The 108049-nt window shown below is 53.1% G+C and overlaps 5 protein-coding genes across 10 annotated transcripts; 1 reads left to right on the forward strand and 4 right to left on the reverse strand.

Annotated features, from left to right (window-relative positions):
• Positions 1–212: 212 nt before the first annotated feature.
• LOC122391947 (dnaJ homolog subfamily C member 21-like) lies at positions 213–11117 on the reverse strand. 5 transcript variants are annotated; one of them, XM_043386306.1, is made up of 10 exons: positions 10899–11117; positions 3794–3897; positions 3451–3579; positions 2959–3067; positions 2678–2783; positions 2175–2342; positions 1657–1851; positions 1353–1486; positions 1034–1170; positions 213–762 (listed from the first exon to the last, which is right to left on the reverse strand). In XM_043386306.1, exons 2-10 carry the CDS (start codon positions 3891–3893, stop codon positions 419–421), a joined length of 1422 nt encoding a protein of 473 aa, XP_043242241.1. In that variant the 5' UTR covers positions 3894–3897; positions 10899–11117; the 3' UTR covers positions 213–418. The 5 variants fall into 5 exon arrangements, with proteins under 5 accessions (XP_043242241.1, XP_043242239.1, XP_043242237.1 ...); XM_043386304.1 differs by having other exon boundaries at positions 11025–11045; XM_043386302.1 differs by lacking the exon at positions 10899–11117 and adding an exon at positions 10667–10788.
• Positions 11118–11757: 640 nt separating this feature from the next.
• On the reverse strand, positions 11758–17729 carry LOC122391922 (dynein regulatory complex protein 10-like). Its single transcript, XM_043386263.1, has 7 exons — positions 17303–17729; positions 16605–17172; positions 16196–16434; positions 14462–14611; positions 13951–14080; positions 13632–13757; positions 11758–11944 (listed from the first exon to the last, which is right to left on the reverse strand). Exons 1-7 carry the CDS (start codon positions 17335–17337, stop codon positions 11813–11815), a joined length of 1380 nt encoding a protein of 459 aa, XP_043242198.1. The 5' UTR covers positions 17338–17729; the 3' UTR covers positions 11758–11812.
• Positions 17730–17827: 98 nt separating this feature from the next.
• LOC122391943 (plectin-like) lies at positions 17828–25258 on the reverse strand. The gene is made up of 15 exons (XM_043386300.1): positions 25254–25258; positions 24901–25032; positions 24646–24758; positions 24154–24465; positions 23383–23825; positions 22870–23132; positions 22382–22552; positions 22022–22123; positions 21543–21737; positions 21203–21439; positions 20856–21006; positions 20500–20631; positions 19801–20134; positions 19210–19341; positions 17828–18637 (listed from the first exon to the last, which is right to left on the reverse strand). Exons 2-15 carry the CDS (start codon positions 24976–24978, stop codon positions 18340–18342), a joined length of 2961 nt encoding a protein of 986 aa, XP_043242235.1. The 5' UTR covers positions 24979–25032; positions 25254–25258; the 3' UTR covers positions 17828–18339.
• A 7108-nt stretch (positions 25259–32366) lies between these two features.
• On the forward strand, positions 32367–48746 carry LOC122391923 (mothers against decapentaplegic homolog 3-like). 2 transcript variants are annotated; one of them, XM_043386264.1, is made up of 7 exons: positions 32367–32750; positions 44133–44376; positions 44902–45095; positions 45672–45887; positions 46243–46521; positions 46733–46843; positions 47189–48746. In XM_043386264.1, the coding sequence occupies exons 2-7, from the start codon at positions 44180–44182 to the stop codon at positions 47455–47457; spliced, it is 1266 nt and encodes a 421-aa protein (XP_043242199.1). In that variant the 5' UTR covers positions 32367–32750; positions 44133–44179; the 3' UTR covers positions 47458–48746. The 2 variants fall into 2 exon arrangements, with proteins under 2 accessions (XP_043242199.1, XP_043242200.1); XM_043386265.1 differs by having other exon boundaries at positions 32551–32575.
• Positions 48747–49002: 256 nt separating this feature from the next.
• LOC122391931 (serine/arginine repetitive matrix protein 2-like) lies at positions 49003–76343 on the reverse strand. The gene is made up of 6 exons (XM_043386273.1): positions 74049–76343; positions 68079–68243; positions 57364–57618; positions 53662–53816; positions 51255–53250; positions 49003–49906 (listed from the first exon to the last, which is right to left on the reverse strand). The coding sequence occupies exons 1-6, from the start codon at positions 76089–76091 to the stop codon at positions 49895–49897; spliced, it is 4626 nt and encodes a 1541-aa protein (XP_043242208.1). The 5' UTR covers positions 76092–76343; the 3' UTR covers positions 49003–49894.
• Between the last annotated feature and the right edge of the window lie 31706 nt (positions 76344–108049).

Below are 108049 nucleotides of genomic sequence, written 5' to 3' on the forward strand. Positions count from 1 at the left end.
CGCCTCTCTATCGTCTCTCTCTCTCGCTCTCTCTCGTCTCTCGCTCTCTCTCTCTCTCGCTCTCTCTCTCGCTCTCTCTTCTCTCGCTCTCTCTCGTCTCTCTCGCTCTGTCTCTTCTCTCGCTCTCCTCGCTCTCTCGCTCTCTCGCTCTCTCTCTCGCTCTCTCTCGCTCTCTCTCTCTCGCTCTCTCTCTCTCGCTCTCTCTCTCTCTCGCTCTCTCTCTCGCTCTCTCTCGCTCTCTCGCTCTCTCTCTCGCTCTCTCTCTCGCTCTCTCTTCGCTCTCTCTCTCGCTCTCTCCTCTCTCGCTCTCTCTCGCTCTCTCTCTCGCTCTCTCTCTCTCTCTCTCTCTCTCTCTCTCTCTCTCTCTCTCTCTCTCTCTCTCTCTCTCTCTCTGGATCAGCCACTGACCCTACCACACCTAGGAAGGAACTGACTGCTGCTGCTCCGCCCTGGCCTTTTTCCGCGCGTCCTTGGCTTTCTTTCCCTTGAGCCGGGGCGCGGCGGGCGGCGCCTGCGGCTGCTCCGACTGCTCCTGAAGCCGCAGTGCCGCCGCGGCCGCCGCCAGCTCCGCGTCATCGGCCGAGTCCGGTGCCTCGCCGTCCGAGCCCGAGTCCCCGGCCAGGTCGGCCGTCTCGGCGAACAGACCCCCGCCCGCGCCCCGGGACATGTTCAGGCCGGGGTCGGCGACAGCCGCCGCCGCCCGCCGCTTCTGACGCTTCTTTTTCTTGGACTTGGCACAGCTGGGTTGCGCCGGACCCTCGTCTGAAACAGCACGGAAGATGCAAGTTGCTGTTAGGAGAGAGCAAACTGTCAGCGGCTTCAACTATACTCACTTGAGTGCAATGACGCATAGTGCAAATGCATACAGTACATAGTCATAAAGCACGCAATACGTTGTTTAAATGCACGTTCACGGAAACAAGTCGCAGAGTATCACCGGTAACACGTAACACCTGTGCCTCGTAACACCGCTACATCACAGAGCTGACAGTTATATCTCCGTCGCCCGCTCTAGTCGCCGGTCCCCACTCACCGGGAGATCGGTCGCCCTCCCCGCTGCTGACCGCCGCCCCGGTGTCGCCGTTCCGGTTCTCCTCCTCCTCCAGCAGTGTCTCCCGCAGGCGCGCCACGTTGTCGCGGTGCTTCTTCGAGCCCTCGTGGTTCTTGAACCTGGCGACAGTAGGACAGACAGTCAGAAGACAATTGGACAATTGGACAGACAGTCAGAAGACAATTGGAAGAAAAACTATATTGAATCATTGTAGTTACACACAATAGAACTCATCCTACCAGACCAACGACAAATCGGAAAGCTCCAACACTTTCCCATACGTTCCTCAGCGCACACTCACGATTTGTCTGTTTTGAAGACTTTGTCGCAGGCGGGGCAGTAAAGGTGGTCGTCCTCGGCCTCCTGCTCGCTGTTCGAGTCCTCACTGTCAGACACCGCCTCACCAAACTCCCGCGCGATCGCCGCCTCCATTTGCTGAAACCAGACCGAGGCGGTACTCAGGCAGCGCCGCGGGCTGCGGCCGTTCGCAAAATCTAATCGCAAAATACCCAAAACACGAGAAACGAGTGGAAGATAACATCAAATCGATCAACGACGATCCACATTAGACGAACCTGCAGCTGGCTCTGGTCAGCTCTGCTCACCTGCAGCTGGCTCTGGTCGGCGCGGCTCCACTCGGCCTCCGTGTAGTCTGCCATCTCCCGCAGCCGCTGCTGCCGCTGCTGGTCCCGCTGCTCCTCAGCGCGCCGCGCGTTCTCGGCAGCACGCTCCTGCAGACGGCGCTGCTGGGCCGCCACGCGCCGGTCTCGCTTCCGCACGAACGCCACCAGCGCGCGCACCTGGATACCGGAAAAGGGGAGGCAGAGTCACTGGTAGTGTTACATTGGTAACCAAGTCACTAGTAACGCCGCAAGCGGCAACGGCATAGTCGTCATCAGCTCAGTAAATGTTCGCGTCAGTAAATTCCGCACAGGATCAGTCCACTGCTAGACCGTTCTTCATGAGCATCCATGCATTCCATGATCCTTCATTGATGTGCAGGCGGAGATAATAATACACAGCCTTAGCCATAAGAAGCTAGAAAAAGTGCGTACAAAGTGAGACAGCACTCAGTGCAAAGTTCCGACCACACCTACGAATTGTCTCATTACAATACTCTCACCTCCTCATTGCGCTCCTTGCGCGCCTTGTCGCGAATCTTCTTGTTCTCCTTCTCCATCTGCCGCACAGTCCATCGGTTGGGGCCCTGTCGTATGTCGTACTTGTCCAGCCATGTGTACGTTTTACGGGTACAATACGACTGCCAGTGCGCGTAGAACGGCTGCACCACCTGTATGAACAGGATACAGGGTCAGTTTCAGGAACACAGGGCTAAAGGAACAGGGTAGTTCGCCGAGCGCCGGCACCGTCACCAGTCAGGACCAGCAGTGAGACAGCAAAACTGGTGTGGCTGGATTCCAATATGCAAAGAATGTCAATTTAACTTGAGAGAAATGGCATTCCTTTCATGAAGAGGACAAATAAATACCATTTAGGCCAAGAGACGATGTTGTCCTCTGTATGGCAACATCCAACTTCCAAATCCAAACACTCAAAAGCAGACTTACATGATCAGGAAATACAAGTAGGTATAGGTACAAACCGGAGTCTCCGAGGCCAACTTACCTCTTCAAAAACACTCTGGCTGTTACCGAATTCGGGAATCTCGAAATCACTGTCTCCATCTTTGGCGAAATCCGAATCCTCAGCAGCCAACGTCTTGAAAATCTCTCTGAAAATAATAAGTGTTAGATTTGCGCACAATCGATAATTGATATTCTTTCAAACAAGAAAAAGTACCCTAAATTATTTGGTATCCTAGACCTAAGCCCATAGACTTTATAGACGATAACTAATGCTTAGATTCCCTTTTATCTGCTTAGATTCCCTTTTATCTGTCTCTGTACCTGTAAACGGCATAGAAACCCTTGTCGTCGTCTCCGTAACCGCTGTAGCAAGACGCCGTGAAGTACTGGTACACGTTCAGACTGTTGTCCTTGTAGTCATTGTCAAACCCTGCAATAACACATCGGGACAACTCAACGGCAGAATGCAGTGAGAATTGCGCCAAACCGCCAACATAGATAAAGTCATTCCTAGTCCATACCCGACCCATGCTCACACAATACCCACTGCAGTGCTTAACCCCACCACTCTGCAGTATTACGTCAGTAATGCCACGTTACATCACATCACTGTCTTGCCACGTGCCATCAGACTTTAATGCAGTGAAGCACAAGACACTACCATTACCTAACTACTATCAGGTCGTACCACCATACAGCATCGATGGTGGTACACCATCGATGCTGGTGTATCGATCGATCTTACCACCGTAAAGCGTCAAACCCAACCACCGCAGAATACGGAGCCTCGCCGCCGCACGTCATCAGACTTACCGCCGCGCAGAATCTGCTCCCGGTGTCGGTCGTAAAAGGCCCGCTCCTGGGCGTCACTCAGCACCTCGTAGGCCTGCTGCACCAGCCGAAACTGGGCGGTCGCCTCCTCGATTTGGTCAGGGTTCTTGTCTGCAAATAGCAGCAGCAAGAGAACATTAGTGTGAATGCCCAGCAAAAGGTCATACCAAAGCACGTCGGTCCCCATTTGAAGTTAGCATGCTATTTCCTCTGTAGAAGGGATTCCTGTTTCTTGTTGCATTTAAAAAAGGATCAATTGTGTCTCAGCCAAATCAATTAGAATTGTCATTATTCATTATGTTAATATAGTGGAGGGCCAGCCTACCAGGATGCCATTTGAGGGCCAGCTTCCTGTATGCCTTCTTGAGTTCCTCATCAGTGGCAGTCCGTTCCACATCCAGCACTTCGTAGTGGCACTTCATCATGAATCTAAAAAAGTGGTAGGTGGGCATTGTTTAAACAGAATACATGCAAAAACAGCCAAATTGTGCCAATGTAAGGCAAATGCCAAGAATGATTGTCACATTTCCTAATTCCACTCCACAAAACCAGAAAATGTGCACTAAAATGGTATAGTTTTATCATTACTATTGCAATAATTCATAATGACATCATTGGGCGGGAGCATGCTATGCCAGGTCCAGGAGGGTTGAAATACTTTTGTGCATATCTCTTGTAATATAAGTAACACCTTGCCATCAGTTTACATGTCCTTTTATGATCCTGAGCACAAATTGATAAGTGGTAAATTGATGAGATATAGTAAACCAATGATAAAGTGATCTACTGTGAACTATCAAAAAAGCCAAGGTGATCAAACATATAGCGAATGCTTGGGGCAAAAAAGGCCAAAGGGATTATTATCGGCATGAGGTAGGTAAGCTATATCAAAACAAAAGTTTCATATTACAGTTATTTTTAGGCCTCATAGTCACCCACAAGCTTCACCTGACATGAAAAAATGATTTGATGCTAAAAATAAAAGTAAAACTACTTAGCTTATGCCTTACATTCTCACATATCACTATCAGTGGCTATATTTTAGTGACTCATACTTGTGGGCTATGGGCTAAACCTTAAAACATCAGCTGGCAACAAGTTTCATACCAGTAAAACTGGCCTTAAATTTACCACCAGAGGCTAGTTTTACTGACAAAATATTGACTGTGTTTATTTTCAGTCTAGTCACCCATTAATTTTGAAAGCCAGAAAAAATAGCTGATAGAAAACATATGAATTCTGAGAACTTACTGATGTCAATATTCATTCAGTAGTTGCCTACTTTTTATGGTAAAAGTATACATTGAGTCCGAGTGACTGTTTAAGATAAAGTTTTCATATTCTTACATTATTTGACATCCTGAATCCAAAAATGATACTTTATGTCTTGGAAATAAAAGGAAAACATAATCAAACCTGACCTAACCTTACCTATTTACCTACAAACCTACAACCTACAACCTAAAACCTACCAACCTAAAACCTACCAACCTAAAACCTAGAACCTACAAACCTACAACCTAACCTAACCTAAAACCTACAAACCTACAACCTAACCTAACCTAAATCCTAAATTTTTTGCTGTTACATATTTGTATCAACAGCGTCACAATTGTCCACTCGGACCTAATATATACGGTATCGGTAACCCTGAGCTCTGTTCGCCCGCTGCTGTCAAAACAGCTTCCCCAACAGCCCACTAGGTGGCTACTGTGTTGAAGAGATAGGACTGTGCTGTTGACCAATGAGAGGCCGAGAAACGCACGCAGGCTGCTGACGTAGGCTGCCGTGCGCTTACTATGGGCAACCACAAAAGTGAGATATTTCTTCTTTTCTCTGGGGCTACAAAGTGATCTAAAACGCAGACAAAAAAGTTACCGACACTACAAAACGACTGCCACCATCCATACGCTGGCTGATGGACGAGATTGTTGCCTAGCAACGGAGACCACGTGAATTTGTCCAATAGGAGCTCGAGTCGCGCCAACAGTGTGTGACGTAGGCTGCTGTTATAACCGCAGAGTTCGTGCGGTCGCTGTGGGCCAACCGCAGCGAAGGCGCGGCCGATTTGGGCGCGCCCCGCGCCGCTGTCACACGTGCGCCAAACAAGCTGAGCAATGTCCCTTTTGATTGTCGCTTAGCAGCGGAGACCACGGTCACGACGTACTTTTGGCGTACTTTTGTCTGCAGCCCCATCCGTTAGCTGCGTAGGTTTCATGAAAGTAAGCTTGGGTTTCATGGCTCGACGCTAGTGACCTCTATATTGAACTTCATCAACGCGCTAGCGACATCTCGCAGGAGCCAAAAGGACTTGGCATTATGCAGTGAATCATTCAAACTTTGCAAATCATTGGCAACTTTGCCGAGAACATAGGCGGCGGAATGGGGAGGGCACCGGGGCACCGTGCCCCCTTTGATTTTGACATTTTTACATTAGCCCTATGGGCGTTGCATGGAAAGAATTTAGAATGGGACCAAAAGTCGGCAGTGCCCCGCCCCCCCCCCCCTTAATTGAAGGTGTTCCGCCGCTACTGGCCGAGAACGCCGATGTTCCTTTCGCACCGGGCGTCGGTTCATCACAGGTGTTGGTAGGGCTCGAATGGCACAGTCAAATAGCACAGCCATCACAGCACAGCACTACCCCCTAGCCCTCGCCACCGAGAAGAGGGGGTTCGGGTGTCGCCCTCGACGTTTTTTTTTAAAGGTAATTGCTCGGAAGGCGCTGGTATAGAGATGAAAGCTGGCGCACTTGAACATTAAAGACGGATCTTCACAACGACCACATTATTAGGTCAGGTCAGGTTACTGACTTGGGACGTCGTAAGTGAACCTCTGCACGGCCCTGAAATGTCGCAATTTAGTCCGAAATGGCGAGGGGCGGTGACGGCAGAGTCCATCTACCCTCCCCCTAAACGGCATCTGATGAAGAAAACCGATAGGTTCGGCGAGAATTAAAAATGCCCTAATTATTGCTGAGTCTAGGCAGTACCATGCCCACGATCACGACACCCATCTGTTCATATGCCCATCGGTGAATAGCGCGTGTCAGCCTGTGTCCGGCTGTTATTGCCTGCGGTTACAGGTGCGTCATCAACGTAACAAAGAAGTACGACGCTTGTGATATCTATCCTGAAGCACCATGAAATGTGACATCCGTAAAATGTACAGTAGAATAGTTAGTCATTGCCCATGTAGAACACATTTATGGTGAGTGGTAACATTTATTTCCAGATAACAAATTTAACGAGAAGGATAAGGCTATGGCCACTGGCCAGTAGCCTTATCCACATGGCCACATGCGAACAAAACAACGTCACACAACGAATCAATGCCAAAGATTAAAGGCTGTTTACAAATATCTACAAATAAATCACGCCTGACATGTGTTCAATTGTTATATAACGAGCTGTGCGATGTGCAGTATCAGTGCCAGCAGTGTGGCCAGTGAAGCATCAGGTTCACTGGCCACACTGCAGAGCTCGTCTGCGACGAGCGCCAGGCCTCCTGCTGGCAGGCCAGCGAGACGGGTTCCGAACCTCAGGGACCACAGCCCAGGTCGTCGAAACCATCAGGCAGGGCGAGGATGGAAGATGAGCGAGCATATCGGCGCGATAGGCTTCAGTCAATTGCTGAGCGGGACCGAGGGCGTCCGTCCGTTGAAGACAGGAGGTCGACGGACTGCAAACAGCGTGCGGCGGTCTTCTCAAGGCTGTCCGATGGGCCGCTGGCCCTAAGCAGCGATAAATCACCTGCCAAGAAAACAAGGGATCAGAAAATTCACTCTCTACTTTAAAGTCCAAAATGCTTATTGCTCAAGCACCTCAGGGTCAGAGCCTCAGAGGAAGCAGTAATAGAGGCCTTCAGCAACCTCACCAAGCTATTCAGAGTGATAACAGGATGATGCCTCAGGTCTGAAGACATTACCGGACAGCTGGCGGAAGGCATTTTCCAGCAAATGGTCAAAGACCTGCAGTAAATGTTCTCATGGGCATGTGCCATATTTTTGTTTTGATTGATGAAAACTGTTTATTTATCATTCCATATGTAAACCAGTCCGTGCAAGGTTCTGAACAACTTTTTTTTAATTTCATCATTAAAAATCAACTTGAATATTAAAAATTGTGGCATATAAATAGGCTTTCAAGTTTCACGGTCCGGGATACACATCACCAACAATCACCACATGTACGAGTGCTATGAATTCAGTGCCTTCTTGGGAATAACTTCCTATATTTAAGATAAAAAATTACATGGATAGGTGTACCAAGATAAAACACAAGGCAATAACAATAATTTGAAGGAAGAAACAGCAAAAGTATCACTACACAGTACCTACTTATTATAAATATTTGTGAACATAAATTGGGAAATAAAATGACAATATTGAGCGGCCAAGTATTCAAGAAGGTACCTAAATCGTTACAAACTTCAGGGGACAGCAAATCTAATGAAGCAAAATATTGCATTTTAGCACACATATTCTGACACAATCAAACACTAAATCTAAATGCTCTTCTATGAAGTAGGTACTCCAAAACGCAGGTAAAATCGTTTACAAATAGAAAATGAACGTTCTATGCCTGTCACCTATGGCTGAACAAATAAACAGCATATAAAATTAAATAACACAAAAAATCAATATTCAAAACTGAATATAATCACAACATACCTATGTGAGACAATAAACACACAAAACAGCGCAGGGGAGCTTTGTTGATGTGCGCCACCAATGTCAGTACAGCATCATATATGTCTCTTTCACGTAGCACGTAGCTTGCAGTGATGACGTCATGTCCCGTGACGTAAATCGACCGCCGACGTCATAAGTCTGCTGATAAATAAACGGGGTGCGAACAGAGCTCTGGCGTCACCGGTAGCGTTTTCGTTCAAGGTTAAGGTTTCCTGCATTAGGCAGTATTAGGCCACCGTGCCAAGCCGTAGCATGCTGTGACGTCATTGGGTAAGAGAACGTACCACGCTATCAGTAGGTATCGACTGGACTCAGATAGGGTCTGTTCCCGTCGCTCCTCCCAAAAAATCTCGGATGAGGTTGGATGAGCTTGGAGGAGAGCCGTTTCAGAGGAGCCACGGGAACATTTTTGCGAGGAAATCAGCTGTTTGCGGGCTGTAACGGTCGGCGATTTATGGCGCGCAAACATAAATCAAGAGATTATAATCGCTTCCTAATAAAATAACCTTAGATTAATATCAAACATTACTATTTAAAGATATCCTATCGTCATCAATCACTAAAATCATTTCCACTTCCCTCAAATCTCATTTATAAACAATTCACATTTGTATTACGTGCGCCAAATATGTCTACGCAAGAGCCTCCTCCAAAAAAACAACTTTCGTTTGGGATGAGGGAGGAGGCAAATAGTGGTGGTGAGATGTGAAATGAAGATGAGCTTGGAGGAGCTTGGAGGAGCGACGGGAACGATTTTTTGAAACGAGAGGAGGTTAGAGGAGCTTAGAGGAGGTTAGAGGAGCGACGGGAACAAACCCATAGACTCAGAACGACTCAGGCAGACTCAAACTGACTCAGACCGACTCAACCCACTCAAATCGATTCCGATCGACTCAGATCGACTCAGAACGACCCAAACTGACTCAGACCGACTCAACCGACTCAAATCGATTCCGATCGACTCAGACCGACTCAGAACGACTCAACCGACTCAAATAGATTCCGATCGACTCAGACAGACTCAGAACGACTCAGGCAGACTCAAACCGACTCAGGCAGACTCAAACTGACTCGACCGACTCAGAACGACTCAAACTGACTCGACCGACTCAGAACGACTCAAACTGACTCAGACCGACTCAAACTGACTCAGACCGACTCAACCGACTCAAATCGATTCCGATCGACTCAGACCAACTCAGAACGACTCAGGCGGACTCAAACCGACTCAAATTGATTCCGAGCGACTCAGGCAGACTCAGACAGACTCAGAGCGACCCAGGCAGACTCAAACCGACCAAAATCGATTCCGAGCGACTCAGACAGACTCAGAACGACTCAGGCAGACTCAAACTGACTAAAATCGATTCCGAGCGACTCAGACAGACTCAGAACGACTCAGGCAGACTCAAACCGACTCAGGCAGACTCGGGCCGATTCAGATAGACTCAGGCAGACTCAAACCGACTCAGGCAGACTCAGACTGATTCAGATCGATTCCGAGCGACTCAGAAAGACTCAGAACGACTCAGGCAGACTCAGGCGGATTCAAACCGACTCAACCGACTCAGAGTCAGTTTGAGTCTGCCTGAGTCGGTTTGAGTTTGCCTGAGTCGTTCTGAGTCTGTCTGCGTCGATCGGAATCGATTTGAAACGGTTGAGTCGGTCTGAGTCAGTTGGAGTCGTTCTGAGTCGATCGGAATCGATTTGAGTCGGTTGAGTCGGTCTGAGTCAGTTTGAGTCGGTCTGAGTCAGTTTGAGTCTGCCTGAGTCGGTTTGAGTCTGCCTGAGTCGTTCTGAGTCTGTCTGAGTCGATCGGAATCGATTTGAGTCGGTTGAGTCGGTCTGAGTCAGTTTGAGTCGTTCTGAGTCGGTCTGAGTCGATCGGAATCTATTTGAGTCAGTTGAGTCGTTCTGAGTCGGTCCGAGTCGATCGGAATCGATTTGAGTCGGTTGAGTCGGTCTGAGTCAGTTTGGGTCGTTCTGAGTCGGTCTGAGTCGATCGGAATCTATTTGAGTCGGTTGAGTCGGTCTGAGTCAGTTTGAGTCTGCCTGAGTCGTTCTGAGTGTATCTGAGTCTCAGTCGATACTGATAGCGTGGTACGTTCTCTTACCCAGTGACGTCACAGCATGCTTCGGCTTGGCACGGTGGCCTAATGCTACCTAATACAGGAAACCTTAACCTTGAACGAAAACGCTACCGGTGACGCCAGGGTTACCGATACCATATATACTAATACCCTTTTTATGTGGTTATGCTTGATTGAAGCTATTCAAATATATAAATACAATGGCAGCAAGCAATTTTTGTTAGAAAACATGGCCGTGTTTCATGGCCCAACACTGCATTGCACTGCACTGCTATATTGGTGCAGCGTTTGGTTTGAGACAAATTTGGCTTGACACTTCAATGTTGTGAGCACCAAAGTTTGTTGATGTTTCAATGAAATATGAATGAATACCCAAAACTGATACATTGCTGAGCGCAGCATGCTGCAGCATACCTACCTTTTAATACTTATTCCTGGTAAGTATTCCTGGTAGCACTAAACCTGTTAAGTACACTGGTACAGACACTGACAGACACATGTGTTGTCATCAGGAATTTACTTTCTCAAGACATTTCAAATGATAGGTATTGTTGTTCTTATATCGACTCTCGTCCTGCTATTGCACCACGTGAGACCCATCGTAACAGCCGAGCATAATGGTTTGCCTACGCCACCAGGCACCAACTCACCGGGCAAAAAGTGAAATGCCTCTTGAGTTAGATTTCAAAAAAGCTTAAGGGTAAATTAATTATTTGATTCGCGAATAATTTGTATTATTGTGCAAATGAAAATAAAACAAGCCCATCGAGATTCACATGGCGCAGTTCGCCTCTTCACGCCATAAGCGCCGTCCTTTCAGGCAGCATATGGCAGCAATCTTCCGTTCTCTCGATGAAGGAAACTGCACACCCTGCACACTAAAGTTTCACTTCGCCGTTTCATTGCACAGCACAATCCCATTACGCTCATAAGTCATATAGGGCCTTGAAAACGCTCAACGCCGTATAATAAAGCTCAAATGGATAATGACCGGACAATGAGGGCAATCAATATTGTAGCAGTCTTAAACCTCGGCTCACATGACGTCACATGAGACAGGTAGGGAAGAACTGTTTTCAGGGCCTTGACCTTTGGGAAGAACCAAGGGAACCATAGGTGACGCAAGTCTACTATAGGGGAGACAAGTGATCCAAGAATGTCGACAAAAAATGCGGGGTCAGTCTCCAGCGTGCCGCATGCAAGCGAGAGCCCTCTGTTCTTCCGTTTCAGTTGCATGCACGTACACACCTGACACCTCACTAGCGTAGTTTAGTAGCTACTAGCTAGCATTACCATCAACCATGTAATGTTTACCGGATGAATGGTGCCTTGTGGCGATTCAAATGATCTCAGCTTCAAGCCGCCACCCTGCCGCGCCATCTAATGATCAAGTTGAAGCAGGCGTGGGCGCCCATCAGCCGGATTTCTGCGACATGCGAAACTGTGTGGTGCCGTAAGTCGGCCGCTGTCCCACCAGTGCCACTCCGCCCGACATCAAACACACAGCTCATCTCTCATCCGTATATTGCAAACCACAGTCCGAGCTTGAGCTACTTTGACAGCATCACTTCTTCTTCCCTGTCTTTCCTTTAGGACTTTTTCCACCTTTCTTGCCACCACCCTTCTTGCCTTTCTTGCCCTTGCCTTTCTTTCCCTTCTTGAGTCGTTTTCTGACGCGGTAGCCACGCCAAAATGCCTACAATGCGAGAGGGAGTTCAGCTCAGAATCCGAGGAATACGAGAATGGGCGATCAGCTGCATGCTAAGCAAATTGAATCGCTGCAGGTAGAACTGAGAACAATACAAGATGTCATACGAGGGCGAGGCATTAAAATGCATTCGGCGTTGGGCAATTATAAACCCTTTCTGTGATACAGAATACAGGACCTTAATATCTAACAGCTATAAAATTCTATCTAACAGCTATAAATTTGTATGCTGAATCTTGACTGACTTCTAAATTGCGATAGCAAAAAATCGTTTAACTGTGTCCGATAACAAGTAAGTAGTAACTACATTAAATATCACCATAGAGGTAAACACAACAACGCAAAATCATCACAACACGTAAAAAAGACGTCGTTATCATGAGAAATTCGCAACGTATTTTGCACAATATTTTCCATGATTTTAACCCGCGCCGGGCCGGTGCTCTGAGATTCCGCGCCGGGCCGGGGGGGGGGGGGTGTCTGAACACCCCCCCCTTCTAACTCGGCTCCTGGGCCACGTAGCGACATGCAGTAAGCGGCAATCGAAAGAACGTCCAAAATAAGGACGAAAAACTTCGGTCATTTTTTGGGTCAGGTCAAAGGTCAGGTCACCAGACGTTACCAAAGGTCAAATGTCCACTATTTCAACATTTTGGAAACTGCCAACGGCTATCTCGGGAACCGATAGAGCCACAGCGCTGCGGAAAAGCGCATTCGATAGCCCTTTTACAGACCTTTCTGAATAATGTTCTCAGATTTGACCTCAGGTCAATGGTTTAGCCTCCAGAGGGCAAAAACTCCAAAAATAGCCGTTTTTACGAAAAACGTTTTTTCGGCAATAACTTTTGACTCAAATAAACCACGACATTACTTTTGCCACCATCGTGTTCCTCTCGTCGAGACGCGTCGAATGAACTATAATTTGACCTTGAAAGGTCAACTTGAAAATTTGACCTCAGGTCAAGGTCATGACCTGACCGGAAAAGGTCATGTTGCATATCAGTCGATCCGCAACGTCGAGCCGAACACATCTAAGGCGTTTTCAGCGCTCTAGCACGTCTCTATCAGAAGTTATTAGCGAAAAACTGTTAGATTCTGTTCGTGACCTGAGATGACCTCGGGGACATAACGAGGGGTCACAGTTGCCATTTTCCGGTTCAGTGTGTCCATTTTACCTACATCTCGATGTTTGAGAGTGTCTAGAATAGCGTTCGTGCAAAACAGACGCTTTTCAATTTTCTCCCATTGACTTATAATGGAGGGGTCGCAAAATTGACCTGACCTTAGGTCACCGATATCAAAATTCCAAGATAAACATTTTATAGATAATGTTGCTCTAATCAGTCGCTGAAAGTTTCAAGGCAATCGATCACTCGGTGTAGCTATGACGAGCATTCTTATTTTTTCTGAGGTGAGGTCACTTGGCGTGACCTGGTGACCTGACCTAAGGTGACCTTGGTCTGAAATTTTCACAACATGTGCGGAAAAGATGCACGAACAGGTGTGCCAAAAACGGCGGCGCGGAGCGCCGCCCGTTTTTGAGATATCTGCGAAAAACCGCAGGGGGGGGGGTGTTCAAACACCCCCCCCCCCGGCCCGGCGCGGGTTAAATACCACACTTCGCCAACTCAATAAGGCACACTACGGAGCGTAACGTTCTGCCGACCACACTCACCTGAATGTACAGGGCTGCAGCGGCTTTCTTGATGGCCAACTGCTCTTCAAAGATGCGCTGCTCCTCTCGCCGTTCTCGCTTCAAAATGATCGAATCATATCGATCTCTTATCGCTTCCACTTTTGCCTGCCAAATATCAGGACAGTGAGCACGTTAGCTGTGCTAATATAATGCAGTGAGCCGCATATAGTTACACTCAGATGTTTAGCTTTTTTTATTGCAGTGACTGAACATCCTTTGCTTACTTCATACAATTCGGTGTTTACAAAAGAGTCCACATATAAGGTCTCATTTCCTATAAAACGATCCTCAGTCTTACGTCATATTCTTCGCGCTCAGCGGTCTCCTTTTCAAACTCGGCCTGCAAGCCTTCGATTTCTTCAGTTTTCTCCATCATTTCGGCATCGTATTTTTGCAACCAGTTTTCCAGCTCAGACTCAATTTTGTACCTGAAATATGCATGAGAAACCAGTCAGCTGTCACTGATTGTAAGGAACGACGATGCCACTTCTTCAGTGGAAAAATAAGTACGATATCTTTAGTAGTTTTGAGAGCAATGTGCGCATAAAAACATCGAAAACATTTCAATTAAAGCCGGATAGTGGTAGATAGTAGTGGCAATAAGTATTAATCTATGACTGGAAACCTATCGGTAAAAAGGGGCGCAATGATGCACTTCAACCCTGGAACGACATTGAGCGTGTCGAGATCTAATGCAAATGAAACCAGACTTTTAATACGTGATCTCACAAGTCACAACACGCTACCCACGATACTGACGACCCGATGTTCCTATAGTACCGCTCCGCTCTCAGTCTCCCGCTACTCACTTCCGTTTTTTGAGCGCGGCCTCGGCCTTTCTGTTACTGACGCGCAGCTCCTGCAGTCCGGCCATGTTCTTTTCGTAGATGACCTTGAGTCGCTCACGTTCCATCTGGTAGGCCGCACGCGCTGCTGTGATGTCTCCCTCGGCCTCAGCGCTGCAGTATATGAACATGGTTACGAATAAACAAGATACATCTATATAGATCCACAGGGGGACATACAAGCTCACCAATAAGCCCGCGTACAGACGTGTCAACGAACTAGTCAGGCAGATTATAAATGTGACAGATAGTCAGTTATTGATTCCAGAAAAAGGATGTAAAATCCAGAAACCTAATAACGGGTGTGCACTTAGTTTCCGGAAAAAGTTTGTGCTGCCATACCTAACTTTAGTGTTTGAACTTAGATTAAGATGATATTTGGCACATATATAAATTGTAACAATAGTTAAGAGTTGTCAAAAGAATTAGGCGCTCTCTCCTCCCAGGCGGTCTACAGCCCACGTGCTATACAGACGCCCCCTGTTGAAATTGCGCGGCACCTCCGGGTCCAGGTGTGGCGATGGCTAGCGGGTTATGGACTTCAAATAGGCGCTAATATGCACTTAACATCTTCCTTAGTACTACATTGTCCTCATAAGTCCCCATTCGGTCGCCGTTGAGATATGCCAAGAAGATTATCTTCGCGGCTCACAAACGGTACATGTGCGCCGTCCCGTAGATCCAGCGCTCCGCGCGCACAGTGACTGCATTGTGGTGTGATCATGACACCTATACTTTCCTCGGGTAGTGATGTTCCCAATGTGACAAAATTTATTTATTTAAGCACTGCTGTCAAAAGATATCAACGTATGCATTGGCTACATAGGGCTAACATAATGATTGGATACCGCACGTGGGGATATGGCGGTCCACTGACCAGGAGATTGCGTCGAAAGTGGTCAGCAGGCTAAGGTTCCACATTTTGTGAGCGCCTGCTTCTGGAGGTGGTGTTTTACCCCATCTTCATTACACAAAATTTCCCTTTTAGGCGATCTAATTCCAGCATCCACAGGTGATTGCTTGATTCGTCTGTGCACTCAGCATTTATCGTGATAACTTACAGATCCATGTCTCATTGCTCCTCTGCTGCTTTTATCGGCTGCCGAGTGCTGGATCATGGTATCTCTACCCTTTTTGGTATACAATATCACAATTTAAAATTTTTCTTACAAGCATGGAAAACGGGAGGACGGGAAGCGTATCGGGAACACTCACAAGATGGTGAATACCTTTTACCAGAACGAGCCTCTTCTGCTGGGGCACTTTCGCCACGAATAAACACACCTGCACACTGTGCATGTGCCACGCACTTCCCCGTGCTTGTGCCGTTCCTCTAATGGCACAAGCTCTCTTTCTAGCAATACCCAGAAAGCGCCAGTGGGAAGAGAAGTTGTTTCTCTGGAATTTTTGTTAATTTTGTGAAAATTCCGCCACTCTTTTCCGCGTTCATGACTTAGTTGTAAGCACCTTTCTGTATGAAAAAATTGTCGGTTTGGTCTGCATTTTGGCATGCTCATTCCCAAATGAGTAATTATTAACTATACGAAAGTTTGTATTGATAGCTTTAATAGTTTTAAAGATACGGATGATCAATCTTTTTCCAGAAACTAAGTGCACACCCGTTATTCTCTCCATCCGCCTTTATCCCCCACCGCTTTTTACATCCTCTCTCCAATCTCCCCTCACGCTCCAACTCACATGACGTTGGCGACGTCCTCAGTGGACTTGCGCTCGACGCCGGCGATGTTGCCCTCCAGTTTGTCGATGACGGCGTTCTTGATTCGCCGGTCGTCATCGCGCTGCTGCAGCAGGCCGTCCAGCCGGGTCTGCAGCATGTCCAGCAACTGCCGGTTGTGGTTGTCGCGCCGCCAGATCTCTCTCAGACGCTCGGTGCGACTGGCCTCCTGGTCGGGCGTGGTCACCAGGCGCAGGTACATCTGGACGGACGGGTCAAGGGGCGGGACTGGTACTTTCGAGCGAACGAAGGAGACCGCGAAAACAGCCTGCAAGTAAGCCCAACGTAACCCTCGTATTTCCAATCGCCAGAAATGACTGGCCAGTCACCGAGCACGCACCCCGAAGCGTGCCATTGAATCCATCCACCCACCTGGCGGCGGAGAAAGGCCATCTGCCGGAGGAACTGCTGGGCCGGCGGTGAGGCGGGGCCGGCCAGCGGCCCGTCCAGGCCGGCGGAGGCGGCGTGGTGTCGCCACTGGCGCACCAGCCGCCGGCTGGCCGCCGCCAGCTGTTCGATGGTGTCGGCCAGGGCGGCCACACAGCGCGGGTCGGCGCCCGGCGTGCCCAGCAGGCCGTTACTGGGCGCCAGCGGCACGGCCGTCTCGGTCGGCTCGGCGGCCGCCGTATCCGTCACGTCGAACGTCTCCAGGCTGTGGCTGGAGCTGGGCGGCGGCACGCTGGCGCGCAGCCGCTCGGCGTCCTCGTGGAACTGCTGGCGTAGCTGCAGGTAGACGGCGGCCGCGTGCGCCAGCGGCTCGGCCACGTGGTGGCCGCACTCATCCACCAGCTGCGCCCAGACCAGCGGCAGCCGCAGCACCGTGCGCAGCTTCACCAGCAGCTCGTCCAGCGCGTTCAGGATCCGCTCCGACTCGATGCACGGCAGCGAGACCTCGTTGGTGGTCTCGTTGTCACCAGAGCCGCGCTGCTCGCATGGGCCCCTGGTGACACGGAGGACAGATCAATCAGCAGCGGCAATGAAACGCATCGTCTCAAACGTTCACTAAGTAATAGAAACTGACGAACCAAACATGCTATCTTCAAATTTGCTAATAACGGCATGAAACTTACATTTCTGTCCTATGTTCATTGGATGGTGTGGCCATCGTTGATCATTTATTTGCCGGGTGAAATGGCTATCTTCAAACTGTCTTTGCTCTGCCAGTCACGATAGCACGCAACGCATATTGTTATTGAGCGATGCCAAATTAAAAGAGATACAACTTCGATAAATCACACGAAAGGATTCAGGACGTTAGGCATTCCTATGAAAACACCCGTGGAAGGGGGCACAACCACGGTGAGACTGAAGTCGTTTACATAGAAGTGCTACTGCTTTGAGCCACGATGATCCGTGCACCGCCAAGGCCCACACGCCGCACGCGCTCACTCCGTAATACAAAATCCAACGGTCCTAGCGACCCACGCTGGCCGCGCTGGCCTCCAGTCTCACAGAATTACAAGCGTTGTTTCGTATCGATCGTTGTCATGGCAACCGATTGGGGTCTTCCCAAGGTCTTCCTAATTCCCGCGACGAACGAAAAAGCTATGCACAACACTCACAAAACAATAATAAACAACAACCATAACCCACGGCTGTTTTTACTTTTCATTTATTTATTGTTAGAGGCACAGCAACGACCAAAGTAAGGCACCATAATGTTCGTGTGCGAGGCACTAAGCGCTGTTTTAGCTCACAAGATCAGCATATTCGAATTACATTTGAGTCCTGAGTTCATAATAACAACGATTCATTGCCTAGTTGCTAACAGAGAACAGCACAAACCAGCATTTAAAAGGCAACAAATGTTATAATATATAGTTTACTGCAACTCATTTTCTACCTTCCAATGACTAGCAACAAGGTTTTGGCTTTGTTTCTACTCTTCGATACCAGTTCCCTCGAGCTTCAAGATACCAGTTTCACTATATAAAAGTGAAAAGCTACCACCTCTTTGCGACGGGAAAGACTTGCAACAATTTAGTGAGCTACAACAAGTAACAGGGCGGCAGTTCACAGCTGAAGACTAGACTCTGTTATACCCGCGGACCATGTACCACAGACGACAGATGGCAGTACGGAGCCCGGCGGCGGCACGGGCCGGGTGTCAGCGCCTGCCCGCCCGGCCGGCCGGCCGGCGCTGCTGGCGGGCCGGCGGCGCCGGCGGCGGGGCCCGGCCGCCGCCGCCGCCGCTGGCCGCCGTGGGATCGATGACGCCGACGCGCGGCGCGCCAGTGGGGAACAGCCGGCTGTAGCTGGCGTCCCGGTTGGCCAGCTCGAGGCCGATCTGCTGCTTCTCGCGGCGGAGCGCGTCCATCTGCAGTTCGGTGTGGTGGAGCGCCTCCTGCAGCCGGAGGATGGTGGCGGCGTCCTCAGGACGTTGCCGGTCGGCCGCCTCCGCTGCACTGCCGGCACACGCGCACACCGGAGTCAGAACACGAGAAACACGGGCAGAGGGATCAGGCAACGGCGCGGAATGTAGACCATAAAACGGCAACGACGACAGCTGAATACGACGTCTGCAACACAAATCGTTCAGGCATAAAGACCATAAGAAGTGAGCTCATACGACAGGACAGACAGCGGCGGGTTCAGACAGGGACACGCGTGACATTGACCCCAAGACTATCAGACCTACGCCTGATAACTTTTTTTAAAGCGTACTACGGATAGTGGCTTCAGATCGCTCAGTTTACCAATCGGTTCAATAAGGCCAGGTCAGGCCATTTACTTCAATGATGAACGTTAAACATGTGCATTGTGCCATCACCCTATCATTGTACTTTATACCAAAGTGTTTCTCCATAGCTGCACCAGGATCGTAAACTAAACATCGAACTCGTACGGTAATAAAAGAGACCATTCATATTGCAAAAAGAGCGTTATCAACCAAGTTCTCAGGAAGCAGAGAGAAGCTTCGCACGTTAAACTCTTCAGTGTGATAGAGGAGGAAGAAGGAACATAAAGCTGTCCTTACAGTCTCTCCAGGTTGGCGATCCGGTCCGCGGCGGCGCGGCCGGCGGCCTGCAGCCGCGCCAGCCGGCCGGACAGACGCTGCTGCATACTGTCCACCTGGAGCCGACACTGGGCTCGTACCGACTCCAGCTCACTGCCGCCCCAGCCAGGATAGGGAGGTTAGATACATGACTGGGAGCGGTCGGAGGTCGGGCACGAGGGGTTGTCATGCAGCGAGGGAGGAGATAAATCACCGATGGAAAGCTTCGGGGTGGCCGGTGGTGGGGACAGAAACGCGAGCATCGGGAACAGGAACGCAGTGTCGGGAACGGTGGAGGAGGGAGACCGTTTGGAAGAGAAACGGAACGATACAGGTCAACTACGGGTTAACTAGGCTAGCTGCCAACATCATTTCCACATATTTCATAGCAAGCTAGATTAATATCAGGTAACCATATGAATTAACTAAGCAGGATCAATCAGCAAAAGGTTAGAATATGGTCACACACAATCATTACAGCGCGATCTATGGAACGGCAACTAAATAGCTACTTACTCGTATCTACCACAGAAGGTGACGAGTAAACCGTATGTCAGTGAAGGCCGGACCCACCTGAGGTGCTGGCGGTCGCTCTCGGCCGCCCGCTCAGCCAGCTGCTCGTGCTCCCGTCTCAGCTCGGCCACCTCGCCGGTTAGCTGGTCGGCGCGCCCGTGCGCCGCCGCCAGCTGCCGCTGCAGCTGCTCGGCGCGGTCGGCGGCGTCCGACAGCTGCTGGCGGAGCAGCTCGGCGCGCCGGTCGGCCGCCGCCGCCCGCTCGGCCAGCTCCGAGCGGTGCTGCTCGCCGGCGGCGCTGAGCTGGTGCTGCAGCAGCGCCAGCTGCCGGTCCCGCTCCGCCAGCAGCGCTGACAGCGCGGCCCGCAGCGGCGGACGGTGCCGCAGCGCGTGCTCTGACCGCGGGGAACGGACCAGTCAGTCACACACCGTTTTGTGAAGCTATCCAGCCCCACACTGCCCGGTCCCCCTTCTCTCAGTGTCCCGCTAAAACATTCCGAACATCTACTCTCTTCATCCGGTATTTAGTCTGTAAATCTGGACCCACAGTTACTCGACTGCTTTGTGACCGATTCACGCCTTTCTTGCACTACACCCTACGTTGCCATGGCCATATTATGACACGCATAATTATTCGTGACGTTTTATCATATTTCCCACATTGACATTTTCGCTGCTACGTTGTGCCGCTCTTTGCGTTAATTTTCCGCGTCTCACTCTGAATTCAACCTGCCGATGCCGAGCCCCATTCAACACTTACCGATCCGGGATCGGGCGTCGCCGCCACCATCCTCGTCATCACTGCCGTCCGGCGATCGGCCGAGTGACGGCGTCTGTGCGGCGCTGCCGTTCCCGTTCGCATCCCCTACACCGCCGTTCACCGCCACCAGCCCTGTAGACAGGGGCAGAGGAGTGAATTATCAAACTGTGTACAGCTAGCCTCACAACTGGGTGAATAATGCGGGATACATCTGGCAAAATGAGAAAGAGCGGGCCCTTTCAGAGTCGGACGCCTGGAAGAAGAAAAAATATTCTTAGATTTACGAAGTACATAAAGTCAACTGACGGGAAGCGTCCCAAAACAATCGCGGCGGAAAGCGAGGCCCGACGTCTGACCTGTTGTTTTCTCCGTTCCGGAGGTGGCGGTGGCCGCCTGCAGCTGACGGTGCAGGTTGGCGATCACCGTCTCCGCCTCTCGCTCCCGCTCCTCCAGCTCCATCTCGTGGCGGTTCTGCTGCTCTCTCAGCTCATCAGCGGCACACTCCAGCTGAGGGCCAGGGAGAGACAGATGGTCACCAGCCGGCTAAAAGGCAAAAACAACGCTACACACGTCCATTTTCATACCTACAATGTCTTAACATCCCGATAAACATAAACTATCTATGCTGGATACGCCTAAAATAAAGACATCAATATGTTACCTGTAACAGGATCTACCTTCTACCGACGGGCACTCGACTGACCTGCCTCTGCAGCTGCCGGGCGCACTGCTCGGCCTCCTGTAGCCGCTGCTCCCGACCCAGCCGCATCGACTCGACGGCCAGGTGCTTCTCCTCCGAGTGCAGACAGTCGAGCTCGGCCTTGAGCGTGCGCCGCTCCTCTCGCAGCCGGTCCTCCCACTGGGCGTCCAGGGCGGCGCGCTCCTGTTCAGCCTGCAGCCGCAGCTGCTGCTCCAGCTGCAGTCGCAGCTGTTGCTGCTCCTGCAGAGACACAGGGCGGGTAAGTTTCGACGAGTTTTATGCCTTTTGCTTTCATAACCAAACATCTCATGTCGAAAAAAGAGCAGTGCGGAAGTCAGCATACCTTTTGTACACTGGCCACCGTGCTATTGTGTTTGTTGACCAGTTCAGTGAGCCGCCGGTTCTCCTCTGCCGTGCGCGCCTCCTGTGTTCGACACAGCTCCACCTGGCGCGTGCCCACGCGCAGCTCACGCATCAGCTCGTGAGTGAGGCCTCGCAGCTGCACCACCTCCGCCTCAAACGAACGGAGAGACTCCATCTGCGGGGAAAATGGCCATAATTACACAGACAGCTCCACTAAAAAAAAACATTGGAATAAAAATCAACAAAAATTATACGTATTCTCTTCACCTAAAGAACGTTTCCTCTAAATGTGGCATGTGACAGTGGCATTCAACTGCACAAGTGAACAGAAAAACGATGCCAAGTGAGGAAGAACTTTAGCATACTACCGTACATCGGTGGTGACGGAGTCGCCATGCCATGAACCGTCTGCCCCACATCTCGCTACCCCACTGCCGATGTCGGCAGCGTTCACCTCACCTCAGCCAGCTTCCTGTCGACGCTGGCGCTGCGCTGGTCGAGCTCCTCTCTCTGGGCCGCCAGCTCAGCCTCCACCGTGTGACGCATGTTGGCCAGGCGCTCCTGAACGAACCAGAAAACGGACGGTCAGTCGTGAAACGACACGACGTCTACATCTTCTGTCCATTATTCAACTTGGCAACAATGCATAACCACGACTGCTAACTGCTGCAAACGCTGATACTTAATACAGTAGCCAACAGCGAACTTGGCCCCGAACAGGCTTACTTGTCATTCGAAGTCAGCTAGTTAGCAACAGCGCACTGAACTCCCCATCTACCCATCCCCTGCCCGTCCCAGCCGCGGCGCTCAGACTCTCACCTCTGCCGCGCGCTGCTGCTCGTCCAGTTTGCGTTTGCAGTCTCGGCGCACCTCCCTGAGCCGGGTCTCAGCGTCGTCCATCAGCTGCTGCTCGCGCTCGGCAGTCACCGTCTGCAGGGCCTCCACCCGGCGGCGGCAGTCGGACTCGAGAGAGGCGCTCTCCTCCAGCGCCTGTGAACAAAACACGGTTATATCACTGTCGTCAAGGGCGACCCCATGACAGGGTAAGTGATCAAGCATCAAAGTCAGGCCATGTTTGAAAAAATCAGCGAAGCTTGATAGCAGTGTCAATGTAAAACGTAAACTTCAGGTGAAAATTAATGCATGGAACAATTGGTAAAACAAGAAACGACACTGTACTGAACTATAATTCTTTTCTGGTATTCTCGCATCTTCAATCAAACATTGTGACCCACTTCAGCCGAGCGGTGGTCCCAGTTTCCTGTCTTGAATACTCCACCACCCCTCAGATATCTGTCAGTTCTCACGGCCTGCATCAGTTGCGACTGCTCCTCCCGCTGCGTCTCCAACTCCTCCAGCTGCTGCCGCGCCTCCTCCAGCTCGCTCCGACACTCCTCCAGCAGGCGCTGGGTCTGCTCCAGTTCCGTCTGTAGGTCTGCTGTGGCCGACTCGGTCTCAGTCCCCGCAGGATTGGCCTCGGACGCGGCAGCGGCAGACTCGGCGGCGGCCCTGGCCTCAGCGGCGGCAGACTCGGCAGCGGCCAGATCAGACTCCAGCTGGCTGATGGTGGCTGCCAGGGAGGAGGTGCATGGTCAGGGGTGAGAGGGACAGGCCGAGCGTTAACGGAAAATAGTCAAGGACATAAAATACCGTCCGATCCCATGCTCTTCAAGTTTCAAAACTGTAGTGTGAAATAACCACTTAATAAAAGAGAATACATCACCCACACCCAGCAGATGAAATGGTGACTAATAGTAAATCATGTTACCTATTAGCATAGAAAACAAAAACAAAATAACCCTGTAACAAGCTGAACCCACCGTCCCTGGCGATGAGCAGCTGGGAGAGCTGGTCGGCGCGGCTGCGCGCGGCGGCGCCCTCGGTCTGCAGGGTCTGCAGTCGCTCAGTCAGACGCTCCGTCTCGGCGGTCTGCTGGCGCGCCTGCTGTCGGGCCGCCTCCAGCTGCGCCTGCGCGCTGTGCAGCTGCTCGCAGCGGCTCTGCAGGTGCTCCGTCAGCGTGACCAGCCGGGCGTCCTGGTCGCGCAGCCGGCCCTCCTGCAGCTCCAGCCGTCCGTCCCGGTCCCGCAGCTCGGCCACCGAGGCGGACAGTTCAGAGGTCAGCCGGTCCAGTTCCTGCTGCCGCTCCGTCAGCCGGGCGCCGAGCGCCTGCTCCCGGGAGAGCGTCTCCTCCAGCTGCCGTTGGCGTTCATCCAGCTCGGACCGCACCTGCTCCGACCGCTGCTGCTCAGACGCCAGCTCCCGCCTGGTGACCCGGAGAGAGACATGTCAGAAGTCGCATCAACCAGAGAGACCGGCCAGTGGAGACGGGTAGCAGCAGCATTATAGCGCACGTCCGAATGCCGACCTTGAATCAGCAATACACGTGGAATGAGGGAAACGCTCATAAAACAAAAGCAAACAAAGCGCATGCAAAAGACGGCCAAATAAACCGATAAAATGCTAACCATAAATTGGAATGGTTGCTGATTTATCACCATTAGACCTGAACTACCTACCATTTCCGTCAAACTGACAATGTGGTATAGCACAATCCCACAATCCACCAGTTAACTGCCCGGGCCCACACCCACCTGAGCATTGCCGCCTCCTCCGTCGTCCTCTCGCTTTCGGCAGCGGCGCGCTCGCTCTCCGCGCGCCAAGTCTGCGCCCGGTCGGCCTCCTCCCGCAGCTGACGCTCCAGTCGCAGCACGTTCTGCTGGAGGGCGTCCCTCTGCTGGCCGCTCCGGAGCAGCGCCGCCCGCTCGGCCGCCAGCTCCGTCTCCACCTCCGTCAGCCTGTCCGACTGCGAGCGCTGCACCTCCTCGGCCTCGGCCAGCGCCGCCCGCTGCGCCGCCAGCCGCCGCTCCGACTCCTCGGCGGCGGCAGACAGCTCCGCTTCGTGTCTGGGAAATACACACAAAGGCAGAGATGGGCAGTCAAACACAGACTTACGACTTTATCGTGGTAATGACAAAGAAGCCTGCAAAGTTTATAAGTGCGACAAAACACTAAATCATCGAACTATGTCCGTTCTTATCTGATATAGTACTAACACACTGAGTCTATTCAAGCACTGGACTTACTGTTGCTTGGTCCGTTTGAGCTCCTCAGCAAGGCTATTAGACAGCGCCATCTGTTCGTCCAGATGGGCCCGCAGCTGAGACATTTCAGCCGAGCGAGTCGACTCGGTGCGCATCTGTCGAGGCAAATGGGAACTTTTCAATGTGGGCCATATTATAGAGTTCAGTGATGCGAGCACACGATATAACGATATCAGCACAAGACACATCATAATCGTGGGTGGGTAACGCACAGGCTTTGAGCCTTGATCCACTTACCAGGGAGGCAGCGTTGCTGACGTGCTGCTGCACATCAGCAGTGAGCTTCCACATCTTCTTTTCGTAGTCATGCTGCATGCGAGTTTGGTAAATTTCCAGTTCGTCGTTCTTAACATTCAGATTATATATTACCTGAAAGCATAGAAATGTGAAATCACCGACGAAAGTGTGTCCCATAAATAAGTGCATGCTTATCTCAATGAGCATAAAACAGGTTCACTTTTATCAAATTTAAGTTTTTGACATTTATATCAGGAACCATACCCCAAAAGTTTGTGTCGAAATGCACTGCTGGCTGGATATGCCAGAGAGAAATAAAGACTACACATTGCACAATAACACTTGTCACTTACCTTTGTCAGTTGTGCAATCTTTTTACACATTCTGTAAACATCAGCGCTGCAAATTGTTGGGTCCAGGGGCGTGACGTCATTTTCTTTGGCCATTCCAGTGTTGGCACGGAGAACATGTAAATCTTGCCCCGAACTTGCTTCAGCCATTTCTCTTGAAAATTATTACCCGATGGTAAAATATCTTGAATTAAACCAACTCATATTAAAGGTAAATATAATGGGTAATCATTGGAATTAGATGGAGCCATGGTCTGGAAACAAGACAAAACATATCGTTAATTACAAATGCATCTGAAACACAGTAAGATGTCAAACTGAACCCATAAGATGGGTGTAAAACGTTAAAGATTGTAACAGCCGAATGGGGCCATTAATGTCACGAACGCTGACTTGGTAAGAGGGACACTCCGATCGAAAAAGACATATCTCGCCGAGCCTCTATCGAAGTACTGGTCGGTGTACGACCACTGATCAGCCTTCAATCAATCTGTGCGTCATGCGAGTCCGTCGTGATGCCGAGATCGTCCTACGCCGATCGACCTTGTGGTCTTTTCATGTTCACATGGGCCCCCTCAACAACGAAAACACGAGCGCGTCCGCCTTACTAGAGACGAATGTTTTATCGATAACAAAATTAGAGGATGCAAACTGTGTCTTTCAAACATCCTCGCACTGGAGGGGCAAGTTGACCTTCCGGCATCTGGTTAGATGCTGGATGGATGAGGAATCAAGCACTGCACGCAATCCACACACGTCATTCCACGATCTAGTGGAATCGCGGAATTTGCTTTGAATCCCGCCAAATATGTATATCACGAGTAATCTTGGAACGGAAGACAATGAATATAATATTCATTGAATACACGATTTATTCATCACGAACAGCTAAAACCCCGACAACACGTAAGTTTACAAAGACCGACTAAACGACTGAGCTAGAGGACTTATTCGCCACACGAATACACAGAGAATGATGGAAATCATTAGCTAAACTCGTCAGAGACCAGCTGTCCAGCAATGGATACGCATTTGCCGCATTTTAAGTCGACCGCCACTCCCGGTCTGCGCAGGAAGTGGGACAACAGGACCAAATTCCTCATCACATTGCGGGTGCAAAAACAACAGGGACGAGGAGCATCACCTGGCTTGGTGGGTAAGATATATCTGCCCATTGCAGGGGCATTCCACGTCAAATCGAACAAAAATCGGCTGTTTTGCACCTTACCATCAGCGATTTCATTATAAATTTGTGAGCGAGTTCCTGTGTGGCCCCGGACATTACACTGATGTTTTTTGCACATTCTGACCACAGGTCTTCTAAATATAGGGCATCAAATTTTTACAAAATGTTGCATCTTTATATTTTTGAACGACCATAACTTTGGTTGTACTTGTTTGATTTGAATGAAATAAACCTTACTGTTAAGGTTATTTCTTAAGCATTTGTTTAGAATTGCACCTATTTAAATATATGACCTTGAAATTTGCTTAACTCTGTTCTTAAGCACAAATATTGAAATAGCAAAAAACACGTCACCTTCGATTTGGCTCATTTTCATATATTTTATTGCCTACCATATTCTCAACAACCTGTGAAAAAATTAGAGTGGGCCATTCATAAGTTTTGAAGAAAATTGCACATATGCAAACGTATGTTAGCACGCGCAGTGGAGGGGGAAGAGCGAATTTCGCCCACCCCTCCTGTTTTTCGCCAATATCTCATGAGATTAATGCGAAATTAATTATGGCTACCTATCAAGAATTGAATTGGACATCTCATCGTGCAAGCAATAAGAAAATCGGTTCACAACTGTTCTAGTAATAGCGGTGTAAAGTGAACATCCTGTCGCCGCAGCGACGCGGCGACTCGGCAGCCGGCGCCGACCGCTACGCGCCGCCTGAATTGTAGACTGTGCCGGGACGGAACGGAACGGTTCCGTCTTTACATCGCGCTCCCTACCGCTGATTGCGTTCGATTCCCGTCAAATTTTGTGAGAAGACTAAGAAATGTACAGGCAATCTTATGGTGAAAGAATTTTGAAAATCTGTTGGTAAACAATTGAAATATGAACGTGTAAACACAAAATTGTGATTGCTGCGTTTCCCGCATCGGCCGAGCCCGCCTCAGCCGGCGACATGTTACTCAAGTAGCAGGCCTCTAACTGCCATATTTATTATTGGATTAACTAGAAATTCCCCATACATACGAAAAAATGTATGTTCTTTCGTATAGTGAAGATCAAAAGACGTGAAGATATCGTTGCGTGATAATGTTTTCGTTGAATTTACTTCATGATGCATTTCCACACGGCTCAAAATTCACCGCAAAATACCGTTTGCCTGAGACACTTTTACCATGGAACGTGAATGCTTGACTACGATGACTATGCATTTCCATTCTCGCAGAGTTTGGGATATCACTAATCAGCAATCATTCATTTCAGAAAGTGTACACAAGCAAGCATGTCTTGACTCTGTCTTTCAAGGTCACGCGCGGTTGCGTGATGTTGATGCATGAAAACGGCGTTTGCCGCGAAAGTTATGAATGGCCCACTCCAATTTTTTCACAGATGGTTAGGAACATTGTGACGGACATAATATGTAAAAATTACCCAAATCGAAGGTGACGTGTTTTTTGCTATTTAAATTTTTCTGTTTTAATTCAAGGTCAAATGCATTTCAAGGTCACTTCAATTTAATTTTATAATTAAAAATCAAAGCCTTATCAATTGCCTATAAGACCCTGTTAATATCATTTTGATACCAGAAAAGGCACCAGAGTTATAGCCATTTAAAAAATTGATGTGTGACATTTTTCGCTATATTCGATGACCTATATCTCAGCGATACGTTATCAAATTTCGAAAATATTATACGTAACTCAGTTTTGAACCATGCCCAGTCTGCCTACAAATTTTCAGAAAAATCGAAGGGTATGACGGATTTCGGTGTTTGATTTGACGTGGAATGCCCCTGCAGGCAACTGGTTCACGACCAAAAACAGCATTTTGACCTTGTTTAACCCTCTCAGGTGGGCTAGCTGACAACTGGTTAATGAGAGGCATGCCGCATGCCCAACCTCTGCCCAAGAGGATCATCATACCACCATGTAAATACAGCATTGGTGTAGTGGTCATATTGCTGCAAATCGAGGTGGTGCCAGTGGGATGGGATGGGTGTATTGATGCCATCTCTAACTCAACTTTAACACCTGTGGCAGAGTGTGCTGACTTGCTGAGGGTGTGAAGCGTGTACTGGTACAGCCCCAGCAGTGCATGCTTACTCATGGCAGCTCTAGGACTTCTGCAGTCACTGCTACTAAGGGTGTACAGTGCATAACACTCCTGCTTTGAGATGTGTAATTTGAAAGATGTGGTGCAAGAAAATGGCACAGAGACTTAATTTTGTTGTAATTGATGCAGAACATAGGTTGTTGAAATGTTTTCTTTTCTAATCTCAGGGCATCAAAAAGGAAATTTTTGAGCTAACATGACATCTGATGACTTGATATATGACATGACCTAAAACTGACTGAATCAGGTACTCTCTTCAAAGTCTTCATTAACCCGCGCCCCGTAGGGCTATCGGCTTTAAGTAGGTACACCTTTTCTTTTTTGTCTAGCTATGACGCTTTAGAGCGTTATTAATGAAATGAAATTAGGCATGTTTTAACCTTATGCTCCTAACAGGTACCTACTAAATGTATCATTAACCCTCGCCGGCCGAGGGGGGAGGGCGGGTGCCATCCCCTAGATTTTTTTTCGCGATAGCTCCAAACACGCTGGCGATAGAGAGCTGAAACTTCGCAAGCCTGACCCTTGATTCAAGCCAGATCTTTTGACACCAACCGCATTTTCGCGTCAGGTCAGGTCACTGACCTATGACGTCATACGTGAACCTCTGCACGGTCTTCAGATGTCGCAACTTCACAACGCTCTCAGTGCCAAAGGAGCTTTAACAGGGAGATGAAACTTACAGGACGTAGTATCCTCCAGAGGTCTCACAACTTTTATATCTCGGATTTTTTTTTCTAAAGAACACATGAGATCAGTTCGGTCACGTGACCTCACCATTATAGGTAAATGGGGGAAAAAATGAAAACTGCTATTTTGGCGCCGGGAACGATCTCACACTATATCAACCACACGGAATCGTGATTTCATGCACTCCTTGCAATATTCAATTCTTCACTTTTGTATTGCTGACCTTGCGTGACGTCATTTATGACGTCACTAGGGTCATACCTTGGAGTTTTTCGTCAATAACTCCTGATCAAATTGAGCTATGTAGCGAGCCGGGAAAGCCACCAATGGACTCGGGAAGACCTGCCGAATCGACTGATGTGCAACATGACCTCCTCCGACCAACTTCGTGACCTGGGGGGCGCTGACCTGACCTTGACCCGAGGTGAACACTTCAAGTTGACCTCACCCGAACAAAAAAAAAGCCATTCGACGCGCCTGAGCGAGGCGAACACGATGATGCCAAAATCGCGGCTCTGCCACCGTTTTTTTTTTTGCCAAGCTATTTATGAAAACTGAACCTGTGCCCTTGGTTACTTGACCTAACCTCAGAGGTCACCAGTTGACCTGAGACCTTAATCGTTTTTTTCCACGACGCTCTAGCTCCATCAGGGGCGAAACGGCGAGGGGGTCGTACTTACCACCCCCCCCCCCTCGGCCGGCGCGTACGTAGAAAACCAATAGGTCCGGCGAGGGTTAATGTATCATTGAATGGGAGCATACAACATATGTAAATATATGTTACAGGCCGTATGAAAACTCCGTCCGTTTGCAAACGGTCTGGCCGAGTCAGGCCGTTTGAAAACGACCTGAAAACACCGGCCGTTTGGAAACGGCCTATAGGCAATTTGAAAACGGCTTAGTCAGTTTTCAAACGGCCTGGCGAAGTACAACAACCTTTGAAGGTAACTTGATTGATCCAGATTGGTAGATGCTCGGGTCTGCGGAAGGACTAGTCTACGTCGAACATTTTCTAGTCGTACATGTGCTCGTCTCGGCCCTGTTCCCGACAATAACTAAAAGGTTTTAACCCTCGCCCGTATTGGTGTTTTTTTTCCAGCCGCGAATGTATAAGGGGGGAGGGGGTCCGTTGGACCCCCCCTTGCCGTTTCGCCCCTGATCGAGCTAGAGCTTCGCGGAAAAAAACGAGCGTGTTGCCCGTCACGAGAGGAAGCCGATAAGACCCAATTGTAAGGTCCTAGGTCATCGGTTGACCTTCCAGGTCAGGTCAATGACCCAAAAGTCGGGAAAATCGGGACCTGTTAGAAAGTCGTAAAGCGTCGCTGCTATGGGGTTTTTCGGGGTGCTGATCACGAATAACATGTTAGTTTTGATCACAGATGATGTCTTCATGCATTTAGGCCAGGTCGGGTCAGGTCATGGGTCAGGTCAACCAGTAAGGGTATTCGTAGTAGGTGGCAATCGCCTCTGACAGCTTCGTAACATGTTACGAAGGCACCAAAACTACTTCGTAAATGTTCATATGGTTGCTAAATTTGAATTCAGCTCCAAAAAGTGGCCTAGAAAAATGTAAAACTCGAAAAAGTGAGCCGAGGTCATCAAAGGTCAATGACCTGACCTGACCTTCCGGTAACCTTGATACCCACCCTAATGCATGGGAGCAACATCATATCCGATGTTTGAACGCTTAAAACCACGAAAAGACGGCAAACACGCGGCAATGCGAGCCGACATACGCCAAATCGCGATTCCAGCCAAACATGGTCTCGAAAAGTAGGTCACAGGTCAAAGGTCATTAAGGTCAGGGTCATGAAAATTTCAGGGTAGGTGTAAAATGATAAACGCGAGGGTTCTGAAAGCTTCGTCGCGATCGGTCGCTTTTTACGCGAGCTATTCGCGAAAAACCGAAGGGGAGGGGTCCGTTCGACCCCCCCCCCCCCCCTATACGGGCAAAGGTTAAGATTCATCCAGCTTATGGAACCTGGTGAAATCATGCCACAGGCAGTCCATGGGGCGACAGATTGCTAACAGTCGTGTTTCAACAAACTATTGCTCTCAACATTGTCCAGCTGTCTTCACACTGACCAGACAGTTCTCAAACTGCCTAGCTAGGCCGTTTGCAAACCGCCTGATGCCTAATAGCTGCCATACGGCCTATATAGGCGATTTCCAAACGGCCTGAAATTTCATGCAGTTTGCAAACGGCCTGGAACTTCAGACCGTTTTCAAACGGCCTGACTTTTCAGTCCGTTTGCAAACTGACTGGGCCACCCAGGCCGTTTGCAAACGATAGAGATAGAGATGTGCTAGAGTGGTGAAAACACCTCAAATGTGTTCAGCTCGACGATACGGATCGACTAACATACAGCATGACCGGTGACCCTGTCCGGTCAAATTATGACCTTGATTAATGAGAACCTGAATGAGGGAATCTTTTTAGGCAAGCTTGGAATCCAATAAAAACACTGAAAATGAAATCATGCTACAAATTTCATTGCTTACCTCAGCAATGAAATCAGTAAGGAAAGAACAGCAATACTTTTAATGATTTCTTCAGGCTGACAATGCCTCAGCCATATTGGCACGCTACTGGCTGAAAATAAGTTGCTTAAAAAGACCCACTGAATCAGAATCGCCACGATTTTAAGTGCATGTCATAAGATCTCTATGATTCCAGCCAGCACGAACAGACCTATACGAGTGACCTTATAGCTGACATGAGTAGCTGGTAGGGGAAAATTGCTTAACATTTTTGTATATTTTATCCATATTGATAACAACTATCACAACCCACACTCATGCTAAAAAATTAACCTTATACCTCTTGACCTCTTGGAAGGGGCTTGGGCAAGGCGCTTGGGAGCTTGCTATTTTTGACGCGCCACAGTTGTCGACAAGCATTACTTCATGCACTTCCTCCAGAAATACGTTCAAAACGTGCTCAGCTGATGAGTTTTGCCTATTTTGGGGGAATTAAAAATTCATCAAGAAAAGAGCTTATATTCGTTATTTCTTATGAAAAAATATATGTAACGAACTCTTTTAAAAATAAAAATAGTGTAAAACTTCAGTAAAATGCTGAAAACCGTCAATTTTAATTTTCATGTTCATGAGCATTTTCAAAATGAACATTTTTTTATAATGATTATGAAAATCAAACTGATAATTGAAGCATATTACAAAGAATAAATGAAATATCTTATTTGAATTTAAAAGCAAGGCAAATACAGAAGCATGTATTTATCATTTATCGGCTTGCAAAACAAAAGACAGCTGTAAGGTTTCAACAAAGGAGGGAATTGAATGAACACAAGGTGCACTACATGTCCTCGTCACTGTGTGAGGACGGGAGTTCCGAAGGAGAGTTGTTTATTTACAAATTGAGTTTTTCGTGTCTTGTCTGGCATCTGGTGATTGCTGTTGGTTGCCTTATCGCATTCAGATACGTATATTATAAAAATCTGCTTTAATTCGTTTTTTCACTTAAAACTACCCATGCCACAATCGTTACAAGGTGAGTCTGAGTCAGGGCAGGACGCCTGCAGTGAGAAAGAATATTATATTTATCAGTTGTCATTTGAGTTTTTTCAGTTGGATATCATGTGCACACATTCATCTATAAAGATATTATACAAACATGCATGAATATTGATATCAACTGTCTTGCGTAAAATGAAGCAAAAATGACAGTGACATTTAGTCCTGCTTCTCGATTTGTCGCTCCATACCTTCCGCCTCGGAATCCCTGGCCTAGGTAATAGCATCATAACATCATGGAAATGTTAGCGAAATCACCGCTTTATTCACCAATTTTCCCTTAACAACTGAAGCTCTTGTGCCTGGAACGAATCAGAATGATCAGTGGTGGGATTTTAGCATAGCATGGTATGGTGTGCTGTGTACAGTGGCGTATCCAAGGGGGGATCCTGGGGGTCCTAGGATCCCCCTGGAGCAAATTTTTTTTTTTTACTCGAAAAAAATTGAAAACACTTTATGGGCCCTTTTCACCACATACATTTTTTTTACATAATGAAAAGTATCAATTACATTTTTAGGGACCCTTTTAGGACTATCAGAGGACCCCTTTAGGCCAACGAGGGACCTTGTAGAGTAAATTAAGGGCCCTTTACAACGAGCAGGACCTTCTCAGGCACACAGAGGGCCCTCTCAGACACACAGAGGGCCCTCTCAGGCACTCAGAGGGCCCTCTCAGGCACTCAGAGGGCCCTCTCAGGCACTCAGAGGGCCCTCTCAGGTACTCAGAGGGCCCTCTCAGGCACTCAGAGGGCCCTCTCAGGCTCTCGTAGGGCCCTCTCAAGCACTCAGAGGGCCCTCTCAGGCCCGAGGGCCCTCTCAGACATTTCAAAGAGGTCGAAAAGAGCCCTCTGAGCTCAAAGAGGGCCCTCTGAGATAAAAGGGCCCTCGGAGGCAACAGAGGGCCCTACAATGCAACAATAGAGCCCCTGTGGTCACCAAAGGGCCATCTGAGGCGAATAGGGGGTCCTTTTAGGCAAACAGAGGGCTCTTTGAGGCAAACAGAGGGCCCTCTGAAGGGGCGAATGAAGGGACCCTCTGAGACGAATGGGGGCCAGAGCCCAGAGGGCCCTCTCAGGCACTCAGAGGGCCCTCTCAGGCACTCAGAGGGCCCTCTCAGGCACTCAGAGGGCCCTCTCAGGTACACAGAGAGCCCTATCAAGCACACAGAGGGCCCTCTCAGGCTCACAGATGGCCCTCTCAGGCACACATAGGCCCCCTCAGGCACACAGAGGGCCCTCTCAGGTACACATATGGTCCTCTGAGACACACAGAGGGCCCTCTCAGGTACACAGAGGGCCCTCTCAGGCTCACAGAGGGCCCTCTCAGGCACACATAGGGCCCCCTCAGGCACACAGAGGGCCCTCTCAGGCAAACAGAAGCCCCTCTCAGGCAAACAGAGGGCCCTCTCAGGTACACAGAGGGCCCTTTCAGGCACACAGAGGGCCCTCTAAAACACACAGAGGGCCCTCTCAGGTACACAGAGGACCCTTTCAGGCACATAGAGGGCCCTCTCAAACACACAGAGGGCCCTCTCAGGCACACAGGAGGCCCTCTCAGGCACACAAAGGCCCTCTGAGACACACAAAGGGCCCTCTCAGACACACAGAGGGCCCTCTCAGGTACACATATGGTCCTCTGAGACACACAGAGGGCCCTCTCAGCCACACAGAGGACCCTCTCAGGTACACATAGGGCCCCCTCAGGCAAGGGCGCACACAAGGGGGGGCACACGGGCCCGTGCCCCCCCCATTCGAGTTGGGGGGCCCAGCCGAAGGAATAGGGGCCCATTTGAGGCGGCCGAAGGCCGCCTCAAATGGGCCTCTAACTAATCCTTAGACCACCGAAGCCTGTGTACAAAGGGCCCTCAAATGGCCTTAAAGAGCCCTCAGATGGTCTCAAAAGGCCCTCAGATGGTCTCGAAGGGCCCTCAGATGACCTCAAAGGGCCCTCACTTAGCGTCATAGGGCCCTCATCTGGTGTCAAAGGGCCCTTAGATCAATGGTGTTAAAGGGCCCTTAAATGGTGTCAAAGGGCCCTCAGATGGCCTCGAAGGGCCCCAGATGGCCTTAAGGGGCCCTCAGATGACCTCAAAGGGCTCTCAGATGGCCTTAAAGGGCCCTCAGATGGCCTTAAAGGGCCCTCAGATGGCCTCAAAGGGCCCTCAGCTAACATCAAACGGACGCCAGAAGGCCTTAAAGGGTGTTTTAGAGTCAGATTTTTCCCGGGTTTATGTTTGTAGATATAAAACTTTATAACTTTATCGGAATTCACTGGGATTGTATTGCGTATGCAAGTCCATGGACTTGCATACGCAATACAATCCCAGTGAATTCCGATAAAGTTTTATATCTACAGCCTTAAAGGGTGTCAAAGGTCCCGCTGGCGTCAGAGGGCCATGCCCTTGCGTCAAACGGCTCTCCGAAGGCCCTAAAGGGTCCTTAGCTGGTGTCAGAGGGCCCCCAGCTGGTGCCAGATGGCCCTCAGCTGGCGCCAAATGGCCATCAGAAGGCCTCAAACGGTCCTCAGCTGAAGTCCAGCGGTCCTCAGTTGGCGTCAAGCGGCCCTCAAAAAGCCTCAAGGGGCCTTAAGAAAGCCTCAAGGGGCCCTTAGAAGACCTGAAGGGGCCCTCAGAAGGCCTTAAAGAGTGTCAAAGGGTCTTGAGCTAGCGTCAGATGGCCCCCCAGCTGATGTCAGAGGGCCCTGAGCTAGCGTCAAACTTAAAGGGCCCTTAGCTGGTGTCAGAGGGCCCCAGTTGGTGTCAGAGGGTCATCCATTGGCGTCTAACGGCCATCAGAAGGCCCAAAAACGGTCCTCAGCTGGCGTCCAACGGTCCTCAGCTGACGTCAAGAGGCCCTCAAAAGGCCTCAAAGGCCCCTCGACTGCTCAAAGGGCCCTTAGAAGGCTTCAATGGGAACTCAAGAGACGTTAAACGGCCCTCAAAAGGCTTGAAAAGGCCCTCTGCTGATGGCAAAGGGCTCGCACCTGAGTCAATAAGAGCCTTGTCAAAAACGGACCTGAGAAACCTTGCCGCCCCTGGTTATCTGCGGGACTCCTACAGTTACCTGAGTGGCCCCCCTTTACTGAGGGGCCCTGGTTATTGATGGGGTCCCTGGTTACTTGAGGCCATCTGAGGGCCCTTTAAGGCCACCTGAGAGCCCTTTGAGGTCATCTGAGGGCCCCTTAAGGCCTGGTTACCAGAGGGGCCTATGGTCACCTGGAGGACCCCTGATCAATTGAAAACCCCTGGTCATCTGAAACGCCCCTGATTACCTAAAGGGTCCCTGATCACTTGGATTCAGTGACATAGCAAGGGAGCGAGGGGGTACGTGCCCGTTCTCGGGTTTAGGGTTCCTTCGAAACCGAGGGGCCCTGCGGCGCCAGTTGGTAGCAGAGGGTTCGCGCTGGCCGCACTTCAACTCTGAAGGACACCACAGGGCTTGTGGGGGCACGTTATTGGCTCCTATGTAGCCACAATTATCTTCATAAAGGCCCAATGCCGGTTTCTGAGAGACCTCGCCGGCCGCTCAGGGCCCTAGTAACGGCCAACGAGGGATTGGCTGCTATGGCTCCACATCCGTCTGTGATAGACACACGGCCCACACCAGTGTTTCTAAAGGCACCCACAACGGCAACTGCGAGGCCCCTCGCGCCACCTCCAAGGGACCCCCACCAGCGCATCTTAAGGGCCTACATCGGCGGCTCTGAGAGTCCCCACACCGGCGCCTCTGAGGGCCACGTACCAGTGACTCTGAGGGCCTCTTACCAGCCTCTGGGTGTCCTTGCCAGCCTATGAAGGGCCACTTTCCACTTGCAGGCCATTTTGCAGGGCCACACACATGCCAATGATGGCCCCACCAGTGTCTCTAAGCCCTAAGACCCCGCAACGGCGCCTGTGAGGACCCAACACCAGCGCATCTGACGGCCTTTCACTGGCACCTCTGAGCGCGCCACACACCGGTGACTCTGAGGAGCTCGCTCGCTTCGCTCGCTCGTAAAATACCATGTACATTAGGCATTAGTGTGCATAAGGCACACTCCTCGGGCATAAATGATACTTTTACTTGCCAATTTTCCGCATTTTCTCATGCAAAGACCGTTTTAAAGAGACCCGTCTGCCAGTGAGACTGGACCCACCGTGCCTCCCTCCTCCCATCGAAAGGTCCTGGACTCCTGGATACATCCTTGCCTGAGCTGACCCCGGGCCCCGGGTGACTCGCGGGCCCGGGGTCAGGTGACCAGCAGGTGACCCCCTCTTGGGCGAAATTCTGGGTACGTGTCCGACATGCATCGTACATAGTCCTGTTGATTTGATTCATCGGTTAAACATTAAATATAAGTTACGAGCTGGATCTCTAGTCTGTGATCCCGCATCGTATCAGATATAATGACATTTCATGTCATGTGCCTAAAAAAATCTGCGAATATACGTGAAAAAGGAGTGCTGCTCCCGCTCCTACACATCCGGGCCAAACAGTGACCGGCCCCTGCTTCTAGCCACCCGGGGCCGGTCGGCCGGCCGGCAGTCAGTCGCTGCCCGGGGCTGATTTCTGAGGGACTTGCAAAAATGTTTATTAATGAAATGTTTTACGTAATAAATTAAATGATTAGGTATATGTACCGGCTCTGAGTGGCATTTGAGAAAAAACATGCTAGCGTAAAAATATAAATGTTTTGAAAATTAAGCTGGTACCGAAATAATTGTTTTACCATGGATTGACAAAAGGTCAAGCTTCAAACCAACCGAAATTTAACTCCGTGGGCCGTTTTTTTTTTGGGGGGGGGGCCCTTCGGCATGGGGGGCCCAGTTCGAAGGTCGTGCCCCCCATTCAAAAATCCTGTGTGCGCGCCTGCCCTCAGGCACACAGAGGGCCCTCTCAGGCAAACTACACAGAGGGCCCTTTCAGGCACACAGAGGGCCCTCTCAAACACACAGAGGGCCCTCTCAGGTACTCAGGGGGCCCTCCCAGGCACACAAAGGGTCCGCTAAGACCAGCAGAGGGCCTGTTAAGACGAACAGAAGGGCCTCTGAGGTACGAGGGTCAATTTCAGGCCACAAGGTATCCTATGAGGCCACCAGACGGCCCTCTTAGATCAAAGATGGTCCCTGGAGGTCACCAGAGGGCCCTCTGAGGTGAACAAAGGGCCCTCACAGCCACCTCAAAGAGGGCCCTCTGAGATCGAAGAGATCAAAGAGATCAAAGAGGGCCCTCTATAGCGAATGGAGGGCCTTCAAAGGCCACAAAGTGCCCTCTCAGGCCACTGGAGGGCCTTCTGAGGTGATATGATGCTATGTCAGACCACCATGAGGTCATCAGGCCTATGAGGTCATCAGGCCCTCTGAGATCAAAGAGGGTCCTTGGAAGTCATCGGAGGACCCCTTGAGGCCCCTTGAGGCGAACAAAGGCCAGAGGGCCCCCTTAGACACCACAAAGAAGTAAAAAAGATCCCTCTGAGTTCAAAGACAGCTCTCTGAGATGTAATAGGGCCATTTGAGGCCTCTGAGGGCCCTCTGATGCCACAGAGAGGCGCCCGCTGATACCAAAATAGGGTCCTCTGAAGTCTGAAGCCACCAGAGGGCCCTCTGAGGCGAATAGCGGGTCCTCACATCCACTTCAAAGAGGGCCCTCTGAAAATCAACTGGTCCTCGGAGTCAGTGTCCCAAAATTGTATTTTGGCTTGGGTGTCAGAGGGGGAAATAGGTCACCCAAAAGGGGGATAAGAGTGGACAATTGTCAGTCACAGGGCAGCCGGAGCCCTCTGAGAAGGTCACTTGAGCCTTACACCAGAGGGCCCTCTGAGGTGATATGAAGGCTATGTCAGGCCACTATGGGCTATATGAGGTCAGCAGGCACTCTGAGGAAAAGACTGGCCCTCTGAGGGGAACAGAGGGCCCTTTAGGACAATCAGAGGACTTTTTAGGCCAACTAGGGGCCTTAAGAGGTCAACAAAGGGCCCTTTGGGACACAAACAGGGCCTCTCAGGCCACCAGGGGCCTCATGTATTAGACAAACATACGGCCATCTGAAGTAAAAGAGGACCTTTTGAGGTAAACAAGGGCCCCTGGAGAGAAAACAAAGGGCCCTTTCAGGTACCCAGAAGGTCCATGGAGGCCACTAGAGTGCCCTTTGAGGCCAGTGATGGTCTGCAGAGGCCATCAGAGGGTCCCTCTGAGGGTAACAGAGGGTCCTTAAGACGACCAGAGGCCCCCCTTGAAAATGCAGGTGTCACAAGGCCCGGTTTGCATCAAAGGTCAGGTAGCTATGCCCAGTTTTGGCTCTCTGTTGCCGACGCGTTCCGAGCTGTCGCAAAAAAAAAAAAACGATGTGGTGGCACCCACCCTCCCACTCGGCCGGCCAGGGTCCTTCTAACCAGGGATGCGGAGCCTTGGAAATTTCAGACGTCTCCGGCTCCAGCTCTGGAGAAAAAATCGGATTCGGCTCCGGCTCAGGCTCCGAGTAAAATGGTCCGGCTCCGGCGGCTCCGGCTCCAATACTCAGTACATCCTCTATACAATTAAATACGGGTGGAATGGAAAAGATGAAGGATTGGTTCACGTTGCTTCTGTATTTGCATAACAAGGCTATTTTGAATACCACATGTTTTACTGCCTTGTACTGTCAAATCGAACTATGTAAGTCAATAATTTTTTCCTCTTCAAAAAAGCAGCCGGAGTCGCCGCCTTTTTGGACGGCTCCGGCTCCGGCTCCGGCTCCGGGCAAACTATGCCGGCTCCCGCGGCTCCGGCTCCAGCTCCGGCTCCACACCCCTGCTTCTAACTCGGCTTCTGAGCCACGTACCAGCACGCCAAAGGCAGCGTTCGAAAGGACGCAAACAATAATGACGAAATTACTCTGGTCACTTTTTAGATCAGGTCAAAGGTCAGTTCACATAGGTCATCCAAGGCTAAATTTCGCCAATTTTCTGGTCCAATTTCGACAATTTTCAACAAACCACCGCATCACTCGGAAATGAATGCCGTGCCGGGGAAAAGCGTAGTTAATAGCTCTTTTAACCCGCGCCGGGCCGGTGCTCTGAGATTCCGCGCCGGGCCGGAAGGGGGGTGTGTCTGAACACCCCCCTTCTAACTCGGCTCCTGGGCCACGTAGCGACACGCGAAAAAGTGCAATCGAAAGAACGTCCAAAATAAGGACGAAAACACTAAGGTCATTTTTTGGGTCAGGTCAAAGGTCAGGTCACCAGGGGTCACCAAAGGTAAAATGTTGACTATTTCAACATTTTGGAAACCGCCAACGACTATCTCGGGAACCGATAGAGCTACAGCGCCAGAGAAAAGGGCATTCAATAGCCCTTTTACAGACCTTTCTGAGCAATGTTCTCAGATTTGACCTCAGGTCAACGGTTTAGCCTCCAGAGGGCAAAAACTCCAAAAATAGCCGTTTTTACGAAAAGCGTTTTTTCGGCAATAACTTTTGACTCAAAAGAGTCATGACATTAATTTTGCCAGCATCGTGTTCCTCTCGTCGAGACGCGTCGAATGAACTATAATTGGACCTTGAAAAGTCAACTTGAAAATTTGACCTCAGGTCAAGGTCATGACCTGACCGGAAAAGGTCATGTTGCATATCAGTCGATCCGCAACGTCGAGTCGAACACATCTAAGGCGTTTTCAGTGCTCTAGCACGCCTCTATCAGAAGTTATTGGCGAAAAACTGTTAGATTCTGTTCGTGACCTGAGATGACCTCGGGGACATAACGAGGGGTCACAGTTGCCATTTTCCGATTCAGTGTGCCAATTTTACTTACATCTCGATGTTAGAGAGTGTCTAGAATAGCGTTCGTGCAAAACAGACGCTTTTCAATTTTCTCCCATTGACTGATAGGTAATGGAGAGGCCGCGATATTGACCTGACCTTAGGTCACCGATATCAAAATTCCGAGATGAACATTTTATAGATAATGTTGCTCTTATCAATCGCTGAAAGTTTCAAGGCAATCGATCAATCGGTGTAGCTATGACGAGCATTCTTATTTTTTCTGAGGTGAGGTCACTTGGCGTGACCTGGTGACCTGACCTAAGGCGACCTGGGTCTGAAATTTTTTACAACATGTGCGGAAAAGATGCACAAACAGGTGTGCCAAAAACGGCGGCGCTCCGCGGTGCCGTTTTTTGAGATATCTGCGAAAAACCGCGGGGGGGTGTTCAAACACCCCCCCCCCCCGGCCCCGCGCGGGTTAACACCCGTTTCGCCGTTTCCATCCTCAGGACATTCAAATCCTTCTCCTTCATGCCGCAACCCATGATCCAGGCTGGACCTGGACGGGCAACTTTATACCATGCGGGCGGCTCCCATTGGAGCGCACTGCAGCTCCTAAGGAAGCACACTCGTAACCGGGTGCAGTGAGCACTTGGGGGGCTGGTCGGCCTGTCCTGTTGGACAGGCTCAGCCCCGGTGACTCACCAAGGTGCCCGCCCAGACCAATGTCTCCCTCAATTCCTATCATCCTTCCGGCCCTGAAATGGTCTGGTCAGACCGAAAGGTCTGACCAGACCATTTGACCACCTGACCGCCCAACAAAACAAACAAAACTCTTTTGACACTCTTTCTGTAATTTGTGCTCAGATTTGACCTAGGCCTGTTAATTGTACACCTTTTATCTCGGAACATTTTTATGTTTCTACAGCTCTGTAGGGCTGACAGCTCTTCCTGCGAAACCTTTTTTGGGTCGAAAATGGCAGAACATGACGTCATTTGCGGCCAACCTATCATAGCCTCTGGAAAAAAATTGGTCACAATGTATAAAATGGATGCTCGTAGAGGTCCTGAAAGTTTGGTGGGGATATCTGCAGTCATTTAGGAGATAGCTACGGAAGAGGACAGGGGGCCGTTTCGCCCCCCCCCCCCCCACGGGACGCGGGTTGAACGCCCTTTCAACTCAGGCTACAAGGGCCCTTTTGACTGCGGACCCCCCCTGAGAGAAATCCTAGATACGCCACTGGCTGTGTAAAACTTGTAAAGTCAAAGTGGCTCTTTTAGAATCTACCAATGGTGAAAGACTCACATTTGTTTCTTCAATAGATAATTGTTTGGGACTTGGGTCATAAGGTCTGGATGTGTGTAGCCGCATGACAAGAAAGGTGCGCACTTGGATCTGATGGGTTACTTTGGTCAAGACATGATGTTTTGAGCTACATACAATTGCTCATAGCAAGATAGGCAGTGATGCAAATTTTTACAATACCTAATGATGATGATGAGTTTGAGACAAGATAATTAACCCATTACCCAATCCAACTACAGTTAACCCAACTTTATCAAAGCTAATACAGCTTAAGCCTTAATTAGGTAACCTTAGAGTCCCATCATCAAACAGCTTCCTCTGTGTCTGTCATAAGGTGACACTTGACAGAAACAGGTACCCCTATCTTTGTCAAACAGCTCTAGCCACACTCCATTTTTAGGTGAGATCATCTTGCAGGATCAATAATTAAAAATGAAATCAGCATATCTAACATATTTGATGCGCATTGTGCAGTGTGCTGCAGTTGAGTGTGCTGTTGTAATTGGACCTGATATTCAATAATGCTGAATATCCTACCTACATATGAAACAGGCTAAACACTAAATTGCACATGTTCTTGACTTGAAATTTAGCAGTAAAAATATTTGCAATTATCAATTATCATGTTTTTTTCAGTTTCAGATGTTGTTGACACATCAGAATGGCCTGGCAGGGCAATAAAGTTGTTCATCTAGTAGCTCAGTCAGCAGAGTTTCAGAATTCCGGTGGGTAGAACCTGGGCAAGACTGCAACCAATGGGTATTGACAGGAGAGTCCATGAGCTGCACCAGCTGTGCAGAAAACCACCAACAAAAGGGACTGAAAATGCACCAGCTGGACTGAAAAATGATGAATATTACACCACAGAAGTAGGAATTTCACATATTTATTTATAGGCAAAAATTGTATGAAAATACTGGTAGATGACTGACTGCATTGAAGTCTTTCAACAGGGCTGTGGAGTCAAAGCCAGAGCCAGAGTCGGAGTCGGTCGGAGTCAACAGTACACTTCTGACTGGAGCTGGAAGTCGATTAAAAAAAAAAACAGAGTCTGAGTCGCCGAAAATCTGTCGCCTCCACAGCCCGGTATCGGTAAGGCTGGCGTCACCGTCGGCGTTAGGTAGGTAGGTTAGGTTGTAGATTGTTAGGTTGTAGGTTGTAGTTTGGTAGGTGTATAGGTTGGTAGGTTATAGATTAAGTAGGCAAGGTTAGGTCAGGTTAGATGTTTTTTTACTCTAACTTCATCTACACATTTACCGGTTAGCGGCGACGGTGACGTCAGCTTTAGCGATACCCACAGCCCTGCTAGTTCAGCGGAGCCAGAGTTGGAGTCAGTCGGAGTCAGAGTCGGAGTAGGTTTTTGAAAGCCAGAGTCGGAGTCACCGAAAATACATCGACTGCGCACTGCGCAGCCCTGTCTCCAATGTAGCGTTATTTTGGGCGGTGCTGGTACCTATACTCGTGTGTCATCACCTGGCGCCGCTAAAATACGTCTAGGTACGCACGTAAAGGGCACCGCAGCTGCAGGGAGAAAACTGCCCGAGACTCAACGGGTTCGACAGAACGAAGCTCACATCGACGAGATATCATCGAAATTGCCATGCTTTGTAGTCTGGAGTATGGGCTTGAGTCGATCCGTCGGTCGATGGATATGCGAGTCTTGACGCGCGCAGCCATTTGAAGTCAGTGAGCGGGGCGTACCTACCTGTCCAGTTACTATGGTTGCACTAAACTTGGTGTCGAATTTCTTTTGATTACCCGGAATCACAGTGCCGTATATCAAAGGCCGGATTCGGTCTCTAGGCGTCAGGTATCCAGTCCGTGTCTGGTATTGTCATTAAATCGAAACCCGCTTGTGCCGCACATCGCAACTGCGTCCAAGAGCTCAGATACTGGTCCGTTTATGACACTGAGCAGCACAGCACAAGAATTACGACCATACAATTAAATTATTATGCTGTCATCTATTAAAATATGACATGCGATGGTGTATGTGGTAATTATTTGAAACTATATGACATTTTTTCGGCTCGCCAGCCGTCTCCTGCAGGTATTATCCGACCTGTACCCAAATAAGTGCGCCTACTCATTCCTTTAGATGCTGCGGCATTGATCATTGATACATCCTATTCCCAGTTTGACCGGTGAAGGATGTCGCTGCTGAATGAAAATATTAATGCAATTTCGAACTGTTCTTGCAAAGCAACCTGTCTATAGTGATTTTGATTCTTGAACCCATATTTTTAATCTAAGGTTGGCTTTCTTAGTGTTTCAATGCTTCCCCTGGTTTTGAAGTTTTACTGTATTCGTTTTATGAAAAGTGTTTTCTCTTTTTCAGATCTCTAGTGCTATTCATGCCTGGTCTTAGCAAACAGAGGCTGGATCATGTCCATAAACCCGTTCACGCCTCCCGTCGTTAAGAGACTGCTGCACTGGAAGAAGAGTGACGGCGAGGATAAGTGGTCCGAGAAGGCCGTCAAGAGCCTGATCAAGCGCCTGAAGAAGTGTCCCGGCTCGGTGGAGGAGCTGGAGCGGGCCATCTCTGGCCAGGATCCGTCCACCAAGTGCATCACCATACCGAGGTGAGGCGGTGGCCAGTCTCGGTTACAACTGCCGCCGTGTTACGTGTATGTGTTACGGTGGTCCCGTTCGAAAAATGCCGTCGATAGGCAGACCTGACGCTGCAGAAGTAGGATTGATGCTACAAAGGTACGGTTAGTGCTGTCGTCCGGCGTTGCAGAGGTATTTGCTTAGTGGGTTTATCATTGCGCCACTAAATTATCGACGACACAACTGGCGAGTAATGCGGAACGGTATCACGTCAGGTCAGCTTGCCGCTGCTGTCGTCTAGGGGAGCCTTTGTCGTGAGCGTTGCGTACCGACTACGCTACTGAACTGCGTAATCGACTGTCTAGGTAATACTGGCGAATGGCGATTGTCATTACCCGGATAGTCAGTACGTCATAGTGCGCTATGCATCTGGCTGGACTGCCTTACAGCCTCCTGTCCCGCACCCCTGTTCTATGATAGTTATGTTGCCTGCCTAATCTAATATGGTCAGAACGCGCGCATTCCGCGCTCCTTACTGACCTGTGCCGTGTCTCCAGGTCCCTAGACGGCCGGCTACAGGTCTCTGAGAAGAAAGGCCTGCCTCACGTCATCTATTGCCGACTGTGGCGCTTCCCGGACCTACAGTCGCACCACGAGCTGAAACCCATCGAGCACTGCCAGTTCTCCTTCACATCCAAAAAGGACGAGGTCTGCGTCAACCCGTACCACTACCTGCGGACACAGGCGCTCGGTGAGTGACCCTTTGTAAGAAAATTAGATGAGCATGGTGAAATAGGTGGTTACGGTCTGGAACTCACGAGCGCCCCAAACGTTTCAATCAGTACAGATGTTCGTCAAGTGGCTGTTAATTACCTGGCAGAACACTGAACTCCAGAATCTAGTAAAAAGTCGCCTGGCTGTGCGCACCCAGCGTATATTCTGGTCTCTCCGACTGGTGTGCTGTTTTCTCTGCAGTGCTGCCTGCTGGTTGCGTGAGGGAAACGCTTTCGACCCTACGACGTCTCTCTGTCCCTCTGACATCTCCCTGCCCCTCTGGCGTCCGTCTCTCTGACTATTCCCGTCCCTCTTACGCTTTTCTGCCCCGCTGACATCTCCCTGTCCCCCTGACACTATCGCTGCCCCTCTGGCGTCCGTCTCTCTGACTATTCCCGTCCCTCTTACGCTTTTCTGCCCCTCTGACATCTCCCTGTCCCCCTGACACTATCGCTGCCCCTCTGGCGTCCGTCTCTCTGACTATTCCCGTCCCTCTTACGCTTTTCTGCCCCTCTGACGTCGGTTCCACTGACACTTCCTTCCCCGCCGGCAGCGCTGCCCGCCGTTCTGGTGCCGAAGCGCGACCCGAGCGAGTTTCCGCCGCAGCCGCCGGCCGTGGACGAGCTGTCGCTGCTGCCCCCGGAGAACGCCCAGATGACGTCACCGATGGAGCAGGTGGCGCCCACCGAGTCGCCGGCCACCTCGGTGCCCGACTCGCCGCCGGCCTCGTTCATGTCAGAGGACGGCGACAACAGCGACAGGAACGACAGTGAGTCGACGGGACGTGGAACGGGACCGGTGTGTGTGTGCGTGTGTGTGTGAAGGGGGAGGCAACAGTGACCGAAACGACAGTGAGTCGACGGGCAACGGGGAAATGTAACAGCGGGGACTGCGACGACAATCAGTGGGCGGGGGATGGAGAGGGGTAACAACAGTGACCGAAGCAATAATCAGTGGCGAGAGGAGCATTGGGTGAAGTGGTAGAGGAACACTGTAACAACAGTCAGTGGAGGGGAAAGCGAGAGGGGCAACAAGAGGGGCATACGTTGGATGGGGAAACGGGCTGGGAACAACGGTAACCGCAACGACAGTCAGTGACCATGACCCCTCCCCCCTCCCCGCAGGCGTGCTGCCGTCGCCGCCGCCGCCGGTAGTGGCGCCCGACGCCCAGCCGGTCACCTACTGCGAGCCCACCTTCTGGTGTTCGGTCAGCTACTACGAGCTGTCGAGCCGCGTCGGCGAGACGTTCCACGCCTCCCAGCCGAGCCTGACCGTGGACGGCTTCACGGACCCGAGCAGCTCGGACCGCTTCTGCCTGGGCCTGCTGAGCAACATCAACCGCAACCCGGTGGTGGAGCAGACGCGGCGCAACATCGGACACGGCGTCCGCTTCTACTACATCGGTGAGCAAGAGAAGTCTCGGAATCAAACAAATCAACCAAAAAGTAGAATCTAGGTCGTAGCGGGGGCATAGACGAGAGGCAGATGCACGAAGAGTTCAGGTGGTCAGCGCCGCTGGCTGCGCGGATAGCTTATCGATTCAATCGAATAATCTTTCGGTTGAAGGGGTATAGTAAGAAATGTAATTACCCATCCCGTTCCTTTGCATTTCAGGCGGTGAGGTGTTTGCCGAGTGTCTGAGCGAGTCGGCCATCTTTGTCCAGTCACCCAACTGTAACCACCGGTTCGGCTGGCACCCGGCCACTGTCTGCAAAATACCGCCCAGTCAGTGGACCCGGGACTTGGTGGAGGGGTATGGTATGGGGTGCAAGTACTGTAGATGTAGTGCTTCGTAGTTCGTTCGTTATGTAGACCACAATTTATCATCATTATTTGTGAATGCACGCTACTGAAAACCTTTATTGGGCTGTGTCGCTGCCGGTCGCCTCCACAGTCAAAAATATGTTCCTTACCCGCCTGCCTTGATATCTGAGCCTTTTCTCTTTCGGATGGTAGTGTTGGTCTGGTTGGTATCGATCCCGTTAGGTAGTCAGGGAATACCTTTTACCACATTCGACGATCTTCTTCCCTCTGACCCCACCGATGTCTGACGGCTCTCCTCCCCGACAGAGTGTAACCTGAAGATCTTCAACAACCTCGAGTTCGCCGCCATGCTGGCCCAGTCGGTGAACCAGGGCTTCGAGGCCGTCTACAGCCTGACGCGCATGTGTACCATTCGGATCAGCTTCGTCAAGGGCTGGGGCGCCGAGTACCGGCGGCAGATCGTCACCTCGACGCCCTGCTGGATCGAGCTGCACCTGAACGGACCGCTGCAGTGGCTGGACCGGGTGCTTACACAGATGGGCTCGCCGCACCTGCCCTGCTCGTCCATGTCGTAGGCGAGCAGACCGCCTGTCGACCCAGCTGAGAGCGAGTCACCGGTCTGTGGAGCTGCGAGACTGAGTCGCTGCGGCAGACAGCGCCGCCGGGCTGGTCTGTCGGCGGGACGGGCACTGCCGGACTGATCTGCGGAGAATGTCGGGGCCCGTCTGCTATTGCAGCGGATACCAGGGCCGTCTGCTTTAGCAGTGGATTCGTGGGCCCGTCTGCTCGTAAAGCGGATACTGCGGCCCATTTTTACTTCTACAGTGGCCGCTGCGGGCCCTTCTGCTTTTACAGCGGATACCACGCTGCCACAGTGAATACCAAGCCCCCTTATCTGCTGTCACAGTGGATATAGTTGACTCGTCCGCTGCTACAGCGGATAGTACGGCCCGGTCGTCTCTTACAGCGGATATCGCGGGCAGGAGGACCGCGGGACGGAACTGCAGGGACTGAGAAGGCAGCTGAGTGAGAAACGACCGAGCCCAGTCCACCAGCGAGTGAACGCGGCACAGAAATATCGGGCGTGGTAACATCCAGGGCTGCGACTGACGTAAATATAACGCGCTATCGACACAGTCATACCCGGCGCTCGACCCTGGCACGGACGGTGGTGTGGGCAGTGGTCTGCCCTGAAGTGGACGGTGGTGCTTCGTTCTGACGTGAATATGGTGCGACTGGTGCTCTGATCTGGTGCGACTGGTGTTCTGAGCTGGTGTGAATGCCGACCGGAGTGTCGTGTGTGCCCCGGCACGGAACGCTAACAATCATGTAGGCTGCCGCCGCGGCGCCGCACGCGGCCGGCTCCGGCGGCAGCAGCCAACTCTCTGCAGGGACTCGGTGCTCACACTGCGCGCACCTCTCCCCACTCGCGCTTGCTGTGGCTTTTGCGCGGCGCTGGCGCCCATCGCGCGAGCGCGACTCGCTTTGCTATTGCTTGTGTTTCACCTGGACTGTCTTGTGTGCGCCGCGCTATACTGCATGTCGTGTAGAGACGCGCCGCGCGCCGGCAGCGTCCGTTAGGTCGGGGGGGGGGGGGAGACGGCCGGGGCGGATGGCCCGGGTCGACTGTCCGACAGTGGGGACGTCTCCGCTGCGCCGGGGAATGTGCGGGAACTGAGCGGCGGCCCGGCCGGCCGGCTCGGGCCGCCGCTGGAGGGCGGCTGTGAGAGAAGAGTGATCCGGTCACTCGTGTGAGCGGCAGGGGGAGCGATTCCTCCATCTGACCTGGTGACCTGACCTGACCTGAGCTGACCTGATGGACGGCGTGTAGAACGGAGTACCAATACAGTCGGTAATGTCTCCATTGGTGTCAATGCTTCCCCTGGTTTTGAAGTTTTACTGTATTCGTTCGCTATGGCTCTCAGACAGAGGCGGTCGGACGATGATTAGGATGGCGTATTTCTACTCGGGAATTGCGGGAGTTCGGAGAATATGTCTATATGACATGAATGAATGATATGAATAATATGAAGTTAGACCAGAAGATGGACTTCACACGATCAAAGTGGAAACCTGACGCTAGCATTTCAAACCGATCTCCAACAGGGCAAAACAAAAAGCTGCGTCTTCAGTTTATTGACTGGCTTATGCATAGAGACACGTCTCTCTCTCTCTCTCTCTCTCTCTCTCTTTCTCTCTCTCTCTCTCTCTCTCTCTCTCTCTCTCTCTCTCTCTTTCTCTCTTACATGCGCAGAGCCGTCGGCCGGGCTGGCCGTCCAGCCGTCTATGGATTCAATCAACCTCCACTCGCTCTGTGCTTTACGAAGACACTCGCTCATACACTCATAGAATGAACGCTACTTCTCGAACTATTTACAGATATGGAGAACGATTAGAGATGATAAAAGGCAATTATTAGTTAAATAAGCCACTCCTAATATTAGGTTTGTCACGCAGGCATTGGCACAACACAGCACCATGGTTTAATTCACGGCACACACTTATCATGGCATAACATCTCTGCGGCGCACTGTGCACGCTAGTAAGCGTTAGGTGCCTACATCGATAAACATTCACCAGTTCGATCGGTATTCGCGTCAGGGGTCGTTCGACCTAAACAACTCGCCGAACGTTCGATGGCGCCTAGCGAGCTCGAGCCGGCCACTTTTCTAAGACGCTCCCGGTTCAGTGAATCCACGGGGGCGAACGGCCGGCACGGACGTCCTTCTCACGACACTTGAACATGACACACTGCTGCTCTACCGGCACTGGGCGACGGGCGGACATTCTCTCTCGCCACTGGTGACAGAGTGGTCTCTCAGCTCTGAGGCAGAACAGCCCGTGTCTCCTGGGCGCTGAGGCAGAGCAGCCTGTGTCTCCGCCGTGTCTCTCCGCACGCTGAGGCAGCAGGGCGCCGTCAGGTCGGCAGGGCCGACCCGGGGTGGCGGCTGGTGGGTACTGGCGGCTGTGGCGACAGTCAGCGGGCTGTGAGCTCACTCGGAACTCGGCAGCTCACCGTTGTACCTGGCAAACACAGCCATCCGTCAGCAGGGTTCTGACAGAGAGATGGGGTCGGAAACATCATAGAACGATTTGTCAGTTATCTGAGAGGAAATGCGCTATAAAGCAAAGCTAGAGTGACCCCACCTGGCTGCACCTTAACCCGCGAGTTGCTAGGGGGGGCGTTAAACGCCCCCACTTTTTTCGCCGGGCCATAGCATAAAAACGGCGCGCCGCAGGCGCGCCAAATTTTGGGTACCTGTAGGGAACTGAATGAAGTGTATTGTGACAAAGTTTCAAAAAAATCGGTCGGAAAATTTTTGAGATATCAGGGTTTTAGTGACGTCATGATTTCTGAGTTTTCGACCAAAAACGGCATATGTTCAAAAAATCATATAAAACCACAGAATAGACATACAGACATGCCGTAAACGCCATTAGACTGCCAATACCATGAACAATCAAATGGCTATCTTCGATTATTGATTATCGTTCGGCATTTTCCAAAATCTTGAACTGAATCTTGGCAATTTCTCGTGACTTCTTTACGACCATGATACATGCATTTCTTAAATTGAACTTTTTGAGCCAAACACGTACACATATGATAAAATGAATGTCACCATCGTGTTCTACGCCCCAAATTACCCATAAAACATGTGTCACAGGCTGCGAATATCAGTTTTGATTTTCGGGGATATTTGCCTACCCGGTTGACCTGACCTTGACCCTGACCTATGCTTGACTGACCCCTACATGGAGCTGACACTCTTGTAGGCCTTATATGATGGATTGTGCACCGTTTTGACAGAGTTTATGACGAGAGGCGCCCATTGCGAAGTCCTGAAGTCCATGCTACTGAAAGCCCGATTTCAGGTGTTTGACCTGACCTTGACCCGACCTGTGACCTCAAAATTCAACTTTAAAGTACTCATCTGAAGTGTCTCGTCGCGTTCTTTCGTTTGCCGCCTCGTGCGTTTCGCTGCGCCTATTGGTTCTCGAGTTATCGGCTGGGGGCGTTTAACGCCCCCCCCCCCCCCCCAGCAAACGGTGGGTGGCGAAACACCCCAGCAACTGCCGGGTTAACTGCAAAATGCAGCATTGAAGCGGAACGCTGCTGAGCCGGAAGCTCGCCGATAAAATGGCACTTCGTGGAAAGCTCTGGCCACGTGCACAAAGCTGCCTTCTGCGAATACTGCGCTGTTTACCACATTACACCTGGGCTCGGCCCAGGCAGCACTAGGGCATAATCTCCTGCTGCACGCAGTCTCAACCCGGATCCCTCTCTAGTCCCCAAGAGCTCGATCAGCTGAGTGGAATGCGGAGAGTCCCTACCACTCCCCGGCCTGCCACATAGACATTAGACACCCACCTTGATCAGATCTGTGCGCTCCCCGGTCGGGGACATGGTGCCCAGTCGGAAGTTGTGCACGTCCTCGGCGGGCGTGGTGGAGCGCGAGCGGCCCTCTTTGGTCACCACCTCCTCGTCGGCCCGCAGCCGCTCCAGTCGCTTGAACACGGGCGGCGTTTTCGGGTAGATGGCCCCGTAGTCGAGGGTAAGCGGCGCCGGCGAGCGGGCGCGATACAGCGCTGGAGGCGGACTCTGCTTCGGAGACGGCGTCTTGGAGTCCTTCCGCTCGTCGCCGTGCAGTGCCGAGTACAGTTCGGGAGCGTTCTGCATCAGACCGCGCATAAAGTTCTCCTTGGTCGCTGGTCGCGGCTTGGGCGCCACCTTGGGCGCAACTTTGGGTGCCACCTTGGGAACCTTGGCGGGCGGGGGCGGCGGCGGCGGCGGCGGCGGGTGCGCCGACACGGTCGGCCGCCACTCGGGCTCCTTCTCGACGCTCCGACGCTGGAGATCGTCGTCTTCCTCGCGCCGCGTACCGCTCGTCCTCTGAATGGCCGAGATGATGTCGGGGCTCTTGAGGCCGCCGCCGGCCGGCCCCTCCTCCTTCTCATACAGACTGTTAGTGCGGCGCGGCGGCTGACGCGTCACCGGTGAGCTACCAAACACGTTGTTCCGGACGGAGACGTTGATCATGCTGCCGCCGAATTTGGAGGAGGCGCCGAGCCGACTGGCCGACGGCGGGTCGCGCGACTCACGCGGTTTCCTGGGGAGCGTCTGTGTCTGGAGGACGGGCTCCTGGTGCGGCCGCGCCGGCCGCCGCCGGTCCACCGTCTGTGTGCTGAACGGCGGCTCGGCGGCGCGCCAGTCGAGTTGCTCGGTGCTCTGGTGCCGCCGGCCGGCCAGTCCGTCGAGCCGCGCCGCCGCCGGTCCGTCCGGTTCGTCCGAGCTGCGACTGCGCTCCCAGACAGCCGACGGCGAGTCGCGGGCGACCGGCGAGCCGCGCCGCACCGGCCGCTGCGGCCGCGGACTGCTGCAGAAGTGGTACTCCTTCACGATCCGGCCGTCCTCCTGCTGAGTGGTCTGCACGCGCACCGGAGTACTGTCGCGCTCACCGGCTGACGACCGACGGGGAGGTGTGTAGCGCGTCTCCTGCGGCGGAGAGTAGCGGGTTTCCTGCGGCGGAGAGCGTCGCACCGGCGGCGGAGAGTGGCGCGTTTCCTGCGGCGAGGACCGGCGCATCTGGGGCGGGGAGTAGCGCGCCTCCTGGGAGGGAATGCGGCGCATCTGGGGCGGGGAGTAGCGCGCCTCCTGGGAGGGAATGCGGCGCACTTGGGGTGGAGAGTAGCGCGCCTCCTGTGGTGGCGTCCGGCGCCTCTGAGGTGGCGTGTGGGTGACCTCCCGCGGCGGCTCTGGCGGCGGCGGCGCCTGCTGTTTCTGCCGGTTCTTCCTCTTGGTCCGCGGCGGCGCCGTGGGCGCGGGCGGAGACGGCGGCCGCTCCACCTCGCGCGGCACGCTAGTGAACGCCAGGGTGGCGCCGCCGCCGCGCGACTTGCCCAAGCTGAACTTGCTGGCGAAGATGGGGTCCTCGTCCACCTCAGAGACCAGGTCGGAGATGGCCGAGCTGACGGGCGGTCGCGGCGCGCCGGCCGGCACCAGCTGCACGCGCTCGTAGCCGCCGCGCGGCGACTCGCGCGTCTCCTTGATGTAGGTGCGCTCGGGCGTCTCGCGCACCTCTCGGGTGTAGCTCTCGGTGCGTCGCCAGGTCTCCGGGTGGCTGGAGCCGGTCTGCCGGCGGCCGCCCTCCTCTGGACTCCGCGGCGACGGCGGCGACTCGGCGCTGAGGTGGCCGTTGAGCCAGCTGCTGCTGGGGCCGCCCCTGGCCCTATGCTCGCCGGGGCGGTACTCGATCGAAGTGCTGGAGTGCTGCAGTGCCGGCCGGTGGAGCTCCCGGAGCCGCTCCGACACACCGCCCGTCTCCGGGTCGCCCTGCCGCTGCTCCTCGACATTCTCCTTCACATACCTGTGAGGGAGAGGGAGGCCAACGGACGGTCAGACATAGCAAGAACATGCGGGACAACATACATATGCTGCAGTCGAGCGCTGAGCCCCAGACAACTATGACCAAACGCCGTATAAATGGTATGTAGGAATGTAAGTTCTCCCTGAGAAAATGTAGGAAAAACGGATGACATACGTGCAGCCCAGCTACTACACGCACTGTAGCACCTTTCACCAGGAAAACGTGACCGTTTGTTCCCTACCTCGCTCCTGATGGATTCCGTCATACCGCTGACACTGTCACCGTCATTTAGTGAACCTCTCTTGCCTCTCAGAATTCACACCCAGGTATCTATCTCACCTCTCTCACGATTAATTAACCTCTAGGTAACCCCCTCCCAACCTTTGTCACCCTGAGACGTTAGTCACTCACCGCAGTCCGTCTCCCAGTTTGATGCCGTCCGCCAGTCGGCCTCCCCTCGGCACCGAGAAGTGCTCCAGCATGTCCACGTCCTTGGTGTGGCGTCGGCTGTGGCTGGACGAGCGCACCTGTTCGCGCGCTTCCTCGTCAGGACCGTCCTCAGGCACCTGCACAGCGGAGAGAGACGGAGAGGTTATCACAGTGGACGGCGAGGGCTGGGTGGGGATATCAATCACACGGGCCATACAGTGGCGCTATTAGTCGAACATATGTAGGGTAAGGGCGGGTAAGAGGACGCGGGCGATAAGAGTACGCATCAGCTGTTTCGGTTGCCTAGCAACGCGGGTTTGTCGAGTTCATGAAGTGACATGAAGCCGCCAGTACGTGTTTGTCACAACACCCCGGGACCCGACGGCCGGAGCCCGGCTGAGATTCTGTACGGACGCCCAGTACGGGACATGCTGCCGGCTCACCGCCGCAACTTCGCGGCCGAATGGCAGATCTCAGCTGACCATGCAGAAGCCGCTGCTGCCCGCCGTCAGGAGCGGGTCGAGCAACGCTATGATGCTCGTGCAACCGATTTGCCCGAGCTGAAGGTCGGAGCCCACGTCGCGGTCCAGAACCGGGAGACCGGCCGCTGGGATCGCTACGGCCAGGTGGTCGAGGTTGGAGGGCACCGCCGCTACTTCATCAGGATGCCGAGCGGTCGGGTCCTCAGCCGGAACCGACGCCACATCCGCCGGCGGTACGGCTGCGTCCTCCCCGACGAGCTGTCTGGACACAGCACCGGTCAGCCGGGCTCCACGGGCCTGGCGACCACGACAACGCCGAGCGGGACACCAGCCACCGCTCCAGCTGGTGCTGCCACACCGCAGCAGACGACGTCAGCTGTGCGGCCACCAATCGCACCAGCCGAGCCCGCCGAACCCGCGGCGCCGCAGCCGGCGCTTCGCCGATCGCGACGGCGCCGACGCCGCCCGCAGCGCCTCATTGAGGCCATGTAATATAGACGTTAGTGTCGCGCAACTTACTCCGAATATTGCGCGACTGGGGGGCATGTGCGGGTTGTGCCGGCTGCTGCCCGTTGCAGCCGGCGCAGCCAATAGGGCGTGAGCGGCCGCCCCGCCCGCCCCGGTCCGGGCAGGGCCGGGCGGGCAGTCTCCGGCCAGCGGCCGTCGAGTGCTCACCGAGTGGAATGTGACGTTGCCGTAACCCAGTGTCTGTGTTAATACACCCTGTCAACCTCCAAGACTCGAACAGTATGGTACAATAATTTTGATACTTGGCAGTTGAGATAAGGTACATTTTCGTGATTGTTGTGGGAAACTTGCGAGGTTTTCTGGTGAAATACTGTGCAGTGCAATTTTCTGTTTGTGAAGTTTAACACAATGTTTCGGGGATGTTTTGTGCGCGAATTGCATGTAGGGTAAGAGTACGCACTGTTCATGAGGGTAAGAGTACGCAGAATTATACATTATATCGAATATACAAAAATATCAAATTATTGATATATCGCTCAATGACGTTTGTTTTGTAGGTACATCATCAATGGAGCACTGTGAGGCAGATGCGTACCCGAAATTCTTCTAAATACGATTTATTCTCCCTTTTGTTTGTACATTTTTAGTCACATGACTTGATTATTTCTTGATTTATAGATATGCAAGATTTATTTTATGTTTTTTTCTTTTTGGATACTAGAATTAAATTAAATGTCTTCTGAGTTTGATGTTAAGCATTTGGACAGTAAAAGCTGCCTATAGGTGTGTGTTTATATGCTTGCGTACTCCACCCGCATGGTGTGCGTACTCTTATCCACCCCATGTGGTAAGAGTACGCAACAGCAGCGGTTCAGAAAACGTCAGTTTAAGACCACTTCCATTTACGCTGAAGGATCGTTGCCTCATGGGTTGATGGCAAATTCAATGAACTTTAATATTCCATGTTTGCGATTTCTTTCTTTCAAATATTTAAGAAATGAGAGCAAAAAATCCACTAAGTGCGTACTCTTATACGACTTCACCCTATTTCTAAGAAGCGACGGACACACCAGAGCTGAGGTAGGGCTTGGAGTGTCACTGTGAGAGGACATATCTCGCGAGACAATTTCCGGATGTGAGTTCTAATCCATTGGAAATGATATCGTGCTCTATATGACCTTTTGCTGACTGCTGGTGTCCAGGGGAGTCCGCCGCCCGAAAGTCCCGCCGTCCGCCACTCCGAGGCTGATCACGCGTCGGCCGCGCCACGCTCCCATACATTCTTTGTGTTTGGCGTGGCCGTATCAGATGTGGCGTGGCGTGGCGCGGCCGCCTCCTAATCTGGCGGTGAGGGCGACGCCGGTCGCGCCGGCGCTCCGTATACGGCGGCGGGTATCGGTCGGCGGCGTCACGTCCTGACACACAGTCTGGCTGGATCGGCCCGGCGGTGGTGAGTGGCCGGGGCGGAGCGGTACCCCGCAGCACGCGCCGGCCGGCAGCGTATGTGCGCTGTTCAGTCTGCATGACTGGCCGATATATCGCGGACCAGCGGCAGCTGTCACTCAGCCGCTCCTTTTACGGAGGACGACGTCGGGTGGACGGGAGGCCCGTCCTCCGTACGAGCAAGAGGAATCCGAAACAGCAGCGCTCAGCACTCAGCAGGGCCACATTTCACTGTCAGCGACAGCGTGCTTTGTCGCAGACTGCATGGCAGTCGCGTAGTTTAACATTCATAGATAGCTTCCATCAGGACTTTTGAATGAGACCAACTGGGAATGGGAACGATCAGATACCGTTCGATATATTTGCAGTTATCTGAGCAGATCATGTCAGAAGGTGAGCCTCTGTAGTAACATGGTTCCGGTCATGTTCTTTCTCTAGCCGATCGGTGCCTGCCGTTTCGAAATGCATGTCTTCGTTCACCGTCTCACCAGATCTGGCTCACGATAAAATATCTGCAAGGATTGTACTGACATCCGAGTACCCGTCGGGAGGGGGAGGGGGCAGTAGCTTATATGATAGCGGGGGGGGGGGGGGGGGGAGCGAGGGAGGGGGGCTGTCACCGGAAGCCGTGACAGCCCCCCCCCCTTCCCCCCTCCAAGATCAACCACCACCATATTCGGATCGCTGATCGCACCGGCACGGCCACTGCAAGGATACCGCGTGGGCCGGCCGGCGCCCATGGAAGACGCAGTTGTTCCCAGAGGTCACCCCTCCTCTCTCCCCAGCCCTCCTCTCTCCGGAGGGCGCGCCGTGCGGCGGCAGGGTGGAGTACGCTCTGTAACCGCCAGCGGCACAATCGGGAAACATTATCTGGCCGCCCCACCAGCCAGTAAAATACGGATGGCCGTAGAGCCATGAGCCTTCAACAAATACCCCATTACGTTAGCATGAAAGGTAACTTCGTAAAAGGTCATGAAATGTGCTTTACGGCTGCCGGCGAGTCTACGGGATGAGCGGCGCACTCACTCCAGCTCAAATGTAAGTAGATATCAATCTTACCAGGAACCATGACATTCACGACATCCAAGGCATGGGAACTCTTCTCAGCAAGTCTTTGACCCTGATCGATTCTCAGCACTTATCGACGCAGTACATCCCAGTGACTTCAATAGCGTACCGGCAAGGGAGTGGACATCGATGAACATTAATCCAGATCACGAGGACGGGGCGACACTGATCCCTACACATCACCCGTCCCCCTCCCTGCCAGCACTCCCTCTAGTGGCCGCACCTGGGCGTCGTGGTACTCCTCGTGCTGGTGGGTATGCGCCGACTCGGTGCGCAGCTCGCCGTGCCGGTCCCGACGGCTCGTCTCGCGCAGGTCGTCGGTGTCGACGGTGCGCCAGCTGCGGCCGTGCTGGTGGAGAAGGCGGCGCTGCGGCGCGCGCGGATCCACGACGGCGCCGCCGCCGCCGGAGCCGGCGCTCACCTGACGCTGGACTAGCCGGCGGGCGTCCACACCGTCCCGGATGGCGCGCTGCACCTCCTGTCAGAGCAGAGAGGGGTCATGGGTCAGTGGAGGTTACACAGAGGTCAGTTAAAGTCAGGGACAGGCCACAGGTTAGCAGTGTCAGAACACTGGTGGACATACCGGTACGCTGTACATACGCAAAGAAGGACCTGATGACCGACAAGTTGCGGTCATGGGACATCCCAGTCCGTTCTGCGTCACCCAGCTGTTCAGGGTGCACGTCGGCTTGGTATAACGACCGACAGGGGCGACATTCCAGCGGTACCGCGCCACCCAGCAGAACATGATCGCGCCGGATCAGCCGTCCGCGCGGCGCGTCAGAACCGGCGCGGCGGCGCCGCGACCGCCGCCGCGGAGCCGAGATCGGGGGCCGACAGGGCGGCGGCTGCAGACCGAGCCGCTCACCGGCGGTCAGACGTCGGCTTTCCTGAGAAACTGGGCCGAGCTGCAGCGACTAATGGGAGCCGACAGGCCGGCCCGTCACACTGGGCGGCCCCGGCTCCCTGACAGCGCTGCTGGCGGCGCGGGGATCGGTCGGCGTAGAACCGGGATCAGGTAGTGCAGGGCGGGGCCGGGTCGTGCAGTCGACAGAAGGTCGCCGGAAAGTCAGCCGTCACGTGGGCCACCTCTCACGGTCCACTCTAGTGCAAACAGCCGGCCCGGCCGAGAACAACCACGCACTGACCGCCGCCGACCCGGAAAACTGAGGTCGGTCGGACCTCGTGAGGGAACGCCGGGCCTCGTGAGTGCCGGTCGGACCTTGAGAGTGTCAGAAGGACCTCTAAGTGCCAGTACGAGCTAGGGTGTCAGTTGAACTCGGAGTCCCCATCCCACCTTCCTCGAGAGTGGGTGGAAGATCGTTATCCGTATCGCCCTTGCTCCGGCCTGTGCCGTCAGGCGCCGGTCGCGCCGCCGAGTGCCGCCGGTCGACCTTGCGGCGGCCGCGGCACTCGCCCCGATCGTATCTCGCCGCTCTGTGGCCACTCTCCCACGCTAGCCGGCGGCTATGGACGTGACCCGGGTCATTGTGCAACAGCGGCAGCCGGCCGGCCGAGCGAGCGGCCCCGGCCGGCCGGCTCATGTTTTATTCAGCGCAGCGCCCGGCCGGCCAACCGGACCCTGTCCTTGCGACCGCCTTGTTTGGCGCAGCGTCCGCTGTCGACATCGCCGCATAGTTGGCTGAATGGGTAAACCTGATGTAAACCTGATGATGTATGCCTGTCGGCGGCTGAGGAGGGCTGGGTCGGACAGCGACGCCGGCAGGGATGGCATGTCGATGATTGGACCTGCTGACTGCCGAGGACAGAGGCTGATTCGATACGTGATGACCCAGCTGGTCTGATCGGCTGTCCTCGCCGGCCCAAGGAGACAGCTGCGTTCGACAGGAGCTGCGCCGAGACAGCTGATCTCGGTCCACTGCGGACGGACACAACGAGGGTGCGGTCCCGAATACAAAACAGGCCCAGCGTGCCTGACGTAACCCGACCAGCCAGCCAGGTTCATTGATGAAATCCACAGCCGCACCATTCTAATTGGGACAGGAACGTCCGATTGGTGAAAGAGTTACTGCAACCGCCAGTTATGCGAAAAATACGCCTGTGCTGCAGCAGGCCAATTCATTGAGAACTGCAGAGTGCAGGCGGTCAGTCTACCGTAATCAGCAGGACTAACTGCAGAGGGAGGGAGACAGGGGAGGGATGACATGGGACGTACCCGGTTAACGTCAGAGTCTTAAATAGCCGTCGGTCATCCCCATCCCGGACACTACAGCGGATATGCCGTTATAAAAGATGGCCATTTTAGCACGCCGTCCACGGAGCGCCGTCTAACTCGGCACTAAGCACGTACCATGGATGTAATTCGAATAATTCTAGGTGTTCACGGCGAGAATCACTAGCTGTCATGCCAACGTAACAACTAGGTTAGCAGCGACACCTGCCATCATTCAATGGGTCTATTTTCCCTGGTCGACCCGCGCCTTTCCGTCACAGCGAGTAATAAGCATGCAATGTGCAGACCCTTCCGTTTACGGTTGGCCGCGCTCACCGATCACAAGAACATGACTGAAATAACCAGCGCAAAAATGGCGCGCAGCCTTCCCGCCCGGACGGCCTCGCCACGATAGCTATCGACGTGTTCTCAAACTCAAGGTCGCAATATACATATGTAGTACAGATGTAATCACGAACGGCGCCAGAGTCTGGCACCAAGCTCGTAGGATTTATTTCGGCCGCACACACTGACTGCACTTTCACTACGGCTGCGGCCAGAGCACAGCCAGAGCCCCAGCCCTAGGCCCTATTCAGCACGACCCCGCTCCCTGCAGGGTCAGCGAGTGTTAGTGTGTGATTTAAGGCGTCAGGTGCTGCAATATCACACGGGGTCGGACAGCCCTGTGGGTGACGGGGGTCCGTGCAGTGGGTCCAGTGCGTCCTCCCCGAGCCCCGGGCGGCTCCAGTCACGGGCAGAGCGGCGCTGCAGCCCCGGGCCGCCGCCCAGCCCCCGATAACCGGTTTGCCAGCAGGAACTGCAGCTCGGCAGGTGACCGTGAGCCGCTGGAACGGCCGGCGGACGCAGAGAGGAGGCGGGCGCACACCTGATCAACCGGATCTAACAGTCCCTGTCCAACCAAGTCTCACACGCAGCGGGCAGCTGGAACGGCGAGCACACGCAGAGGGCTGGTGGGCACTCGCCTGATCAACCGGACCTCACACGAACTCCTGAACAGTCGGGGCCTCACAGCGCTGGAGGGGCACCCATCTGATCAGCCGGACCTCACGCAACCCTGTGCACAGCTGGGCCCACACAATGCTAACCTCGCATAAACCTCTGAATTGCTGGACCTCACACACGAGCCTCTGCAATCATAACTCAACCTCCCGCAGGTTGAGACAACCGAACTGACTGCCGAACATCGGTGGTCCATGCGGGCCTCCTTTACGCGTGCAGGCGGGACAGCTGTGAACTGACCGGGAAAATTGGCGCTGCGGGCCGTGGAGGCAGGATCGGCGGCCGGCCCGCCCAGCCGGGTCGGCGCGGCGCCCTGTGCACGTTGCCGCCGGCACGGGGCGCCGCGGCTGGTTCGGGTCGTGCCGCGCAGGCCGGCCCAGTGCCGCCAAGGTCGCCGGGTGTCACCGCCAGGCCGGGCCGGGCCCACAGCCCACCGAGCCTTGTATGGGCGACCGGCGACGCAGCCGGTCGGCGCCGCAGCTTCTGACGGAGCGGACTGCGCCGGGCGGGGAACAACGGACACAGGTCCTACTGGGCACGATATAGAGAAATATCAAACCCACCGAGTAGGACAGGGTGCACCAGTCTTATGCACTGGGCAAGCACCATCCCCATGGAAAGAGGATACGCCAGCCCTACTGAAAGCCGGACGGGGCATCAGGCTCAGTGAGCGAACAGGGGATCTTATAAGCCCGGCGGATTCGATGGTAAGCGTCTCCTGCGTCCGTCCCAATGAACGGGCCTGGCCGGGACGCGGAACAATCAACAATTCATGACATCGTCCACGCTAGGCCGGGCAGGAGGCGCATGCATCAGCTTCGCTGGACAGGAGAGAAACACATAAGCCTCAGCTAGGACAGGAGAGTACCATTGCAACATGTAGGGGAAGTTGGGGGAATGCCGAATACTTTTTTTCTGACGCCCGTAGCACGCAAGGTAGACAACATAAGCTATTCTTCTTGGCGTCATTCGAGAGGCCAGTCTTTTGCCTTTCAAACATACCAGGCGCATTTGATGAAATCGCATACCGTTAAGCGCACAAACTAAAAATATCAAAGAAGTGACTTTTTCGGCGTTGCCCCGGACTGCGGGGAAAGCCGAAAATGAGAGAAATGATCTACGGGGAATGCCGACATTGATGTTTTGCCATTTTATCTCAAACTTTATCCAAAATTCATCAAAGCTGACACGCGTTTTAAGAGCTTGAGGACGCTTGGTGCACACTGGAAGTTATGATTGTGTGATATAACTAATAAGAAAATGCCGGGTAAATCATTCCTTATAGGTAACAGGCCGTTGTGTGGGTTGAAAGTGTAATTTGTGACTAAAAATACGCGTTGCTATTCTACAGCAGTAAAGTCCACGTAGCGTGCTTTAACGTGCGTAATTGCACGTTTTCGGCATTACCCCAGCCAGCCATACTATCATTTGCAGGCCCATAACTTTTAAACGTGCTGTATAAATTTCAAATAGGCAGCACACTTATGCAAAGAGATGCTGAATATTACTTGACCGAATTGGCCAGACAAACGGTAGCATAATGAGTAAGAAATGCAGCTTCAAAGGCGCATGTAGTACAAGGGAAACGTACCTTGAAAACGCTCTTGGCGCCCTCACGGCCGAAGTGTTCCGAATGACGACTCGTAACAAACATGCGATAATTGTAGTCACTTAAGTTTCAGAGCATCACTGACAGGTGGCACCCATGTCGTACGGTTTTCGAAATATCTCGAATTTCGGCTTTGCCCCAACTCCGGCATTGCCCCAACTTCCCCTATGTGTCAGCTCCAGCCTGACAGGTAACGCGAAGAGAATGGGCTGAAAGGAGCTAACCAATCAACACAACTGTCACCCGAAGAATAAAACATGACCATAATTCACCGAAGCGGAGTTTTATTTCAGTTCATGAGAAACCCAATGATATCTTCTTTACATGAACCGCCGGCATAAGTAACGAGCCATAATCTGATCGCTTGCGAAAGGAATCCAGCTCTGGGCATTGCTGGGGGCGCGGCAGGACGGGCCATATTCGGTCGACGGCGTGCAGGCTCGCCCAGGAATGTCTGCTGGCTCGGGAGCTGACGGGAGGCCGCGGTGGGAGGCTGAGTCGACTCTCCCAGTGGCCGAGCAGCCGGCCGGGTGCGGGCAGCCAGTTACACAACTGACATCCTGAGACGGTGACACAATTACTCAGTGCCGCAGCCAGAATGGGTTGCATAGATCAGCCACCGCTGGGCCGGGGTCACTCAGCCGGTTTGAGGCCATCATTAGGCAGTCGGGTGCAGCCAGCGGCGGCAGAAACGAGTTGACACTCCGGAGCCTACGCGCGTACAGCTGGATCTAACCAGACAATGAGACGTTTGCAATACTCTTGAGTCGGTGGACAGCCTCGCACCGAGTATCAGATGCATCGGGTCACACGGCAAACATGCAAATCAGTTCCGCTATGTTATGCCAACCCACCCTGGCGTCGCAGACAAGACTGCACCGTTAGCCCGCTCCATGTCCGAGCGTCGGACAGCCCGGTGCACAGCTGACACGGCACACACAGACAGACACTCCTTCAGCTGGCTGCCCGTGCCCTCTGGACAGCGGGACAAACAGAGCTGAGGCGGCAGAGACGGCCAGAGTGGCGACTCGCGGCGTTCGGCCTGCACCCGCCGCGTGACCCGCCGCGCCGCCTCAGTGAGCGCCGGTCATGGGTGGCGGCACGGGCGCGTCGGCACGAAGCCCATTAACAGCTGCCAGATCGCCGATAGACGGCCGCCGGGCCTGGTCCGTGAACACCTGGTTAGCGCTGGAGGAGTGTGCGGCACGGGTGGAGGAAGATGCGGTATGAGTAGGAGATGCCTTACAGGTGCAGCTCAGGTAGCACAGCGGGTAAGAGCTGCAGCACAGAAGACAGACGTGCAGCGCAGACGTCGGCCGCGCAGACCTCGGCTGCCATTCGTCGCGCGTCAGTGGGTGCGTCCCATGTAAGTTGACCCTGCACGGTCCATCGCCGCACCGGTCGGTCAGAGCTGACAGAGCGGCCACCGACCAGCACTGACGGGTCAGCTGCCGTCTGGTTAGCTCTCTCGCCCGACCCTTCCTCCGCTGCACAGCTGCTCTGTTGTGTGTCGTTTCGATCCGCCGGGAGCTGGGTACGCTCCCGCGGGTTGCAGCGTTGTGTGCTCACGGTTAAAGGAGCCGGTCGTGGGAGGTGCTCTCAGGGCTGCCGGCGGCGGTGCCGGTCTGACTCGGTGTCTGGGCGGCACCCCGCCCTCATAGGTGTGTCCTGTGGGCCGGACGGACCCTCCCCGGCGTCAGGGCCAGCCCGCGGCGAGAGGTGCAGACACGCCAGGGTGTGTCTGCCAGTAATTCGCGCTCCTCTCAAGCATGACTTTTGTCAAGCACTTCCATGTGTGGCGCACTGCGTGCAGTTGATGGACAAACATTATGATAAGCTTAATTAAGCACATCAATTTTCCAGACAGGTAACAACCATTTGATATGAAGCCAAATAAAGCCCGCGTCTCGCCGAACGTGTCCATTGCGGAAGTGACCAAAAACGGCCGCTGTTATCGCCAGATCACACCGTTTGTGGCGAGGAGTGAGAGGCAGCGGTGACGAATTGTCTTCCGTTTACGGCGCGGCGCGGCGGGATCGGGACAGGTCTCCGGCTCAGCCCCACTGCCGAGGGGGAGAGAGACTAGCGGAGCTGTCTCTCCATGAGACATGATCTCCGCGGCGGAGTGGAGAGACATGATGGTCCGACACTGACATCCAGGCGGTGTCTCACGCTAACACTCGAACGGTATCTGGCACTGACACTCCTCAGTATCTGACACTGCCACTCGGGTGACACCATCCAAACAAGGCGCTTCTCGGCAGCGCCCGCTCTCGCCATGACCGGCTCAGCTCAGACCAGTCAGTCGCTGACTCAGCGCTCCAGCAAAATCACAAGACAATCCCTCCCAACAACGCCGAATTATGAATAATCCGATCAGGTGCAACTATTTCGCCAAACCCTGACTGGCGTCTACGGGCGCCACCATATTTGGTCACTGCGTGCACGTGTAAGGTGCATTGTGGTCCAAAATCGGCCGGATTCTGTACCTGGAGCATTCGGCTCTGAAACGACCGTGCGGCCCTCATTTTTAGCGCCGCGGTAATCAGCGAAACACGCCATCCATTCTGCAACAACTTCAGAAGGCGTAGTGGGCGCACGACTCGGGAGTTTGCGGTCTTGCACGCCAGCCGCGGATCCCGATCTGCTCTGTGGCGCTGCTGTGGGTCATGATCTCTATTTTTGCGCCGTGTCAGTTTGCCCGACTTTCATTTGACGCCTGTGCAAACAGCTCGTTTGTTCGGCTGGCCGCTCGGTAGAAACGTGCCGTTGCCGTCAGGCCCTTTGAGGGTATCTCGGGCGGCGGGCGCCTTCACACGGGCAGCGGTCCGTTCCCACGGGCCAGCAGCTCAGCCCGCCCAGCACCAGGTGCCTCCGCGTGCCGCCGGAGCGAACGGCGTGAACGCTCACTAATCTGATCGGCACGACACACGGGCAGATCGCACCCTCGCTCTCGGGGTCACCGTGAGCTGATCCTCGGCCTCAGTACGGGCCTCTCATGACCCGGGGTCACGACCGAGGCCCCAGCCCGGCCCCTGAGGTCACCGACTGACCGGCGCATGTCGACCTAGTGTCTGATGTCCAACCATTTTAGGCAAAACACCGCTCCAGGGTGGCCGTTTTCCTCCGCTCAGGTCAGAGCAAGACAACAGTCCGACGGCGGCTGACCGTCTTCTTTAGAACGTCCAGAGAAAGACAACATCCGCGACGACGGCGTCGTTTTTATGTCCGGTGACGGCGGCGGCGGGTCTTGATGCCGGCACGGCGCTCTGACTGGTATGTTTGTTAAGTCGCCGCTCGCCCGCAGTATCAGCTCCGGGTGTTTTTGTTCTGTGCCGCTGTGCTGCTGACCAGTGGTGTTTTCTCAGTTCCTGCACCGGGCGAACGGTGTTGATGTTGGTGAAGGTGGAGTCCGTACTTCCACAAACACCCAGTGCTAGTGGAGTATGCCGAGATGAAGTCTCCACGGTCTAGTGTTAGAGCATCAGCAAAACGAAGTCACCATGCAGTTTCCGATCGAAGTCAGTACCTATCTTGTGGTATGTGAGGCTTATTCTTCCGTCTGGTGTTATTGCAGTGCGGAAATGCAGTCTCCATAGCACAGTTTTGTGTGTGTACTGTGTAAGGAAGAGATCAGGATATTGCAGCATATACGTTCAGCGTGAAAATATCACCGCAGTCCAGTGGTATATCGTACGGTGTTGAAGTCTTCAGCTGGTGTTACTCGGCACTGCATGGTTGACGTCTCCAACAATTTGGTGTTTGTGCATTACTCAACAATGAAGTCCCCAATTCCCCACCGATTGGTAGTAATTTGTTATGGAATTGAAGTCCTGACAGTTGATTGAAGCGGTAGAACAATATAAAAATATACCTGTATGGACTTTGCATGGCTATAGACTGCAACACTGAGTGCAGGCTGGTATGGACTGCGAGTTCAAACAACTGGCTGTGGCTGTGTCCGGGCGATAACAGCGTCCCGCTTATCATTCCCGCTAAACTGTGGCAATTTCTCCCAAACTGCTACCGACTCAGCCACGCTATAATGACCATTCAAGCTCCCCGGACCGTCTACCGTTACCGCGGCACATCTGTAACCACCGCGGCAGTCGGCAGCAGAAGTACGGGGTGGGTTCAGTTACTGCTGAGTATCACATTGCGGGCCATAACTTAGTCTCGTGACAGCTGCCACGGCCACGTCGGCTGCCGTGTAGGGCACTGCTCCGGGGAGGTAGTGGCGACGGCTGGATGGGACGGCGACGGCTCTCTCTCTCTCTCTCTCTCTCTCTCTCTCTCTCTCTCTCTCTCCTCTCTTTCTCTCTCCCCCTGGGTGTTAGCCTTCTTCCTTTCCTCTTCCCTCTCAGCCCCATACTCCCGCGCTGAGCTCGTTGAGAGACGGACTGGCGGGCGGCCCTGGGCGCCCCGCCAGGGTCGGCTTTGTCCGAGGATTTGCCGGCCCGATGGCAGGGCGTGAAGAAATGCAGATCAGCGCGCTATCACGGCACACACCTGTGGCCCTGGCCGGCCGATATATCCGGGTGGCCTTCCATTGCAGACGGGCGCGGACGGGAGTGGCGTGCCGCCGGCCGGGGAGCAGCCGCGCTCCACTATATCCCCCGGTATCCAGGTGCAGGCTCATAGACCAGGTGCACACCTTCCGACCCCGGAACAGAGTTACCGATGGAATACATCCTATGTCTCACACAGATCCATTGCAGGCCTCCAGGTCTCACGCATACCTGACAAGAGGAACGCAAGCTAAACAAGGACGCATGCAGTCACTAACGGCTGACTGGCTGCTGGCCCGCCTTCTCACAGGTCTGTCTGTCTTATCGCCCAAATAGTAGACCTACATGTATGTTTACCACTGCATAAACAGCACGAACTGCTAACCCACACAGGTCGACCGAGCAGATGGTGAGCAGAAAAACTACCGCTCTGTGTGCCGATCTCTTTCCGTTCACTCTTTCGTGCAACCGCCCATTTTACGGCATTCACAACAGCGCTCGATAGCAGACCTGTGGTTCGCTTCTGTAGGTCACACAATCCTTGATTATGGGCCACGTGTTGAACAGACAAGGGCGGGTCGTAGTTATCAGGTGCCTGGATGTCGTATATCGATGGAGGAGAGACAAGGCTGAGACATCTCACTCTGCACAGTGGAGTGGACGATCCCAGTCAAAGTTACGATGACGGTTCTCTCGCCTGTTCGTCGTTAGCTCGTCAATCGCTGAAAGGAGGAGTAGCCGATCGCGTCGAGGTATCGCGGGCACTTAGACAGGGGAGAAAGGAGAGAAGAGAGGCAGAGGAACGAATCTCTTCGGACCTAGTGATCTGATCAACGAGTGCGTTTTTCAGTCCTTATACCCCTTCAGTTACAGCTGAAAACTACTTAGCTACTGAGTCTCTCTCGCAGTAACACCGTCCATCCGCGACAGGTTAAAAGGCCCCAAAGAAGAGCCGCCATGACGCCCAGACCCGCTGCAATACCTGCAGCCCATCCCTCTGTGACGTCACTGCTCTGGTGACGTCACAGGTCAATGTGCGGCCCGGGTCGGCCGCTGGGAGCGCCTCTAATAACCCCCCGCGGCGCGGCGCCGCTCGTTAGCGGGTCAAACGGAGGCGGGGCTGACGTGCAACACGACCGGCCCGCGCCGCTGCCGGTGGCGAAACGACCCGGCCTCTCACGACCCCGGCCGCCGCGACCCAACTGTGTCAGCACAGCCTAACGCAACCAGCCACACGGCGCACCGACAGATGTAATTGATTACGGCCGACAGCGGCGGACAGTGGGGCTTCCCGCTCCATTGGCACTTATGAAATCAGCGAGCGCTTTTTATTGTTGCGTCATGGCTGATCAGCGAGCATCACCGCCGCAGGTCTGCAGCTGCAAACTGCGCCGGGCCGGTGAACTGTGCCTGTGCTATACCTGGGCCAGGAAACTGTGTTCTATTCCCGAGCCAGTGAACTACCCATGCTACATCCGAGCCGAGCCAGTGACCTGTCCCTGTGTTATTCCCGAGCCAGAAAGCTGTGTGATATACTCGAGTTAGTGAGCCGTCTGTTCTGTGTCTGTGTCACTAAGTCATGATTGTAGACAGTGATATGTGAGTGAGCTGCCTGAGCGGCGCCTTACCTCGTTGGAGACGGAGCCCAGATGGTGGACCTCCTCCTCGCGGCGGCCCGACTCGTGCTCCTCGTGCGAGTTGGTCACGTTGACGTAGCGCTCCGAGACGACCGAGTCGCCCGAGGGGACGACCGCGCGGCCCTCGGACGGCTGCCGGTCGCTGCTCTTCCGGTGCTGAAAACACAGAGGGGTACAGGGTTAGAATAAGCAGACGGGCCAGGGGAAACGACATGGAAAGTGAAAAGAGATAGGGGAGGTGGAGAGAGATGGAGTTAGATAGAGTGAGAAAAATATACAGATCACAAGTGTGGCGACCTTGCATCGTACATACATCCTTGTACATCCTTGTACATCCTTGTCTTCGTCCGCATTCTCAACAACGTCCTCCTGATAATTTGCACGCTCAGCAGTTAAGTACACACACTATACACGCAGTCATTACATTCCATAGCTGCGTCCTGTACAGATCCGCCACACATTCCGCACTGTCGGCTCGTTTCGGGCCGGTACACATTCTGCGGCAGCCCGCGCCGGCCACAGCCAGCAGCGCGCCTTTCCTGGTGGCGAATTTCCTGCTCCGTCCGTTGGCCCTAACCGGCGACTCCGCAGTGAGCGGCACCGTATAAGGGGTGGACGAGAAACTTATAGTTGGGATGATGCAGAAACTCGAGTCCCGCGGAGTTGGGCATGGTAACCGGTGATGGCCGGATGCTATCGGCTGTTTTCGTTGAGAGCTCTGCCCAAACCCTCAGTGCTTCTGAGCCTATTCTGCTCGCACCAATATAGTAAAACTCTCGCCGAGTGCGCAGGTGGTATCTGTTGTCTAAATGGGCTACCACTGACCACTGTTGTAAGCTTCTCCCGTTACCTTCATAAAGTGCCAGTTCACACGGGTACAGTTGGATGACATTGTGTCAGCTACTGCAGTAATCCCGCCTGGACGTGTCGAACACCTGTGCTGCGGCCCATCGCTGTACGGGAGCGCCATTCAAACTCGGACACCGTCCTTGCCGCTGCACATTAGGACCCGGTTCGCTCAGAGACGGCGGCTGGGACGGCTCCGGAAGGTCCCACGGTCAAGGTCGGGACGCCACATACCGGTGTCGCCCGGACACGCAGCTCTGAGCGGGCGGAGCGGGCTTCCCAGGCGGCCTCAGATCCGGCCGGTCGGCTGGAGCGGCTCAGCGCGGCGGCTTGCATTGATAGGGTACTGGCGGCGCCGCGCCGCTCATTAAGCCGTAACAACCGGTCGACTGGGCACGACCTGGCCGCCCAACGGCCGGCCATTCAGCCGACACCGGGGTCAGGCCAGTTTCAACACGGATTAACGAGCGCGCGGTGAGTCATTAGATCACAAGGCCATCAGCTCGGCGGCCCGGCGGCTCGGCGGCTCGGTGGTGGCGCGGCCCGTGCCGGCCGGCTCAGACCCGCTTACTGGGCACGTGGCGCCGCCAGGACGGCCCGGGCCGGCTACAGCGACCACAGGACGTCACCGGAGCGGCGCGACGTGGCAACGGCACGCCATCTTCCTCTAGTCGTCGGTCCCCGACCACTAACCAACACAGACGAACTACACCGGCCGCCGGACGGGACCGCTAACCGCCGGAGTATCCCCGCAGAAACCATGATCGATCGCGTCCTTAATGCCGCCTCGGTGCAGGGTAATCCGATATCAGATAGCCTGCCACCGTCAGTGGCTGGCCTCGTATGCACAGTGCAGCGCTCGGTGGGGTGGAATCGGTGCCGCGGGCGCCCGCTCTCATGTTGCGTGTGTCGCTGCTGAGCGATCGGCGTCTGCCCCGCGATGGACCGGGGCGGACTGGGCACTCCCGACTGCTGACCTGACCTGTATTGGAGGGCAGCGACCCTCACCGCACTGCCCACCCGATGTGTCTGAATACGGACTGAGCTGTGTGCGGCGGCCGCTCAGATAGCGCCCCAGCTGACAGCTGACGGACAACCGAGGCGGGGAGGCGGAGAGAGACGGCGTCCCACGGTCCAGAACAATGTATCAGCGCCGGCCGTCAGTGGAGACCAGACGTCAGGTGTCAGTGGGAGACGGCGAGCCGCCGGACGTCAGATGTCAGTCAGTAAACGCCGGCCGACGGCCACCAGTCAACTACTCGTCAGATGACTGGTCGTCAGATGTTTGTCAGCAAACACCAGCAGACAGCCACCAGTCAGCAACCATCGGTCGTCAGATGTTAGTAAGCAGCCGGCCGTCAGATGTCAGTCATCAGATGCACTGTCATCATTCACCAAAGTTGTCTGTCGTCAGTATATGTAGAGCACCATCTGGCAGTGTTGTGGCAGTCTGGCCAGTTGGCACACCATTTTTACCCCATTATCTTTCCGCGCTGTGGTAAAATGACCCACTAAGACCACGCTGTATTAGACCCAAACCCCTCCGTATCCGTGCTATTATTCTCCCTCCCAGCGCCGCGGCGTTCTGTCATGGTCCGGTGCTGCTCTGAATAGTACCGTCAGGACTGACAAATTGCACTGAGAGTTGATAGAGCGTTATGCCACCGGCCCTTTGAGGGAGCCCCCATACGTCATGAGACCCTTTTAGCTTCTAGAGCTGCTGCGCTGCAGGGTGTAACTCGGAAGCCGAGGAGAGAACTGAAGTGGGTTTGCCCTCTCTCCTAAACCGGGCTCCTATCTAGCGCAGAAAGTCAGACCACAGAAGAAAGGGAGAAAGAAATAAAGAAAGAAAAGTCAAAAGAAGGGAAGGCAGAAATAATGAGAAGATTGAAAGGGATACAGACACAAAGGGATGCAGGCGCGGACGACCGGGTGCTCTGTAGATGATGTGAGGTGCTCCGGAGGAGGGCGTGGAGGACTGAACGCTCTCCGAGAGGACCGCGCGCTCCGGAGGAGGACGCGGAGGACAGGCGCTCTGGAGGAGGACAGGGTGCTCTGTATGAGGGCGCGGAGGACAGGTGCTCTGGAGGACAGGGTGCTCTGTATGAGGGCGCGGAGGACAGGTGCTCTGGAGGACAGGGTGCTCTGTATGAGGGCGCGGAGGACAGGTGCTCTGGAGGAGGACAGGGTACTCTGTATGAGGGCGGGGAGGACAGGCGCTCTGGAGGAGGACTGGGTGCTTTGTGAGGACAGGGTGCTCTATAGGAGGGCGCGGAGGACAGGGTGCTCTAGAGGAGGGCGCGGAGGACAGGGCCGCTCTCCGCCGGGTGCTCTGGAGGAGGGCGCGGCGCGCCGCCGCCCATCACGGGCCCATCTGTCATCAATTACCGTCTAACGGGAGCGGAGCAGGCGTGCGGTCCGCCCTTGTCCGCCCCGCGCGGGCGGGCGGGCGGCGAGTCACTGCGTCTGTCTACAGACGCTAGGCTAGGCCGCCGGCGATGGCAGTCTTTAACAGAGGAAACAATGAGGGAGGCATCACCCCCCCCCCCCGAAACTCCTTGAGATCGAGCACGTCAGGGTAGTTGTCACTAGTGAGAGGTGACAGAGTAAGAGGTGACCTGATTGGGATAAAGTACATGATCTGTTATGAAAGGCTAACTAAATGTAGCGATAGTTTATGTAACGATAGCTCTGGATTCGACAGCTAACAGCCATCGACGGCGTTGCCTCGGGTACCATCTGTCAGAGGCGATCATGTGACAGGAGCTGACGTTTGTCATATAACAGAGGGCGAGGCCACAATCAGCGCCGCCCTTTGCGTCGGCAGCGAGGGAGGTGAGCTATCAAAGATCGGCGTTGGCGTCAGAGATTGATGAGGCGGAGGCGGTCAGGGCCATCAGAGCCGAGGTGACAGCTCGGCGGCGTTTCACAACAGGCCGGCGCGGATCGATCGGAGGGGCGTCTCAGCGGGTGGAGGGAGGCGCTGACGCCTGCTCCGGGCGCCGGTCTGTGGTAGCACAGCGGAGCCGCTGTGGACTCTCACGTGAACCCCCGCTCGGAGCGGAGGCTGATGAGCGGGGGCGGCGTCAGACGCCAGCCCGGCCTGTCGCCACGGAGTCGTTTCACCACTCAGTTTGGACGCGCGATTCGCCGAGAGGCGGCACCAGTCGCCCCGGCACGTGACGCGACTAATTTAAGGCCTCCTACGCCGGCCACCAGTTCAAACAGCAGCCAAGGCCGGCACTAATCAGCACCATTAGTATACGGCGCGCGGCGGCACCCCGGAGAGCGCCGAGTCATCGAGTCATGCGACCGGTCGCAGAGGCAGATCGGGGACCGCGGACACCTGTCGTATTCGTCCGCCGCTAACGGCGTGAGGACACACATGGACACACACATCAGGGAGGAGTCATACGGAGACATGCGTCCGGAGAGCAGAAGAAACCGGCTGAGTTGGTCCATTCATGCGATGATTGATACGCAATAACTCAGCGATATCGACCAGTTGGTAACAGTCAGTTGCCATTCAATGGCAGGCATACAAGTTTGAAAAAAAAAATGATCTTGCTTGATCCCGAGCGAAGTAACATTAGCGTTGTGCTGCGAAAGAGCAACGCAAGTAAGTCGGTTATTCTATTTCCAAGGCTTCGCATCGCGACAATTATTTAAAATGCACTCAGGCAATGTTTTCTGTTTTAAGACCACATTACATAACAAAGCTCCTTGTTAGTTGCTTCACAGTAAATGACAGCGGTTGACAAAACCGGGCGGTGTCATACAATGGCCGGCATTACTTCCTGTCGAACAGCGGTCCATGAAGCGAGTACGGCGCCGTCTGACACGACTGACATCGAGCCGGCCTGTCAGTCGGCAGGGCGACCGCCCGGTCTGTGACCGCGTATAGAACGACCCGGGGTCATTTGTATCCCGCAGCCTGTCACAGAGGACCGGCAGAGAGACGACCCACCGGTCAGCGCCCCCTGGTCGTCCCTGCTCGGGGATCCCGTATAACTCAATGTCGGATCCGCGCTGCCGCTGCGCTTATCCGAGATGATAACCGTCTATCGACTGAATAAAACGCCAGACTGCGATTGGGTGGCTGGTCGGGTATACGGATCAACTGTCCCCTAGCAGATACCAATATACCATGCGGCGGTTTGGTTTTACATTGAGCAAATACGGCGAATTCTATCCAAATAGCCAAGTCACGACACAGCCGTTCCTGCATAATGTTTGTGACCACGAAAAATGGCCTCCATAGCACACATTCAAAGCTGCGTTCTCCCTGACAGTGGCTGTGACAGCCCATGACTGTTCTGTCTCTGAAGGACAGCCACCTACATGACCCGATCAACAGAATGACGCGGACATTAATTGTAATAAGATACGGTCCAACTATCATAGTCATGTGGTCAACGGCCGACCTGACCAACCGCAACGAACAGCCACTAACGAGATTGACTGACAAGCTGACGACGGCTTAGCTTAGTTAGCCATGCCAAACACCGATTTCAACAGCCTATGAATATTGAGGACACGAGCCAACCACCATGACCAACCAATGTCTCTTGAACGACGCCAACATTATGTATTCACTCAGGGGTTCAGCTTAGTAAATCTCTGATCGGATACGAGTCCGTGTCCGCGAATTTTTACTTTACGTCGTCAAAAACAGTAGCTCCGTTCCAAACTCCTCTGCGAGTCGAGCCACGTTTTGCACATGCTCGGGTGACATGAAGGTGATTGATCAGCCACAGCGTGACCAAAAAAGAGCACAACAATCGTGAAATTAGAATTGCGGAAAGACCAGAGTGCACGGATTAAGCCATTGAAAGCCATGGCCTGCATCGCTAGTCATACACGATTGCAAAAACGTGCCACGAAGTGAAACAAACGTGATGACGAAGTCAAAAAGGTTACGACTAATGCCCAGGTAAGATCCTCCTTTTTACCTCGTTAACTCCCGGAGCGATAACACTGTCATCTCGAGCAGTGTGACCCAGGTTCACTCACCCGTCCGCGTGACATTATTCAAAGGCGGGTTCCCACGGTCCGGAGTCAGCCCCGCCGGAAGGAAACTCTTGGCCCGTACCTATCTCCGAGGCGGCCACTCACCCGGAAGACGTTTTTGATGTTGTGCGCGATGTCGTGCAGCACGCCGTGCTGTCGCTGACGGCCGTGTTTGTCCAGGTCGCGCGTCACGTTGACGTTCTTGACGCCGTCGTGGCGCCGCTCAGTCGAGCGCTGCCGCTTCAGGATGCCTTTGCGGTGCGCGCCGTGCGCCGAGCTGCGGCCGCGCGACGAGTGGCGCCGCTCGTCCGGAGACTCGAGGCTGCTGGAGGAGGCGGAGGAGCGCCGACTCGCCCGGCCCGCCACCACCAGGCTCGGCTGGGAGGCGGCGCGCGCGGCCGGAGCCGTCGCCAGCGGCTCGGTCAGGTCTGGCGAGGAGCGGTGCCGTGCAGACAGCTGGAACGGCAGGTTGGCGTAGTGCGTGAACGGCTCCTGTGGCGGCTCGCGCTCCTCAGCCGGGTGGAACAGGGACGGCTGTGAGAGGGCGCGCCGCTGCTGGATGATGGGCTGGATCGGCTGCTCCTCCTCGGGTGGCGCGCGCGGCCGGCCGCGACTCGTCTCGTTGGTGGCTTTGGGCGGCGCTACCGGCGCCGGCAGGTCCAGCCGCTCGTTGTTGCGCGGCTCGTCGCGGAAGCTGTGGCTGCGCTCGGTCGGCCGCCCGACGGTGGCCCAGCCGAGGGAGGAGAGCCGGCGCGATAGACTCGTTCCGCCGGCGCCGCTCCGGTGCTGTGTGCGCGGCAGAGAGCGATATGTAGTCCGCTCCGTGTCCACCTCGGCTCGCCCCGGCTCCACCGTCAGTACCTCGTGAGACTTGGCCGTCTTCAGCTTGCTGTGACGCGCCGGTCGCTCCAGCGAGGACAGTGATGACGATGATGCTCGCTCGCGTTTCTTCACAGGCGCTGGTGACGGCTTGTCGCGAGGTTTCAGTGAAAACTTGCGCCGCAGGAAGCCCATGACTCCGGCATTCTTTCTGTCGCCGCTGGACTCTGAGACTCGGGTGCGGGACCGCTGCGATCGCGCCGCGTACCTGTCGCCGTGCCGCGCTGAGCGGACTGTCGAGCCGCGCGAGCGGGCCGTCATCGTGTCCGACAGAGAGCCATCCGAGTCGGCCCGCCACACGGGCGCGCGCGGAGACGAGCTGGAGAGCTCCGAGGGCGCGCGGCCGGCCCGCTCGTTGGGTCGGTACCGGCGGGCCCTCGGCGGACTCTCCTGGGGCGCCTCTCCCAGCGGCTCCAGTCGGCGCGTCACGTCGGCGCTGGAGGCGCGCTGAGAGCGGGTCGGCGGACTGGAGCGGCGCGGCGGGCGGTTCAGGGTCTGTGTGAGACGGCGACCCGACGGCGGAGCGTCGGCACGCGCCGACATGGAGCGCGCGCCCGCCTCCGACCGCCGGTGCTCCACGCCTTTCATCATGATCACACTCGGTTCGTACTCGTCGCCAAAGCGGATCTCTCGCTTCTTTACCGGCTCCGGCTTCACCTGAAGCGACTTGGAGCGGCGCAGGGTGATGCGCGGCTTCCACGAGCCAAAAATGGAGCGAGACTGCTTCCCGGCCGGCCGCTGACTCGCCTGCGAGGCGCGCGAGTCGGGACGCACATCGCGCGCTTCGCGGCCAGAGCGGATCGAGGACGACCGCTGCGGCGCGTCGCGGCGGCTGGACTCGCGACGGCGCAGGATCAGCGCCTTGGAGGAGGTGCGAGACTCGGGTCGGCGGACTTTGGAGTAGGACGAGCGGCGGGTGGAGCCAGCGCGCTGGCGTGACGCCCGCTCCGACATGGCCTCACGCGAGCTGCGCGAGGACGGCCGTCGCCCGGCGCCCGAGCCGCCGCTACTGCGGGACGCCTGGGACGACGGCCGGGAGAGGTCGTTCTTGTAGAGTTTGCGCAGCTCGCGCTGTCTCGGCGGCGCCTTGTAGACGGCGGGCGGCGGCACGACTGGCTGCGAGACCACCAGAGAGGAGGTGCGCTTCACGCCGCCGGGCCGGCTGCGGCCCACCGTGGCGTATTTGACCGGCGGCGGCTTCATCGAGTTGGTGTTGGACACGTAGCCGCTCGAGTTCTCCATGGGTTCCGGGGAGACCTTCTGTAGCATGGTGTGAGCTGGATGGGCGGGCGGCGCGTCGCCTGCCCTACCGACGGACGCGGCCGGCACACGACCCGCGACCCTCCCTCAGACACCCGCTGGCGCCGGGCGGAGCTGCGGTCCGACACTGACCGCCGCCACACAGCGGCACCGGTCCGGCACTTTTCACTGTCACCGCGCCCTCCGTCCCCCGCCCACTCCGCGACTCTGGGCGGCCGGCACGCGCTCACATTCCACGCGCCACCACCTCCCGTCGGTGACTGCCGCCGCCGCCGCCGCCGCCGCCGCCACGGCGCTCGGCCGGCCGGTCAGTCAGCAATGACGTCACGTCAGCTCTGATATGGACAAAACGCTGCCCGCAAAAGGCTGGTGGCGGTGAGTGCGAAGGCACGCGAGCAAACCCGCAAAAGCCACGGGGAAGGTCCTCAATGTTTGAGAGCATGATTTCTACAAAAGGCCAGAGCCCCGCGATGAATTTGCATTTTCTCGATCGGGATCACTAGCCAATTTTTGCGTTAGAGATTAACATAAAACATCATTTCATTAAGATGTTATCATTTAATTTTAAGATGAACCGATTAGTTTGTATATTATGGCGAATTGGATCCATTTTTAGCGAGTAAATTTGTTGAAGTTCCACGCCCTCTCCTGAAGGCCGAACGGCCTTTGATCAGTCGCCAGTTGTTGACATGTGTCCCCGTTCCGAACTTGCACCAATAGCTCATTCCTCAGTCGCTGCCTTTGTTGCAACCCTATCGTCCTTGAGCCATAGTGGAATCTAGTTAGTCCGTGGTTGAAATTCGGCTCACGCCTGCCATTTGTGCCGAACTGGAGAACACCTGTTATACCGAGCTGGCGAGTTTTCGTGTTAAAAGCAATCACAAGTGCCGAAACGTTCTATATAAAAAGCACGGGTGTGTTTTCAGCCGGCGTGTACCGCCCCCTCTCTCTCTCCAGCTAACAGACTGCCGCAGGAGGCGTTCTCTCCTTTCTCGGGCAGCGGCTGGCGCCGGCGGCCTCCGGTCAGGATACCAGCGATGTGAGTCAATCAGGGGCGCCCGGTCGGCGCCGCCGACAGCGCCGCTCGGCCCGCTCCCCAAATACGGACTCGGAGCTGCTGGCAGGTCAGCCGGCGGCCTCCAGCTGTCGGCGTTCAGCGCAGCGCAGCGGCATCGTCTACTGATACCGCTTGCCGCACAACCCGGCCCACTACTGCACTGAAAACCCACTCGCATCTCCGCAATTATCTTGCAATGGCAGCGATTCTCTCGGATACCGCACGGGACCTCTCGGCGGAGCGTTTACTCTGCCAAAACTGGCCGTCCGCATGACTTCTCCGGTCATCCGCAGTGCAGCGGTGCCGAGGGCAAGGGCGGGCCGGACCAGGTGCCGCCGCCACTGCCGCTGCGGCTGCCACCCGCAGCGGCGGCGGTGGAGGCAGAGGCGGTACCTCTCTGCTATCGGCATCGTGCTTTGTGCAGCGTCATTAACAAGGCTTCCCGGAGAGGCGCCGCCGCCAGCAGCGTTCGCAGCAAAATCAATACGATCCGAGTGTAATGAGGCTCACATCTCACAGCCACAAGGCCTCCGCCCGACTAATGCGATGATGAGCGAGATTGGACGGTGAATAATGTGTCTGGTAATATCTCCGAGTACCCCAGCATTTACCTTTCACTGAAACATCCATTACAGTATCGATCTGCAAAGGAGATGTAATTATTCAGATAGCACAGCTGCTGAGATGAGGGGTTCATTAGCGTTCTTTTTATGTCTACTTCATTCGCATCTCTCAATATCAACGGTGCATTCTTCTCCTCTTCATTATATTTTAGATTTAATGTAATGACGTGGTACGGTTGCTTAATATTAATTTGTCCAACCAAATGTTGAAAGGCAACACGCCCAAGCAAGGTTTAGCTCCCAAGCGAAAAGGCTCTTTGATGCTTGCATATTGTCATTTAACGATCACTATCGCTCTAGTTTTAGCTGAGCAAATTTCACATCCGGTATAAGCTACTCCATCTTCAGCCAGAGATCAGTTACAGCATCTGCAGGAGAGCCATTTAGCCGGCAGTTCCGGATCCGGTGGCCGTGAAGAGCAGAACTGAAAGGACAGCCCACCCACCTACATATCTACCAACACCTATACACACCATGGCCACATGTAGCTACTTAGCTACTTACACCTATTGTAAAGTAAATGTCCATATGTCAAACGTGTACTGTCCATTCACACTTCCCTCTGTCGATCCATCCACCTGCAGGTCTGTCCACCCGCCCGTCCACCTATCCATCCGCCCGTCTGCCCGTCTGTCCACTCGCCCAGTCCTTCCTCCAGCCCGCCCGAGCCCGCCCGTCCGTCCGTCCACGTGCGGCTCTGTCCGCCCGTCTGTCTGTCCGTATTGTTCTGGGACGGCCCGGCGGCCGCCGCGCTCCCCGGGACGCCGCGCTGATGGATGGCGGAGACGGCGGCGCCAAATGGACACGCCGGCCGCCACGATCGAGACGCCGCTGCGCCGATCTGCTTACGCAAACGGCGAATGTGACGCAGTGAATCAATCTCTGGCGCGCGCCGCCCGCGCCGCCCACGCGAGCCGCTCGTTCCGATAACGGCTCCGACTGGAGCCAGTCACTGCTGGCGGCCGTCGTCTGGAGGAGACGAGACGAGACGAGAGAGCACAGGTGAGGCGGTCCGTCTGCCAGTGCCGGGTGTCTCTTCGAGAAAAGCTGAGGGTTTATTCAGGGTTTGTTCGTTGTCCGTTTGCCCGTTCGGCTCCCTCGTGGCTTGGTGGTCCGTGTGATGTTACGCTCGGCGTCACTTCACGGCCCACCTGCGATCCAACGAGGGTGTAAAGCTGTTTTAGTGATAGCCAGTCCGAGAATCTACCTCCCACGAACCGCTGAATGGAGCCATCAGTCGGCGGTGGGCCGGTTAATAGCCCCCACTGTGAGCGTGTCCGGCGCTACTGGCCCTCTGACCGAGCTGTCTGCAGATCACTGAGGCGATGAGAGCGGCCGCCACTGACGGTGGGGTCCGACCCCAGCTTCTCTCCCTCCCCACAGCAGCCGGTGCCGGGTTCCAAAAACCGTGTAGTCCGAGAAGAGCGTCACCGGAAGGTGGTAGGGTTGGAGACGCCACCGCGGCGGTGGGTCACAGGCGGTGATGTCACTGCCGGATGACGTCATGCGACGTCACTCATACAGTCAAGTCAGCGGGTGGGAAGAGTGGGTCACCCCGCCTCTAAAAGGTGCGTCAACCGGGTGCACATAACCAGGCGGACGTCTCCCTCTTGCTGCATGAGCAACCAGACTCGGAGAAATCAAGGAGACGGTGACATACTGGGCTAACCTTTCACAACACGTTTGGGACACCATCGATCGAAGTGAGAAATGCTAAACACCCTTCATTCTGGGCAACATCCGCTTCGTGCAGATGAATATGATGGAGATCCACAGTAACCTAGACAGGCAGGCAGCCAGCGACCTTGTAATCAACAGCTCTATGTATGTTTTACCGCTTCAGTATTCGGTTTGGCTCGCACATTTTTGTTTTGATATATAAGATGCTCTTCTGCGGTCAATTTTGGAGTGCCGGAGTATAATGGTCGGACTCACTTTTCCAGTGAATCATGTCTCCTGAGTCCTGCTACTCCTACCCGCTCTACTGGTGACTATGCCCCGGAGCCAGCACCCCGCCCTATCTCCTCCACATACTCTGGCGGCGCATGAGTGAACGGCTGGCCGGGCGCGGCGGCTCACCGTCTCAGACCTCGCCGGCGGCGGCGTGGCGTCACCGACCCGGGCGGGGGCGGGGGCGGGGGCGGGGGCGGCACTCGCCGGATCTCGGCGCGGCCCACACACCCGCCGACAGACTGCCGCTCATGGCAATCCAGTTACAGCCCGAAGCGGACAGACCCAGACCAGACGGGTAACCAGACCCAGACGGCGAGCAGATGGTCCACCGAACTGGTTCAAACGCAGCTCTTGGAACCTACGCACCAGGCTATGCATCGTAAAGCGTCAACAGACAGATAACCGGAGCAAACATGAGATACTGGGCCCTAAAGAACTACGGATAGGTGACAGTTCACGCACGCAGTGCATTTAAATCTCTGGCGACAAAGATAGTCCAGCACTAGCCACTCTCCGACACTCCGTTAGAAAATAAGGCCCCACTCTCAACAGTCCACTGTCCGGCTACATCACGTGATCCACTGCTAGTGCCCCTCCTTCCCCGAAGTCACTCGACTCTGCAGACAAAGCTAATGGACCTGTGCACGTACCGACATACATACGCCGAACCGTAACCGTGTTGTCGCCGCAGTGGACACTCAGGTAACGAGGCTGTTTATTGTCACCTGCACGCGCAGATGGCCTCCACATATCATCCCTGTCAGCCGGACACGCCGTGCCTTTTAAGTCGCCTTTCAGAGTCTCAATAACACAGAGAGTGCAGCTTCGTGTGGGGCGGCGGTATCAGCCTTGTTTTAACGAACAGCGCCCGCCCGAAGGTATTTTATCAGACGCATCGCATAACAGAATCTGTTAGGGCCTAGCGCTTCTTGAAATCAGTTGAAATATCTTCGCGAGTTGCAACATCTCTTATCAAGGAGATCGAATGGTAACTCCGATATTTGCGAGAAACTTCTTAGAGTGCCTAGAAGGTGTTGTGCAACGCACTGAAATTGTAATGTGTAAGTGCATCATTGCTAGCGGTCGTGAATGCACGCTGTCATGCAATGAGACCGGTCGCCTTCGACATTTGAGTTGGTAAAGGCCATCAGTCGTTAGGCACCCCGAACGAGGCCAATAAAGCGCGGCGGCCGGGTTTGATGGCGCTCTGAGCCCGCGGAGTCGGCCGGCGCGTCACCCGTTGACCCGCGATGGGGCGGACCGCGGCGGCGACGGGTCGGCGGGGTGACCTCTGTGACCCCGATGATCCCCCCAGTGAAGGTGACCGCCGCACGCGACCGCCGCGTCCGAGACTGAGACCGCCAGCCTGCGGCCCGGGCTGAGATGGCGGTGACGCCATACGGTCTGGGCGGGAATGACGTAAACGCCGCACTTTAACCTTAGTGACAGCATTACGTCCCATCCAGACCCGCCTGACATAACCAACCTGGTCGGGTCACCCAGTGGTTAGCCGTAATCACCACACGTGTGGTGATCTTTGTTTTCCGTCTGTGCCTGTCTATTTTTATTGTGAACCATCTTCTAGTCTTCTCGACTCTGCAGGTCTTACGTTCGTTCACGGTTGGTCTCGGGCTCAGTCGGTCTGGGGTCACTGAGCTCTCGGACTCTGTGCTAAGGCCGTATAAAGTGTGCGCCGCGGCACCCACCCACAGAGACCCTGATCGACCGGTCAGCACATTCAATTGGTGAATAACTGTACATTGAGCGCGCCTGACGACTGGCAGCTCAATAAAGGCGCTACGTCAAACGGCACACTTACGGGACGATTATGAAGACGCGGCAGATCGGCACGACGTGCGACAGTGACAGATCGGAGATTTAATCTGCGCGCACACAGAGAGAACTAGTCTGAACCGACAGCATTCTGCGATTTCCTGTACTCTCGGAAAATGTAGTATTGATGGAGCAGGATAGCCATCATTCTTCAGAAACTTATTCAGGGCATGTGACAAAGTTTCACCGCAGTGGGTAAAGAGACATCCGATCTAAAAATTTTGACAGGAGAGAGCTGAAAATTAAATGAGTGTGCTTAACTGACGGAAATACTAAGCCAGGAGTCCAGAGAGAAAGGGAAGAAGAGAAAACCCATTGGTCATACGAAAAGATTAAGGACGAATGCTCACTAATTGCAGCCTGCACATTTTATTTGAAATAAGCACGGGCCACAGAAATCGAAGCAGGTACTTACGTACGAGCTCGTACTCGTACAGGTACGAGCTCGTACCTGTAGCTACTACTGTAGTCACCTTATGGGAGAAGCAAAACTATTAGTACGGAGTGTGCCACTAGAGGCGCTGTAGCGCGCAGAGTGCCAGCGTGCCACGGCCAGGTGTAAAGCATGGATTAGGTATTCTTCATCCATGTGTAAAGCATGGTTAATGAATCAATGTAATGATGCTTTACGGATGAAAACATGTTAACATGCTCGCTAGAAGAATGGCGTAGCTGAGCTGGTTGCGTGCTAGATTTCTGGCTGTGGCATTAGTCCGGGAGCCGGGTTCGAGCAGCACCTGTGCGATATAAGGATCAGACTCCCGACGGCGTGGTCCGCGATAGCGGTGAGGGCCAATTATTACTTTACTGATAGTGAGTAAAGATTGTTTAACTGATAGTGAGAGCTACTTCAGAGTAAATATAGCTTAACTAGAGTGTAGGCAGCCATGCATACAGCTACATACAGCTAACTGGAGCATACTTTCTCGCCATCGGCAGCTTTGCGCCACCTCTCACCCACTCACCTCGGTGTTCTCGTCCTTTTTCTCGGCGGTGTCGACGGTGGTATCGGTGCTGATGATGGGTCCCGAGTCCTCCACCACGTTACCGTCCTCGTCCACCAGCAGCTGACGCTGCACGCGCGTCTCGATGTTCTTAGTGGTGATCACCTCCACTCGACGGCGCGTCACCCATTCGTCTGGAGACAGGAAGGAGAGATGATTAATGTTGTAAGTAATGCTTCAGTCGTTAAGACTAGGCCGAGCATTCAGGAACTTTTTTCTTCTTGAGGGGAGATAACTAAAGTAATCTGATGACCTTAGACGGGAAATTACCACACCAAGGCATAATGGCCGTTTTCACGACGGAATAGCAGGCATCTATTTGATACCAATATAATCCTTTGGTTCCTCAGGAATTTTAGTAGTTCTTTTTAGTAGGTTTACCAGCTTTCGAATGAATGGCGCGTTAGTTTGCTATTTTTCTATTAAATATCACATCGATTTACTTTATCTAAGGATTTATCACTAACATCAACATAAAGCGTAAGCACAATTACAAAATTATGAAATTAGTAAATACTAGTACAATAGTTAAAAAAAGATACTGAGTTGCCACACTACAAAAGATATATTCATTTATGGCGCACGACAGACATTTAGAAAGCAGCGCCCTGTTTTATTGCACGCTGCTAGCCGCTTCCATTGGGTTTTGCAGGCCGACGTTATTGGTTGTTACACGTATGATGTCACGCGACTTGTGGCCTATCACGGCTCTTTAATGATCTCCACTAAATGAATGCAACAATAGCCTTTTAAGTTGATATCTGTGGCCATCTGTCTATGGAGCGACCAATATGAAAGTTAGATGAATTTACCGGGGTTACATGATTATGAGCAAGCAAATGTGTATCAGGAATGGATTCAGGTGGAGAATTGCGCTGGACCATGAGTGCTCGAGCGCTCCCAATTCCACGCCGGTTTGGCTTTGGAGCCGAGACAGACGATGCGGGTCAAGGTCACCGCTGGGGTAACGTTGGATTGGCTGCGCCCGAGCACCCGTAACGCGGCACAATTCTCCATCTATGGATTTTCCTATTCGCTCAGCATTGTGATAGGCGTTCGTAATAGCATTTACTCTGCTCATGTACCTATCCCCGGTTATTTAAAAGAAGTTTTTGTGGGGGAATATCACGGCTTTAGGTACTTGGTGGCCCTATTCACGACTTTCAAAGAATGCTCCGATAACTAAACACCGCACAGACCTACTGCATTAGTGAATCTGACAGAAGGTCTGTGGAATTACATCCCCCCTCACCACACCCCTAAAAACTCATCCAGTGTCCAAAACCACTTTTATCGACTCGCCAAAAAAAAAAACAACAAAAAAACACACACATACACACACAAAGCATGGGGCATGTCAGCTCTCAGTTCATTTATCATTGTCTTTACCATGGTTCAATTGCATTGCGCGATTTAAAGCACGTGAGTGCCTATATAGTATATATGTATAAAATAATATCTACAGCAAAACATCCAAAATTACAAAGGCTACAATGCTTAAAAAGTAGGTTCATCAAGGAAGCCCATTTTTACTTGCGTTGTGTTGCCAACCATGCGATTCCAACGCGGGCTATTCGCAACGTCTGTTAAGGCACGTTAACAACTGACAAGCCGCCACCGCTGCCACTTATTCATAGATGGTTGATATCGCAGCTTGGGCGTCAGCAGCGCGGCCCACAACGCGTCGGCGCCAGCGCACGCAGCTGTTGGCACTCGGCAGCCGGTGTTGCGACTTAACGGCCGGCCGGCTCCATGAAGGAGAAGCTCTTGGTGAAGCTTTGTGATCGCCTCATAGCCGCCTTGGATGTCATCTTTCTTGGCAGATCCATCCGTTCAGATGGTACGGTGCAGTCTGGATAAAGGACGAAGTCCAACGCCGCTAACCCCGCGACCGCCACCCCACAACGTGGCCGCAGACCGAACGGGCGTGAGGGCCGTAAGGGCCACCCGCCATCCGGTAGGTGGCTGAGCAGCCGGGCGCAGCGGTGCCTGGGCGGCGGCCGCGCTGAGATGAAGTCCCAAACCACCATGTCGCCATCACCGCCATCACCATTGCTGCAGCTGTTCCCAACCGCCTCAATCGCCGCCGTTTTGCCAGCAGTCGCGCCGAGGAATGGCAGAAGCTCCAGAGTAGCCTCCAGCGCCCCTCTCCGCACGTGTGCAGGTGCACTGCGGCCGCCGGGTCCGACGTCCAGGCAGAACATGATATTTCCATGCTGCTCCGACGGTGGGCTGGTCTTGTTTGGGCGTTCCTCCACTGTGACGTCGGTCACGCCTGCCCCGGCCAGGGCGCAGAGGCCGACGTGTCACCATCCGGTTGCGGTCCTCAGTCGGGTCGCAACGTGTACCTCTTCCGCAGCGTGGAGCGCGCTCCCGCTGGGCAGCGATACAGCCAAAAGTAGCATGCGGGCGGCCAGCGCTGCGCCGGACAGCGGACCCATGCCGGGGGTATGCCGGTCTCGGCCATTAGCGGGGTCGTCGGGGCCGAGGCTGTACATACAGCTGGTGACCGCGTGAGCCGCCAATCGAAGCTCACGGCTTATAAGCTCGACGCGGGCATCACACGCCGTCCCGATGGGAGCTCCACGACGCCGCCGCGAACTCCAGCGCGGCTCGCAGCGCGAAGACCAGTACGGACGGCCGGGGCAAACGGCGTGCGGGAGTCGCAGGCGACGTTCTGCGGACAGAAAGGGTTGGGCATAAGCTGGTCGGCAGGACACTCTTGAGCCGAGCCTTTGATGTAATTACAGATGATCCAGAAGCATGCACAAAAATTCATGACACACTATTCTCATTTATGTATTTGTTACATATGATATGATATACCAGCTCATGATCAGTGACGCATTCTGGGCAATATGTTCTAAAGTGAAGTAACTGAAGTTACAGCTTAAAAGCTTAAAAAAAAAACAGCTTAAAAAAACACACACACATTCGATAGCTTATGAGAATAACATGCCTTGTGTGCTTAATGCAGGAAAATATTTTTTTCACTTTTTTAGAAACAGCAAAAGAGTTGTCAACAAGCCATGTCAACTATCTAAACAATTTTTATGGAAACTGCTCTAGCTAGCTTAAAGTTCCACAACGTTTCCGGAGCACCGTACCCAAACTCAGTTCATGTTACAAGAAAAAACAGTAATAATGCCTCCTAATTTTGAATGAAATATAGGTATGAGTAATTTGATTTGGAAAGCAACAAATTTCCGCACATCATTTTAGCAAAATTAATATTTTCTTCAGCCATCAGGTTACACAAAACTATAGTAAACCTTATGATCTAGTTTACAAAAAACCAAAGCCCCGATTTTAACAAATGTAGATTAAATTTAAACAATTTTAAAAAATGTATCGTGGAGAAAATGAAAAGTGTAGATTTGTAAAGCCGGGATATTTCACGGATTAGGCACTTAAAGAAATATCTTCACCTTTCTTTGAGCCACCAGCCTTCACCCAAGTTTTACACGAATGTAGTGAAGCAGACAATGTGGCAACTCAAAATTGTGATGGTTTGAGATAATTATGACGGTAAAAGAAAAAGCAACACAAGGTTCCTTACCCTCGTTTTTTCACATGGGTTCAGATGAGGCTTCAACTGTTGCCGACCTGAGGAGCTATAGGGACTTGAGCTTTCCAAAACTCAATTTCTAAGGGCACTGAGCAGTGTTTGGCTTTCACACGAATGCGATAGTAAGTTATATGAAGTTGACAAAGCAAGCAAAGCAAAGCATGATGCCCCGCGCGACCGCCCGCGACCACGCCCCGCGTCCGACTCCCGACCGCCGCGTGACCCGAGGCGCCCGGCGGTCACGTGACCTACCGGCCGGGACTGCAAACGGCCTTCACCACCATTCTTGTATGACGTCATATCCTACTGAGGTGCTGATTGGTCGGAATTAGATACCTGAAGGTAATTATCTGCCGTAGTTATTTTTGTTTCATTGTTTTGCGTGTTTTCTTATATGAAATGTAATTAAAAAAATTGCCATATTTTAATCACCATTAAAACATAACTGAATAGGTATGAAAGAGAACTCGATATATACTTTCCTTGTTTTTAAGAATTCCGGAATTAGATACCCGAGGGAGCAAAGAGGGAGCAAGTTGCCACGCTGATTTGATACCTCATAGTCGAAAGGTGGGCTACTAGAACCGAAAATTGCTGTGTTTGTAAATAAATAAGTGATTTGAGGGCAAAGAATGCCCGGATTTAAACTTCTAAAATTATTTTGAACATAAAATATTTCAGTTTGAGGGATGTTAAGGCCTCAAAGAGTAGGTACTTTTTAGGTATCAAATAAGTTCCTCTGCGAAAGTTCCGTCGTGAAAACGGCTAATATGTATTTAAGTATCAAAAACTGCTCGCAAAGCCACCGCTTTTAAATATGTGCAAAAGCCTGGGTACGGCGTCAAAACGGCTCGGGTTAACACAGCAACAAGAGATTAGCCCGCACGTGTCCTCGCTAAACAAAACCAAACACTCCTCAATTGAGCCATAGGACCAGTCTCCAGTCGAATCTCCAGTCTCACTGAGGAAGTGAGCCTCAGAAACAGCACTAGGTGCTAGCGATTCTGGTGCAATATGCGAGGCACTGCAGTTTCCCGCCAGTGTTGTCTGTCTGTGTGGCAATACAGTCCCGGGAGGCCTGAAGTTACGTACTGCAAACCAGCTCGTACGTGTATATGATCGGGTTGCAGTTTCCACTCTAGTGTTAGCTGTCTACGCAGCGCCCCAATGCCCAAATGTGGTTCAAGTTGCCGTTTCCCCCTAAAAAATTGCTAGCTGTTTGTGCAGTGACGAAGTCTCCAATAGTGTAAGGCGGCACAGTATTTGGTGTTACTTGTGTGTGCAGCCTTGCAGTTTCCCGCTCAAAGGTGGTAGCTACTTGTGCGGTGTCGCAATCTCCAATGTAAGACGGCACAGTATTCAGTGTTACTTAGAGGTGATAGAATGCAGTCTCCGACCAGTGTGTTTCAGCTAATAATTTACACAGCTAATAGAGCTGTATGAATATGCCCGCGTGGCGATGGGCAGTAATCGCCACGCCATGTGTGGATCGCCCATGATCGTAAATACATACATACATACATATATACAATATCGAGAGACACGTGATATAACATCCCTGAATCAAGAAAGTGAAATGGTATGACCTACACGAGATGCTTATATTGGTCATAACACAGTGCATCTTGAAGGCAGACTGTGAAAATGATATAGAGGAAACCGTTTCAGCTCACTGACAGCAACTCTGTGCGAAACAACAGGCGCCTTATGGCTGTGACAAATTGTGAGACCGTGTCATCTCACAATACCGACTACGGTCTGATACAGTACGTGACAGGGGTCGTAAAATCACACAAGTGACAGCGTGTCATATATCGCCGACACCGCCCCCACCTGACACGGTGCGTGACTAGGGTCATGACAATGACACCGTGTCATATCTCTGACAACGTCCTCCACCTGACACGGTGTGTGTCTGGGTTCGTGGGCGGGGAGCCATTAGCCAAAACCCGGAGATCCTGCCGTGTGGGCAGACATGACCCTGTATTTTTCAGCTACGCGGCTCAACCATAAGAAAACTAATGAATACATTAGCGCGAATAGAGCCCAGGCGTGGATTAATTATCGAAACAAATAGCTCAAATATGCCAAGTAGGTCCAGGATAAAGGCATATTTCCAGACTAATTTATAAATGAGAAGAGTGAGGATCGTAGAAGCGGGCTGTTCATGGGAAGTGAACTAGCTTTATATCACTGTCGATGGTTCTGAGGTTGACGGCTAGTCAGGTTAACAGTGTCAGAGCAAGAGGAATCGACCATTGATACACTCACCTTCATCCCCGTTGTCGGATCCATTGCTCTGAAACAGAAGGAACGCACTCTATGTGATATCGTTTATCACATCATTATCACACATGTAGTTAGAATAGATAGGCGAACATTTCTCAATTGAACAACGGCACATCCAGCCGACACAATTACATTATGTTTGGATTCTCATTTTCAACGTAGGTATTTTTATTTCTATAACCATGTTCCCAACCTCAGCTTTTTTAGCTCTGGTTTCTGAGTTTCTGAGCTAGGGACTGGTGCGATAGTTTTAGATAGGCCGACGCTCGGCGGCGATATAAGTGAACCGGTACAGAGCGCCCGTGTCCGATAAACTCACACAGTAATTGCCGGCTCTCATGCACATCTACCCGTGGCATGCATAGGTATGAGTGTAATGACACCCTTGGCGGAGCGCTGTACGCTGTCATACATCTGCCGGCCGATCGGGCTGCGGTTAACGGAAGATCGGTGGCCGCCCCGGGCCCGACATTTGCATAGTCCATAAATTCCCGGCCAATCCGTACCAAACCAGGCAGAGCTCGATATCGTTGGAACAGAAGTTCAGCTAGGGTGGTTCAGCATTCACGCACAGGATAAAAGCAGTCGTCATGCATGATATCACAGATAACATTGATAACACAGATAACATGATAACACAGATCTGTGATGATATCATAGCGAGGTTCGAGGAAAAGCAGTCCCCAGCAGACTGGCCAATACTTTTCTTCAAATAAAGACACGCTGTAACAATGCATATGACTTTCTCCAGCTTGCTGTACTTTGGCACATGCATGAAAAGAAGATAGAAAATTAGTTCACACATTATTTGATCCAGGGCATCATTGCTTCATATAAAGCGTCAGGAGAAAGTTTTCGTGAGTAGTAAAAAATCACGAAATAGGGCGCAATAATTAGCGACCCTTTTTATAGTTTTAGGAAGATAGGCTAAGTTGTAAGTAAGTTGTATCTTACGCTACAACTTACAGCTCAGGCAATAATCTACTAGGCAAGTGGCAGTTGTCATGTCTGTAACAAGCTGCGGTAAGCTACTCTACACGTGTAGGTAGTATTTATTAAGTTATGCAGTCAGTTGTATGTTGGCTGGATTTTTGGGCTGAACTACAGTTTAGAAGTCCCAGGGGCTCCGTTCCAGTTCAGCTTTTGAACCCCGTCGATTCTAAGCCGAGGATGAACTTTGAGATCAAAATTGAGAGGACTACACAGATTCGAAGTATACGGGATCCTAGTCTCCGTGACAATCCCGATTCTTTACTTTACGGACGCCCGATTCTCCGACTGGCCGCTCACGGCGACACGCCGAGGTCGGGCGTGGGCAGGCGGCGTATCGCAGCTTCCGGCGCCGGCCGCCGCGCGGCGCCACGGTCGCGGGCGTGGGCTCCGCGCTGACAGGTGGCGGCGGGGTGCCCTGACAGCCGCCCCGCCCCGCCCCTCTCTCGGGGAAGGTACCGTCCCATCCGTCACCGACCGGGGCGGGCCGGCTGGACGGACACCGCTCTCCGTCACCGACCGGGGCGGGCCGCCCGACGGCCGCCACTCTCCGTCACCGACCGGGGCGGGCCGGCTGGACGGCCGCCGTTCTCCGTCACGGTGTATGTAAACATGACACCGAACGTTTCTCTCCGGATGGTGGACAGAAAGGCGCCGGTGTCGGCTGACGACTGGCGGGCTGTGTGGGCGAGGGGCGGGAGCCCGTCCCCTACCCGTAATGTGACAGGTCAGTAGTGGCAGTCGGTGTCAACTTTCCTGGCCCTCCCAGCTCGCAGGATTAATACTCTCTAAAGTCAAAATAATTTCACATGAATGACTTTAGTGGAAGAGCAGAGCACCCAGCCCAGCCAGCAGCGAGGGCGAACTCCATTAGGATAGCCGTGCTGAGCTTATACATGTGATGTGTATGTGATAGAACTGAGAGCATGATCTCCGTCTACTCACCGTGGAGAGAGCGTGGTCGCCGGAACGGTAGACGGCCATCCTGTGCTCGTCATCCCGGCCGCTGCCGAAGGACGGCATTGTAGCAGAGTGGCAGGTCACACCCGGTTACGGACGGAGAGCCAGCCGCTTCAGGTCGCACTGGGCTTCTCCGGGTCACGGAGGACCTCCGCGGGTCACTCAGGTCACACCTGCCCCGGCAGATTCCCTGATAATTTGACAATGATGATATATACCTGTAAACAGGACGCTTCAGCTGTCATTTATTCAATGGTTCAAACATAAAAATGTGTTATCATTAACATTCATTTAAGGCCCGATTCATAGGCATCGAATCACTTACAGCCTAGCTTTAAAATGCATAGTTCAAGTAGCACAAAATATACTGAAAGAAAACAAAAGCGGTAGCAACACACACGCTGCAACACAAGTCTGACCCCAAGGAAAGTGAAGCACGTATGTAGGTTGGTGTGGCCTCCAAGATGGCTAATTAACGATGTTAATTGGCAGGTATGTGCTCAATTTAGAACAAAACCAATTAACTGTAATTGGGTGCCATTATAGATAACGTTGTGTGTAGCAGAGTGAGATAAAAATGATTGAATCCAGATGTAGATAAACTATATTGCGTGCTCAAAGCGGCTAACACACTGTGTGACGCCCTTCACAGACGTGAAACAGCCCTACCCTGGTGCAGTGCCATAAGTGCGTGGTCAAAGAGGGACGTGGCTGGGCGGCGGCCGGTCACGAGTCATTTGACACCCACATAGCCACGCATTTAGATTTTAGATACAGCCGCTGTCACCGTGCCACCGAGTGGACCGGTGATGGTTGCAGCTTCCGATGGTGGTTCCGGAGAGGGGATCGAGTCGAGAAAACATCAATGACAATTCTCTGAGCGTACTGTTTATTAGAAGCCAGCCGAGCTCGAAGGAGACCGCTGCACCACATCCACGCATTGAAGATACCACAGCAGCGTGGAAATATGGGTTTCATTAGTGTCTGATGGCAATACTGCCACCATATCCCTGCTGCGGCGGTGGGAGGGTGATGGCAGCGATCCGTCTGTCGTCCAGTCGACAAAGGCGGCGGAGAAAAGCATCCCACCCAAAGCGACATCAGCCAGAACCTCTCCCCGGTCTCAACCGGCCTGAGCGACCGTGCACGGAGCGCACAGTGGGCCGATATGCCATTCTAGCGCGACAGGGCCTGAATCTTCGAACGGAACCCTTGGTTTTTCGCGAGTAATTCGCGTAAAAAGCGGCCGATTGCAACGAAACTTTCAGTACCCTCGCGATAACTACTTTTACAGCTAACCTGAAAATTTCATGACCCTGACCTTAATTATCTTTGACCTGTGACTTTCTTTCGAGACCATGTTTGGCCGGAATCGCGATTCAGCGTATGTAGCCTCGCATTAGCCGCGGGTTTGCAGTCTTTTCTTGGTTTAAAGCGTTCAAACATGGGATATTATGTTGCTCCCATGCATTAGGGTGGGTGTCAAGGTAACCAGAAGGTTAGGTAAGGTCATTGACCTTTGATGACCTTGGTTCACTTTTTCGAGTTTTACATGTTTCTAGGCTAGTTTTTGAAGCTGAATTCGAATCTAGCAACCATTTTAACATTTACTATGTAGCTTTGGTGCCTTCGTAACATGTTACAAAGCTGTCAGAGGCGGTTGCCAGCTACTGCAAATACCCGGCAAAACCCTTACTGGTTGAGCTGACCTGACCTGACCCGACCTGGCCTAAATGTATGAAGACATCATGTATGATCGTAAATAACATTATATTCGTGATCAGCACCCAAAAAACCCATAGCAGCCGCCAGCCACCCTTTACGACGTTCTAACAGGTCCCGATTTTCCCGACTTTTGGGTCATTGACCTGACTTTGGAAGGTCAACCGATGACCTAGGACCTTACAATTGGGTATCATCAGCTTCCTCTTGTCACGGGCAACACGCTCGTCTTTTCCGCGAAGCTCTAGCTCGATCAGGGGCGAAACGGCGGGGGGGTCCAACGGACCCCTTCTATACGTTCGCGGCTGGAAAAACACCACTAGGGGCGAGGGTTAAGCCAAATCTGAGGGCTTATTTCAGAAAGACCGCTAAAAGAGCAATTGAATGCACTTTTCCGCGACGATGTAGCTCTATTCGTCCCCGAGGTAAGGGCCGGTTTTCGAGAAATGTTGATATATGCAACATTTTACCTTTGATGACCTCTGGTGACGTGACCTTTGACCTGACCTAGAAATGACTAATTACTCCATCTGGAATTTCGGGCGCTCTTTCGAATGCCACTTACTACGTGTCGCTATGTGGCCCAAGAGCCGAGTTAGAAGGGGAGTGTTCAATCAACACCTCCCGGCCCGGCGCGTTTGACGCCGAGCACCGGTCCGGCGCGGGTTGATGTTTGGCTGCTACATCCAAAGTCGCAAAAAGTCGCAAAAAATGACTGTTGGATCTTGTAGTGCAATGAATCATTGACATGTAGCGAGATTTTCGAAGCGGTACTCTGCGGTACTTTTTTCAAAACTCTATTTGTGTGTGACATCAATTATGTGAAATTATATTTTCGTCTTTAAATCTTTGCGGTGCCAATACATCATAACCAAGTATGAGTTCGCCATTTTCATGTGAATATGTGTGTTCTGCAGACCCGGAGCTATCGTTTGATGTATATAAATGTGGAATTCCTCCTCAAATTGTGATTGTTTTCGTGGATCAAAGATACGTTGTCGAAGAGTGCGGGGGACGAGTTCTGTCCAAACGATTCCGAAGTTCGTGTTTAAGCTGAGTTTTCGCCATGAAATAGCAATTGTGTTGGAAAACAAAGACCACAGCAATGTAGTATGATCATTTTTGAACAAATTGGTATAGGTTTCATTGCACATTCACAAAGTTCGATTTTTTTACTCATGTCGTGCTAGACCTGGCGATCGGCCCAGTGTGGAGCGGCTACAGACCGAACGGGGCGGCCGGGCGCACGCAGCACTGAGCGGTTACGAGCCAAATCAAAGAGCTGTGATCGTCCCAGTCCCGCCAGTCGACAGGTTAATATCGGTCGTAAATGCCAATAAAACACTCCGCATTCACGTACAATCGGAGCCGGTCCGTAATGTGCCATAAAGGTAACTCTTTTCCCTCGTGGAGCTCACGATCAGCCTGTTCCCGAGCGCGCCAGCACGAACAAAAGGAAAACGCCGCGTGAAATACCATAAATGAAACCCTCTTTTTCTGATGCTTCGTCATGCCAGGGGTTGGCTGAATCCATTTTATATCCGGCCGTTCACGATCCAACCCTTACAGCTACGCACGGAATGGAATTAAGATGATAAAGACCTAATGCAATTATACGACAGAAAAGAATACAAAGGTGGAATCACGGAAAGAAGCGATGATAATATACCCACCAGCTGCAGTGCTGGTATGAAAATGGTTCGACCGCAATTTTTAATCGATAAGAGTGCACTAACCCGGCCCCGTTACGGCGGCGCTGCTACTGCCCGAGGCTGGTACCGTTTTCCAGGATACTGGTGCACGCCGGTGTCCTGGTCCGTTCAGAGAGAGTGATCTGGTAATTGGTGGTGATATCGTTCAGATTTTTCCCCGCTGGCTCACACGCCCACTGCTAACGAGGTTCGATGACATTTCCCTTTGTGACCACCGGGCGGGTGTACAGTGGGTCTATTTAAGATCTCCAGAGCCACCACGTGGCGCTACGGTCGGGGTAGGGCGAGTCCAAATCCCGAGGGAAGTGAGGTCACCGGTCATTGTGGGGGAAGGAGGGAGGGGGAGTGACGCGGTATCACGGCGCATGGGGCGTGCGTAGCGCCGGGAGTCGGCCGCCCAGGGCGGCCCGCCACTGCGCCGAGGCTGAGGGGAGGGGATGATGGTTGCGGGTGCGTTCACTCCGGTATGGTGGTATCCTGTTCATGTGGAACCGGCAAGAACGCGACTGAAGGGAATCATTATCTCAAACAAACGGGCAAGCCAGAGGCAGCGTCAGTTCCAGCCAAAATGTTGAACAATGATAATTGAAACAATCTAGGACGTATTCATAGCATGCAACTTTTCAGTCGATAGTTGCATGATGCTTTTCATGATGCATGATGAGGCTTTTCTAAACTGTTATTTGAGTTAGATATTTTTCATTTGGCACGTTCAGTTTTGGTGGGTTTTATCGGGTCGAAAAGAATCAGAAAAGAAAAAAGAGTTGAAATGGCTCCAGACAAATGACCAAAAATATTTTCCTAAAAAAAAATGAAACTTAGCTAAACGTTTATAAGCGATAATTTTGACTTTTGGGGAGGATATTGGGGAAAGATATTGGGGAAAGATGTCATCGTGCTTAGCTGTGTTGCAGTAGAAGGAAAGGTTTTGGTTGTGTCTAGATAAAACCAGACCCGGGAGTGGGGCTCGAACTCACGACATCGCGTTCAGCTCACAGGTTACCCAACCTCAACGCTACGAGCACCTATCGCCCTGCGCAGCTTGCTCAGTGTTTCGGCTAAAGTTCGGCCAAAGTGTCTGACGTCTGTCAATGTCACGAGGCGAAACCCCAAGGTAAATGTCCGTCCCGGTAGCTCGGTCGGTAGAGCGTTGGACTCCATGTGCCATGTGGTGAAGGCGCACGTCCCGGTTGCAAAAGTCCGGGTTCGAAACACGACGTGTGCTTGACGTTTTTTAGCCTCCTGACGGGTATGGTTGTGGTTGGTGGCAGGCCGCTGCCAGGCGAAGTCAGCGAGGGGACCGGCCGTGCGCGGCTATGTGCGCACGTTAAAATTTGGACTCTAAACCACAGACCATTTTGCCATAGACTAAACCTCAAAACCATAGTCTGCAATAGACCAGGAATTGCTTGATCGGATGGTAGATGGCAGGTTTCAACGCTTAACAAGCTCAGCTTAGCGGGGACTCTGTCCTTGTGATTCCTTCCATTCAAAAGGTTCGGGCCAAATTTATATTAACATAGGGGGAGCCGAACCAGGTTGGGCCGAGTTGAACCAGGCTGGACCGGGGTCATACCATACATGGAATCATGGTCAGACAAAACAGAAGTTAATTTCGGGTCAAATATTTTTATTAACTGATCTTATTGTTTTTTTTAGCTTACACGTAAAATAACTTTTAGCTTTTTATAACTCGAGACTTCATGCACAGAAATGTGGCGTTCGTCCACTTTTCCTCATCGTCTCTTAGCGACTTGATTTCATGTGGTGGCGGAACGGGGGGGGGGGGGGGTTGGGGTGGGGAGGGGGGCATCGGGGCACCGTGCCCCCGTTTGATTTTGGCATTTTAACATTAGCCCTATGGGCGTTGCATGGAAAGAATGGGACCAAAAGTCGGCAGTGCCCCCACTTCATTACAGGTGTTCCGCCGCCCCTGCTTGATTTGACCCTAAAGGCGTCTTACCAGCAAAAAAAAAATCACCTGCGTTATACCTAAATCTTTGCCCAAGGGCGCGCTCTACGCAAGAAACGCCAGCCGGTCAAAAAACTGGCGAACGAATACGATCTCTCTAGTGCTTGAATTATATTCAACGAAAATTTCAGGAGACATAAATAATCTTAATCCTTATAGCTAGGCGCTCGGAGCATTCGCTAGCATTCCATTGCCAGCTGCATTATCAACGCCACATTTGCATTACTCTGGGTGCATCATAAGTAACAGTAGGTGAACCGGCCACAGCAAAACCATGCCTCATTATCCTTTCCTTCCAAGCTGCCAAGCTAACCGGCCGCCTGGCCCACGGCACCGCGATATGGAACAACACTGGAGTGCGCCATTTGCCTACGGCAGTGCCCCACCGCGCCGGGGCTGTTTGACAGGTCACCCGCACCGTGACCTCGCCACCCCCCCCCCCCCTCCCCGCCCACCTCCCCATCGGGCCCAGCTCGGTAGTGACCTCTCCTTGAATTTGACATGGACTCGACTAAGGCTCAACGCCATCTAGTTACGTCTGGAGATCCTAATAAGACCCACTGTACAGTGCGCACCGTCACAACCGGGCAGCGCAGGGTATCACTGTGCACCCGCACGCGCTGGTCATATGGCTCGATATTAACCTACTATGCATTTCAGACCCCATGAGACCCTGTTTTTTGGCGATAATTTATTTAATATTTGTCCAATTTGCTTCAAATTTTCACAATGGACATTTCAGCTCAAGCGCCAATTTTCGTCAATATGGTCTCTTAACAAAATATTAAATTCAAAGGTACTTGTCGTTGCCTCGTAATGTTAAAATCGGCTCCGTAAATCCGTCAGTGGAGTAGAGGCTATCCGTGCGTACGCATGACGTCACAAACACGTGACCATTTAGCTCCGCCCTCCCGGCGGACAGGGCGGTGACCTTGGCCGGTCAGTCGGCTTTGTGGAGCGGGCGGCGGTGGCTGCCGGACCGGGGCGGCTCGCATGGAGCGTAGCTGCCGTGCAGTTGTTGCAGCCGTAACTTCATCGAATGAGCAAAAAAAGCGCGCATAAGTAACGCACTAGCTGAGGCCCTTTTCTTTGTATTTATCACAAATGTACGTAGGTACTTCCTGTTCAGTCACAAAAATATAAATTCCACACAAGATTCGGGGCTTGTGAAAAACGCACATAAAAGACGCTGTTGATTTCAAGTGGTTTCGTAAAATTATGTATCAGGTCAGACTACGTCCAAATTACAAAAAAATGTGTTTCTTAATTCTACACCTTTTATGTCGGAACATTTTTATGTTTCTAGAGCTCTGTAGGCCTGACAGCTCTTCCTGCGAAACCTTTCCCGTATAGTGCTGACCGTTCCCGTATAGTGCTCAACGTCCGCCTGCCACATTCCTATTTCTTTTTGTGCACGTCTTAACAATAAAACACATACAGCGATAAAGGACAATTCGACCACACGACACATCACGCTTCTGCTCCACCCGGCGCCCCGCACCGCTTTACGAATCACGAATACGGTCGTCTCGCTGGAGTAATGCCCCAGGCAATCGGCCGCGCCCGCGACATTAGTCTTCATTCTACTTTGTTGCTTTGTGCGCCTTCCTCAGAAACATTTATTGAAGCTGCCAAATATATCAATATTTTTGGGTCATGTGGAGGCTTACGCATGATCTCACAGGTAATCGGGTATAGTGACCTGACCCAACCTGACGATCAGATAGGTGCAACTCCGGCGTAAATAAGTACCCAGAGTCCAAGAGTTCATCTATCTTTTCTCTTACGGCCGGTTCGGTCCTATAATTGATCCTACTCTGATTCTGAGGCCAGTTTTACCAACAGAAAAATAGCCGCCTGCCGGAAATTTTCACCTAAAGACCGCTTCACATACGGAGCGTAAACGCGATGGGCACGTAATCAGATAGGGCTTTGCTTTTTACGCTCCGTATCTGAAGCAGTCTCCGCAAAAAAATTCGGCAGGCAGCTATTGTTCTGTTGGTAAAACTGGCCTCTGATCATTATGAATATTATGAGCTGGTTCGACGTTAAAATACCAAAATATGGAGAAGAGGACACCACTACCATCTAACGGATAATTTTTTGGCTTTCGTCCCGAAACAACTTTGCCAGCTCCATTGTCTCCAGTACGCGGTCCTGATGCGACCTCTCCGCAGTGCTGACGCCGACTGAAACGGCATAGACCCATCGCGGTCACGGCCAGTGGGCGGAGTTAAGTTGGGCCCGGCGTAACGTGATTGGCCAGCGCTCTTATCCAATCCGGTGCGGCAGCGAGCGAGCCTCTATCCGGGTGCAAAAACTGATTAACATTACGAGCCAACGACAAGTGCTCTAAATTTTGATATTTTGTTAAGAGACCATATTAACAAAAATTGGCGCTTGAGCTGAAATACCGTATGCCAAAATTTCAAGCAGATTGGACAAAAATTGGAGAAATTATCGCCGAAAAACAGGGTCTCATGGGGTCTGAAATGCATAGTAGGAGCTCAGCAGTCATCTAAGGGCACCGCGGGGCTGCAGGTTCGTGAGCGAGCGTGACACACAAACGGAACCGGTCGCACAGACGTCACAACACACAAACATCAAGTTCTACTCAGCACGAGCCCGCCACGCCCTTCCATTCTCCAACAACTCCGACTGTGACAATGGATGGTTGACGCTCGTACGAGACAAACACACACGCGCTCTGTGACGGCCGTGAACGGCGCTCGATGCATCCCGCGGATAACACGACGTTCCGTGACACACGAGACCGAGAGCGGGGCGGCCGGCTCGGCGTGGGGCCGACAAACACGACCAAGGTCCGTTATAATGACTGCCTGCCACACGCGCTGCTGCAGAGTATGCAGAGTTCAGATCACAGGTCTAAAATGCGGAATAGACGGTGGAGTCGGCCACTCCCCCTCATAAACCACATCAACGCGAAACGAAAAAAGGCTGCCGAGTGTGATTGGGGCAGGACTCTGCATTTCCTACTTTGATAAGCACTCAGACACATCGTAACGCCATGCACGCAGGCATGGCACGTGCTCTTGTAAGTACAAGCGGGTTGTAATTGGGGTGCATGCCACATGTATGAGTAAGTATACACGGAAGATGTATGAGTTTACACGGCTCTGGCTGGCCCATTTACCACATCTACTGCACGGAGGGCGGGGTGAGGAAGGCCGCAGTGTAATGTCCAGCATTTACGCCACCCGGCGCTCCACTCTACTCTCGGTGAACATGGGAACTGGCTGCGCGCTGACCCTGAACGAACTGGGACGGGAACTCTCTGAGAGCGGCGGCGGCGGCTCCCACGTGTAGAGCGGGGCCCTGCGACCTGTGCCACCGCTTCCTGGTGCAGTGGCTGCGGAGATCAGACGGTATAGCGCCCTCGGAGAGGAAGGCTAGACCCACAGAGATGATGGATATGAGCCGTTCAAGAGGGTCCCAGTGTCCCAATAGGAGTACAGAGCAGGATGCAAGACCAAAGTGGATAGTCGTTTGAAAGCAACCGGAAATCCTATGTCTATGACAGAGGAGGAACGAAGCAGTGAAGCCTGCCCAGCACAGGAGACACTGGATAATCTGGATGGATCTTATCGTATCGCCTGTCCAAAATATACCGTTCGCGGTGCATACAGTGGGAGCGGGAATGAGACGATACATCACTGTCGTGCCAACCTCGGTTCTCTCAAGGTAGTGGTTGTCACTCCCCAGGTTGTGTATGCGACATGCGTGCTTACATACGTGCGCGACGCCGTAAGAGTCCATCCGAGTCTGTTTGTGTGCGTGTGTATGTGTGTGCGTGACGCGGAATGGGACGGTCACCACAGGAGGAAGTGGCCAGCGCCGTGACCTCCGCGCACCGGCGCGGTGACCCACATACGGCGCGGCCTTGAACCGGCGACCCGGCCGGGTCAGCGCCGCGCGCGCAGAGCCGCCGCGGCGGACCGGGGTTTTTGTGCGCCGCTCGTTGTGTCGCCGGCGGCGGCGGTTCCGGCGCGGTGTGACCCCTAGTAATGACCGGCTCCCGTCCCCGGCCGCTGCAAAACAGACGCTCTCCGGCCCGCGGAGGAGCTGGAGGTCGCCGCTGCGGCCACAGGCGCCGGAGGTCGCGGCAACAATGGCAGCTCGGGACGGCGCTATTGAGTGCGGCACGGCCGGCCCCGCGGCGCCTCAGCGGCCCACTCAGCCGAGACCGGACGACCGCGGCGGGAGGGAACAAAACCGATACGGAGGGTGACGCATAATCATTAATCACGTCTTAGAGTCGGATATGTGTGACTGTGTATTTCAAGATGTATAATGTCGCTTTACGTATTCTGTTGCGCAATCCAAGTTCCGTCGATTTGTTGCAGGTTGCTACTTTGTCCCACTTCCGGTATGCTGTTTGTGACTTTCCCAGGACTTACACTGTGCAATGCGGACCTCTAGTAAAATTACCGTGTTAGTCCCGGCTAAAAAAAGATGCTGTTTACGTTTCCCGACCATTCTTATTGCAAGCATTTCCATGAATTGAGCTGCGACAAGCGAGTATCTTGATCCCAAAACCAGCGAAAATGTATCACCCTAACCAAACTGATGTGCATAAAACGTGTGCGCAAGCAGTGTCTCAAATTGTGCCTTAGGCTAGTTTCATTCGAAAGAGTTACAGAAAAAAAATTAGCTCAGCTGAAACAATTGAAAATACTATGTTTACTTTACTTGTATTAAAAAAGGATCCATTCATAATTTTTCGAATCAATCAGCCTTGCAAGTCCCACCGACCGCAGTGTTCCCAGGCCGTGACTGGGCGGAGTCAGACACGGTACACACGCTCCAGGGACTGGGTCGGCGCCGCCGGTCACGCGGCGGCCCAGGAAAAGTGCGCGCTGTTGGAGCAGCCCGGGGCGTTCCGAGAACAGACCTCCTCCCCGTCCCCCTCCCGGTTGCAGGCTAGCACGTGATCGGCGGAAACGTGCAGCCCTGTCGACCACACCCCTCCCCCACCGACGATTCCGCATGATATTCTGATGACGCACAGGATATGTGTCTAAAATGGGGCACAGTGAGCCGGGCCGCGACCCTGCGACATGAGTAGTCACTATGTAATACCAGCAACACCCTAAGCTCCGGTCCGATCCCTCACTGGGGCACACGACCCTTGAATAAGTGTCCTGATGCAGCGGATGGTAGTCGCTGAGGTGAGACAGGGCCGCCACACCGGCGGAGGCGGTGCTCAAGCTCACTTCTGATATCAGGCGTCTTCGGGAGCGCGCATCTGTCAAAACACGGTCGGAAGCAGAGCGTGTTTCTCCGGAGACAGCCGCCCTGATCCCGCCTCTGCTACTCCGAGGGCACCCAGCTACGAACACCAACACGGTATCACGACATTGCGTAACGGCCTCTGTGCCTCTGAGAGTCCGGGAGACCGGGGGCCCGGCGGCTGCCGTGGACTGCCGGTCACGCACAGAACGAATGGCGGCCGCCGGGGAGCGTGACACGCGTGTGGAATCAGCGCGCCGGGGCGTGGACGGTCGCGCCGATCAGCATAGTAGCCAGGCGCCGCTCTTGACCCAGAATGTCCGGCGGCGCCGCCGGAGCAGTGAAAACGAATCGCCGGCCGCCATTGTCGTCGAACAGAGGGACGGCGCTCGTTTTTGCGCCGCCTGCAGGGGCCAAGAAGGCTGTTACAGCCGGCACATGATGAAACGCGTTCCTCTCGGCCTGCCGGCCTTGGTGAGGCGCCAACTGTTGAAAACAGCCGCATAAAACGCGTCTCAGCCGAGGGCCAAGACGGCACTGAATTGTTCTAGCGTCGTGATGCAACGCGGCGGTAGAATGGAGCTGCGGGGTGGCGATGACGGCGCGGGCCCATCTGATTATCTGGCGGCCGTGACGGCGCCGCTGCCACTGCCACACTCGGCGAATCAATCGGCTCTATTTGTCTACCGCCGTCCTCCCACGGCGCGGCGCGCGCGGTGTCGGGTTAATTGCCCGGTGTCGTCACTGCGCCGTGTTGGCGGAGCTGCAGCGCGCTCCACACGCAGATTTCGGCCCACACGGTACACGCAGGGTCGTCGGACCAACGCGGCTCGCAGATCTCGTCCCACGCGACACACGGGGTCGCCGGACCAGAGCAGCGCGATACGCTCTGACCGAGACACGACCTTGCCAAGGTGACCGGGCACGTAGGCGGTCGATCCTTCACGGGCCCGCCGCTCGGCAGGGATGCTGCCGCTGCTACTGCTGCTGCTGTTGCTGCTACTGTTATTACAGATCCTGATGTTGGCAGTTCTAGGACGGCAAGAAATCGGCGGGGGCCTATGCATCTCCAGAAAATGCGTATTCAGTGTGTGACCTGTAACGGGGTAGTAAAAATATCATCTTCCACGAATTGCTCGAAATATCGGCGGTTACCACTGTCGATTGTTAACAGTCCACTATTTTACCTGTTAAATGGTGTGAATGCCAAAATACATCACTTTGGTAAGACCCGGCCCAAGTGCGTCAATCGGTGACGGGTTAGGACGGGCCTCACTTCAACGTGACTATGCACAGTGCAACACCCGGGTTGCTGATTGTTAAGCAGAGAGCGGGAGCCTGCATCTGTAACCAGAACTGAGCATTACACATTCCTACTCACGAGGGCTTCATCATGCACCGCGGGATGACGCAGGCTGGCTGATGAGGAGCCGTGTGGATGCGCCCAGTAACCGCTGCAGTGACGCAGCTGCTTAGCTGCTGTCCCAGAAACACAGCTAACGAAAATTTGTCTGCTGGGAGCATGTCCCCTCACTGGGCAGTTGCCAGTCGCACATGCATATAAAAGGTGTCGGACGCTTGCGGTAACATTTATGTACGAACGTGAAAGGGGCTGGCGTTGTTGTAAGTGGTGTCTGGCCGAAGATGACTTTTAAGAGCTGACCAGGGCTTCCTCAGCTCGACCAGGAAACAGTGCTTTGGGAGGAATCCTTCACTAGTTATCACTGACGTTCACTCCGCTCCCGTGAACCTGTGTTTGGCTCGGCGTAGAGCGAGTGAGGCTACTGGCCTCCTCACTACTTCCTCAATAGCTAGAACAAGGCCCAGATTTTGGGAGGAAGCAACACGAGCTGGTCTGCGAGTACTGGGTCTGTACAGAACCACCACTGCATTCTAATCAGTACTCTGAGCGGTTTGACCTTCCATCACCATCCACATGTTCTACAGACGTGGTTGGTCCACTCGGACCAATAAGAAGGTCGTGAAGTAAAGGAGAGTCGTGCCGATTCACTGCAGGGTCATCCTCTCCACCATACACGGGGTCAGCCGTGTGTGAGGTCCGGCTGACTGCGCCTGCTCCAGTGCCCCGGCAGACCGCAGGCCCGACTCGATCAGTGGGTATGCCGGTCACGTGCCGCGCGCGCCGCTCTGAGCTCGGACGTGCGCGCACCGGCCGCTTCCTGGCCGGCAAGGTCAGCCGCTGGTCGACTCCGAGCAGCGTGGCCGACCCGGCCGCCGCGGCTCGGAAGGGCAGCGCAGGGCAGGCGGAAGTGAACGGAAGACTGACCGGGACGGCCTGAGAGGCCGGCCAATCGGCCGATCATCAGCTGCAGATGCTGATGGGAAATGCCGTCCGATGGTGAGCCACGGAAGCTGTTGGCGGATGATGGTGATCTTTATCGGATCATGATAGCCGGTCAGAGACCACAGTCAATTGTGGGCTATAACAGTTTACAGACTGATCGCTACCTGCGAACTTGTGTCATCTCTTAACCCTCGCCCGCACATGGGGGGAGGGGTGGTTGCCACCCCCCCCCCCCCCCAGGTAGTCTTTCTGCTCTGCACTCAACATTTTTAGAGCTAGAAGGCTGATTTTTCGTATAGCTGCTCCTCTATCATTTCTTGATGTACACTGAAAATTTAAAGTTTCTGTGATTTTTGGTTTCGGAGATATGACCTTGTTTTTCAGGTCATGTCATGACCCAAATGGCCAATTCTCAACATCTTGCGTTTGCCATGGGCCTTGTGAGCTTTTGACACCCTGATTTCGGCCTTTTTTGCCAGTCTTACCTTCCACCTATCATGGAACATGTTGTCCGACGATGTACAGGGGCAAGGTCAGGGTCAAGGTCAACCTAGGTCATCTAAGATAATTGCGTTTTAGGCAAGCTGAATTTACTTTTTGTGAAGTTTTTTGACTGCATTTTTGGTAAAAGCTTCTCAGATCATGATTTCATGTAATATGGACCCAAAAACAATCGAAGCACACATCAGTATACACACAGACACACACAGACATACAAACACATATAATTGACCTTGACCTAACTTGACCTGAAATGACCTCAGCAGCAAAAATCTGGTCGGGTAGTGTGACACAGAGGTTCTAGCTGGCTTGGCACCAGAAAACAGCATCGTCATCGGTATTTGATAAGCAGCGCACTTGATATCCAACGGTGACCCAAAACAGCAACATTTTTTAGTTTGACCTGACCTGGAAGGTCAATGACTGACCTGAGAAGGTAAAACTGGGTATCATTGGATTCGTCTCTTCCCAAAGAATCTTTTTGGTCTTTACCGCTAAGCTCTATCTCCAACAAGAACGAAATGGCGCGGGGGGTGGCACATGGGGGGCCCCCCATGTGCGTTCTAGGATGGGAAAATGGCATGTGCGGGCGAGGGTTAATGAGCCATGATGGACGAATTAGACAATGCTGAAGCGATCGCTTCTTAGTGTTTGGTATAGCTAATTCAGCGCGATAATATAGGTATCCAGCAATCTTATTGAAAATGTTTAGGAAGCGATCTTGCAGTGAAAGTGAGTAGCCGCGGAATTTTAACTGAAATTACGTTACACAACTCCTCTGAAAGGACCGTGGATGTCGATAGATTACGGCATTGTGATCAGAAACTGGTCGACGTCACAAAAGACAAAGACTTATTAGCACAAGCCTTCCATTCACGTCGATTCTTGACAAAAGAAACCAATCGTCCAGGGCGATTTCCAGTGGACATGTGACATATATTTGAAATTAACATATTTTTTGGTTGTGACAGCTAGAACTGTCCAATCTGTCTGCACCGTCTGGTTTGTCTGCGCGGTCTGTCCATTCCGCCTGTCTCGTCTGTCCTGTCCGGAGCGGTAGGAGCGCTGTCGTGTTTGCTCGGTGCACGTGAGAGCGGCGAGGAGCGGCGGCCTGGCTGCGGGGCCCGCACCGCCATCATCCCAGCACACGCGGCGAACAGGGTCAGGGACGCGGCGACCTCATCGCGCGATCATCGGGCCGGCAGGTCGCCGAGCTGACGGTAATTGGCGTAATTGGCCCTCTGACAAGTTCCGGCTCACTCCTTCCGTTGTCGGGCTGGCAGCAGGGAGGCATACCCGTATAACGTCCGGGGGGGAGGGGTGACCTCAGGAGCAGTTCCGCATTTCCCGCCAGCACTAAACTCGGTCCTGCCGGCGCTTATCTAAAGCATCGACATGCCCAAAATCGGCGGCGAGACGTTGGGAGTGAAAAGTTTGCATTTCTTCGTAACGAAAGTCTCTTGAACCGTTCTGCGCTGTACCACCGGTACTCGTCTTTGATCAAACCTTGCAGCAGAAAAGATTGCCCTGAAGGAATGGGCCGTACCGGTCTGTGCCATACTTCTGCGCCACGCTGACCTAAGAGCGCAGCACGCCACCCGTGCCCGGTGGGAGAGCCATTTGTCACGTGATTCAACGTCACCACCGGCCAGTGAATCACGTGACCGCTGGGCCGGTCGACAAATGCGCCGCGGCACGGCGCCGTGACTGGCGCAGCACGCCATAGTTGGGAGTCGCGTGTCGGCGCCGCGCAGCGACCGCCGCACTGCGCCGCTAACGACGCCGCATCTGCCTCGCCGCGCGCTCGTAAAGCAAACACGACCGTAAATCACAGCCATCTATCAGAAACTGCAATTTGACTGGCACCGGTTGCAGCAGGTATTGGGGCGAATATATCACCGGAACGAGCAGCTGATATTCCGCCCCAACGTAAGGTGTATCACGTATAAAAAAGTTAACGAGCCTGCACGACACACAGGTTCAATGATTCAGCATCTGAAAGTGCAGCTCGTACGCAATGCGCCATCACGCCGCAGTGCTTTGTCCGTTTGTCGGGACCCGGGAACGCGAGGTCCGTTTTATTGGAGCGTGGACGGCGGAACCGCCATTCACCTCTGCTGAGAGCGAGCTGGAAACGAGCAACTCATTCGCTGGCGGCCGCCGAGGAAAAACCGATTAGCCGGTTTTTGTCTCCGGCCTGGCTGCTTATCTCTGCCGAGATCGGGCCCGGTAACAAATCAATGAGCGTGCCGCCGCCGGGCCGATCGGGCGGTGACTTTCTCAGCGCGTGGCCGCGGGTTCATTTCAGCAGCGGGGGTCAGCCGGTCTTTGTTCGAACTGAGCGGGGTCGGGCAATTACCACCCGGAGAGACCACTTGTCTCATTAGGTCAGCCTCTGTCTCCATCACCGAGCTATGCAAAAGAGAGACACCATCCGAGCTGGATCACACAGTATAGAATTAGAAGGCCTGGCCGCAATACCGCGGCATTGCGGATAGATAACGCATAAAAAACTGCGGTGTACTTGGGACGCTATAGATGGGTACCTAGCTATTGCGCATAAATTACGGGATCTTCAAAAATACCTAGAGATAAGCTGACAATGAACAAGTTTCACCATAGTCTGTATATTAGTAGACACTTGAAGAACCACGGATAAAAACGACTGTAAAAATCGAATTCGACACTACTCACCCCGACCAACGTTTCCTTTGTCCAATTCGGAATCCCTCATCAACAACTGCCTAAGACCTGACAGGTCATTTCGAATGATTGACAATGTTTCGTGACTTTTTTTACTTTGACAGGAAACGACAAATAAAATATCCACACATACAGACGGCTTGTATGTATTTAGGTGCCTTTTGCCTATTGGATTAAATGTTTCATCATCCTTCGAAAAAGACTGTTTTTGAGGTCGGCGAGCTTACATCCCGAACCAACTTATCCGCTTTACATCGTAAGAGATGAGCCCCGGAACAGCTGTGCGCAGACGTAAGATGAGGGGCTATAATGACGGCCCAAATACCTACAGCCACCTCTGCAGCTAAAAGGAGTGGACTTTGAAGGCCTGTGATCACTGGATGATTATGGGACATGGAGTCCAAGAGAAGAGGTGCCGGCCACGGGTCACTAGACGGGCGTCAGTCACGGGTGACCAGACACACCCACAGGACATGGGCACGTGAGGGGAGGGGCGCCGTGCACCCGGATGGTTCAGGCTGACTGCGCACGAGGCGGCAACTCGTGATGAGTCTCCGCGTGGCTCGCCAATGAGAGATCGCATTCTGTTTGCCCGTATAAAGTGCGGTGGCAGGGTCGGCACAGCGCCTCCAGCCCAGCTCCAGTCAGCATCTACATTGGAAATGATCGGTGAGCTGCTTGTTGTCGGCAACGCCAGACCAGCACAGAGTTAAACAACTGCGTAGTTCATTGAGAGATAAATCGTCTGAACATTCGGCAACAAGGGGGCGTCAAGGGGCCCCCTACCCTGCCCTGGGAGGTCAACAGAGATAACTCGAAACACTTCATGACATTACCATAACACCGGTGTTTTTCTTCTCCGATTTCAATAACACTTACTGGTTAGTGGCAACATACTACGCATTTCGGGTGATCCTTAAAAGCACGCAGACATCAAATACCCAGTTCTAAAGAAATCCGAAATTGCCGGTAAATCATGGAAGCGTAGTAAAAATTCAGCGTGGACGCCACATATAAGTGTGATTGTAAAGTGTGAAGTGATCCTCAATACAATGTTTTGGTCTTCATTTATCACCTGCAAACTGGCGAAAGTTTTCCTTGGCCTTTTCTAACATATTCATACCTATATTACTAAAGTAATACAGACCGGTTAAGTTGTCATCTGATTAAATCAGCTTTCATGCAGGAGCTAACAAATAACGGCGATAAGGACGTCACCCCCCCCCCCCCAAAAAAAAAACGAAAAGACGATATCTGGACATATTTGAAAGAGTAAGTCAGAAAGACACGGTGGTTAGTGAATAAAAATACGTTCTTGTGGTTGGTTTTCCATTTAAAATAAAAAACGATCAAGCAATGCGTTTCATTAACCATTTCTTCCATGAGTGTCTCATCTGTACGTAAGATCATTCACACACACGGAAAGCGCCAGAAGCCATGATAATTACTGTGTTTACGTTTAGTAGGTCCATCTTCTTCAGGGTCAATGATGGGATGAAATGCCGGCACTTTTGTTTAGGAATAG

This window comes from Amphibalanus amphitrite, unplaced genomic scaffold, assembly GCF_019059575.1.
Source record: "Amphibalanus amphitrite isolate SeventyFive unplaced genomic scaffold, NRLGWU_Aamphi_draft 000462F_arrow, whole genome shotgun sequence".
NCBI classification, from domain to species: domain Eukaryota; kingdom Metazoa; phylum Arthropoda; class Thecostraca; order Balanomorpha; family Balanidae; genus Amphibalanus; species Amphibalanus amphitrite.

What these genes read in the sequence shown, in the direction of transcription:
- LOC122391923 (XM_043386264.1), top strand. Translation starts at nt 44,180, where the DNA reads ATGTCCATAAACCCGTTCACGCCTCCCGTCGTTAAGAGACTGCTGCAC. An exon ending in CGTCCGCTTCTACTACATCG is followed by an intron (nt 46,522 to 46,732) that starts GTGAGCAAGAGA and finishes TTTGCATTTCAG; the next exon opens with GCGGTGAGGTGTTTGCCGAG. An exon ending in TGTCTGCAAAATACCGCCCA is followed by an intron (nt 46,844 to 47,188) that starts GTCAGTGGACCC and finishes CCTCCCCGACAG; the next exon opens with AGTGTAACCTGAAGATCTTC.
- LOC122391947 (XM_043386306.1), bottom strand. Translation starts at nt 3,893, where the DNA reads ATGATGAAGTGCCACTACGAAGTGCTGGATGTGGAACGGACTGCCACT. An exon ending in GGAGCAGATTCTGCGCGGCG is followed by an intron (nt 3,068 to 3,450) that starts GTAAGTCTGATG and finishes GTGTTATTGCAG; the next exon opens with GGTTTGACAATGACTACAAG. An exon ending in CCGACCAGAGCCAGCTGCAG is followed by an intron (nt 1,487 to 1,656) that starts GTGAGCAGAGCT and finishes GTCTGGTTTCAG; the next exon opens with CAAATGGAGGCGGCGATCGC.
- LOC122391922 (XM_043386263.1), bottom strand. Translation starts at nt 17,337, where the DNA reads ATGGCCACACCATCCAATGAACATAGGACAGAAAT. An exon ending in AATGAACATAGGACAGAAAT is followed by an intron (nt 17,173 to 17,302) that starts GTAAGTTTCATG and finishes CCGTGTCACCAG; the next exon opens with GGGCCCATGCGAGCAGCGCG. An exon ending in CTGCAGCCCTGTACATTCAG is followed by an intron (nt 11,945 to 13,631) that starts GTGAGTGTGGTC and finishes CTCGCATTGTAG; the next exon opens with GCATTTTGGCGTGGCTACCG.
- LOC122391943 (XM_043386300.1), bottom strand. Translation starts at nt 24,978, where the DNA reads ATGCAGCATGACTACGAAAAGAAGATGTGGAAGCTCACTGCTGATGTG. An exon ending in TCGACAGGAAGCTGGCTGAG is followed by an intron (nt 21,738 to 22,021) that starts GTGAGGTGAACG and finishes TTTTCCCCGCAG; the next exon opens with ATGGAGTCTCTCCGTTCGTT. An exon ending in CGGTGGCCAGTGTACAAAAG is followed by an intron (nt 21,440 to 21,542) that starts GTATGCTGACTT and finishes GTGTCTCTGCAG; the next exon opens with GAGCAGCAACAGCTGCGACT.
- LOC122391931 (XM_043386273.1), bottom strand. Translation starts at nt 76,091, where the DNA reads ATGCTACAGAAGGTCTCCCCGGAACCCATGGAGAACTCGAGCGGCTAC. An exon ending in TGGGCTCCGTCTCCAACGAG is followed by an intron (nt 57,619 to 68,078) that starts GTAAGGCGCCGC and finishes CTGCTCTGACAG; the next exon opens with GAGGTGCAGCGCGCCATCCG. An exon ending in AGGAGTACCACGACGCCCAG is followed by an intron (nt 53,817 to 57,363) that starts GTGCGGCCACTA and finishes TCCGCTGTGCAG; the next exon opens with GTGCCTGAGGACGGTCCTGA.